General features: G+C 47.2%; 4 protein-coding genes and 1 long non-coding RNA gene across 14 annotated transcripts in view; 2 read left to right on the forward strand and 3 right to left on the reverse strand.

Moving 5' to 3' along the window:
• The window catches only part of TMEM229B (transmembrane protein 229B), a 38,570-nt gene extending 38,363 nt beyond the window's left edge, over window positions 1-207 (reverse strand). Inside the window, exon 1 of the mRNA XM_034642150.1 lies at window positions 67-207. The gene's annotated coding sequence lies outside the window, so the exon portion shown is untranslated. The remainder of the gene's footprint in view (window positions 1-66) is intronic.
• Window positions 208-2,615: 2,408 nt separating this feature from the next.
• Window positions 2,616-18,475, reverse strand: LOC105240129. The gene is made up of 4 exons (XR_002143871.2): window positions 17,982-18,475; window positions 17,381-17,514; window positions 4,841-5,081; window positions 2,616-3,081 (listed from the first exon to the last, which is right to left on the reverse strand). It is a non-coding gene; the product is annotated as an uncharacterized LOC105240129 (long non-coding RNA).
• Window positions 18,476-18,526: 51 nt separating this feature from the next.
• Window positions 18,527-68,302, forward strand: PLEKHH1 (pleckstrin homology, MyTH4 and FERM domain containing H1). Of its 6 annotated transcripts, none has more exons than XM_034642282.1 (29): window positions 18,527-18,583; window positions 25,673-25,831; window positions 38,213-38,275; window positions 39,076-39,225; window positions 41,462-41,545; window positions 43,235-43,316; window positions 43,404-44,164; window positions 47,654-47,732; window positions 48,366-48,445; window positions 49,956-50,106; window positions 50,286-50,431; window positions 51,321-51,431; window positions 52,592-52,678; window positions 53,028-53,189; window positions 54,124-54,204; window positions 54,567-54,749; window positions 55,135-55,243; window positions 56,053-56,165; window positions 56,753-56,929; window positions 57,212-57,309; window positions 57,789-57,966; window positions 58,481-58,636; window positions 59,711-59,811; window positions 60,555-60,696; window positions 61,870-62,012; window positions 62,143-62,272; window positions 63,990-64,076; window positions 64,381-64,527; window positions 65,504-68,302. In XM_034642282.1, exons 2-29 carry the CDS (start codon window positions 25,706-25,708, stop codon window positions 65,663-65,665), a joined length of 4,089 nt encoding a protein of 1,362 aa, XP_034498173.1. In that variant the 5' UTR covers window positions 18,527-18,583; window positions 25,673-25,705; the 3' UTR covers window positions 65,666-68,302. The 6 variants fall into 6 exon arrangements, with proteins under 6 accessions (XP_034498173.1, XP_034498175.1, XP_034498174.1 ...); XM_034642284.1 differs by having other exon boundaries at window positions 56,822-56,929; XM_034642283.1 differs by having other exon boundaries at window positions 50,289-50,431.
• On the reverse strand, window positions 66,757-74,468 carry PIGH (phosphatidylinositol glycan anchor biosynthesis class H). Of its 4 annotated transcripts, none has more exons than XM_034642288.1 (4): window positions 74,211-74,468; window positions 70,196-70,405; window positions 69,643-69,723; window positions 66,757-68,323 (listed from the first exon to the last, which is right to left on the reverse strand). In XM_034642288.1, the coding sequence occupies exons 1-4, from the start codon at window positions 74,388-74,390 to the stop codon at window positions 68,231-68,233; spliced, it is 564 nt and encodes a 187-aa protein (XP_034498179.1). In that variant the 5' UTR covers window positions 74,391-74,468; the 3' UTR covers window positions 66,757-68,230. The 4 variants fall into 4 exon arrangements, with proteins under 4 accessions (XP_034498179.1, XP_034498181.1, XP_002925147.2 ...); XM_034642290.1 differs by having other exon boundaries at window positions 66,757-68,487; XM_002925101.4 differs by having other exon boundaries at window positions 69,643-69,726; window positions 74,211-74,467.
• Window positions 74,469-90,841: 16,373 nt separating this feature from the next.
• The window catches only part of ARG2 (arginase 2), a 30,313-nt gene continuing 10,007 nt past the window's right edge, over window positions 90,842-111,147 (forward strand). The window contains exons 1-2 of one of the 2 annotated variants that reach the window (XM_011232124.3): window positions 90,842-91,078; window positions 91,849-91,921. In XM_011232124.3, coding sequence (XP_011230426.1) covers window positions 90,968-91,078; window positions 91,849-91,921 — 184 coding nt within the window. In that variant the 5' untranslated portion in view covers window positions 90,842-90,967. The remainder of the gene's footprint in view (window positions 91,079-91,848; window positions 91,922-111,147) is intronic. The other variant, XM_002925099.4, reaches the window with a different exon arrangement.

Consider the following 111,147-nt stretch of genomic DNA (forward strand, 5'->3'; position numbering starts at 1 on the left):
GGGCTGCAGCCGCCGCTGCCTCGGCCGAACCGAGCCCCCGGCGGCGGCGGCGGCGGCGGCACTCACCCATAGTACGGATGCTGTGCAAACTGCACATGCTCGCGTCTGACAGGCGCGCTGCCTCCGGCCCCGCTTAACTCCTTGCTCGCCCGCGCTCGCCCGCCGGGTCCGCTGCCCCGCCGACCCCGCCGCCTCCCGCCTCCGGGAGTCGGCCGCACCCCGAGCGCCTGAAAGTACGCCCTCCGCCCAGGTCGTGGCGCAGGTGGCTGCAGTGCAGAGCTCCTCGGCCCTCCCTGCCCCTGCCTCCCCGCCTGCAGCTGAGTTGTCCGCAGGAGTCCCGGGGGAGAGGACTGGCCCGGGCCCCTCACCTCCCAGCTTGTAGGAGTTGCGGGCACTGCGCGTACAACGCCCGCTGCGGGCATCCTGCAGGTCTCGGCCACCTGAGGGCCACGGACCACGTGGTGTTGCAGACCCACTATGTGCCAGCATTGTGTTCCGTGCAGTCCATTCATTGAATCAGTCCTGCAAGGTCATTTTTATTGCCCCCATTTTTAAGATGGAGAAACTGAGGCTTTGCCTAAGGCAAGGTCTGAAGCTCCAAGGCCCACGATTGGTTTATACTGAAAAGATTAAACGCAGGTTGTTCTTTCTGAGGTCAGTCTAGATTTCTTCTCTTAGGTGAAAAAATAATGGATGTCATCTGGAAAGCCTGGAGATTCAGGAATATGGATCTTGGGAAATGAGTGAGAGGGCCCTGACGTCAGGCAGTTCAGACAGGTCCTAGGTCCTGTAGAGCGACTAAGCAGGGAGTGGGAATGTAATCCAACCCCTAGCCCCACTCCAAGCTGGGTATGTTCTGACACTGAGTATAGCAGCCAAGAGGAAAGGACTTTTTGGTTTGTTTAATTTATAGGTAATGACCCCTGGGGTTGTCCTTTTGTAAACAGTCCATTCTGAGAGGGCAGGTATCCTTTTCTAATTCACACACAGATCTCAGGTGTGCCTAGGCCTGATCTCTCCTAGCCCTCTAACCTGTTTTTCCCACATGCCACAGTGACCAAGAGTTCTCACAGGTCCAGAGCACCACTGAGTCTCCAAAGAAAAGGAACCTGAAGATCCAGCCGGTCTCCCCCAGGCTGGGTGAGAAGCTGGGCTGCTTTCCAACTACCTGAACCTAATCTGATCCTATGTCTTCTAATCTCTTCATGGGGCTGTGGGTCCTCCGTCAACCTCCGGTCCCTAGCCAGGATATTCAAAGGTCAACAAAGGTGTTTCCAACTAGGGATGGGCAATGAGGACAAAGAATTCTAAGGCCATCCCATCCACACCTAGTTCTTACGCTGGCTGAGTCATTCTTTGCAGAAGGAAAGCACTGGGGTTCCATGGGGGCAGGAGCTGTGTTAGATTTCTCAAACCAGTGTAGGAAGTACACAGCCATGCGGTGCCAGTAGCAAGAGCTCTTGGCTCCCCTGCATTAGTTTCCTCCGTAGTAAGTATGTTGTGATGTGGGAATGCAAGCGGGTGCAGCCACTCTGGAAAACAGTATGGAGGTTCCTCAAAAAGTTGAAAATAGAGCTACCCCATGACCTAACAATTGCACTACTGGGTATTTACCCCAAAGATACAAATGTAGTGGTCCATTTGCACCTGCAGCCCAATGTTTATAGCATCGGTGTCCACAATAGCCAAGCTACGGAAAGAGCCCAGATGTCTATCAACAGATGAATGGATAAAGAAGATGTGGTATGTGTATACATAATGGAATATTACACAACCATCAAAAAATGAAATCTTGCCATTTGCAACAATGTGGATGGAACTAGAGGGTATTATACTAAGAGAAATAAGTAAATCAGAGAAAGACAATTATCATATGATCTCACTAATATGTGGAATTTAAGGAACAAGGCAGAGGATCATAGGGGAAGAGAGGAAAAAATGAAACAAGATGAAACCAGACAGGGAGACAAACCATAAGAGACTCTTGATCTTAGGAAACAAACTGAGGGTTGCTGCAGCGGAGGGAGGAGAGGGAATGGGGTAATTGGGTGATGGACATTAAGGAGGGCACGTGATGTAATGAGCACTGGGTGTTATATGCAACTGAGGAATCACTGACCTCTACTTCTGCAACTAATAATACATTATATGTTAATTTAAAAAAATAAGTATGTTGTGATGACCCAACAATATAATCATGTATAGTCCTCAGTATACAGTGAGCCTTCGATAATAGGAGAGTGTTTTCTGCGGGGAGTAAGGCGGGGAGTTGACAGAAGGGATCGGAGCTACAGCAAGGCTCGTGGGCTGTCCCTGAAACGCTATCAGAGAGACAAAACAGCCCCCTCTCAGGAACACCTTAGCAAGAAGGGGCTTCAGTTAGTCTGGCAACAAAGCCCACCTACTGAAGAGGGACCTTCCTTGTGCCCTCTTCCCATCCCTACCTTGTGCCCTCTTGCCACCCAAGCCCAGTTCTCCTACTCGGCTTCTCAGTCTGTGGCTGATAACTGACCCGGCTCCCTCCCTGGCTCTGGGAGGCAGCATTGCACAGAAGAACACAAAATGGGCTGTTAAGGCAGAAGATCTGAATCTCGGGGGACTTATCCTAATGGACAATATTTTAGGGCCCACAAAAATGTTTAAATTTCTTTTAAAATCAGAGACAAAAAATAAACTTTGAGATCAAAGAAAATGTTTTCATATATAATATTAATATTTTCATCCTTAGTATAGAAGCCAAGTTGCCAGTCACAGAATCAAGAAGAAGGCACAAGGCTCGGCTCAGCTGGTCTCTACTGTACCCAGCTCTCCCATGGACTTAACTGCACAATCTAGGTTTTCCTCATTCCTAAACTACGAATCATTGCTTCCTAACAAAAAATTCATATAATGCCTTACAATTAACATACCTTTTTCTCTTTGGGTAAGGCAGCTATTTTAACCCTCATGTTATAAATGAGGAAATCGAGGCTCAGAGAAATTGCATGGTTTGATCAAGGCTATACTGTTAGTACAGGCAGAATGCAGGTCAAACTCAGGTCTTCTGATGCTCCATCCAAGGTCCTCTATGTCTGTCTGCACCTAGAAAATTTCCAATAAGATTAGGTATGTACAGGGCAGAGCCGTCAGCTCCAGAAGAAGACCTACAAATAGCATCTGTGGCCATGGTGGGTCCCCTGGCTTTTCACCCAAAGAACCCTGAGACAAACTTACCGTGGAAATGGGTGGAAATGGGTGGGGAGGGTGACCCCGGTAATTCTAGTGATTCATAGTAATTCTAGTGATTCAAGTACCGATTCAAGGTAGAAGGCATGGGGCAGACCAAGCCCTACTGAGCTAACACACATGAAAGGATGTCAGCCCCTCCTTTGTCTTCCTGTCTTATCAAAGCAGGCTGGATTTGAGTCCAGACTCCACATCCTAGCCAGATGTCTTAAGGCTATTTATTTAACCTTTCTGAGGCTATATCCTCATCTACAGAATAGAATGGAAATAATCCCAACCCCCTGGCTGTCATAAGCATAAATAAGATAATTTTAGATATTTTAGCATATTGTCAGGCACATAGACACAGTGAAAGGTCCTGCCATAGTAGGCAGTTAATGGTAATTCTCGCCACATCTCTCTTCTACCATCAGGTTGGAGAAAAAGAGAGTCTTTCAAGTGTCTTTGTAGTTTCAAAAGTGCCTTGAATAGGTTAGGTTCTCAGCCATATTTTCTGAAAGACAAGACCCCTTCTACTAAGCAAACCATCCATAAAGGGGTTGCTCTTGTCCACCATAAGTAATTTTCTTGATGACTTTCAAGAGAAACAGAAAGAATTTTGTATACTTGTTAGAGGGAATTGGTTCCCTGGGGTTGCCCTCTGACCGCAAGTCAGGAGAGATGTGGCTCAAGAGGGTGATTTCACTGGGGGGACTGGCCCCTAGCCAGATCAGGAAGGACCTGGGAGCATGGAAATTGGAGGCCAAAGCGGTAAGTGGGGTAGGAGCAGAGGAAGCATGGAAGCCAAAGGCAATCTCAAGATTGGAGTGATGTGGACCAGCTTTACAGGGAGACCAGCTGGGTGAGAGACAACTGGAGGAAACTCAGGCCACTGATCTTAACAGGCATATAGAAGTCTTTCTGTTTCTCTTGGAAGTCATCAAGAAAATTGCTTGTGGTGGACAAGAGCAACCCCTTTATGGATGGTTTGCTTAGTAGAGGGCAGAAAAGTTCTAGCCTTTCAGAAAATATGGGCATGGTCTTAGCAGTATGAGAGGAGGTCAAGACAATCATCTGGAGTTTGAAAATGGGGGGGTCTCTTTGTAAGAGTCCCTTCTGGAAGTAGGAAGGAAAGGGTCATAAAGAGACTAAAGAGTGAACCTGCGTCATTTAGGATTCTTTGGTTGCAAGGAACAGAAACTGGTGTTAGCTATCTTAAGTTTAAAGGGAATTTCTTGGAAGGATATGATCAGATGGCTCACAGATTTGAAGGGAATGATGGCAAAACAGACTCAAAAAGGCTAGAACCAGAACAGCTTTGGGATCCCGGGTAGTAGGAAGTAACCGAGAATCTTCTCAGGGCTCTGCTGTTAAACAACTGGACTTCAATTTTTTTTAAAAGATTTTATTTATTTATTTGAGAAAGAGAGACAGAGATAGCGAGAGAGAGCATGAGCAGCGGGGAGGAGAGGGAGAAGCAGGCTCCCCAATGAGCAAGGAGCCCGATGCAAGACTCGATCCCAGGACTCTAGGATCATGACCTGAACTGAAGGCAGACACTTAACTGACTGAGCCACCCAGGCGCCCAGGACTTCAATCTTTTTATCACTTCTGCTTCTGTTAGAGTCAAACTTACCCAAGTTGAGTCAGGCATCCAACTCTTGGCCAGGGAAGGGCCTGCAGGATCCTCTGACATAGGCAATACCAGCTCCCCCATCATGATCGAGAGGTAAGCAGTGAGCGTGAAATCAAGGAGCAGTTTCCCAAAGGAGGCCAAAGGCTGCTATGCAGCCCCGTACAGCAAACGTCCATGCCATGGGGGAGGCAGACAGCGTGCGGAGTTTACACCTGACTCAGTGCCCCAGTAGAGCTCTTAGCTATGAAAGAAGGTGAAGAGAGAAACATATAAGCCTCAAGAAAGAAGCGGGAAGCTCTGAAAAGTACCAGGACAGGAAGGCATAGGTTGCTGAATAAAATCACTGCTTGCAGTGGGGTTGGTATAGAGCTGGAAACAGGCAGATGTTTTATGGACTTTTCCAACTCTGAGCTGTGCTCGGGAATGGGTGAATTGTGATAAGGGGAAGTGAGTTGCAAAAGATTGTTATGATAGGCCGGTGATGGGTATTAAGGAGGGCACGTATAGCATGGAGCACTGGGTGTTACCCACAAACAATGAATCATGGAACACTACATCAAAAACTAAGGATGTGCTGTATGGTGACTAACATAACATAATNCGTGAGTTGCAAAAGATTGTTATGATAGGCCGGTGATGAGTATTAAGGAGGGCACGTATAGCATGGAGCACTGGGTGTTATACACAAATAATGAATCATGGAACACTACATCAAAAACTAAGGATGTCCTGTATGGTGACTAACATAACATACTAAAAAATTATTATTAAAAAAAAAACCCAAAAGGTTGTTACGAATGTCCTCAAATGTTTACAAAATGCCTCTGAAAGAGGGAAAGCGGTACCAATAGAGGGGGAAGAGGTGTGAAACCCCTAGAAAATGGTCAATTGACTGCAGATTTATCAGGAGTCTTGCTCTCCATATGTCTATGTGGGAAATGGGTATGAACTTTCAAAGAGCTCTCAAAATAATGTGTGTGTTCCTACTTTGGGGATATTTAAAAGTCATGTCCTCTCTCTTTTTTTAGTCATCAAAAAAAAAAAAATGCAACAGATAAGGACTATGCAGTATTCATGAACACCTCGAGCCTGAAAATGAAGAACTCACGATTCTGTGGTAATGTGAATTCATCCATAAAGCATTAAGACATTAATGTGCGTGCACTAAGACAGCCCTGGAAATTAGTACAGTTTCATGAGATTAGCAGTAAATTAGGGGAGGAAAGGCTAATGCTAAAAGAAATCAAAGTGAAAATATGAAAACATACATTAAAATTACACTGCTTCATACTCCTAAGTGTTGAGTTTAACTGTGAAGGTTGTAAATTTGGTGGTGGGGGGGTGAGATAGAGTTCATTATAAAACTTAGGAATCATGGAGAGAGCCACCCCTACTCCCCAGCAGCTCTCATTTCCGACTGAGCAGTCAGCCCAGGTGCTGGGCAAATTGGAAAGAATTTCTGCCCTGGAGATTAGAAACCAAACTCCAAGCTGGTCACCTCCCCTCCGTGCCTCCCTTTGCCAGGATACAAGGAGCTTAGTCGTCTGAGGAGGGACAAAGGGATATTGTTAAGGCGAGCCAGCTTATGAGAAGGCTTTGCAACTAAAAGCTTTTATGCTATCTAAGCCATTCTGCCTGGGGGGACACTGTGTGCCTGTCCCGACTTCACTGTATCAGTTCAAAGAGAAACTTCATCAGACACAATGATTGCAGAAGGATATCTTGGGACTTGGCAAACACTAATGGGCTAAGAATTTCTATCACAACATCTCATCCAAGTCTCAACTCTGGGCCCCACTAGGTCCTGGGATGGGTTAGAGTGGGAAAATCTTTCTTTTTGTGAATCTAAGACAAAAGGTCTCTCTCTGCCTTAGGAGCTGGCTCTGAGGCAGCCCAGCTTGGAGGTGGGGTGAGGATGGGGGTGGGGTATGCAGATCACATCACCAAGGGTAGGAGAAAACCTGTTTCAATTCTTTTTACCCTCCTTGTGTTGGCCCTTCTAGGAGAACTCTGCCATCTTCAGGAAAGGCTGCATAAGCCTGCAAGGTTGATGATCCCAGGGACTCTAACTTGTCTAGGGAATTAGTCCAATTAGGCATCCTATTCATCTCAGATGCTAATTAATTAATAAGTATGTATTTAGTTGTCTTCTCTTCCCAAGCACTGTGCTGTTGTGAGGACTGAACCTGACTTCAAGGAACTTGTTATTCAATTCTACAACCATTGATGCACCATGCACCGGGCTGAGTAAGCATCAGGGTCACTCAGGTAAAGAGACTGAGACCTAGGCACGTGGATATGAGAACAATACAAATGGTCTATAACGACAAAGCATTATCCCCATGCTCCTAGCTTAAAATTCGGTACCTCCCATGCTGTGGAAGTTCTGTGATTATTTGTGTTCCATGATGTGGAGCTATTGACATGACCCGGCTCTCTCTCTGCCACACTCCGTAAAGAAAACTCTCCACCTTGGTTCAAAATTGACTAGTATATGCAAATTTATACACTTTTTTCTGTCAAAAGATTCTGCCCCTCTTTCTTGCCCACAGCTTAGGTCAAGGTTTGCTTTCTCATATGTCCTTCAGCAAGATACATACCTAGGAAGGAAGCAATGCTATCTTTGGTGGATTTTCTTTCCTATCTGTGGATTGTTATGTTGGGTATGTAGAGCTGTGATCTCCTCCAGGGAAGATAGTAGAAGGGTCTGGGGAAAGGGAGGGAAGAAGGGTGGGGTTTCCTGTGACACAAAAAAAAGAACACGGTGAAGAACACAGCACTGCTGAGTGCTCTGTCTGGAACCTTATGTCTGTGTGCGGAATGCACAGGCTGAGAAGCGAACAGGTAGCTCGGGGGCTTCATCCTGACCCAGTAAGGGCCCTTTGGGGTGTTTGTATAATGGGAAATTACTACTATAGCCTATCTCTGAGCTTTTACTATTTAAATCCAAATTCTTGTTCTAGGAAGATACGGTGCTCAGGTGGCCGACTCCTGTTGCCACTTGACAACCAGGCTGAATAGAGTTGGATGACGTCCAAGAAATCCAAGAACGTCAAGGGAAAGGTCTGAGGGTCTCCGGCACTACCGTTAAGGAGTGTGGATGAACATGGGTGAGTGTGGAGGAGTGAGAAGTGGTGGAGGGAAGGAAGACAGACTCTGGACTTTCTCCTTGAAATCATTCACTACAGTGCTCCTGCCCAGAGCCCCATGAAGTCAGTCCTCTGGATTACATCCAACTGGCCACATGTTCCTTCTTCCCTCAAGTGGAGAACGTGGCTGAATACATCATTTCCCTTGCAGGATGTAAATGGGCTTGGATTAGAACGAGGCCCAAGTTAACTCTGTCCCCAGACTTGTGTCTGCTCCTTCAAGACCTGGACGACTGCCAGACCACAAGAACACAGTGCAGAACAGGAACCCAGTAATGCTATTGTGGTCGTAGCTTAATTGCTCTGAAGAGGTAACAGGGATCCGGGAGACATTAAAACCATGTGAGTCCCCTCTGATCTGAATTGACCCCCAATTCTCCCAGGTGTCCACTTGCAATATCCCTCCCCAGGACCTTCACCAGTTCGAGGCCGTGACTCAAAGGGGTTGGCATTAAACTTGAGGGATGGGAAGTGACGAGGGCAAATTCTGGCTCTTTGACTGGCAGACTGTGAGTATATTGGGTTAGTTGTCAACTTCCTCAAATCTCAGCTTTCTACATTACTGATGAGATCAATACTTGATAAACATTTTAATAGCTTTATTAGAAAAATGATTCATACTCCTTGTAAAACATTCACATTATATAGAAAAGAATAAAGCAGAAACTAAAAACATTATACCAAATTTCTACACCCAAAGATAATCACTGTTAATGTTTGGGAAAAAAATCTTCCACTCACATTTATGTACATGGATATATATGTAGTTCTACATGCATATAGTTTTACATAAAATAATTCATATTAAATATACTTTTCTAGAAATTGTTTCACTTGACATTAAGAAATGAATACCTTTCGGGGCACCTCGGTGGCTCAGTTGGTTAAGCGTCTGACTAACCTGCTCAAGATTCTCCTTCTCCCTCTGCCCATCCTGCACTCTCTCCTTCTCTAAAAAAGAAAAAAAACATCATAAACTATGTCAGGGAAAGCAGGGATTTGGAGTGGAGGAAAAGGTCTTAGAAAAATTTTAGTGACCCTTATCTATAAATAGCTTCCAATCTTAGGTATATTACTACATATGTACATTATCTTCCACTGGTTTGAATGGCGAGGATATTTAGGGAAATTTCTTATTCTGAATATTCTAAGGGATCTATTTCAACACTAAAATTTTGCTTCCCAAAGAGCCGGGCTCTTCCTGAGTATTTTTTCCTGAGAGATCCTGGGTCCCCATAAGAACAATCCCCTATGCCCTGTAGGGAAATTGCTGCTTTTAGGATCTGACCATTCCAAAGCCATCTGAGAGTCTCCCCCGTGGCCAGTGGAGCAACATGTAGTGTTTGGAAGGAGCAACAGCCATGTGTTACCCCTAGAGCAATGCCTGTTGCCTCTGATCCTAGGAATCTGGGTGTTCTGCTCCATCACCAACCTCCCTTCTTATGTATGAGACATGCTGGCTCTACCTGATTCCTTTGGGTGGTCCCCACACTGTAATTGGAAAAGGACTCTCTTCTGGTCCTGAACCAGGAAATTTAGAACCTGGAAATGCGGAAATTGCATTTTGGAAAGGTGCACTGTCCATACCAACTCTCCGAAATCTCCACAGCTCACTTTTACGTGAGCAAATCTCCCCATCTGTGGCTTCCTTCGGTACCCTGAGTTGCGCAGTCTGGTTCTAGCTCCGCGTCTCGTCGCTTTATCTGTGGCAGAGCTAAGATGATCCTTAACCTGTAGCATGGACTTCTGCAGTGAGACTCTTCCTGGTCCCTGCTCTTGGCGCCATGACTAGGTGCGAGATGCTTGGAAGAAGTGCCAAGCTCATGGTCTGTGCACTGCTGAAGACAAGTGTTCAGAGCTGGGAAGGGGAGAATGTTCTTTACGTCTTTCTCTACTTTACCTTCATCTGTTAGTACCACTCAGTTTCCCAGTCCCCTTCCCTGAAACCATGCAACACTGAACAGGAACAAAGTATGCAGTTTAAGGTTTAAAGTCCCTACTTGAGACCGAAGTTAAAGCCCCATTAACCACCTCCTTTCAAGGTGACCAAAGCATGCACTGGTCAGATCAGAAGGGAAGAGATCTGACTCTAGGTGTGGCTGGGAGAAGGAATGTTGGAGCTCGGGTTCTTTAAGAAAATGCAAGCCATCCTGGGGCACCTGGTTGAGCCGAATCTTGGTTTCAGCTCAGGTCATGATCTCAGGGCTGTGGGACTGATTCTCACATCGGGCTCCATACTCAGTGCAGAGTCTGTTTGACTCTCCCCTCCCCTCTCCCGCTCTCTCTCTCTTTCTCCCTCTCTCTCCCTCTCCCGCTCTCTCTCTCAAATAAATAAATAAATCTTTAAAAAAAAAAAAGAAAGGAAAAAGAAAACAAGCCATCCTGACCACTAGATGGCGCTGAGAGATAGCCTCCCCTGTCCTGGCTAGTCGCTGGTCATGTTGGGAACTTTGAGAGGGAAGACAGATTATGTCACTTGGACTAAACCCCCTTCATAAAAAGGAGCTGGCAAAGAGGGCTTGCAATAGGATCTGAGACCTGACACTTATAAAGCCCCTGAGTCTGGGCATGACAGATGAAGATTTGATTGGTCAAAGCAGATAACTGATGTATTGATTTCATACTAAACCCCTGCGGGAAGGAGGGAGGAAGAGCTGCAAGGGTTAGGTCTTCTCATTCCATCCAGGTGTTTCACGTCTTGCCATCCCTGTGGATTCGGGGGCATTTGTTGGCTCACTCTTACAGGAACCCCCCAACCTGGAAGGTTTCCTGCAAGGGGGCTCCCGTGTCCCTGAAGCAGAGGGACTCCTAGGGACAGCCCTGAATGTAGATCTCCGCCCTGTCAGGTGAAGCAGCCACTCAGAGGAGAGGAGGCTGAGGGGCACAAAGAGGCCCTCCAAGGTTCAGTTTGCCGAGGACTGAGCCACGTGTTCCTTGATGCTCTCCCTCCCCTCCTCCCCAGTCCACAGTGGACACTCACCAAGCACGTACTCGATGTGTGAAAGCAGAACCCTAGCCCACCAGACCTCTCCCATGGTCTGCTGTCAGCTGAAGAAGTAATAATAAGGCCAGCATCTACTCAGTACTTGCTATCTGCCAGTACTCTGGAGGTAGAATCCCAGAGGCGACACACTGTCACCTTGAGAACTCAAGTGTCTGAGTGTGATGCAGAAAAGGGGGCCGAGGTGCCAAGACCGACTCCCTGACTAGCCTGAGTTCCTTTGGCTTCTTAGAACCCCAGGGTCTCTTCCTGCATAGGCTCCCTAGGCTGCTGGAGAGCCTACCGCTGACTCGAAGCTGGTCCCTCCTGCCCCGGAAGCGAGCCACCATTGCTTTCAGCTGTGAGGAAAGCAGATGGAGAAATAAGACAGTTGGTTTAAAACCCTGACGTTCTAAGTTCTAAAAACGATCAAGAATCCCACTTAACTCACCGGATTTACCCAGTTTTCATTCCCTGAGCTCTATTGGCTCCCCACTCAGCTTCCCTTTCTCCCTCCCTGCCACCTCCTCTTCTCCCTCCCCACCCCATCCTACTGAGCCCCCCTCTGCCTGGCTCTCTTGTTTGGGGAGCTCGCAGCTGCACTGGACAGATCATTTTGCATTGATATATGTTGTAATTACATCAGTTCTGCCCTGTGTTCCCCTCTGGAGCTGCTGTTCCTCTCAGAGAAGATCGCTGGCATGTTGGAATATGATGTGTGAAAAACCAGTCAATACCAGGCGCCCTTTGGTCTAAGGATCATGGAAATACCAGACCCGTGGGCCTGCCGATCTCAGTGTGCAGGGCCTCAATCCATGTTTTTAATCAGTGGCCCCAGCGTTTTATCATAACAGGTTAGATGAGAAATCACTGCCTTCCCTCTTATCGCGGTCCTTCTTGACCAGCCCTCCCTTCTACCTGTTGCTCTTTGTTAGCTTCTAAGTCCCTAGTCTTTGAGCACCTAGCTAGTCCTTTATACCACCATTTAGTAACACTTACTGGGCGCATATGCTACGCCGGACACGGGGAAGACCCTTTATCTCCATCTTTACAGCTACCCTCTAAGGAAAGAATACTGATTCCTGTTTTACAAATGAAGACTCTCTCCCTTCCCTGCTCTCTGCCTGGCTCTGTTGGGCTGTCTGGTTCTGGTGCCCATAGCTGGACTGATAGATCATTTGTCATGCTCCCCACTGGGAAGACCCAGGATTCAATGGGAGGCATGTCTGGTTTCGCAGTCTGTGTCCTGAGTTCATTGGTCACACTTGCCACACTTTGTTTCCTCACACAGTGCCTGGAAAATGGTAACTACTCCATAAATATTTGTTCCTGAATAACTGAATGAATAAATGAAAGAAGAGTCCATGCCCAAAGTTAAGACAGCCCCACCCAATACACACACACACACACACACACACACACACACACACACACACACACAAAATTCTACCTCTGGACCATTTCATTTCCTTCCTACCCTGCATCTCTCCACATGTCTGATCACTGCCTTACCACCTGAATTGGACAATGACTCTGAGCCTCTCTGCCCCAGCCCGTGGTTGCCCTGACTGCTCCCAGAGATTCAGCAGTAGACATAGCCTCCTGAGTTCTCGGTAACCCAAGAGCTGCCAAGCTCTGGGCCTGGCTCCTGCGATAGAAGGCCAGACCAGGACTGGCCCCTGGGCTCCTGGGATTCTGAGGCCCCTTCTCTGTCTCCTCTCCCTCCCTTTTCCTCTTAGCCTCCTTCCCACAAAAACTGAAAACAAGGCCCTGAGGGCAGAAGAAGGGGTGCTTGATTTGGGAGGGTTTCAGTGAAGCAGGAGGGGTTTCTCTGGAGCCCAGCGCCCCACTCAGAGAGTGCAAGTGGTGCTGGGAAGTGAGGTTTCTAGAATGCCCAGGACATGGGAAGATGAATTGTCCAACATTTCACCAGTTCCCCTAGTGTTATTACTGTCTCTCAAGACATCTTTCTTATCTATTGCAATTTTGCAACAGAGAGAGCTCCTTGAGATGCCACCACTTCTTGACCTAGTAGAGTAGATACTAGGGACCTGGGACAGTATCTGATAAACATTAGACCTCCAGAAAATATTTGTTCAAAAAACGAATAACAAAAGCTACCATTTATATAGCATTTGCTATATGCCAGACACAATACTATCTCATTTAATCCTTTCAAAAACTGTAAGAGACAAGAATTGTTATTATCATCATTTGACAAATGAGGAATTAATTAAACACCTGCCCCAAGCTTACATCAGCACAGACATGGTATAGATGGGACCTGAACTGATGTCTGGCCAGTTCTGTGGTCCCCATTCTTTCCATGGTACTGCCCAGGAAACTAAGCACGGACTATTATATTGACTCTGTTATATTGACTCTGTAGGAATTTATTTTTTAACTATTTCAGTCTAAAACACTTGCTGTGTGTGTATAAACGGACTCTCCTCTAACCCCTGGAGGGGTTGGTTATCATCTGAAGTGTTCTAATCAGGAAGCCGCATTCTGGAGGGTGGTTACATAAGCACTTCAAATGGCATCAAAGCCTACACCAGTGGGCTGAATGTGCTTGAGGTTTTCAAAGGAGGAGTTAGCCAGAAAGACGACCTGGGCCCTCAAATGAATAATGTGCAGGAACCGGACCAGGCCAACACCCTGGCTCCCTTGAGGCAGGTTGTAGGAGTTTTTGTACCTGCTTGCAAATAAACGTCTGTGTGACTGGCAGAATTTTGGCCGTTCTTACTACCCCACCTTCAGGAGGTTATGGAGGAGGAGACGAATGGTCTCTGCTCATCTCCCATCTCCAAGGACCGTGAGTATAGGAACCTGATCACCGCCGAAGGACCAAATTCGTTCAGACCTGTTCACGGTGAGTGGCCACCAAGGCCTCTCAGAAAAGTAAAAGGAGACCCTCAGCTTCAGGGACCCAACTGAGCCTTGGCCTCTGAGCACACAATGGCTTTCTTCCTCTCTCTGTCTGCTGTCAAGCCACTATAACAATAAGCAAACATCAAACAGGAATGAGGTTTAGGTGTGGTGAGTACCATTTCCTCATGGACCCGTAGAGGAGTCTGGGGGCGTGGAGCCTTTCCAGCAGGCTCCCACCAGCCATCCCGCTCTCTCCTCTCTCTCACTACAGCACCAACCAAAGATGCTGGCCAAGATGGCTTTTTCCTTACTTCAGTTTTGCAAAGTTTCCCTCTGCTGTGATGACTCTCTCATAATCCTGCCTTTTCCTCTAATTCTCAAATATTCCAACCTGAATGGTAGCTGTGCTGAGGAAATAATTTCCCCACTTCACCACAGGACAAACTGAGGCCAGAAGCAAGGAGATGCTTTATCCAAGCTTACAGCTGGGCATCTAATGGAATATCTGGAACAACTTAAAAGTCAGCTATCATAAACGAATGAATGAATGAACAAACGAATGAATGAAAGGGAAGAACAGAGGGAGGGGAGAAGAGAATATCGGCATCAGCTGATATTACTGTCTGGGATGTGGTCAGTGGCCAGTTTGACTGTCTCAGATCACACGGAAGGCTACAGAGAAGGTGACTTAAATCTGAAAGATAATGGAGAGCAGATAGTATCTCAACATCTCAACCCTTAACTCCAGGGTTAAGTTACGGGTAGGCCAGCCTGGAGGTCCATAGCAATTCATCCCTGGGATGGGGTGGCATGGGGAGGGCTGCAGCTGAGGTGAGGGAGGAGCCAGGCTTCCCTCACTGAAGGCCGCACGGCTGCCTCTACTGACCGGGACCAAGGCAGGAGGTGGAGGAGACACCAGAAATCCAACCAGAGTTGGTGGGGAGTTGGGCAGAACCTTCCGGGGCTGCCAGCATGGGGTGGCTGGGGTCAGGCAGAGGAGGCGACATCAGCAAAGAAGGCAGATGGGACAATGCCTAGCATTAGATGGGAAACTCTGCCCCACCTGTAACCTTCCCCGATAGCCTGGTTATTAATGACCTGCACCCCCTGAGGAGTAGTAGGCGCTAGAGTTATGGGAAGCACTCTCTCCTTGGAACAGAGGAGGGGATGAGCCCATTCTCCTCTAGACATCTGGTGAGTATAAGGGACTAATAATAAAAATTGAAGAGCTATAAAACACAGCTATAAAGGACACTACTGGGACAACTGGGGAAATTTTAATATGGTCTGTATGGTAGATGATAGTACTGCATCAATGATAGGTTTCCTAAGTGTGATAGTATTAAGAGAATACCCTTGTTACTTAGGAAGGTGCATGTTGAAGTATTCAGGGGTAAAAGGTCATGATGTGTACAACTAACTCTCAAATGGTTGAGGAAAAGAATGATATAACATATTACATATAATATGTTAAAATATATGTAAGTATATTAAAATATACACAATACATCATATAATAGGTAACATAAATATATAATGTAATAGATATATGTGTAAAGACAGAGAGACCAAATGTGGCAACATGTTAACAACTGGTAAATCTAGGCAAAGAGTATATGTCCAATGCACTGTTTTTTGCAACTTCTGTCAGTTTGAAATTTTCAAATAAAAGCTGGGGCGGGAGGGGATGTTTGAGGGAAGAAGAATGGCCATCACTTATTAAACAATGACTGGATCCCAAAATTTATGTAACTCCATTATCTGATTTAATCCTCAAACCAACTCCAGAGAGAGACATTATGATTGGTGTATGAGAGAAAAGGAAACGGGGTCCCAGGGAGGCTAAGGAACTTGTTCCAGTTGACAGAGCTGGGATTGAGGTAGAGCCCAAAGGAAGGGGGAGTTCACAGGGAGGAGTGCGGTGGGGACGCTAAAGGCTAACACTTCCTTGAGCCTTTCTGAGTGCTAGCAGCCTTTTAAAATCATCCGCACACATGACCTCATTTAATCCTCCCTTCCTAAAAGCTTTGTACTTTGTGATAAATCACTTAATTGGTGTGGTGGGAGGGAAAGGAGAGGCACTCAAAACACACTGATCGAAGTGTAGGTGGGTGCAGTCTCCTCTGGGGGCGATTTGGTTTCATCTATTGAAATTTAAAATTTATATTGTGTTTAGAACCAGCAATTCCACTTCTAAATATTAATCCATAAGGATAGTCATAAATGTGGACCAAGAAGTATGTACCTAGATATTCACTGTAGCAAGGTCTGTAACAGCCAAAGATTGGAAACATCCTAAACATCTGTCATTAGGAACACTAGTGGACCCCTAAAAAAGGAAGCTCTCTCTAAGTGTGCTGATAAGCCACACAGAGCCAACAAATGGTAATGTGAAGAGGAAAAAAGCAAGGGATGCTTCCTTAGTGTTGAAAAGGTGATATAAATAGATATATATGACTATATATAAAGTTGACCCTTGAACAATGCCAGGGTTAGGGGCACCAACTTCCATGTAGTCAAAAATCTGAGTATATCTTTTGACTCCCCAAAAACTTAACTAGTAGCCTACTGTTGACCAGAAACCTTATTGATAACACAGTTGATTAGCACATAGTTTGTATATGTATTAAATACTGTATTCTTACAATAATACTGAATTTTTCTTAATTTTTTTGGTATTTCTAGATATGTGGTTCATCCGCAAGTTTTTTGAAATTGTTGCAACTCTCCAAAAAAATTTCAAATATATTTATTGCAAAAGATCCGTGTAGGGGCTCAGTTGGTTAAGCATCCAACTCTTGATTTTGGCTCAAGTCGTGATCTCAGGGGCGTAAGATCGAGCCCCGCATTGGGCTCTGTGCTTACTGGGGAGTGTGCTTGAGATTCTCTCTCCCTCTCCCTCTCCACCCAAAATAAATAAATAAATCTTCTTTTAAAAAAAAAGAAAGAAAAAGATCCATGTATAAGTGGAACCGCGCAGTTCACGTCCGTGCTATTCAAGGGTCAACTGTATATATATATATATGTATATATATATATGCATATGAATGAATATGTATTTATGCATAACTTTATGCATAAAATATCTTGAAAGGAAATTCTGTGTTTGGGAAGGGGTGATATGGGGACGGCAAGAGCAAGATGGGACGTAGACATTTTTCACTGTTAGCCCTTCCATATTATTTGAAATGTATGTGCGTGATTAGCTTTTCAAGGTGAATGAAGGCATGAATGAATGAATGAATGAACCACCCTTAACCAACTCTGGAAGACTTGCTTTTGGGCTACCTTAGGCATCTTCCTGAGTGTTGAAGGGATAGCAGAGGCCTGCTTCCCACAGTCTGGAGTTGATCTATCTCAATCCCCAGGCCCTTTGAATCCATTTGCAAGTTCAGCCCCTGGAGTCCCATTGGCCCAGTTGAACTTTCACCCTTGGCTTCCTGAACTATTGGGACCAGCTTTCTAAAGTATCTGGGCTCTTAAAGCTGTGCATGAGAATTGCCTGGGGAGCTTGTTAGCCAGGTAATCTAGCAGCCTTACCTCCAGAGATTCAAATTCAAATTTGGGGTGGAGCCAGGGGATCCTTCATCATGGCCTGGAGTGAGTCTTCCAAAGCCACTCTGGAAAACTGGGCCCTGGTGGTGGTTGCCTCTGTTCAGGCCTGGGCGGAAAGCCTGCAGGATTGGGGAAGAAAGCAGTTTTGAAATGTGGATCCTTCCCTGTGATATTCTCTATATTCATGTTCTTTACCAAAAATTGAGTGTTCCAGGGGCACCTGGGTGGCTCAGTCAGTTAGGCATCTGCCTCCGGCTCAGGTCAGTCCTGGGATGGAGCGTCTGGTCTCACAGGGAGCCTGCTTCTCCCTCTCCCTCTGTTCCCCCCTCACCCCTCCTGCCGCTCCTGCTCTGTCAAATAAATAAATAAAATCTTAAAAAAAAAAAAAAAGTTGAGTGTGGCAATCCCCTCTGGCTGTGGGATAGTACTGGTGAGCTGAGGGACTGAAAGCCCTTGAAGAACACGGGTAAGAAGACCTCTCTGCAGCGGCCCAAGCTGTCCTGTTGGCCTTCTGGCTCCTTGGCCGACTCCTTTAACATAAATAATGCATATACATACATACATACATACATACATACATACATACCCAAGCAGGTTACCCTCTGCTTTGAGGGGACTTTTTTTTCCAAATTACCAATCAGGTCTGGCAGTGGGACAGATTGTTGGAAATAAGGACTTCTCCAAATACCCGGGCGCTGCAGTTCTCACAGGTTGCCAGCAAATGCTGGAACCTCCTCGTGGGGAAAAAGGTCTGGTCTTGCGCCCCATCCTGTGAGGGTCCCACGCCGGCCGGGGGCTGAGCAGGTCTCGGGGCACCCGGCCGCCCGTCGCGGCAGCCGGTGCGGCCCGCCCTCCCCCGCGGAGAGCTCGGGGCCAGGGCCGGGAGACCCCGCCGCCCTCCCCGCCTGCCCCAGGGACGAGCCGAGCGGTTGCGGAGAGGTGGGAGGCTGGAGCCTGCTGAGGTCATTTCCTGTGCCTCTCCCCGAGCCGCCCGAGGAGCCGCGCCGGCGCTCGGCCTTTAAGGAGCGGGCGGGGAGGAGGGGGCGCGGCGCGGCGCTAAATGGGGCGCCGCGAGGCCCTGCTCGGCTTTGTGCGGCCAGCCCGCGGGCACCGCGCCCGGCCCCTGCNNNNCGCGAAGGGGCGCCCGGGGCCGGGTGGGCGGCGGGAGCGCCGGCGAGCTGGCAGGAGGTGAGCGGCCGCGCGCGCCCCGCGGGCAGGGACGGGCTCGGGGTTGTGCGCCCGCCCGGAGGGCTTTGGCCAGGCGGAGAGGACTAGGTCTCTGCGGCCGTGAGGCGATTCCGGAGCAGGTGCCTCCCCACCTGGCACTGGGGGCGCTGGCCGCCGCGGTCGGGCTCGGGGCACCCGCGGCGCGCGGCGGGGAGTCGCCTTCCTGGGGAGGAGCGGGAGTTTGGGACCGGCTGGAGCCAGTTGCCCCCGGGAAGGGCCCTCGGGCGCACTTGCAGGCTTTCCTCCGCGTTGCCCGGGTGCCCGCTCGCTTCCCTCCTCCCGCTCTCCTCGCCGCCTGCCTCAGGTAATCTCTTCTGTGATTTCTCGGTGGTTCTTTTAGGGATTCTGTTGGGTCAGCCTCGGCTCCTAGAGGCAGGTCAGCCAAGCAGAAAAGAAAACAAGTTGGGCACTGAGTGACAAGCAGGAGCTTTGTGTCCTGGGAGCCTTAGAGAGGACTCTGTCACCAGGGACCAGGGAGCCTTAATGGGGGTGGCAGGGCAGTGGAGACCTGCACTTGCGAGTAGAATCCGCTCCCTGCGGGATTTCTCCCTGCCAGCACATCCATGTAAGCTTTTACTGTGAGTCCGTCTCATAAAACTCTTTGGGACAGAGCCTTCGTTTCAGGTAAAACTTATACTCGAAAGATCAGTTTAATAACAGTTTCACTGGAAAAGTCGTTTCCTTCAGCAGGCTTTTTGGACTGTCTTCTGTGCCAGACTCTGTGTATGGTAATGTCACTTAACACTTCATAGAAGTAGTGTTTCTAGTGTTTCTGCATGCTATCATCCCCATTTTACAAAGGAGGAAACAGCCTCGGAAGAATTGTGATTTACCCAAGGTCATATAGCTAAAAAGTGGAAAAGGCAAAACTCAAACCCAAGCCTCCTAAATTCCAAATGTGGGGTGCACCGTCAGCCCACCTTCCCTCCCATAGGCTGCTGAGGGGACCTGCTTAGAGCTGGGTGATGGTGGGGGACACCCTGTGGCCTCAGACTCATGGAGCCTAACAACTGAGTTGAGAAAACGTGGTGCCCTTCTGCGCTCTTCAGGAGTCAGCAGCTGCGGGGGAGAAGCTTGTACTTCCCACTCGGCTCCCCCATGGCGCACTGCTCCTTCTATTCCTTCTCTCTGTGAGGCTGTGTATCCGTGTGGGGAACTCTGGGCTCCTTATGCTTTGAAGAGTGCTTTGTACCTGCTGATGTTAAGGTGTGCCGATTCCCGATTCCCGCACTCCTGATCTGGGTGAGTTCGCAGCAGGCTGGTGTTGAGCCACCAGCGCGCATTCTCTGGAGAGCTCAGCCGAGCGCTCTCTCCCTTCTGTCACATTCAGAGCTGACCTCCTCCACGGGGAAACAGGCGCTGGTTGCTGCCTGGTGTATGAATTCACGTAGTCTTGGGGAAGGCATTTTGGACTATTTGGCCATTTTAAAATGTCTGTCACTTAACCCTACAATTCCGTTTCTGGGACTTTATCCTTCAGATATACTCCGATGCATGTGAAATGACGTATTTGTGTTGCAGCATTGTTTTAGCAGAAGGTTTCAAACAACCCAAACGTCTGTCAATAAGGGACTTTTAAATAAAATCGTGTAATGCCTACAGAGTAGAATACAATACAGCTGTTAAAAAGCATGGAGGGAAGACAGGTCCCGTATGTATGCTGATACAGGAAGATCTCTGTTACAGGTTAAGTACAGTGTGTGTAGTGGGCCACCATTTGTGTTTGTGTATGTGCATGCAACCTGTCTATGAAAGCTTGTGTCTGCACTGGATATCTCTGAAAGACATAAAACCCCGTAACACAGTTGCCTCTGGGGAGAACTGTGGCTGAGGTACAGGGGTGGGAAGAAGCCTTGTACCGTATTCTCTTGTTCAGTATTCAAAAGTAAAGAGATAAAATAATTTTTAAAAATCCCCTGACCTTTCTGAGGTGGATCCGGTATTGCATCTATGGGCCACATGGCCCTGGTGGTTTGCCTTTTCATTGTTGAAAGTAGCTGTCATTATTGAGTGCTTACTGTGTGCCAGACTTTTGTAATATCTCCTTAATTCTCAAAAAAATATGACCTAGTGTGGTCTATGAAATTGCCATTTTTTTTAAAGATTTATTTATTTGAAAGAGAGGGAGCCCGTGCAAGTGGGGGGGGAAGGGCAGAAGGAGAGAATCTTCACACTGGCTCTCAGATGAGAACGGAGCCCAGACGGATGTGGGGCTCAGTCTCAGGACCCATAAGATCATGACCTGAGCCAAAACCAAGAGTCAGACGCTTAACCAACTAAGCCACCCAGGTGCCCCTGAAATTGCCATTTTTGAAGGTCAAAAAATGGCTAAATGGTTGATAATTCCATGTGATTCAACCTAATATTATTGCCCTCCTCTTCAAATATTACTGCTCTCAATTTCAAAATGGCGCTGAGGCCCAGGGAGGTTAAGCAAACGGTTTAAGGTTACAAGATTAATTAGTGCCAGAGCCAGTACTCAAACCCAGGCTTGTTTGGTGCCAGAAGGCGGGATCTTAAGTACTACACTCTGCTGTTTCTCTTTCCTGGTTTTGTTCTCAAAGGATGCTATTCCTGATTGTCCTAGACCCTTCTGGTATTTAGGTCCCCGAAGGCTGGAACATGCTCATGTTTTCCTGTCTCTTCCAACATTGTGAAATGTGCTGCTCAGCACCCAAGAGTAAAACGCATATTGTTGGCTTGATCAGACGACAAGGTATGGGTAGAGAGAGATATGCCACCTGTGTCCACTCCCCCTGCCCCAGCTCCATCCTCGGAAAGGGGGCACAAAGCTCTTCCTTTCCTCCAGATGGGCAGGTGGTCAGCCTAGTCTAGCACTCTTAGAAGATGGTGGTAACCCATCACTAGCAAGTGGAAATCACAAAAGGTGCTCACACTCAGGGAGTGAACCATAGTGAGGTGACACGGGAGAGCCCTTGGGGAACTGTACTCAGAGTCCCTGTTACCTTGGGAAGCCTCCTGCAGTGACCTCTCACCTCTTTGTTTTAGGGTCCTGTATTGGCTGGTCCTCTTTGCAGGGAAGTTGCAGGATATACAGACTATAGACCTGAGTCCTGCAAGCCATGGGATCTTTATTCATCTTTATGTCCCCAACGTTGCACATAGGAATCACTTCACAAAAGTTGGTTGGATTAAATTTAATCTCAGCATTTTGTCAATTGCTGGTCCAATCCCTACACTTGCCAAAGCCATCCCAGGTCAGGTCTGTGTTTCTCTGATACAGGCCCAGAGTCTGAGGTCACCTAACGACTCTTGTGTGGCCCCTTTTCATCACCCATCTTATGCACAGCCCCTGCCTCTGAGGCATACTCCACCACCCTCCGTGGCCGGGTCACTTCAGGCTCCCGGGGGACTTAGGGAGTTCCAGAGCAGTGCTACAGGCTGTGTGGTCATTTGTCACCTGCTAAACAGTTTAGCACACTGGGCACTAGTAGAAATCAAGAGAAGTGGGTTTCGCAAGAGTGGCATGAGTTGATCCTTGTAGCTGGGGGGAGGGCACATGGGGGCCTACTGTACTATTCTCCCTACTTCTTGTGTGTATTTGAAACTTTCCAGAATACAGCATGAACAGTAGTACTGGGTTTTGTCCCTTCTCTCATCCCCCATCTGTTTTGCCGTTAATGTTCTGTATTGGGCTAGCCAGGTAGCATGTGACTTACCACCAGCACTGAAGCGTCCACATGGAAAGAGGATGTTCTGTATGTTGGGAGATTGGGATTCTTGGCCCAGCTCTGATACTACTTAGCTCTGTGTCTCAAGCCACAGATGTGATGGGTTTTCTCATCTGTTCATTGTGAATAATATCACTTGTCCTACATCTCACGGATTTTGAGAGGATAAGGAGAGAAATCATGCCTTCACAGTGCTTTGGAAAGTTAAAAACCATTCTGTAAATTCTTTTCTACTCATTTCTGCACATCTTTACGGGAGGTACAAGTGTGAGGTGACTTAGCAGGTGAAGTTCAATTTACTGGGATTTTGCCTTAACATCTCATATTTTATAGCTGCTGCGGCAACCACCTGCTTCTGTCGGAAGGGCCTCTGGGTCACGTGCTTGGCAGCAGGCACCTTACTCCAGTTCCCTCTTCAAAGCCCCTAGCTCTTCTCACATGCTGAGACAAGCCTAGCACAGGGCCAGCCCCCTCACTGCATTCCCAGGGCAGGGAGAGGCTTTCGCAGAACACTTGATCTGTTTAAAAATGTGATGTCATAAGATGCTTGATTGGGAAAGGACTCCCTGCAGTCTGCGTATAATTTCAGATATCAGGGTTAGGCAGAGGCCAATGATGTGTTTTATTTCCAAAGCTCCTGGAGATTTTGATGACTCGGTTTTCCACTGTCCTCATGGAATTGGAGCTGTGGCTTTGACAGTCAATAAGAGGGAATTACAATTCACCAAACTCTTTCAATGCCCCCCAAAGTATTAAGTTTCCCCTGCCCCTTGGTTTTACTTGGGTGTTTTTACTGCTAATTCTTAGCCCTGAGCTAGGTTGCAAGACTCCCAGGTTCTACTTTCAGATCTGCCACTTTTTTCTTATCTTTTCTTTTTTCTATGAGGAAAAGCAAAATCCCTTTAAAGGACGAAGCAAATCAAACACGATGAAGCCTCCTGTCCTTCTTTGGGGGCCCCACAAGGTTCTGTTTTGTCTTTTCAGCTGTGATCTTAGCTCAGAGAAGGTCATGTTTTGTTTTTGTCTTTTGTCTTCCTGCCCGTTCCAGTCGGTCCCAGTCTTTTGAGGTGGGGATTGCTGGGAGGTCACAATGTCCAGATTGTTCAGGATGACAGTCCCGGGAGAGCAGGGCTGAGATCATGTGTCCAGCATTCTGAGCTGCCCAGAACCCAAAGATTAGACACCAGACCCGTCAGTGTTTAATTGTGGGGTTTTCTCTACAGGTCTACTGACCCTGTTTTTTAAATAAAAAGTCAGGACATATGATAAACGTCTGTGCTTAGGGAGGTTATGGTGTCAGAATGTTTGAGACCAGGTTGCCCTGGAAAATCTTGAATATAGTTTCACCTTAGTGCCAAGGTTCCTGAAAGATCCCATAAAATATCTCTCTCATTCTTAACAATCCAGCTCACTCTTTGTAAAATCGGAATACTTTCCAGTTTCTGGATGGGTAAAGAGCACAGTTGCTCAGAGCAGGGACTTTGGAACAAGAATCCCAGCCCCACTATTTACTAGCTCTAGAACTTTCTGTGTAGCCTCTCAGTTCCTCGGTGTCCTTATGTGAGAGGACCTCGTGCAAGATGCCCTCACCTTGTGTTATGTATTGTCATGAGGATTAAAGAGGCCACACATGCCTGGCATATAATAAGAACCCAATAAATGATAGCTATTTATGGTATGGTAGAAAGATACTTATAAAAGTCAAATGTGAGGTGGTTAATCCATGGAGGACAGGCTCACTGGTCACCATGGTAGCATTCAGCAACAGTGCAGGAGGTGACTGGCTTTCCTGAGGCCATGTGACTCCTGAGGAAGGGAAAAGGGATTTAAAAAAAAAAAACAAATTTTTATTACAGAAAATTCTAGGCATTTATTCAAGTAGAGAAACCAGTATAAAGAACTCCCCGGTGCCCATCACCTAACTTCAGAACTTATCAGCAATTTGATAAATCTTACTTCATGTATCTCCTCCCCACACCACTGCTAGCCCCTTACCATGAGGTTTTAAAGCATATATCCCAGACGTTACATCATTTCACCTGTAAGTCATATGTATCTCTGACCAATCCCTTTGTAAAAATATTATCAACCTAAAAAATTAAAAGTCATTCCTTAAAAATCACCTAATACTTGGTTTGGGACAGACCAAATTTATGCTTGCTGGCAAGTGTCACTGTTGTTAGCAGGGGCAGGAGGGGGGTTATTTAAAAAGTCCTGGCGACAGATATGTCTTTCAGCCCATCTCTCTTCTGTGTTCACTCTGCTGTGTCCTCTTCCGCATTTTCTCATCCCCAACCTAGTTTGTCTTCTCTAAAATTTGTGCAGGAGACATCGGGTACATTTCCCTGTCTGGGCATATTATGGGTGTCTACTTGATTTGTTCTGAATTTGTATGATTGTTTTCCAGAAATTTGTGGCATCCTCCAGAGGCTACAGCAAAATGTCTACCAACATTTTGTTTGCATTTTAAAACTTAAAGAATCTGTTCCAAAAGAGGATGATTCGATGACAACTGACAGAATCCCAACTAAATAGAAAATTGTCAAGGAAACTCAAAGCATTACATTTTCATTCCGTTTTTTCTCATCAAAAATCTGTATAGGTGGGGGCATCTGGCTGGCTCAGTTGGTGGAACGTGTGACTCTTGATCTCAGGGTCTCAAGTTCAAGCCCCACTTTGGGTGTGGTGACTACTTGGCAGGGAGGGAGGAAGGGAGAAAGGAAGAAGGAAAGGAAGGAAGGATGGATGGATTTCTAATTATTAGATAAATAAATAAAATCTATATAGGTGTACTAGAATCAGTACTAAACGGGAAACCAAGGTTCTGCCTCCAGTTACCTCTGTGATCTCAGATGAATCTGTCACTCACTTTAAGCCTCCCCTAAACATCATCCCCCCATCCCTCCCCCATAGCCTACCCCACTTCCCTCCTCCCATTTATCTGCACATTGATTAGCAATTGTGAGTACATGGTAATTTTGCAATTAGACTTTCCTAAGAGTTCCTTGGAAAACTCAAAGTTCAAGGGACCTCTTTTATTTACCTTTGCATCTCCAGTGCCTAGAACAGTGTCTGGCATATAAATGTTTGTTGAATGGATACATATTTGTTAAATGGAAAATTGAATGAAAAACATATGAGGACCTACTTTCTACTGCTTTAAAAATGAGACTAGGTTCTCCTTACCATTTCTCAGATTTTGTGATTTCCTGAGTTTGCTCAGTTCACTTACGATGGAACGGGACACACTGAGCTAAGAAAAGTGGCCATGGCAATGACTCACTCACCTCCCCCAGCCCTGTTTTCTCTGCCCGCCTCCTCACAACTTCCTGATCTCTCGCTGTGTGCTGGTTCCCAGGCATCCCTGGAATAGCCAGAAGCTGACTCCATCATGGCGGAACTCAAGGTGGAGGCCCGCGCAGGCGTAGACTGGCAGAAGCGCTGCCTGGCCCTGGAAACCCAGCTTTTCCGGTTCCGCCTGCAGGCCAGCAAGATCAGGGAGCTGTTGGCCGACAAGGTGAGTCCTGGAGAGCTGACTAACCTCCCTGCAGAGGTCAATGTCAGATAGGGCCAGAGTTAGAGAGGGAGAATTGGGGAAGGAGAACTTTCTTTTTGCTTCTTCTTTTTTTTTTTTTGAGGTATTAATTAATTTTTAATTGATGTATATTTGACATATAACATTATATAATTTAAGGTATACTGCATATTCATCTGATATATATTATAATATGGTTGCCTTTGTAGTGGTAATTAGCACTTCTATCCCATTATGTAATTGTCATTTCTTTTTAGTGGTTGGAATAATGAAATTCCAGTTTCCTAGCAAGTTTGATGATTGTAATGCAGCATTGTCTGTATTCACCATACTGTGTATTTAGGTCCCTAGGGCTTATTTACTACTCATTGCAGAAAGGTGAACTTTTAATAAGATACTTTTCACACATGCAAAATGAAACCCTGGGTATTTTTTTTTTTTTAAGTCCAAAATCAAAACAGCTTACTAAGCTGTCATCTTGCATTCTTTCCTTCTCCAGAGAAATGATAGAAATCTTCTTGGTCTCCCATTACCTCTTGGGTCAACTGTTGCTGTAGTGGAGGTTCTATTAGTCCCTTAATGCTTCTTTTTCAGCGTGGGCAAGGAAGATGTTTTAGGGGGGAAGAGGGGAGATCCCCACCCTGCTGTCACCCTCTATTAGGCATAGGAGCTATGGAAGGTGGCCAGGTTTCCTGGTGATAAGGACATAGGTTTTGGAGCCAGAGCCACCTGACTCTGCCACTTACCAGCTGTGTGACCCTGGCAAGTCCCTTCACCTCTAAGGCAGGTACACAAATGTCTGCCTCTCAGTTATTTTGAGAATTGTGTCAGGTCCCATATATAAAGGTTGTGGCATGGAATAGGTCTTAAATGGGAATGATTATTGTCTTTATAGGCTTGGGTGGGCTGGTCTGGGAAACTGACCACCATTTGTAATGTTTCTCTGGGAAGATGCATTCTAAACAGCTGACTTTCAGAAGCGTTTTGGAGCATAACCTATCTGGAGAGTAGAGACCTGTACTTTATGTATGTATGTGTATATATTAGTATCTTAATTGAATCAACTCTTTTCTTTCTAGTTTTGTTTACATCATCCATCTGCTTAGCCAACTCTTCATTCATAGTACAAAAGTAAAATTCAGTCCACTCCTCTCCAAGTAATGTCAAAGTCTGGTTAGTAAAGCGTGAGGAAATGGCCTGTTTTATTGATAGCCCCACAGCCTGGAGTCTAGGAAGACAAGTTGTTGGCACCTGCCTGAACTAGAACTTGAACTTTGGGTCTGTTGGCATTGACGTCTCCTCGTTCAGCTTTTGCAGAACAGAGACCGGCAGGGTTCCTGTGGCTGTGGTTCAGGTACTAAGAGAAAGGGTAGAATTCAGCCGCCTCAGGAAAAGGGAAGCAGGCCTTAGATAGTGGTTCTCAAAGGCTGGTCCTGGGGCCACCCAAGCCAGAAACCTGGAGTGCTTATTAAGCATGTACGTTCTGGGCCCCACCCCAGTCCTCCTGGTCCAAGTCTCCTGGGGGCGCTGCTCATAACCTGCATGTTTTACAGGCTCCCAGAAATTAGGTTCGTACACTGTAAAGTTTGAGAACCTGCCTGAGGATATGTTACTGGGGAGGTGTGGGAGGGAAGGGAAGGGTAAGTAGAGTCTCCCAGCTGGTTTAAAACACATCTCAGAGGAAAGAGACTTCTGTTCCTAGCTATAGGGACCACAAACAACCTTTAAAAAAAAGACTGCTATGAAACACCTAGAAATACTGGATTAAATATTTAAAATATCCTCCTTGGTGCAGATCCACACGCTGAAGAAAATAGGAGGAATCTTCAGCAGGCAAAATGAGGAGGAAAGACCTAAGTGGTACTCAACTTGGGCAGCTCAGTGGGACGGGCTGTGTGACTGGCCTCCTTGTAGTAATGAGAGGTTTGAGGTTGAATCTGTGGAGACAGAGATGAGGTCTGGCCCGTTGGAAGCTGGAGCTGAAACTGAAACTTTCATGTAAAGTCGTACTTAACCGTAAATAAAAAGGTAGACAAGGAGGGGCGCCTGGGTGCACAGTCGTTAAGCGTCTGCCTTCGGCTCAGGGCGTGATCTCAGCATTCTGGGATTGAGCCCCACATCAGGCTTCTCCACTAGGAGCCTACTTCTTCCTTTCTCACTCCCCCTGCTTGTGTTCCCTCTCTCACTGGCTGTCTCTCTCTGTCAAATAAATAAATAAAATATTTAAAAAAAAAAAGGTAGACAAGGTAAAGAAAATCACCTACCAACACAGGGAAATGACAGAACAGCTTCTCATGCTTAGCCAAGGCTCTGGGCAGAAAAAAACAAAAGAAAGCCAAAGAAAAATACACCCTGAGAGTCTGATGATGGTATTGGGTTAGCATTAGAATTTATACTATTTGTGTGGATTAGGAACCCTCAGTTCTGGGCCAGTGATACCCCTCGGAGACCCGTAAGAATAGACACAGAACCTCTCTGCAGAAACAAGACCTCAACCCAGATGATGTGGAATCCTTATATTATCCCATAGTAAACTCATAGTAAAGATGAATATATGATCCAGAACGACTAAATGCTTGAGAGAATACTCTGTCCTGAGTTGGAGTCCACATACACAATGCGATCCCACAAGAACTTCGAATAAAGAACTGTTGGCAAGACACCATAAAATAAATGAATTCAAAATTATTGAAGATCTAATGAAGTAATTGAACATCTGAGATAAGAACAAGACACTATCCAAAAGGATCAGGTAGACTGGAAAAAGAACCAAATAGAACTGGTAGAAGTAAAACATGTCTTCATTGAAATTAAATGTTCAACAGATAGATTAAACATTAGATGAGGCACCATTGAGACAAGCTTAATGAGTGGAAAGATGGGCCTGAGGAGACCATCCTGAATGCAGCACAGGGAGAGAAAGGGCCAGAGGCTGAGACATGGTTGCGAGAATGATGAGATGCTATAAGGTCCCAGAAGTGGAGGACAGGATGAAGGAGAGACAGTACTCAGAGAATGGTTTAAAAATTCCCAAACTTGATGAAAGATGTGAAGCCTCAGATTTGCGAAGCAGAATGAATCTAGGCAGCATGCATTTCTTAAAAGTCTGTGCTGACCGTATTAGCTAGGTTTTAGTTTGGCTGCCATAAGACGTGAGTGGTGTATAGTCCTAGGGTGGTGTCTGCTGCGTGCTTGAAGAGGGTTCCCATGATGGCCACATTCCAACCCCTTCCCTCTACGTATATGACCTGGAGCTTCCATTCATTGCTTCCGCTCATATCCCATTAGGCAAAACTGATTCTTGTGGTTGTTCCCAGCGGCAGGGAAGATTGGAAAGTGTAGTCTTTATTCTGGATAACGATGGGCTCTGTTAAAAGTTGGAGGCTTTGATTTATGTGAGAAAGAAGGGAAGAACAGATACTGGGGAACAAGTTGCAGTCTTTAAGCCTGGAGTTTAAGTCTAGAATGATGATACATAGAAATAGAGTATAGAACTTTCAAACCGGTAGAGTAGGGAAATGGACTAAAGTCTATGAAATAGAGACCAGGAAGAAAAAGAAGAGCATTTAAAAAAAAGGGGGGGGTGGTGAATAGAAGGCACAAAATGCAATGGTAGAAATAAATCCAAACGTATTAGTCACAGGACACATATGTAAGAATGTCTTGTCACGGGGTGCCTGGGTGGCACAGCGGTTAGGCGTCTGCCTTCGGCTCAGGGCGTGATCCCGGCGTTGCAGGATCGAGCCCCACATCAGGCTCCTCTGCTATGAGCCTGCTTCTTCCTCTCCCTCCCCCTGCTTGTGTTCCCTCTCTCACTGGCTGTCTCTATCTCTGTCAAATAAATAAAATAAAATCTAAAAAAAAAAAAAAAAGAATGTCTTGTCACATACAAGAATGTAGCATTGCTGTATGAAAAATTGGAAATGTCCTAAATGTTTCTCAACAGGGAAGTGGGTAAACATATTGTCTTTGTACACTGGAATACTACATTGCAGGTAAAAATGAATCAGGTGACGTACATGTATAAACCTCAAACACCAGCACGGAACAAAAGAGATCAGGAGGATGTGTAGAGAACAATATGGTTTATATAAAGTTTTAGAACCTACAAGATGGTCTATCTGTTGATTAGGGGTGTGTGCAAATGAGGTAAATTGTAAACACAACCAAGTGTGGGGTAGATGCTAAAAGTGAAAATGGGGAGTAAGCTGGGGCCTTTGCCTCTCTGTAGTGGCCCATTTCTTAAAGATGTAGGAAGCAGATAGGACAGAAATTAAGATTTGATAAAGCTGAATGGCAGATACATGTTGTAAAATATTATTCTCCATGTGTTTCCTGAAATATTTCATAATAAAAAAGTGGCTCAAACTGCCTTCCTCCCCTGTTCCCCAGGGTCCTTAAACACATCAGCAAACACCTTCTCTCTCCACAGCCTCTTGGGTCTAAGTAGGTTGAACTTTTGTAAGATCGGCCCTGTCTTCTCTTCCAGGCTGCCTTTGATTGTCATGTAGCTGGAATGCCCTCCCATAAAAAGGTTAGGGGCTCAGAATGTGACTTGGGTAAAGAAAGGGGAAGCATGTAGACACAGGGCAGAAGAGACTGGGGTGCAGGGGGAAGAAGGTAGAGAAAGAAATCTTGACTAGGGATCACAGGCTAGAAGAATTAAGGAAGGGTACTAGGACATTAGCCCAACACCAGAACTCTTGGCAGGAAACCTTAAAAGCCATAAACACCATGTTGCGCAATGTCAGGGCTGTGCCTGTCACCTGCAACCATCCCCAAACCCACAGGACAGGTTCAACAATTCACTTAGAGATTTTCCCCAGTACGTCAAGGTAAGTTTCAGATCACGGGAAGAGATGACTCAGGTTTCTCAGGAGAGCTCGTGCTGGGGCCAAACCCCGGTCCTGTCTGTCACTGTTCCCAGAACTTACTAGTTAATCATCACCAGTACCCACCTACGGCGGGTGAGCCAGGTCAGCTAGGTCCCTCTGACCAGCCTCTCACTCTCCTGCCGGCCTGTGGGCATTGCACTGCCTGGATGACTGATGGCCGCTCACTCGCTCCTGGCTGTGGTGCAGGGCTGGCCAAGCCTGGGTGCTTCCCAGGGGACCGGCCTTTCCTGGGATCAGATACTGCCCACTGGCTGCGAAGGCTTGGAAACATGCCCTTCCTCCTTCCCCACCCCACAGCCTACTCATACCCGCCTCCCTCTTGCAGAATTGCCATTCTGGACGTGGAACGATCTGTGCTAAACACTATTTTTTTTTTAAAGATTTTTTATTTATTTATTCGACAGAGATAGAGACAGCCAGCGAGAGAGAAAACACAAGCAGGGGGAGTGGGAGAGGAAGAAGCAGGCTCATAGCAGAGGAGCCTGATGTGGGGCCTCGATCCCACAATGCCGGGATCACGCCCTGAGCCGAAGGCAGACGCTTAACCGCTGTGCCACCCAGGCGCCCCTATTTTTTTTTTTTTAAAGAAAAGATGTCAAGGTTGCCACATAATCTCTCACCTAAGGGTGAGGGAGGGGAAGGGAGAGGAAGCAGTATTAGACCTTTTTCTGCTGTTACACCTCGCCAGGCCTGGTGTGCCGTTGCCATGGACACCCAGACTGCCAGGACCATGCACTGTGGAGCCAGGTGATTTGTGGGTGCACTTTCTGTCCAGTACAGGAGTCGAGGGAATGGCTGATGCCATAGAGTTCACATCTTGCTCTGCTCCCTGGGAGCCGTCCCATCCCCCACCAACCTCCCCACCAGCTCTGTTCCTTGCTGTGCTGAAGAAGTCACAAAGGCTGTTCAGATCAGTTTAAAACTTGATACTGGGTGCCTGGGTGGCTCAGTTGGTTAGGCATCTCCCTTCGGCTCAGGTCATGATCTGATCTCAGGGTCCTTGGATCAAGTCCCACATTAGGCTCCCTGCTCAGCAGGGAGACTGCTTCTCCCTCTGTCCATCCCCCCACTCGTGCTTGTTCTCTCCTTCCCTCTCTTATGCAAAAATAAATAAAAATCTTTAAAAAAAAACAAACAAACTTGATACTGTTCTAGGAGGGTCTAGAGATGGATATGAAAGTCCCTTGGATTTTTTTTCTTTCCGGCTAAACTTGTGCTTCAGTTACCCCATCAGAAAAGTGGGAGTGTAGTAACTGTCCGCAGGTGAGCTATCCACAGTAGGAATGACCATGATGAATACATTGCATCAATATTAGAACTAACACATTTTAAACTTTTTATTTATTTACTCTCTCTGCTTCCAAAAGGGACTTGAATGGATTTATTGAAAAGAAGAAGTAATGTAATGAAACATCTCTCATTTTTTAGCTTGAATATTTTTCACTGAAGCAGCTTTTCCCCAGACCCATTCCAGTAGGATTGTGTGCACTTCCTCTTTTCTGGAATTTCTTACTAGCTCCACCAACCAAGATTTTGAATTGCAGTAACTCAGTTTAACATTTATATACCAAAAATGTGTAGTTTAAGACTCTTTTGTTTTTGAACACATAAATGGTTCCGTTCAGTCCCCTTAAACAACAGAACAATGACTGTTGCTCTTGCCCCCTCAGACCACGGACTCTACAGAGACGGCAATTCTCTGTAGGCATCAGCTTCTAAACATACGGATAGAACACAGAAGCTAGAAAAACAGATCCTTACATACCTCAGAATTTACAAAAAGGCCAGGTACCTTGAAAGGAGAATACTGGGGCTGTCAGGACTAGTTGGAAATATGTCAAAGTCTGCATAAAGTCATCACAGAATTGGCCTTAGCTGACAGATCCAATTTGCTTTGGGAGCAGATACCTTCTAGAACTTCTGTTCACTGTGTATGAGCGTGTGTGTGGGGGGGGCTTTTTAATCTCCCAACTACCTATTTTTAATAGGGTCTACTGTGGTATTTTTCTGGAACCTTAGTATTGATAGAGCTCTGTACCCCTGTGAAGCCGTTCGAGAAGCTCTATGCTGATGCAGGCTTGGCCCCATGATGTATCCCAGAAGCTTTGCTATGCTTTGCATCCTGTGGCCAGGCTAGTGTTTTCCAGAGTGTGGTCTGTGGGCCTCCTGCATCTGGATCCCCTGAGATTTTTCTTTCCAAGCACATTCCTGGGTCCGTGCCTCAGGCTTGCTAATTAAAACCCTCTGTGGGCAAGGGCCAGGAATCTGCCTCGAGTAAGCTCCATGTGGGTCCTTACACCCGACAGTGAGATATGCAGGCACGAACTCTCTCCACGGCCTCACCTCAGGCTCATTCGGTTGTCCTTCTAGTGGACATCTTGAGCCCGATGTGCCCCACAGGAGCAGCGGAACCCACAGATAACACTCAGAGCACTTTCTTTCCTGCCTTTTCTGTAGTCAGACACCAGGGCGGCCCCACGGTGCCGTATTTTATCTATTTGGGACTAAATGTAGGATTTGAATTAAACGAAAGATCTAATTAAAAAAAAACAAACAATGAAGTTGAAAACCATTGCCTTTGATAACAGAGTCAGAACCATTTAATAGCTAAAATCGAGGGTTGCTACTCAGATGCTTGCAGGTAACTTACGTAAGTGAGACAGGTGGACTCTGGGAAGAATTCAAGGGAACGTGCTGGAGCTGGAGGAGGAAGCCAGTTGTTGCCGTAAGAAAGTGGAACCCTAGCATGTCCAGATCTTCTGAGTTTTCAAGGGAAGCTGGAAGCCAGAGGTTGTATGTGGCATCTCAGTTTTTACGCGACATGCGAGATTTGGATGTGAGAGGCACAGTGGCTAACAGCGCAGTATGCTCTGGAGCCAGCCCTCCTGGGTGTGAACCTGGCTCCGCCTCTAGCCATGTGGCCTGGTAGCGGGGTTCCGCAGCCCCTCTGCCTTGGTTTCCTGTCTACACAGCAATAATAGTACCTGCTCCTTCCTACTGGGGTGAAGATTAAATGAATCAACACGTGCAAAGTGCTTAAACCAGTGCCAGACACACAGCAAGTGGCCTTGTTCTGTTCTGTCCATGTCAGCTCAATGCCCCGAACACTGTAGGTCTTACAAGACACCCTGTCGGCTAGAGCTGGCAGCCTCAGGCTTGAAGCCATTCTTGCTGTAGGTGGATCATAGGTGGGACAACCGCATAATTTATCGTCTAACCCAGGACACTCTGGAAGGAGAAAAAAAGGCTCTGTTAGTAATTATTGTGGGACAACAGGGGAGCACCGACTGTCCCAGGCAAACTGGTCTCCCTGGTCCTCCATGTCATCTCTGTCTGTGAAAAGCGAACAAGTAACTTACTGTCAACTTCTCCGTAAGGGCCACGTCGTGTGCCTGAGCTTTACGTGAGGCACCTCGTGTTAATCCTCCCAGCAACCCTAGAAAGTGGAGACTCATTACCCTTTTCTTCTTGGTGAGGAAACTGAGGCCCAGTGCAGTAAGGAACTTACCAAAAGCCACGCTGTGGCAGAGCCCGTCAGATTCAAGCCTTAGTGCTTCCCCGTACCAGTCTCTGCAGTGGATGCGCAGCAGTGCTGAGAATGTTGAGCCCCCTTTTCAAAGGACGGGTGAGCCCCAGCAGGGCTGCGCTCGGCTCAGGCCACAGCTCAGCTCGCGGGACTGTGCCGGGAGCTCACGAGAGCGCCTACTGCAGCCGCTGCCCTGGGGCTGCCGTTTCACAGCGTCGTGAATGTAACGAGGAGCTGTGGACATGGGGATTAAGCACCGGGTTGGCACGAAGCGCGTGTCGTCAGGTCGCTGCGGCCAGCGCCAAGGCCCCTGATTTATGAGTCTCATGTGTGGGTCACGGCTGGTGAGAGTGGGTCTGCGTCAGAGTCGTCCGCCTGAACCCGACACCACCCTGGCCGGCGCATCACCCCAGGCACACAGACTAAAAGGACAGCTGAGGACACGGTCCTAGGGATCCCACCGAGAGGAGAAATAGAACCCAAACCAGGGCTGGTGCTGTATGCCCGTGTACAAAACAGCCTGCCATTGTGAAAAGTATTGATGCTGGTGTTAAATGAAATTCGAAAACTCTAAAAATGACCTTCCGGCACAGACACACCTGGAGTACCCCGGGGGCAGTGGAGAAAATGCGCTTTTGTAAAAAGAGAGAGATGGTGTTAAAAAATACTCTTTTCAAACAAGGATGGCAGGACGTTGGTAATTGTTGGACCATAGTGATGGATACGTGGATGTTTGTTACATTCTTCTCAAAAACGTGCCTGATGTTCAACATGTTTTCAGTGTTCAGAAATTAGTTTTAGAGGAAAAAAGATACTCCAGCATAAAGGCGAATACAAAATGCTTTGAGCTTCAAGTGTCCCTGCCAGGAAGATGAGAACAGCTGGAGGTTTGGCAGCAATATAGGGACCCTGTGGCTGCCAGTCCGGGCTGGGAGGAGACCCCAGGGTCTGGAAGGTGCCTTCCGTTCCATTTGCTTTAGTGATAGCATACTTTAAAGGGATGTCTAGTAGTAAAATCTTGAGGGGGAAAAATGCTCACCTGTTATAGGGGATAGCTGCCCAGAGCAATAAAAACTCTACATAGTTGGGGGGAGGGGTACAGGCTGACACATAGCGGTGGCCCTCAGTGACCAGGTTAGTACTCTGTAACTCACCCCCCTTTGGTACCAGACTGACTGGCCCATCAGGCCCATAACAGAGTGATTTCCGGCCCTGACCAGTGTCATTGACCGCTAAGTGGAAATGCCCAGCTGGGTGGTAGGACTCGAATACAATTCTATTCTTCACTCTGCCTTGGTTTCTCCATCCATAAAATAGGAAGACAAGTTTTTCTATCAGAAGAAGTTTGAAAATGTCAGACAGTTGTTACAGAAGGTTATGAATATGAGTGATCATTTCCTGTGGAAATCCTATGTCTATGGTGCAGCTGAAGGTTGGACCTATCCTATGGTTGAGCTGAAGGTTAATCTAAGAAACTTATCAGGAATCCAAAGCCTTCCTATTCAGTATTTCATTGTATTTTTATTTATGTATTTTTATTTTTTTAAGTAGCCTCTATACCCAGTGTGGGGCTCAAACTCATGACCCCAAGATCAAGAGTCAGATGCTGTCCCAACTGAACCAGCCAGGTCCCCCTCATTGTATTCTTTAAAAAATTAAATGCTTCCGGGGCGCCTGGGTGGTATAGTTGGTTAAGCGTACAACTCTTAGTTTCAGCTCAGGGTCGAGAGATGGAGCCCTACGTTGGGCTCTGTGTCGAGCATGGGGTCTATTTGAGCTTCTCTCTCTGCCTCCCATTCTACCCCTCCTGCTTGTGCACGTGCTCCCTCTCTTTCAAATAAATAAATAAATCTTATTTAATAAAATGTAAATGCTCCCAGCAACTGTATTAGAGATGTTTCTAAGGTGGGCCAAAACTCTAACTCTGTCTAGCTTAAGCAAATGGAATTAATTTGGAGGATCCTGGGGCAGCTCACGGAACTGGAAGAATGACCTAACAGTCATGACGTGGTGAAGTTTGTGCACACTCTCCTATGCAGCCCCCTGGTTCTTGTCTCTGGTCTCCTGATCCCAGATGTCAGATTCCTGGGGACAGAGAACCTGATGGGCTCAATCAGTTCTGGTACCAAAGGGGGGTGAGTTATAGAGTACTAACCTGGTCACTGAGGGCCACCGCTATGTGTCAGCTTATACCCCTCCCCCCCACTATGTAGAGTTCTTATTGCTCTGGGCAGCTACCCCTGTAACTGTAATATCAGTCTATGCTATGCTGTTACCTTCCCTGTAGCTGTTTGAAGGTCAGAGGATTCCTGTAACACAGGCTCCAGGACTATTTGATTTTGGAAAGGCCATCTGGCTCTAGCTGATGTCCGTGTCTGGCTGGCACCAACCTGCCCTCTCAGGCTTGAGTCGAGAGGTTCCATCGTGATGATGAAACCCAGGAGAGGAAGGAAAGGAGCTGCAGGTACCCTTGGCCTGAGTGCATGAATGCCCCTCAGCGGGGGTCCTGTCCACTGGGAGCCCATGGGGCATTTTTGTCCCATGGGTTGTAAATCTTGAGTTTTACTTGGGATCCTCAGATCCTTTCATAGGGAATGTGTGCTGAAAGCATCTGTATCTCCCCAGCCCCAAGAAGGAAAAAAGTGGGTGAGGAAAGGCTGGCCTGAGAAAAGAGGTGCCAGGTTCTTGAACATGAACTCCTCCCAGGGAGCCCTCCTTTCACCAGGCTGGGGGGCTCCTTCTTCCGCATCCTGGAATCAAGAAGGGACGGCAGAATTGCAGTTAAGTAGATGAGCGATTGGGAAAGAAGGGATTCATTGCTTAGTTCACTGCTAAGTATCAAGCCAGGGTCCAGGCCAAAAAAAGAAGGTTGAGTAGCTGGAGAAAAGGCCAGATCTGCAGAGCTGAGGTGGGAGAGGCTGGACTGGAGCTGGGAAGGTGAGAGCCGTCCAGCCTCATGGAGGACAAGGCTGGGCTATTCTGCCTCTAGTGTAGGTTTAAGGCATACGTGTTGTCTTGGGGCAAGGCAGGGTGAGGAGGGAAGTGGGTGGCTCGTGACGGGAGAGTTGGATGTGTGCCTGCTTCCTCAGAGCCTCTGTGTGATGATGTCCACGGGGCAACACACGGCTGGCCCGGCCCTGCCATCCAGCCCACACTCCTTACCGGGAGCTTGTGAAGGTGCAGAGGCGCCGGGAGGGGGGGAGGGGGCTTGTGAGCATCTCCTTAGCCTTCAGCTTGGAGCTGGTCCCTGATGAGCCTCCGTGTGTAAGAACATTGGTCCCTTTGCTTGGCCAATTGGCATAAAATTCCAGAATTGCTGAGATCCTCAGACCTGAATGACACATCTTTACTGCAAGATAGAATTTTTAAAAATGTGTCCTGAGCCTTTCTATTTAAGATTAAAGAAATCAAATAAGGTGATGCCTGTTAATGCCGTTGGTAGTCAGAGATATCCTTGATAAGGGATAAATATTTGTCCCCAGCCGGTGAGCTGTCCTTGGGTGAGAAGGAACATTCTCTTACTGCTGACGTAGTGGGGGCTCATGTGGGAGCATGTTCTGTGCCAGGTACGTGGCGAGCAGTGGCAGGGCCCTGCCTGTGACTCGGTGCTGAGGAGACGGAGGGCTGAGGGCAGCAGTGCCTCATGAAGAATGTTCCTGCTACCTGCCTAGGTACCCTACGCACAGGAGAGAGAACAGGCTTTTATTCGCTCAGCGGAGAGGACAGCGGCTCTAGGCTCTTCACCTGCCCCATAAATTCAGGATAACGGAGCAGAGGGGTGCCATGAAAATCTTTGCCCTGACACCCCTGAGCCACCCTTGAGTTGAGCAGTTTGAGCCTGGCCTGTGTGGAATGTCTGCACAATTTGCTCACATTGCCCTGATGCCATGGTCATAGCGGGGACACCCTACCTACATTTGTCCTTCCTCTCTGGTTGAGCAGATGCAGGAGCTGGAGCAGAGGCTGCTGGAGGCAGAGCAGAGGGCAGAGAATGCGGAGACCCAGGTAACCGGGGCGGGGGATGGGCAGGACTGTGCAGTGGAAGTGGCTGGTGGCTTTCCCTGATCCTTCCCAGGGACACACATAGACACACTCATCACTCTCACCAGCTCCCCGGGGACACAGAGTAGTCACGTGCCAGTTCTTCTGAACAAATTAATTCAGGTGCTTGGAGCTCTCTTTAGGCATGAAGGAGTCTTTGGGGTTCGTGCATGAGCAGGTGGCTGGATTAGTCCAAATAGGCCAAGTTATGCCGAGGTAACTGGTCTCAGCAGCTTATACCATTCAGTTCGCATTCGTGGTACCTCTCCATTGAGGGTTAGCTGGGGATTCTGCTTCCCACAATGGAGCTCTCCATCTTCTGCCTGGACCCTCTGGAACAGGCAGCCTCCTTGGTTGCCAAGGCAGGGAGAGAGCTCTTAAATACCTCAGCCCAGAAATGGTGAGTCACTCCACTCGGACCCATTGGCTGGAGTGAATTCCATGGCCGTCTAGCTACGAGGGGGCTGGGGCAGAGCGAGAAGCACGGAGACAGTCATGAGCAGCAGATATCTCTGCCACAGTGAGGTTGAAGCCGTTTGTCCTGCCCACCTTGTCCCTGTTGGGGCCCCCAGAGTGAGATGTCCCGGTACCCAACCATTTCTTCCTTGTCAAGTCCTTAGTTTGCCCAGATGAGGCTTAACAAATGGTTATAGAATTTATTGGCTCCAACTGACTGGGTGAGGGCTCTGCCTGGGAATCGTGGGCAGGGCATCAGGAAGGGTCACACACACATGCCAACCCTATGTGATGATGGTGCTTTTAAGGTGGGTGTGATGGAGGAGAAGGTGAAACTGTCCAATCTGAAGAATGTGGACTCATCAGGCAGCCTGCACCAGAAGTACCAAGAATTGCTGAAAGCCATGCAAGGCAAAGATGAGCTCATCGGCCAGCTGGAGGCACAGCTGGAGAAGCAGGTAAGGGCTGACATGCCACGCAGCACCCCTGCAATTGAACAGCGTGCCTCTGCTTGAGCCCTCCACTGGTGGGGAGCTCACTCCGTCATGCAACTGTTCTTTCACATGGAGAGTCAACTGTTAGAAGATATGTTAGGAGTCAGGCAGGGGATGTAGTGGGGAGAGGACCATGGAGGCAGACAGATCTGGGTTTGAATCCCCCCCCCCAGCACCTACTGCTCTCTGGCAAGTAAGTCACGGATTCTCATTTTACCCAGCTGTAAGGGAGGGGTTATAATACACCACGGGGCTGTCCAGAGAGTGAACGCAGGTCATCTGTGTATAGTACCAGACATGGGGTTGGTGTTTGGTAAGGAGAGCCTGTCCTCCTCCACCCTGGCCTTGTGGCCTGCCAGCGTAGTGTCAGAGCAACACGGAGCTGGACCGTGAGCCTTAGTCAGCTGGTTGGCCAGACTTTCTCAGTGAACCCGAGTAGGCAGACACGTGGGTGCCCAGGAGAGGCCATGCGCCCCCCACATTCCAGCTTCGTTAGCCCCTTTGCTCTGGAGAGGGTATCTGAAACATCACTCTGCCGGTTCCCTGTGCCCGGCCTCCTCCCCTTTACAATCCCATTAACTTCATCCGAATGCTGTCCCTTCCTCTGCCCTTGGCCCCACCTACCCACTTATCCTAGTGCCAGAGCACCTTCGTTTCCCACAAACCACCTCACAGTGTGGCTAGATGACTTTTAATTTTCTGCATGTGAATTCTCCATGAGGTGCTAGCTGGTCCTAGGAGTATTTTCCCACCATCATGGGCAAACTTGTTTATCATCCATCAGCATTCACTGAACATATCCATTGTGCGATTGCCTTTGTATCCTCTGGGGCACCCAGCGTGTGTTCCTGAGAAATCATTGGAAAATACAGTGTCGACCCATGAAATCTCTAGTCAGTTATTCATTGACTTTGGAGATACCTTACCTCCTTTTTTGAGTGGTTCACAGAAGTGGCAGCATCTGGGGATTCGTGGGCAAAATGATTCCTGCTAAAGCTTAGATCCAAAAAAAATCATTTTCCAATAATAAAAGGTCAGAATAGAAAGAATGCTGTTCTGCAAGTCAGTAGGCCTGGCTTTAGTTCCAGCTGTACTCCCCACACTGATGGAGGCAAGCCACATCACCCTCTGGGCCTCTGTTTCCGCAGCCATATACAGAGGCTATCAGACAAGGTCAGGGGTTGGCAGACTTGTTCTGTAAAGGGCCACAGATACATACTTTTGGCTTTGCAGGCCATGTGGCCTCTGTTGCAACTCTTCAGCTCTGCCATTGTATCAAGAAAGTAGCCCTAGAATACATAAGTAATAGGCATGGCTGTGTTGCAGTACGGCTTCATTTATAAAAATAGGTGGGGTGGGGGAGAGGAACCAGGTGGAAAGCTGGGTGGTGGCCAGTTTGCAAACCCCTTCAACTGGTTAACCTTAAGGTCCTTCCAGTATTCACTGTGAACATTTCTTGTGTGTCAAAGGACAGCATTCCATTTTCATTTTGTTTATTTAGCCCTGATTTGTGGACACTTAGGTTATGTCTAGTTGTGAGTTTTTTGCTTAATCAACTAATATTGCAGCTAACGATTCCTAAGCCAGTGGTTTGTCAGGTCAGCGGTATATGCATTTAAAACATTGACGGATATTATCAAATTGCTGCCCCAAAAGGCTTTGTCAGTTTCTCGAACAGGGGTTGTTTTCCAAGAGCCTTGACAATTTGGGATAATATCAAACTTTTAAATTGTGTTAGTCTGATAGAGGAAAACAATGTCTTGACTTTTTATGTGCATTTTTAAAATTGCAGTTGGGTCGAACAGCTTTTCATGGGTTTCTTTCCCTTTATTTCTCTTTCTGTTGACTTTCCTGTTCATATTCTTTTTGCGTGTATTTATTGGTTTGTCCGTTTCAAATTAGCCCTCTTTATTTAAGTCTTTTGTGTTGTAAATCATACCCCAGTTGGTCTTTTGATTTTAGGGGAACTTTTGTTTGTCACATAGTAATTTATAGTGATGGTATAGATTCATTAGTCTTTTTCTTCATGGCTTTGGGATGTGTATCATGCTGAGGAAGGCTTTTCCCACTTTAAGAATCTTTTTAAAATTCATAAGCGAATTTCTTTTTTTCCATTGCCCCTCCCCCAGTTTGATATTCCTTCAGTCATTCACTGTACGGTGACTGCTGTTATGAACTAAAGGCCCTCCCTTTTTTGCAGAAGCAGATGAGAGCTGAAGAAGCAAAAGGTGTCCAGGAAAAAGCTGCAAAGATCAAAGAATGGGTGACCCTGAAGTTAGCAGAGGTGAGTGGAAAACTCATCTCAGGAAGCCTGGAGTGGACATGCGAGGGGGGGTCCCTCTGTCGCGCAGCATGTTTCTGCCTCCTCTCTGTGGGGCCTTGACTGACCTTCATCGTGTTAACCGTTTATCCTTCACTCAGCTTAAACACTGAGGCTCGGCGCTTCACTTTTCCCTTCCTCCTGTTGTGGTCGGGTTTCCCTAGAGCTCCTGCCAGCTTTGTGTTTGGGGAGGCGCCCAGTCAGTGTCCTCCTGAGAGCACACACACCCTAGGTCCCCCCTCTCCACTTCCCCTCTGGCCTCTCGTTCTTCTCAACTGGTCTTTGTGATGGCGATCAAATACACGTGTTGTTGACTGTTTCCCCCATTTTTAGTGGACCAATCAGTGGCATTCAGTACATTCACAATGTCATGCAGCCACCACCACTGTCTGTTTCCAAAACTTTCATCACCCCAGACAGCAGCTCTGTGCCCAGCAGTCACTAAGTCCCTGATCTCTCGTCCCCCGGCCCCTAACAGCCCCTGTCCTGTTTCCACCTCTAGTTCATCGCTTGCTACGCTTCACTTAGGAAAGCTTGGGGCTAGAAGCTGCCGTGCTACTAGCAACAAAAAACAAAAAGCAACCTCTTTCTAAACAAAAGGGAAAGGAATTGAAATTTGGAAAAGGACAAACATCAACTTCTCTTCCTCCGTCCCAGCACAAGTGGTTCATGCCTGCAGGGGGTATCAGTTCTTTTGCTGCCCCGTGTCCTGTCACCTGCTAGACTACGAGCTCTTGGGGTGCAGAGCTGATAACCTGGTTTGCCTCCATATTTGCTGAAAGGTGCTCAAAAAAGTAGGTTGGATTTCATTCAGAATAATTATAGCAACCATGCACAAGGGTCTCATAGACGGTGTGTTGAGTTAAAGAAACCAGACCTAGACGTACATATTGTATAATTCCATTTATACCAAAAGGGCACAACTGAGCCAATGTGTGCAGGGGTGCATGCCTGGATGGTAAAACCCAGAAAGCAAGGAAGTGAGTCTGGTACACTTAGAAGAGTGGCTGCCTTCCGGGGGAGGAAGAAGCATATGACTGGGAAGGGGCAAGTCCGCGGGATTGTTGGCCGTGCTGGCAAATTCCTATTTCTTGACCTGGATGGTGGTCACATGAGCGTTCACTTCAGTCATTTGCTAAGCTCTTCATTGATGTGGTCTGCAGTTTCCTGGGTATGTATTCTAGTTCACAATTTTTTTTTTAAAGATTTTATTTATTTGACAGAGATAGAGACAGCCAACGAGAGAGGGAACACAAGCAGAGGGAGTGGGAGAGGAAGAAGCAGGCTCATAGCAGAGGAGCCTGATGTGGGGCTCGATCCCACAACTCCGGCACCACGCCCTGAGCCGAAGGCAGACGCTTAACCGCTGTGCCACCCAGGCGCCCCTCTAGTTCACAATTTTTTTTTTTAATGGTATTTTAGAAAATACAGTGCAGGGGCTGCCAAATGGAATTCTATCCCAACCAAAACTGGTTAGCACAAAGGAAAGGGGGTAGGTCAGGGCTCCCTGGGAGGGTCAGCCCTGGATTGCGAGGGCCCCAAGTGTTCTCTTTCAAAGATTGGATCTTTAAAAAGGATTTTAATCTTATTTTGAATTATATGTCTGAACCTGTTGGCTAAGTATTCTAAATCTTTATTTTTCTTTTTGGCCAGCTTGAGATGGAGAATCAGCACCTGAAGAGCAGTAATGAGCAGCTGGTGGAGCAGGTGGGAGCCCTCCAAGACGCTCTAGCAGGTGAGCAGGACAGGCTGTGTGTGTGTGTGTCAGGGTGTGCGCTGAACTGAGGGAGCTCTCACCATACTCGTTTCCCCCCAACCACAGCTCTTCAGATGGCACCTTCCGGGAAGCTGCTGATGAACCCCCAGGAAGCCCCAGAGCAGGATTCTGCCCCTTTGGGGTCAGGGACGCAGCCAATAGGGCAGGACAGTGGTCCCCATGCCCAAGGTGCCCTGAAGGCAGCTATGCCTTCACCTTCCCTGGGTGCTCTGCAGAGCAAGGACTCTGGTCCTAAAGCAGGACTTTCCCTGGAGGAGTCTAGTTCCATCGTGGTCCATCCTGGGGAAAGAGTGGAGGCCAAGACCCTCCCACCTCCTCTCAGAAGAGAGGGCTCTCCTCGCCGGCCGTGCATGAAGCTTAGCATCCACAGACATGGTTCGGCTTCCTGGGGGGAGGGCCTGGTCACCGCTCAGGGAGGGGCACTCCCTGGGACAAAGAACTCTGCCAGGGAAGGTAGCCCGGGCTGCAGCCTGACCCTCCCAAAGGTGCGGGTCCCCAGCACCCCCCGGGACAGCATCCAGCTGGCCAAGCGGCACCACAGTCAGCCCCAGGTGGGCCCTGGATGCTTCAACCACGTGGTGAGCATCGAGATGGGGACCCTGTCAGCCCTCCATCCCTCCAGCCTTCCTGAGGCCGAGGCCCGAGCCGGGCCCCGGGAGGCACCGGAGAGCATGGAGGTGGAGGAGCCACCCCCAGCGGGAAAGAAGGAGGAAAGAGAGAGCCCGAAGGCCCGAAGAGCCGAGTGGGAGGAAGTGGAATTGGGCAGCAAACCCCCCACGCCCCCCCTGCACCGGTTTCCATCCTGGGTAAGAGGCACTTTGCTTGCTGGGAGTGGGTAGGGGGGCAGAGTGGCTCGCGGGGCGCAGACTTGCAGGGCCAGAGCCGGGACTCAGAGTGGTTGCACAGTGGCTGGCTCTCCCTTCGTGACCTTGTGCCACCGACCAAGCTGGGCGCCTGGGGCACATTTTCTCATCTAATCTTCTGCACTCTTTGAGGGGGTACAGTGCGCTGGTGAGAAGCACAGGTCCCCGAATCAAACCACTAGTGTTTGCTGACTGTGACCCTGAGCATGTTACTAAACCTCTTCCTAGCCTCTGTTCCCCTTCTGTGACATGGGGTGACAGTACTTGTTTTACCGGGTGGTTGTGAGGAGGGAGCGTGCGAGGCGGCCGGGAGCACCTGCGGTCGTGGTTCACAGAAAGTGCTGGCTGCTGTTATCTGCGAGCCTTTCCTTACTGTAATATTGGATAAAGGACGTGATGGCCGGTGGCGCTGCCTCTGAATCAGCGATCTGGGGTTGGGGACCCCGAGGAAACAAGACCAGCCAGGCGTCAGTCTTCCCGGAGTTGGGTGATGGCTACGCGAGGTCATTCTTTATTCTCTTCTTTCCGCTTTTGTGTCTCTTGGGCATTTTCCGTGATAAACACTTAAAATGAAAATGGGAGGGGCACCTGGTGCTCAATTGGTTGAGTGTCTGCCTTCGGCTGAGGTCATGATCCCAAGGTTCTGGGATTGAGCCCTGCATCGGGCTCCTTGCTCAGCGGGGAGCCTGCTTCTTCCTCTCCCTCTGCTGTTCCCCCTGCTTGTGCTCTCTCTCTCTCAAATAAATAAAATCTTCAAAAAATAAAAATAAAATGAAAATGGGGGGTGGACGGACATGGATAAGGCTGCCCAGGTCAGTGTGGAGGGTGAGATGAGATGCAGGGTGTGGAGCGTGTAGCTCAGGGCCCAGCACGAGCACAGGACCCCGCATCTGTGCGAGCCGTGAGGTGCTGTCCCCTGTTACCAATGGGGCACTGCTGTCCCCACAGACTTGCTTACTCGCCCGCAGTCATAGAGCCGCTAGTGAGGAGCCAGGCTTTAAAGGTGGGCCCCGCTGCCTCCAGGCCCGGCTCTAACCTTCCGGCTTAGGGGACATCACAGAGCAGATGTCTGCTTCTTCCTTGTGCTCAGACCCCCAGATGATGCTGTGGTGGGATATGTCTGCGTGTCTGGCTCCTGGCAGCACAAGGGAAACGGGTCCTGGGGGGCGTACTTCGGGGTGACACCGCCTTTCATTTTCACCACTGCCTGGGAGACCTGCCTTTTCAGCAGCACCTTGCAGGGGCTCTGTTTGCAGTGCTGGCGGCCTCAGCGCCGCAAGCATATGGGCCACATCCTTAGCAGTGCTTGCTGACCAGCGCTGATGGCCATAAGGGGGCCCGATGGCCAGAGACACAGCCATGCCTGGGAGCGGGGTCTGGGGGAGGCCTGCTAGGCCTCCCTGGGCCGGTTTTGAGGCCTTATGCTGCTGCCCTGTCCCTGAAGCCCCGGGGGGTCGTGGGAACACCTCACAAGGCGCTGCCATCCAGAGAGCAAGGGTGAGGTGGAGGGGCAGTGGGCAGGGAAGGAGCACCGGAGCAGGCGGGGCAGCAGTGGAGAGGATGTTGGAAAGAAGGGAAGGGCCAGGCCAGGCTGGACCACCATCAGAACCATCCCTCTTCTCTCTCATTGTTGTCTTGTAACTACAGGCCCTCTAGAACCCTAAAGCAGAGGTGGGCAGTGAGGGGGCATCCGGGCAAGGGGCTTCAGCAGGGGGTGCCAGAGAGAAGTGCTGCTCACTTCTGCCGTTTGGCCAAAACAGAGCCGTCCGCCATGATGGCTCAGAGGAGTTCTTGTGTTCTGCCTGCACGTGTTGGGTGTGGGTTGAGGGGAGGGGAAGAGAGACCCAGGGGAAAAGGGAGTGAATACTTGTTGACGATGCTTCAGACGACACTTTCCCCATGTGACGTCAGCTGAGCTGTGGGGGTGAAGGTGTGAAGGGGTGTCAGGTCTTTCCACAGGCCCTAGCTGCTCTCAGCTGGGCCCCGGGACCCAGCAGTTGGCCATACCAGCTAAGGAGGACTTGTCTCCTGTTCACAATCTTCATCGCAACTCGCGCCTAAAAAAGCCCGATAGGTGCCCACTCTCTCTTCTCAGGTGGGACCCGCTGGGCAGGGACCATCTGAGGGGAAAGCAAGACCGGCGATGGAGAGGCGGACAGCTCTCAGAGGGAGGCGCATGCACCCATCTGCCAGTTCAGAGTGTGCAGAGCCCTTTCTTGGTCGATCCTCAAAGCAACCTCGTGAGCAGGGCAGTGGATAACTTTTGTGAAACACTCCCACGTCTGTTTTACCTAAATCCGTCAAGCTTTGCTTGCATATCCTCTGTGAAGTTAGAGGCTGCCTGTGGCTGAATTCTATGAGCAGCACTAGCAGGAATAATCCCCTCCAGGGACCCCCTTCCTCGCTGCCCCTCTCTCTCTCTTACCTCCCATCCCTCCGCTCAGCTCAGGGGAGGTCCCACCCAGCCCTCCTTCCCCCACGTACCCAGAGCTGCTGCTCCCCTCTGGGGGACACTCCAATAGCACCCCATAGCCCTTCCAGCCTCAGGCCCCAGCCCCGCTGCCTCCCTGAGCCAGCTAGGCCCACCTTTCCTCGTCCTTGTGACTCCCCTGAGGGGAGTCTTCGTTTCTCTTTACCTTGNTCATAGCGGAGGAGCCTGATGTGGGGCTCGATCCCATAATGCCGGGATCACGCCCTGAGCCGAAGGCAGACGCTTAACCGCTGTGCCGCCCAGGCGCCCCACCTGAGGGGAGTCTTTGTTTCTCTTTACCTTAAGGTGGAGAAAAGTGTGGGAAAAGCCCAAGTGGGGACTCTGGGTTGTTTGATCAAAACCATTAGCAAAGCTCCCTAGGCCTGTGGGCCTGCTTCAGACCCAGGAATGCTGAGGGGTAACGGGGGAGTTGAGGGTGGGAGTTCCCATCCATGTGTCTTCTACAGTGGGGTTCAGGGTCCTAAGCGAGCTTAGGCAGACTTTGTAGGTTGGGCTTAACCATGAACATCACGTTGTTACCATAGGAAAAAACTGTCCCAGTTTCCAAACAACGGGCTTACAAAAGGGCCTGCCCCTGCCATGGGGCTCCCACTTCTTCATTATCAACACCCCAGCTTCGAGGGGTGAGAGCCTGAGACCCAGGGCCTCTACTATGGGTATGATTCAGAGAAACAGGAAGGGTAGGGGCACTAGAAGGGATGCGTATCTGTTTGATGCTGATTATATTCCCGGCGTCTGCTGTCTGTGACAGGTGCGTGATAGCCCCCTTTTGGGGTGAGGAAGAGGAGGCTCAGATGTGACTTGCCTAGGATTACCCCACCCGTAATTGGCCAAGCCTGGACGCACACCTGCGTCCACAGCCATCCTTTGCCCTCCACACCCAGGAGGGGCTGCGCTGTGCTCCGTGCTGGGCTCTGACACTCTGGGGCCTTCCATTCCAGGAGAGCCGGATCTATGCTGTGGCTACAGCTGGCATGCGGCTCTCGGATGCATCTCCCAGAACGAATGCCGCCTGCTGCGGTGAGTCCCCAGGGAGCCCACGTGCTGGACAGGGTGGGCATGCAGGGAGACTCTTGGGAACACCCAGCACCCCGTTCCTTCCCCAACAGGTGAGGTTCAGTGAAATCACACAGCTGGGCTACCTACTGAGGAGGGAGAAGGAAGCTGTGCAGGTTTAGCTTATGGCTTACAGGGTGGGCGTGGCCTTGAACCGGATTGTAGCCAATTACGGAGCTGGAAGGGGCCTTAGAAGTAGGGTCCTCTAGCTCAGCCTCCCACCTGAACTGGCTTCCCTTCTGTAGTGCCCAGTACTGGGGGTCGGAGAGCCCCCCCATGCCTTGATTTAGGTGAGCCCCCTGAAGGAACCACATCCCTACCCTCTGGTTCCCAAGCTAGCTGGCCAGCCACTGAATCCCCCAGGATGTGAGCTCCAGAGTCATACAGTTGGTGATTCACCTCACAAGGGTGGGACTAAAGAAGTCCTTGGCCCCCATGCTAAGGACTGCCACCCCATCTGTCTCCTGGAGTGCTCTTTCAGGGAACACTGTCTACGTGGAACTCCTCCTCAGTTTGCCCAGGTCTCTGCCTCCCACAGGCCCCCCGAGTGAGTTACGGCACCTGAGTTAATCTCATCCCTCTTCCCCACCCCTCCAGCTTCAAGCCCTCCTGCCCTTGCGTCCCCTGGCCTTGTCTACAAGAATGTCACCGTGCCTGTCTACACAGCCCTGAAGGGGGTAAGAAGCCGCTGTCCGAGGTGGGGGTGTTCCATCCAGGAGGCCCCTTCTCCATGTAGTGGCTCGGGTGGGTCAGGCTTCTACACACACGCGACCCTGGGCAGGGAGCTCGGCTACCATATATATGTCATTTTATTTTTAGTATTTATTAGATTTTTATTATAAAAACTGTGCGTTTACAAAAATTTGAATCCATATGGACAAAGTGAAAAGGTAAATGTTAGACCCACTCCTGCTTCACCTGTCTTCCCCATCTTTTCACGTCTGTCCTGGGAGGACTCCTTCCAGAATATTTCATATGTGTTCAAACATATATTCCTCTCATAATATCTCTGCGTGTTTTTCTTTGAGTATAGTTGGCACAATATTACATTAGTTTCATATCTCTTTTTTAACAAAAATCAGCTGTAACTGCAGCATAATGTTTTCATACATATTTTTGTCTCCTTTTGTTATTGGTTTTTGAGGTCAAAACAGTAATACTTTGTGAAACTTTTTAAAGAAGAATCAAAAAGCCAAAAGTGAAATTTTCTTTCACGTTACTTTTCCCTAATTTCTAACCCTGAAGGCAACTATCATTCGTGGTTTGGTGTTTATTCTGTGAGGCTCTCTGTTGCATTTACCAGTGCACTGACAGATACTGCCTGTGTCCCTGTCCCTGTCTCTGTCTCTCACACACAGGCACACGCACACATACACACACACACATGCGCGTGTACACAAGGAGGATCACACCATCTATGTCCTTCCGTCCCTTGCTTGCTCGCGTGACTGTGAGTCAGATCTCCCAGCTGCACCTCCGTGCACAGCTCTGCTTCCTCTCTTAGGGCTGTCCGGTGCCCCCTGCTATGGATGCTCCATAACTACCTTACCCTGCCCTCTACTGATGGACAGTTTAGGTCCTATCTCTGTTTTTCTCTGCAGTCACTGTTGTGATGAATATCATTGCACAAACGCATCTCTGTGCACTCAAGTATCACGTATATGTATTTCCAGAGGACAGAGTTCTCGGGAAATTTATGGGCGAATGATAGGCATATTTTACATTTTGGCAGGTCTTGCCAAATTACCTTCTAAAAGGCTTTATCAGGCTACAGAGCACCTCGTTCCCCACACTTTCACCAATGTTGAGATAGTCTTTTTAACTGTTTGCCAACTGAGATGGCTTCTTGTTTCCTTATCCGCACACGTTTAAAGCTCCTATCTGTGCTTGGCCTGCATGGCGTTCTGGCCCCCTAGTGGCAGGAGAAAGGGTCACAGCAGCTGGGTACTCAGCCTAGATGGGGCAGGGACCACAGAGGATGGCGTGTGGGCGGGAGGCCTAAGGGGAAGCATGGAGGTGAGGACGCAAGAGTAAGGTGGAGATGGAACGGTTGTCTGTCGAGTGCCCCAGGGGCGTGATGGCGTCCACGTGCCCCAGACAGGCCGTGTGAGCAGGAGTACCAGTGCCCACGGGAAGGGCCGTGTTTTGCAAGGTGAGCTGGAGTGGGGGAGGGCGCCTGTCTTGCAGAGAGCCACGCAGATCAGCACCGTGCCTTTTGTGGACGAATCCTCTGGGTCCGATGATGACTGCAGCTCTCAGGCGAGTTTTCGAACCTCAGTCCCCTGCTGTGAGCCCAGGAAGACCAGCGGACTGGGCAGCCCCCGGGCCATAAAGAGAGGTACAAAGGAGGGAGCAGGAGGGTGCGGGGCAGAAGCAGCCCCATGCCTCCTCCTGTGCGCGGGCTTACCCAGGGCCCCTGCTTGATCTGTGCCCGTGACCCTCAGCTCCAGACTCAGAGGTCCTGGGTCGGGGAGGAAGGCCCCTGCAGCCCCTGGCCCTTGACTCCTCCTCCCTCAGCAGGCGTGTCCATGTCCTCACTGAGCTCCGAGGGTGACTACGCCATCCCCCCAGACGCCTGCTCGCTGGATGGCGACTACTCAGAACCAGAGCACAAACTGCAGCGCACGTCAGCCTTCTCCGGCGAGGGGCCAGGCCTGGGCGGGGTGAGCTGGGAGCTTGGGCTGCCCCGGGCTGAGGCAGGGCAGCATGGGGCAGCCTCCAGCAGAGGCTATGTCTGCCTGGAGCCCTCAGCCGGAGATGAGGGGTCCCGGGGAATGCCCAAGGGCCACGGGGGCCGCGACGTGTGAGGCTCCAGGGAGCAGGCGGCGGGCAGGTACCGAGTCAGGTGCGCACAGACCCTGTGAAGAAGGAGAGGGCACCCAGTGAGCTCATCAACCCTCGAGTAGCCAGTAGGCTTTCCCATGGCAGCCCACCGGGCGCCAGGCGTTTCCATGTGTTCCCACCCTGGAATGCCAAGAGCGGACATTTATGGGGTTCTTACCAAGCGCCCCACACCATGCTCAGTGCTCTTCATGCTTTGTCCCATGTGTCCTCACCATCCTCTCAGGACAAGGACCCCATTTTCTGGATAAGAAGCCTGAGGCTTAGAGCCGTGCTGCAAACCCACATCCCTCATTCCCTAGGCCTCTGCCCCAGCCTGGCTGATCTGCCCTTCTTCCCCAAACCTCACTCTCCCTTCCTGCTGCCTACAGTGGCCTTTTCCTCCCCTTGGTGTGGCTTTGAAGGGAAGCTGACTTTTCCTTCCAAGGCCAGTTTAGATCTGGCTCTTCTGGAAGCCCTCCCTGGCCAGCCTCTCCCTCATGCAGCCCTTGGCAGGGCCACCTTGTTTTATGCTAGGTCTGTCTGAACCCTTAGCAGGGCATGGTGCCCTGAAAATGCATCTAGTAGGTACTCAAAAATTTGTTTTTAATTGATGACAAAGCAGTAATTCAAGTGGGCCATTTTGGCTTTGTGGCATCTACAAACCCGAAGTGATTTCCCCTTTCTGTCCACTCCTCTTCTCCCCCGCCCTGTACCCTCTCACCCCTGCAGGAGTCACTGGAGAAGTCGGGCTACCTGCTAAAAATGGGGAGCCGGGTAAAGACGTGGAAGAGGCGCTGGTTTGTCCTGAGACAGGGACAGATTATGTACTACAAGTCCCCGGTGAGACCCCCCTCCCCCAGGACAGTAGTCAAAAGGGCCCCGGCCCAAACTCAGAACTGTGCAGTGGGGGCTAGAAGAAGGGTTGGTGGGGCCCACGGCCAGAGGACAGAGGTCTGGCAGGTGGGGAGAGGTGGCCTGTCTGGGCACCCAGGGCTTTGAGCCTCACATGGGACCCTGAGGCTGGTCACGGGTTCCTGGAGTGAAATCAGGCACAGAGCCGTCAAAGGCAGGTCCAGATGAGTTGGCTTGGTGATTCCTTCTTACTTCAGAAGCTGTATCTTTTATTTATTTTTTTAAAGGTTTTATTTTTATTTATTCAACAGAGATAGAGACAGCCAGCAAGAGAGGGAACACAAGCACGGGGAGTGGGAGAGGAAGAAGCAGGCTCATAGCGGAGGAGCCTGATGTGGGGCTCGATCCCATAACGCCGGGATCACGCCCTGAGCCGAAGGCAGACGCTTAACCGCTGTGCCACCCAGGCGCCCCAAGAAGCTGTATCTTTTAATTCCTAGTCCCATAAAAGAATTGTTCCCAGGCTGTCCTCACATTATCTGGGTTTTTCTAACAGAGAGCCCATCACCTCCCCCACCTCCTTCCTGTACAGTTTGGGATTAGGGAGCCTTGGATGTTGAGATCTAGTTTGACAGGACCACCTTGGGGAACCAACATTAATGTTTTAAAGAAAGCGAAAAGGCCATGTCTCTTGTACAACTCCAGCCAGTGGTCAGTGGCTGTTGAGGATTCCAGACCCGTATCACTCAGTGAATGGGCATGCTCTGATTGGTTAGTAAGGTGTGCAGGTGCACTGGGAAGGGGGATGGTGATGGGTATGCCACTTATTTGCCACACTTGGTATGAAGAATGTAGTAGAAAAATTTAAAGACTTTATAGCTCAGAATAACGTGATTGGCTTCTGACCTAATTTTAAAGGCTCAATCTATACTTTTTTAAGGCTGGGGTCGCATGGACCCATGTCTCTTTCTAATCATTGCTCCATTTAGCCAGAACCAGGATCCAGAACAAGTTACCGATCATACCATAGCCCAGGAAAGCTTGGGAATCATTTTCCCCTTTGCCTGTGGCCTGGAGTAAGATCTGAGGGAGAATGATGTGCTCTGGGAAGGCTCCTACCCTGTTGTTCCCCGTTCCTGTCTTTACAGAGCGATGTCATCCGGAAACCTCAGGGTCAAGTGGAACTGAATTCCTGTTGCCAAATTGTTCAAGGAGAGGGTGCACAGACATTCCAGGTGGGTGGTCTTCTAGCAGCCAGCGGTTTAGACGAAGAGGTGCTGGGTTTGGATAGGACTATGATGGAAACAAAGCTGCGGCAAAATGAGCGTGTGTGAGAGACATCACATCCACCTTTGGATGTGACCCTAATTTGTGAGTACTAGGAGGGAAGAAGAGACCAAATGTGCAAGACAGAGTGAAGGTAGCAGAGACAGGGAGAAGAGAACAAGGGAAAGAAGGGAGGGAGTCCCAGGGTGGGAGGAAGGAAGGCCCAGTGGGTTCAGGGATCTGTGCCCCCTCAGAGCCCAGTCCCTGGCATGCCATCCTGCCGTCTCCCTGCCCCTGCCCCTGATCTCTCCCCCACAGCTTATCTCTGAGAAGAAAACCTATTACCTGACGGCGGACTCACCGGGCCTGCTGGAGGAGTGGGTCCGAGTACTGCAGAGCCTGCTGAAGGTCCAGGCCGTGGGGCCTCCAGCCCTGCCACGGGGTGGCACCAAGCCCGCTGTGAAGGGCTGGCTGACCAAGGTAGGAGACGGGCTGGTGGGGAGGAACGCGGGCCTCCCGAGAGGCAGGGGAGCCAGGAGCCTAAGGGCGGCCCTCCTTACAGCCCGTCTGCAGGACTTGGCTCACCGGGGTTAGCCGGTGGACCTCAGACACGTCTGACCACTCAGAGTGTCCATGAATGAACACAGAGATCAGAGTTGTGAGCACCACAGCTGTTGTTGGGACAGGAGGGAAAGGAACGTCTTGGACCTATTTTGAGGTCATTAGGAATTGCTTCCCCCCCAACCTGTGCGCGCCGCGCCTCAGTATGAATAGTGGAAGCCGTGAGGTGGGCAAGGTAGGGGTGGCCACTCAAAGAGGTCAGATCCCAGACCTGCCCTAAAGGTGTTTGAGTTAGGACTCTTCTGGCTATAAGGAGCAGAGAAGTACTTGTTAACCTCGAGAAAATGGAAGTTAACAAGAAAGCACATGAGCTAGGCCAGAACGCCATGAGAAAGCAAAGCCACTTGTGAGCAAGCTCTGTGCTCTCGGCTCTCTCTCCGCCTCCGCATTCAGTCTGTGCTCGTGTCAGTCTCCTGCACCTGTTGTGCACCCGCTGCACCCTCGTGATTTACGTTTGCCCCGGGGCTTTAGTCCGCCGGGCATGGCACTGCCCTCCCTCTCAGCATCCTGACAGCTGTGTCCGTATTCCCGGGACAGGACATCTGACTGGCCTGGTTAGTCTTTATGGCGTGTAGTGCAAGGATGGATGGGCTGTCACAGGGTACACACCACGAACCCTCCATGTGAAAGGGCCAGTCCTGCTAGTAGGGAGTCTGGGTGGCATCTCCACTAAGGACCTGAGTTTGAGCAGGGGTTTTGAGATCTGCCTTCCTCTGGCTTCTCTTTGGCAGTCCTGGATTTACTTCTGGGATTACCTGGTTCCAATCACGAGGTCTTAATTTCTGTCTTATAGGTAAAACATGGCCATTCCAAGCTGGTCTGGTGTGCTCTTGTTGGGAGAACTTTCTATTACTATCGAAGTCATGAGGACAAGGTACTTCCTGGCTTCCTGACAGCACCCACTCTCTGCTTTCCCCAGACCACATTCCTGTGGCCCCATGTCCTGATGGAAGGCCCCAGCTTTTCCGTCGACCCTGCCTCATTCCACCACAAGTACAAAGCTGGCTGGATCCCTGTAGCCTGAATGGCTAGTGTGCACAGCCCACAGATTCCACCCGTGGGGTCTTTCTGTGCTTCTCCAGGCAAGCCTCAGCCAGGGAGCTATAGTTAACCCCCCTCTTTCTGTGACCCAACCACGTCCATGATTACCAGCCCAGCAGGGCCTGAGGGTTCAGAGAGAGGAGACTGCCCTGTTCCCTGCTGGCTCTCCCATTCATGGAAGGCCCCTGTCCACAGCGACCCCTGGGCCATCTGCCTGTGCGGGATGCGCGCATAGAGGAAGTAGATCGATCCTGTGACTCAGACGAGGACTATGAGGCTGGAGGAAGCAGGCGGTTGCTCTCCTCCCACTGCACCCTGGTGATCCACCCCCCAGAGCACAGCCCCACCTACCTCCTCATTGGCACCAAGCATGAAAAGGTAAGAGAGGGGGCTGGGCCTCCACGGCCAAGCTTGGTCCTGTGATTCTCATCTTCCCTTCCTTCTTTCCCAACCTCCCCAAATTCAAGTTTCTTTCCTTCCTGGACATTTTGGTAACTAGCATTCCCTGATTGGGACTATCCCTTATAGTGAATTCCCTCCTAGTGACAAGCATCTCCATGAGATGGCACCTCAAGCTTAGAAATTTGGGTTCATGTTCACCCGATCCCAAGTCTTTCCTCTTAGAGACTGGTGGCCTTGACTTGTGCCAGCCAGACTAGCCTAGCCTCACGCTGGGCTTGGCCGCTTCAAGGAAACTTCTCCGGAGCTCTTGCCTCCATTCTTCCCACTCCAGTCTCTGCAGATGGCTTCCATCCCCTTCTAGGACACATGGCTGTACCACCTCACGGTGGCTGCAGGGGACAGCAGTGCCAGGGTTGGCACTGCCTATGAGCAGCTCATTGGAAAACTGATGGACGGGGAGGGAGACCCAGGTAAGGCAAGGGTGGCCATCCCTGCTTGGGTTGGAGGGTGGTGGCTGGGTAATGGTTGGTCAGAAACCCAAAGAAAGCATTTCTGTACCTCGAAGCTGTTTTAAAACCGTCTAAGCCATGGAGGGACATTTCCATCCAAGCTCCAGAGCCCCTGTTTCTGGTGAAGATACTGAGGTGACCATGCTGTGTCTGGGGGAGTTGACTTGGGAACAGACTTTCAAGTGACCCCGGTCAATGTTTTACTTTTTTCACTGTGGCTTTGCTGGCTGGGCAGAGGGTTGAGGAAGGAAGGTAGCTGGTGAATAGTTCGAGCTTGTTAATCCATGAATGAAGCCCACTTTGGGATTAGACCAAGCCAAGCCTGGGGTGTTATGAGGTCTTCGTTACACTCCTGATTCTCAGGACCCTGAGGAACTAGTGGCCACACCACACTCCCCTTCCCTGCTGCTCCGAGGCTTGTGGACGTAGGCTGATGTGTGCTCTCCATCCAGACCCGACCCTGCAGGGAGGGGCCTCTCCTGCACACACGTGCTTGCGCTCAGATACCCACAAGCGCACGTACTCACCCCTGTTGCAGCCCCGCAAGCAGAGCAGTAGCCACGTCCCTGTGAGCCACGCTTGTGAGCGTGCTAGAGGCGGTGCACAGCTGCGTGCCCCATACTGTGGACACAAACCCAGTGCGCCGCGTGGATCCAGACGGTCCATCCTTGTTTTCCTCACAGATCCAGGAGGGGGTGGCGGTGGGGGTGGGAGGCAAGTCCCCTCCCCAGCGGTAACTGCTGCTGCTCTCGGTGCTGTGCTCTGGGCAGATTCCCCTCTCTGGAGGCACCCCATGCTGTGTTACAGCAAAGACGGGCTATACACCTCCCTCACCACGCTGCCCTCGGAGGCCCTGCAGACGGAGGCTGTCAAGCTCTTCAAGGTAAGACGGGAATGGAGCCCAGGCCCACCAATAGGTGGCCCCCTCGCCGTGGGCCCAGGCTCTCCCTGGAGCAGTTTGCCCACCATGGTGATGCCAGGGGGGAGCCCAGGCAGTTAGGGGTAGCTCACAGAGGGATCTGAGGGAAAGGGAAAGAGTCCCACAGGTCCTCGCCACGGTCCGTTATGGCGGGAAGGCATTCATGGCTTCCTTGGGAAGAGCCAGTGAGACTCCTCCTTGAGGAACTCCCCTCCTCCTAGAGTGAACAGCAGGAAAGGCCAGGTTTAGGTTGCTTCCAAACCTGAGAGAGTCTGACCTCTTTTAGAATGTTCTTTGTGTCTGTCTGAATATTCTCTTAAAAAAAATGAATATCTTGCTTATGTAACGGACACATTTAAAGAAGAAACGATTCTATCCCAACGTAGCCTTCTCAGCGGGCAGTGGCAGCGCTCCCTCTTAGAAGGGGCTACCCGCTGTAAGCCGGAGCCTCCCTGGAGCCCAGGGGGGACGGCTCGGTCTGCCCACTGTCACCAAGGATACTCACCAAGGGGCTGTGGGTCTGCCCGTGCCCACCATCATTTCCCGGCCAGTCCTGCCAGCTCTTCATCAACGTGCCTGTGGAAGCAGCCTCAGTGGACTACCACGTGTCTCTGGCCCAGGCGGCCCTGCAGGTCTGCCTGGCCCACCCCGAGCTGCAGAGCGAGATCTACTGCCAGCTCATGAAGCAGACCAGCTGCCGCCCACCTCAGAAGTGCTCCCTCGTGCAGGTGAGCAGCACCGGGGCAAAGCAGCCGCTGGGAGCCCTTGGCGGGGGCTGCCCAGGAGGCAGGAAGGTGGAAGGCGAGGACTGGGTGGTAGGAAGCGGGCTGCCTCCGTACGGCTGTGCTGGTCAGGTCATGTGATTTCTGCTCTGGACGAAGCCTCACTGGGTTGGCCAGCTTGGCAGCCGCAGAAGTTTAGAGAGCACTGAGGGCTTGGTGGCTCAGGGCTATGCGGGCCTGCGGTGCTGTGGAACTGGCCCCCGCCCCATGCTGTCTGTGCCCCCGCAGTGCTGGCAGCTCCTGGCTCTGTGTGCCCCACTCTTCCTGCCTCAGCACCACTTCCTCTGGTACGTCAAACAGCAGCTCCAGCGCCACGCAGATCCCAGGTGAGTGAGCGTCCTTTTCCGGGCCGTTCCTGCTGCCCGTGGCATGGGGAGGCGGGTGGTAGGGGGCCGGGATGGACCAGATCACCCTGCCCCTGAGGTTTGCACGGCGGTCACAGAGACTTCACTCATTGCCATGTACGTGAATGGGCACGGGGAGGCGTGGGCATGCCTGGGCTGCTCTGCTCCCCAGTCCGTGTACGCATGTATGCTTTGTGGGTGTCCCCAGATCATTCCCATGGTTTCTTGGTCTGTGGCCCTGTTCTTCTGGCTTCTGGAGAAAATATCTGTGCGAGCCACCTGCCACAGACAGACCTGAATGACAGATGAACACCACAGACCAGAGTGTTCGGGGCTTTTCTCTCTGCTGGCCCCGCTGCATATTTGGTCTTGATTGGGTCATGGTCGGTGGCCAAGGGGTCAAGGTAGCAGGAATGAGCAGATTCCCTGGGATTGTTTTCTTTCTTCCCCCATCTCTTTAGAAATGAAACTGGCCAGTATGCCACCTACTGCCAGCGGGCCGTGGAGCGGACGCTGCAGACTGGGGAGCGGGAAGCCAGGCCATCCCGCATGGAAGTGGTGTCCATCCTGCTACGCAACCCCTTCCACCACTCCTCGCCCTTCAGCATCCCCGTGCACTTCACCAATGGGTCTTACCAGGTGAGGAGGCTGTGCGGGCTCCCGCTCCTCTGCCCTCTCCTATCCCTAGCCCAGAGAGCACCTTGGGCCAGGTGCGTGCCAAACCTCCTTGGGCCGGGCAGATTCTTTCTGGGCGGACCGGCAGAAGGACAGGCCGGGAGGTGGGGGTGGGACCACGAGCGCCAGTGTGGAGGGAGAAAGGAGCTTGAACTGCAAAAGTGTTTCACCGTTTGGCACCTGGAAAGTAGATCTTTCGAAGCCGCTGCGGGAACCAAGAAAGTGGCATGACAAAGGGCCTCCGAGAGCATTGCTGCTGGCTCTGGCCTACCGCGGGCGGGCTTGTCCCCGAAGCTCGCACCCTCTGCGCGTGATGGAAACTGGCTTCCTGTGGCTTTTGCATTTACCCTTGCTCCTTTCAGCCAAGCCTTTCCACCTCCCAGACTCACACCCTGCCGCTAGCCCTAATGAGCCCCTCTCAGGAGGTGTCCTCTGGGACTAACCCCTCGGTTTAGTGGTCGGTTTTGATGCTGTGCAGGTGGTCGGTTTTGATGGCTCCTCCACAGTTGATGAGTTCCTCCAGCGTCTGAACCAAGAGACAGGCATGAGGAAGTCCTCCCACTCTGGCTTTGCCCTCTTCACAGATGATCCTTCCGGCAGGGACCTGGAACACTGCCTACAGGGGAGCATCAAGGTGACGGCCTCCCCGCCGGGCCAGCTGAGCCCCTCCTGGGATACCGCCAGGCTTCAGGGTTTGGGCGATGGGGAAAGCACCCCTTAGGCAGGTGCCTTACTCTTCCACAGCTTGTTAGGTTGGGAGCCCACGGTGCTCCCCCTGGGAAGCATTCTGCGGCATCCTAAAACTGACTCATACAGGCAGAGAAAAGTTGTTTTTGCCCTTGTCTCTGGAGAGAACATCTCCATGTCCCCTCCACCCTCAAAGGGCTGTGCAGTATCTGGGGGGAGAAGCTGCTTCTTAGCGTGGTGTAGGAAGGACACGGAGGTACTCGTCCCTGTACACATGCAGAGCTAGACGGCCGTCCACCTGGACCCAGTGATGTGTGTTGTACGCTGCAGCCCATTCTTGCCCTGTCTGCCGGGGCCTCTGCTGTGCTTACGGGTTCCGCCACATTTTAAGCAGGTAGATCTGTGTGGCACATCCATAAGTAAAAGGCCCTCGAATGGGATTTAAGACCTACCTTGCTTGTGGTCTGGGATTAGTGCCGGGGGGATGTTGAGTGTGTGTGGGAATGTGTTGTAGCATTGATGTGTATGAGGGTTTTGGTTCCGTGTCTGCTCTTTTTATGGGAACAGGACAAAGGCTCCTATGGTCTTTTACCATTGCCTGGAAATACCGCGCATCCTCTTGGTAAATGTCTGGGTATGTGCAAGGCCCAGTTACACAGTAGGCCTCTGGGTGTACTTGTTGAAGAGAATAGTGCTCGGTGGAAGGGAAATGGAGCTGGTAATAGGAGGCCACGGTTTTTGACAGAGGCCTGCCTAGCCTCCAGGGAGCCCCCTCAGGTGTCAAGGCCAATGGGGGGCAGCATCCCATGCTTTGTGCTCACGCCATGCCCAGGGCTCTACCGCCGACTGTGGGGTGGTTGTAAGACCCCTCCGGTCCCAGGTGCATGAGGCCTGCGCATCAGCCTCCTGATGGTGGACAGTCACTTGACTCTGGCCCGCTGCTCTGCCTGAGTCCTGCCCCCGGTAGGACCTGTTCCCCTCTTCAGGGCCTTTTCTGACTGTCCTCTCCTGCCTGTTCTAGATCTGTGATGCCATCTCCAAGTGGGAGCAAGCCTTGAAGGAGCTGCACTCTGGCAAGGCTGAGGGTGGCACACGTGTTGTGAAGCTGATGTACAAGAACAGGTCCAGAGCGCCGCCCGGGGCGGGTGGGGGGGGGAACCTCATCACTCCCACCAGCTGGCCTGTGCTAGACAGCACGTCCACAGAGACAGCACTGTGTTGTGGACATTAGTGGGTGGCCCAGGCTGGCTCTGGTGATCGTCTGTGAGACCCTGGGCAGCTCAGGCTCGGTCCCTGTACTGCATGTACACACACACACACACACACACACACACACCCCTGCCAAGAAAACAGACCAACCCTGTGGAATGGCTGCATGGGTTACATTAGAAGAGCGAAATTTTGTATGAGCACTAGGTATTTAAGGCTCAAGAATAAATAGCTCCTGTAACAATTTCAGCAAATATAGAGGAAATCATGATTTTTTTTGTCCATTTGGATAAGAAAATCCCATCCCAGATCTGTCTCCAGGCAAATAATTTCCATTATTCTCTTGGAATCTTGAACTTCTCCAATTCCCTACGAAGCTGTGATTCCAGGGAGCAGATCCCCCTCAGCAGATCCGGTGGGCAGTGCTGTTGTCAGGCGTACCCCAGGCCACTGTTGCTTTGAGAACTGATGGCCCTGTTATTGGCCCTGTGTTGTGCTTAGTAAAATTTTTTTGGACGCAATAGAAAATAGGCTCACAGATGGTATAAAAAAAGTAGTTTCTTTCTTTGAAAATCAAGATAAACAGATGCCAAGATGACCTCATCCATTTGGGATCCCAGCTGAGTCTTGGCTTCTTCTCACTGTCTTCCCTGTAGGCTGTACTTTCGGAGTCAAGTGAAAGGGGAGACGGAGCGGGAGCGGTTGCTGCTCGCCTCCCAGACTAGCGGGGAGATAGTGGCAGGGAGGTTTCCTGTCAACAAGGAGCTGGCTCTTGAGATGGCTGCATTGATGGCCCAGGTGAGGTTCTGTTCAGGAATTGGGAGGATCGGGGCACCAGCTTTGGGACTCATGGAGGCACATAGCACACAGCCTTAACCAGGAGACTCCAGACCCTGCGGTTCCTGAGGGGAGGGCGGCCCGGCAGTCTCTGGCTGTGTCTGACCGTCTCTGGCTGCGGAGGGAAGCTGACTCCTTACCATCAGAGCCCTTCACTGCAGACACAGATCACAGGCCGAACTCTGGATGTGGAATCCAGAGCCCTACCTTTGAGTGCTAGCCACCTTCCTGCCGTGAGATCTTGGCCGAGGCACTGCAGTGGTCTATGCTTTAGTTTCCTTCTCTGTATACAGTAAACAAAAATGCCTCCCCGCCTGCCCCCACACGGTTGTACTAAGTATGCTAGTGAAATAATGTATTTCACATGATGGATGTGATAAAATTTGTACTTACAACTGTAAAACATCGTAAGTAGAAACAGGAAGGGAAACGTGCATTCAGACTTCGACTCTTCTCCCTATTACCTTTAGGAGGCAGTCTTGCCAAAGGTATCTGGGATGCCCTCGTGGCTCCCATGAGAAAGGGTCTGAATCTACATGCTGCAGAGGAAGGGGAATTAATAGTTGACCTTTATAATAATAAACATTTACTGAATACTGTATAGAGGGTCCTCTGCTAAGTATTTTATATGTATTATCCCAGTTAGTTCTTAACCCCACGTAATAGATGAGGAAATCGAAGCCCAGAGAATTTAAGTAACTTGCGCAGGGTTTCAAGGCCAGCAGATGGCAGAGCTGGGATCTAAGCCGAGTGTGTAATTCCCGAGGCCACATTTGGAACACTGCAGTACTGTAGGGTCTGTAGCACCTTCAGTCCTGAGTCTCCTATGTCTGGATTAGAAACCAGAAGATCCCTAGTTTTCCTTTGTCTGCCACTAATTAGCTGTGTCTTTGGATAAGGCACTTAACCTCCACGGCAAAAGGAAAGTGGATGTAAATAATCCTCAAGGACCATAAGGTGGTTTCTCTAGTGTCTGTGAAACTTGAGATGAGGGGTCTGTTCACAAGAAGTGTTTTCACATCCATCCACCCTATCAATGAAGTAATGAAGTGATGGTTTATTTCACCTCTCCAGCGGCCCCAGCCCACCCACCTCCAGATTTAAGACTGCTCCCTCCATGTGCTTCCAACACAGGTAGAATATGGGGACTTAGAGAGGCCCAGCCCACCAGGCCCTGGGAGCACAACCCCTGCCAAGGTTCAGCATCACCTCCAGCAGGTCCTAGACAGGTTCTACCCGAGGCGCTACAGACACGGGGCACCTCCTGAACAGCTGAGGTAGGCTGCAAGCTCTCAGAGGGAGCTGCTGTGGGGAGGCAGCGGCTGTAGGGCTGGGGAAGGCCTCAGAGCTGCCATGAAAACCTGTCGGCGCTTCACTGGCCCATTTCTCTCCATCCATCCAAACCAGGCACCTGGCAGATCTGCTGACCACAAAGTGGACAGCCCTGCAAGGCTGCTCCCCTCCTGAGTGCATCCGCATCTACCTGACAGTGGCCCGGAAATGGCCTTTCTTTGGTGCTAAGCTCTTTGCTGCTCAGGTATGTGCTGGTCGTTTCCAGGGCAAGGAGTGATTACCACACCCTCAGGAACATGCCCGAAATTTCTCCTCAGGCTACTGTCCACATCTGGTCCTGTTTGAGCCAGTCCAGTCTGCAGGGCCTGCCTACACACTAGCAACCACCAGAGGGAGCTATCTCTCCACCCATTTCTGGCCTCTCCGCTTTCCATGGTCCAGAGCAGAGTTATGATCACTGCTTTTGGGCCAGGATGATTTCTGGGTAACCTACATCTTTCTTTCTTTTTTCAAGATTTTATTTATTTGTCAGAGAGAGTGAGAGGGCATGCACAAGCAGGGGGAGCAGCAGACAGAGGGAGATGCAGGCTCCCCACTGAGCAAGGAGCCCAATACAGGACTTGATCCCAGGACTCTGGCATCATGACCTGAGCTGAAGGCAGATGCTTAACCGACTGAGCCACCCAGGCATCTCTTCATCTTTCCTTTTTAACTTCTTTCTCAGTGCAACCCCTGAAGAAAAAATATAGGACCAACTAATTCACACCCAAGGGTTCAAACTTGACATGACAACCATCTCAAGAATACTTTCATTTTTTAAAAAGTGTAAAAGAACAATGTATAATCTAAACAAATACATATCTACTGACTTAGCGTGGCCACAGGAGACTCTTAGCTACTCAGGCAACAGTTAATTTCACCCCCATGAAGCCCAGGTGGCCAGTAGTAATTTCAGCTGGAACTTTTCTTGGCCAGGTGTCTGGTGGGCATAAACTTTATTTGTAATCAGAGTGTCCTGTCCTCAAAGCTGGATCATGATCCGGTTTGCTGACGGTGGAGATCAGACAGTGGACATTCACTCATTCATTCAAGAAAGAATTGTTGAGCTACTAGGTCTTGGGCACTGTTTGAGATTGCAAGAGATGAGCGCATCAGATACCGTCCTGGCCTTTGTGGAGCTCCCCATCTAGTAGGGGAGATACATGTTAATCAAATAATCATATATATTCTCTCCCTAAATACGCACGTAAGCTATTTTACAAGCTGTCATAAGTGCTTAAGAAAGGAGAAGTATCAGGGTGTTATAAAGGCATATAACAGTGGACCCTGGGACCCCCTCAGTCTGGTAGGTTGGGAAAAGCTTCTGAAAATGAGGACATATCCGTCCCTCTCCCCAGCCTTGTGGGTAGGACAGCTAGGAAATCTGGGTTGCCCTACTGCAGCTGTGGCAGGGAAAATTAGTCATTCAAGGAATTGTCCAGCAAATAGCCACTTTTCTCACTAGTAGAGCCTAAAGCCCGTAAGATCGCATTCTTGCTTTCCTGTTTCTTTCGCGGCCCCTAGGAAATGGGCTGAACCAAGATGCACTTCAGCCAGGAGGGGCTATAGGTGGAATGCTGTCAGCCTGTGAGCACAAGAGTACACAGCCTGCTCTCCGTGCCCATGACCGAGCAGCCGGGCTGGGCTTGTTCTGCAGCACAAAGCCTCCTAACCAGTGTACTGTGGGTGCCTTTCCCCACTCAAGATTGTAATTAGGTGGCCAGAGCCCCAAGGCCAGATGTCTTCTGTGTGTTTACTTCAGCATGCTGTGCAAATACCATCTTTCATGCTTCCCAAGACAAGACAAAGGTTGGAAATCACTGCCTGGCAGAGTCCTGGATGTGCCTTCTTCCTCAGAAAGCTCTTACGGTTGAGCGTTCCTAGCTGTGGCTCTGTCTGATGGGCTTTTCCTGTTTCCCCAGCCTGCACAAATGTCTTCCAAGGAGAGCACTCTGGTGTGGATTGCTGTGAATGAGGACGGTGTCAGCATCCTGGACCACAACACTATGGTATGAAAGAATGAGGGCTGGCTCTCTGACCCCTCCTCCTGAACAGTGCCTTTTCTTCTCCCCTCTGGACTCCAAGGCCTGAGCTAAGTGACCATGGTTTCTGTACCCACCCCACCCAAGGCTGCTGCCTTCTAGTCTAGACACGGCTTGTAAACATTCAAGATGTAGATCTCCAAGTTAGGACCACTTCCAAGTTCTCCCTTTCTGGTTAAGGCTACCTGTGCCTAGAAGAGACAAGGGGTGCTGGTTCAGCTCAGGAGGCAGGTGGGAAGTTTCCCCAGAACTGACTGGCTTCTTCTCACAGCAAGTACACGTCACTTACCCCTACTCTTCAGTAATGACCTTTGGTGGCTGCTGGGATGACTTCATGCTTGTGATTAGATCCATTCCAGACCAGAGCTCTGGAAAAGGCCACATTGAGAAGTTGCTCTTCCGGATGGCTGCTCCCAAGGTGGGTCTGACAGCTGCTAAAACATGTTACTTGGATCTCTAGTGTGAGAAGGTGGGCTAGAAGTTAAGGAAGGAAGCTGGGTTATGACCGTACTCTAGAAGGGCCCTGCCCCAGGTAAAACTTTGGTCTTGTCTATAATCAGTCCTCCAAAGGGTTCAGGTGGGGTTGCAGCCCAGTAGTCACTGCCGAGCTGGTGGGTGAGGGGCTGGCCAAGAGGGCATGCACCTTGGTCCAGCTGCTCCCATGCTCTCCACATGGTGCTTTCAGCCCTCGCAGCCCAGCGCTGCACAGGCTGGAGGCGGGTGCCCACTTGCTCCTCTTGCAGCAGACCCAGGGGCCAGGGCAGCCAGCTCCCTCCTCCAGGTGCTCTCACCCTCTCCTGGCTTCTGCCAACCCTAGTCCCCAAGTGGGACAGTCTGCACATGCTCCCCCTTCCTTATGGTCTTAAAAGTCCACCCCAGAGACCTCTTCTGCTTTAAGAGCTTTGTATCCTGCTTAGTGCAGGAGAAACAGCCTAGCGAAAAAAACAATTACAAAGACTCCAAAACCCAAGTTCTGATTTATAGTTCCTGACTCCCTTCTCAGAGTAAGTGGAAACCCTGTTGTTTTAATCCTAAAATTGGAGTTTCCCCAACCTCCACCTTTTAATACCACCCTTGCCAAAGGAGAGGATATACAGACACTTCCTCCAGGGAGGCCCACTTCCCTGGCTTGGAGACGAGCAGAGCAGAATATCGCCTCTCCCGTTCTCAGGAGGTTACGGTGCATCAGTGGCCCTTCAGACCAACAGGCATCCATTTCGCTGGGCCCCTGAACCTCACAGAAATGATCCCTTTTGACGTTTTCTCCCAGGTATTTTTAAGAGATAAGAAACTGAAGCCCAGGAAGGTTGTGCACCCAGTATAGCAGCTAGCATGTGAGAAAGCCAGGATTCAAGCCAAGGCCAGTTCAATTCCTTTGTTTCTGTTGTCTCAAGATTGCAGAGGCAACATTCATCATGGCCAGCTACATGAACCACTGCTCCACAACTGTGAACCCCCCCACCAACCCGCCTGCTGCCCACCGGCTATGGGAACTGGATGGACAGAAGTTCTTTGCTTCTGTTCCGTGTGCTGCCAGAGGGCCAACGTTGCTGTGAATATTTCTCCTACCTCTTCCCACCCTCGCCCCCACCACCTGGTGCCTCTGGGATTAGAGAGCTGTATCCTAGGGTATGATACTACTGTGATGGGCCTGACAGCCCTCCCCCAGCCTCACCCTGTTTGTTCTACGAAATGTGTAGTTCAGTGTCCATGAAGCCTGTACTCTAGGTGCCTTATGTTTCAGGGCCCAACTTTTAAAAATCCAGACCCAGTATAGAAGCAACTTTTTTCACCAGAATACTGAGCTCTGGATGCTGCTTGATTCTAGACACAGACTGGGATGGTCCACTGTTACTGGTTACTGAGGGCATCAGTGCTGTAAGTCAAGGCTTTCTGCACTGGTAAGCTCGGGAAGGCTAGTATCTTTTATATTGTACATGGTCCTTATGTGGGGATTTATACTTGAAATTTTCCCAACATCCCTGAACAAGATAGGACTAAAATTTCCAATTCACCTGAACTGTGACAAAAACCTAGAACTCACTAAAACTGGACTTCCGTTCCCAGATGGGAAAGGTATTGGCAGGGCTGGAGAAAAAGGAATAGACTCACCTTTTCCTTTCCCCACTGCAAATGAGTAGGCATTTGGGGCAGCAGCTCCTGTCTTTGCAGGACAAGGCAAAGGCACTCTCCCTGCTGAGACTGAAGCTGTTCTCCCTCACACTGGACTGTCAGCCCAACTGGGTACAAGCAAGGGCAGGGGGTAAGTCCAACGTGACCTCTCCCTGGCTCATTTTAATGACTAGACAAGGCTCAGTGAAGGCTGTGCTTCCTACTGTAGGATGGGGTGGTCATCACTTGTTTCCTTGTTCTTTGAAAGACCAAGCAAATGGACTGGTTTTTGCTACTTTGTGCAGCCACCAAAGATGAGTCAGAAACAGAATCCGGGCTTGTGGGCTTGACTTTGCTCCTCAAGACTTCTGGGAATTAGTCTGAGGGCAGAAGGCACAGAAGCTAAGAGCATCCTGGTGATACAAATATCCTCCCATCCCCAACTGAGACCTTATGTTGGAGTGCAGAAATGATCTTTGTCTCCACCCTCCCCTAACAGAAAACAAAAAGATGAAAGAGTTCGTTCATACTCTGATTTTCCAGCATTGGAGAAACTCAGTTTTATTTCATAGCTCTAAGGCAGTCTGAGCATTTGTCAATAAAGTGCTGAAAACTGTATGGGTTTAGCAGTAGCATCTAAGAACCAAGCCTTTGACTTCAACAAAGTGTGTGTGTGTGTTCCACATTGTAAAAACGTCAAGGCTGGAACTAGTTTATCTGAACAACTCACCTGGTGTAGGCTTCCCCTCTCTCATCCTTTAAACTGACAAGCATGATTAAAAAAAAAAAAAAAAGCAGCAGCAGCAGCACATGAGAGTGTCTGCCTCTTTTAAATGAACTTGACTTTGCAAGGCTGGAAATTTTACAGCCATCTCCCATTTCTGTTGCTGCCTTTCCCCCAGGATTTGGGAACTAGCTGAGACATTTCTACCTCGAACAAGTCAAACATCACATGTACCACAGGCTCCGAATAACCCCTCCTGGGCTGGTGTAAGAGGCAGGAATTACACCTCTAGTTTGTAATACCCTGTCTCTAAGGCCCAGAAGGACAATATTATCTGCCTGGAGTTAAAAAAAAAAAAAAAAATTAGGATCCCAAGGAAAAAGCAAGCAAGAATGGAGCTGTGTTCACACTGAACTTGGGGGTCAAGCTATTTCCCCCACCCTGTCTCCTTCCCAGCACCTTCAGGAATCTTCCCATAGTTTATTAATTTTACACAGAAGAAACTGCTGTATAATCAAAGGCTTCTACAGTTGGTGTGTTTATCCTTCTTTAACATGTCTGGAAGCCAAAGTCAAATTTCTGTCTGGCCTTTGGTGTCACCCTTCTTGGCAAAAGACGTTTTTGAAACCATAGACAATGCTGAGTAACAGAGTATTAATGTGCTTGACATCCATGACTGAAATGCCATGTTCATGTTGTCAATAAAAAGCAGCTGTCTGTGAACCAGGCAATTACTGTGTATGTTTTGGAAGGAGATTGGTTTATTAAGACAGTCATTATAAGTTAACCCTGTACAGAATACAGGAGCTAGGTGGACGGAGGCTAGCTTTTGTAGGACATTTCTTCCTACTCACCAGTACCTGAAGGGCTTGACTTTTATTACAGGCGTGCTGTGTAATTGGAAACTATGTTTCTTAAAAGACCTGATATCAGCTTCCCATGGTCTTGCGCCACAAATCTCTACAAAACGTAAACCTGAATGTGCTTAGGAATTTCACAAAGCGCTCTTTGTCAACGTTACTTTTGACATTTCGCTTCTTAAGGTCTTCCCTCAATTGATAAAGTAGGCAGAACCTTACAAAATAGACATAAATACTTTGCTCAACATCACACAGTGAGTTAGGTGTCCAGTCACCTGCTCTAAGGCTCTGAGATCCACTGCATCCATACTGGTTCCTAGGGCCGTGTCCACCTGATGGTTTAGAACACAGAAAACAAGCCAGCCACTACGGCTTAGGAGTCGTCTCCCATGGAAGACAATATGGGCCTTCTGAAATGCCGGGACTCATGGACTTGGTGATGTGGTTTTCTGGTGTGCCAGGATCTCCTGGCAGCTCCTGTACACTTCAATCAAGCAGTCCAGACGGGGCTTGGCACTCTGAATTCCAAAGGGAAGAAATGCAGAGTCAAGACGAACGTAAGAGAGAGCTTAGCAGTGCTGCATCCACGTGCAACCTCAATCTCTCCCCACAGCAGGGGGTCTAAATGGCTCAGGTGTGAGCTCAGAGAGGCAGAAGTTCAGGCCACACAGCACCTAAGTGGCTAAGAAAGCAAGAGGATAACAAAAGACAGACCTTCTCGGAAATGTCACAAGCTGTGAAAGTCCACAAGGACAAGAAGGGCAATTTAATAAGTAAATATTGAAGTGTTTTGTACAATGAAATGTGATACAACCAAAATTAAAAGAAAAGTCACAGAATGGGAAAAATACATGGGGAAAGCATATTTAATAAAAGTTCATTATCCAAAATATATAAGTTGTTACAAATACATAATCAATATCTAGATTCCACTTGACTAACAGAGGAGGAGATGGATAGTTTAAAACAAGAAGAAACACAGATAGGTTATTCAAGGAAACATGAAAAATCTTTAAGAAGCAATTTAATAACTTTAAATTCCTTTACCTGCATACTAAAGGAAACAAATAAGTAAACCCACAGTTAGCCAAGACCGTAGAAAAACAAATTCCCAAAAGTATGGTAAAGTTGTCCGATCTCTGGAACCAAATCTCAAAACTGTAAAAATCTATGAAACTGTTCATAAGCTTTAATAAAATAATTTTGAACTGTAATGCAAAAGAATTTTAGCTTAGCGGCCTTAAATCCTTTGTAAGGAAAAGGACAGTAAGGCAGAGTTAACTATATACATAAATACTTCATATACTTTTAATTCTGTTTGTGTACCTTTTTAAGAGCAAGACAAAAAATAACCTGGGGATGATTTCAAAAGCTAGCAGTAGAGTGGCTAAGTAACTGATACTCAACATGATAATATAACTATTTAAAATAATAAGTATAATGGCCTCTGTAGAGGCACGAAAATATGTATATTAGATTTAAAAAACAAGACATAAACTGGATATAACAGTATGTGTAGATCAATGACATCAGTGTAAAATCATATACTGGCAGACTAACAAAGTAGATGAATGGTGATTTATAGGCAGAAACTGCTATTTTTTTCTCTAAAATTTGGATAAATTTGTAATATTTCTGAGAGCCTGTATTTGCTTGAGAAAGAAACTTCTGAAATAACTAAAATCCTAACTCTCACTAAAAATAGCTGTCAGATGCCCTCAAATACTCTTGACAAGAGTTTACATTCCTACTGAACATAAGTAGCAGTGGATATGCAGAGAACAGGGAAACGTAACCGATTGTTTGAAGAAACTTTAGACAACTGTTCTGTGCTCACCTGGAAGACAGGTACTACTTGGGATATCCCATTTGGTTCCACTGGATCCTTCAATAAAATGCAGAGGTAGTAAATCACCTTCTGCTGTAAGAAAATAAACCAAATACCAGAGATCAAAGTGAAACTCATTTTGTTTTTTCTTCAAGGGAAGGCTAAAAACTTTTTATAAATGGTTATCTCTAAGTAGTAGAACACTTGACTGCTTTTGAAGTGAAGGAAAAGTATATTTTCATTTTTTAAATGAAAAACGACAAAACAGCAGCAGCAACGATTCTGACGCTGGGCTAAAAAATAAAGTTGAAAATCCTGACTTACTATCTATGAAAACTTGCTATATCTCTATAAAAATAAAGGAATGTATCTTTCCAATAAAAGTTTCACTTTCATGGTTTATGGACATGCCAGCCAAAGAGGAAACACTACAATACTGGAACAGAGTCTTCAAGTTTAATTCTATGACATCAAGGTATTAAGACTGAGTTTAGATCCAGGCAAAGGCCGTGGGCTGCCTCCTGCAGAGAAACCTGTTAATACTTACTACTTAACTACTTACCATGTAAACAGCCTCATTGATGACCACATCCTTCACCTTGCCCATCTCTATGAAGGTAGTGCATTCTTTGCCCGAGGCATAGGATGAAGTCATCTGGATGCCAAGAGAGTCAATGATTAACAGAGTCTCCTGATCAATCTTGACAAAATGGAGGTAACCAAGCAGGCCTAAGAGGGTGATGAAGATGGCAGCAGAGAGGATCATGCTGTTCTGAAAAGAGAGCCAGACACAGGCGATAAGATTACTAAATGGTCCTCTGCACAGATCTCTGCTGTTTAACTGATCCACTCGAGGCAATGCGGAAAAAAGCCTGTGTTCTACCGTGAGCTGAAAAGATGGGAGGAACGTGCATGGAGGAAGAGGAAATCACTCTTATTTCCTCTCTGTAGTGCCATGAAAGTATACGATGAAATGGACAGGTGTGGGAGGAGAACCTCCATCATCAAAATAGTATCTACCATCACACCACTCAGGTTTTTCTTCCAAAACTGAAACTTAAGGACTCAGACCTTTTCCGCTCATGCTCCATCAGCAGAATATACAGTGCAAAATCAGACACTACAATAATAAAATGCTTAGCACAGTGTAGCAGACAGTACTCAACAGCCACCCCTCCCTAACAGAACTTGGAGAGAATCATGATTGGCTCCCTCTCCCGCCAATGACTGGTTTAGAAATGAACACATGATACAACTCTGGTCAATGAGATGCGAGGGGAGGTCTGCTGAAGGGGCCTCTGAAAAATGAAGTCCATCTTAAGAAGAGATCTAAGGAAGAGAAGGTCCCTTCTTCTTGAGGTTTTGATGCCTGAACTACTATGGAACTACTACTACTACTCTGCCAGACCATGTAGAAAGCCAGACCGGGCACGAGTACACCAACCGTGGAAGAGCAGTAACATGAAAAGAATCAAAAGGTCCTTAAGAGCCTTATGCCCTCAAGAGCCCTCCTACCTCCTGACTCCTTTTGTTAAATAATAAAGATCATATCATTTGGATCTCTTTTAGTTCTTTTGGGTTGTGACTTAACTGATGTGTTAAGGCTGAGTAGCTGAAATGAAATTGACCTAACTCTAATCACATTCTTCTAAACCCTCATCCTTGGTGTCCACCCTTGTTGGACCTGCATTGCCCAGCAAGTTGTATCTAGAATCTTGCCAAGTCAGTTTAGAGAGAACCCTTGGCATCCGATCACCCTGGCCTGCCTTTAGCAAGAATCATGTTGAGTCAAGTTAGCCAGAATCCCCCTTTACCCCGTTGTTTCCCTTTAGTCATTTTCCATCCACTGACCCCCACTGTGCTCACTGGCTACAAATTCCCACTTGTCCGTGCTGTATTCAGAATTGAGCCCAAATCTGCACTGAGGTCACTCTTTTCTCCTACTGCAACAGTTTCTGAATAAAATCTGTTTTTACTGCTTTATCTACTGACTACCTCTGGTTTTCTTTGAAAATACTTTGCTACTTTGTTCTACCTAACACACAGTTAAGTGTTGGATCAAGAGTCTGTTTGGGCCTGTGATCTATTTTTGTCTGATCCACCCTGAGCCAAGAATGGTTTTTACACTTTTAAAAGAGTTGTTCTAAAAAGAAAGAAGAAGAAGCAGAAGGCTATGAGACAGAGACCTGTAAAGCCTAAAATATTTACTATTTGGCCTTTTAAGGATAAAGTTTGCTGACTTGTTGATTAATGAATGGAGAATGGAAAAATCTATGTGCTGGGTCTCTGATGATCCAGAAATGTCTACTTTGAGTTAATTAAATGCCTAGTATCTAGTACAGTGTCTAGTTCATAGTCTGAACTGAATAAGCATTATGAAAGAATAGAGAGAAATAAAATTCAGTCCTGGTCCTTACAGATGTATAAGAGGCAAAATTAATACATATAAAATATTTTTGGAGAATACTATGAAACTGACTATAAGTGCCTAAGAAAGGATTAAAAGAGAAGGAAAGAGACATCAAAGCACCCAGGATATCCCATGAAGACTTCCAAGGAAGAAGGATTTCATTGGTACAGAAGAGGTGGTGGTTATTGACAGATATACTTAGTTGAGAAAAGCATTCCAGATTGGAATAAATAAGGTAATAACCTGCAATTGGAATAAATAATTTTAATAGAACCATGAATTCAAAAACCAGAAGGAAAGAAGGGATAAAGAACAGTAACTGTGAGGGGATTTCATCCGTATCAGCCTTTTAATAAGGTAATCCCTGCCCAAAACTTCATTACTACCTGCACACTTTATACTTCAATTTTCTGTCTGAAATTCTAACAATTCATTATTTATTTGGGCTGAAATTAAGCTACATGTTTTCATGAATTCCTTCATTTCTTCTCACTCCTGAGAGTCATTACCCTCTGACAAATAGTTTTGAACACAAAGATAAGAAACTTTGGTACAGGGAGCCTGGGTGACTCATTCGGTTAAGCGTCTGCCTTCAGCTCAGGTCATGATCCCAGAGTTCTGGGATCAAGCCCCACATCTGACTCCCTGTTTGGCGGGGAGCCTGTTTCTCCCTCTCCCTCTGCCTGCAGTTCCCCCTGCTTGTGTGTGCGCTCTCTGTCAAATAAATAAATCTTTTTTAAAAAGACAGAAAGAAAGAAACTTTGGTACACAGAGGCCTTAAGAAGTGTTGCAGTGGAGTTTAAGGAAGAAAAGGTTATTGAGTCGTGGATGCTTGATGGAGGTTAAGTGGGACACCAGGATGAGAGTACAAAAAGGAGCTGGCATAAAAACAAACTTCTATTTAAAAATTTTGCCTAAGCAAACCCTCCCCAAGGAAGAGACAGTATAGTGGAAAAGAAAGGGTTTCAAAGTCAAACAGCCCCGGGTTTGAAGCCCAAGTATGCCGTTTACTTGCTTTGTGACTTTGGGTAAGTTATCACTCTTTCTAAGCTTTAGTTTTCTTCTAAGGTTAAAGTGAGGCATTCAGGAAAGCAGCTGGCAGTCGGGGGCATTTAATTTATAAGTATCTGTTCCCTCCTCCTCACATGGCCAGAACGCAGACCAGTATTAAAATTCAACTACATTACAAATTAAATCTTTTTAGGGGAAGGGAGGAGGACTGTCCTGGCAACTTAACCGTTTCAACTGACTTTTGAACAAACTTTTAGCTACAGTTTAGTACAAATTAGGGCATTCTTAATTCTGAATATATCTATGCCAAATTACCATACTTTGATAGTAAAAAAGCCAATGAATGCATTAATGAAAACAAGATCCAAATTACAGAAATAAATAGCCCTAGGTCAAATAGTCAAATCACTCCTGGAATAACATATTCAATTCAGGGCACTACATATGAAACTAAACTCATCCTGAAAATGACAATTAGGATGTCTCCTTTTATTTGAGGGCTGTCACAAAGCAACTGCATGTGACCTTCACAACACTGTGAAGCTGGGATGGCAGACAGCAATTCCATTTTAGACATGTGAAAACCGAGGCTCGGAAAATAGGAATGAGTCTGGAAAGTGAGCACAGAAACAACTCATCTCCAAACTTCACAATTCTTTATAAAGTACTTGAAGCTGGGGAAGGGGTGGGGGTGTGGGGTAGATTCCCTTGAAAAACAGATTCGGAAGAACTATCAAGCTCCTATTGTGGAGGTAAAGGCAGTTTCTGTAAGACTATATAAGGTACTGTTAGCAGGGATTCCTCTGCGGAATGGAAGTGATGGATGAGTACGATTCACCTACTAGTTCTCTGTTGGAACTGAATTCCCGTGAGCGGGGACTACGTGGCGCACATGCAAGTGACAGCCTTAACGCTGTTGTGCAAGGACTCAATGTATGCTGGGTGGAACCGCAGAGCATCACCCATGACAGGGATAAAGTACAGGTGTAAAAACTTCACTGAACCTGAAGAAAACAGCTGTCCAGCGGTGGAACCAGCTAGTTCCCGCCCTCCGACCCAACAACTGGAGATCCGGGCTCGACCCTATGACCCCAAAAGACCCTTCCAAACCCCAGCCCCCGACTCGGACTGCGGGAAGGGGCCGACCGGCCATTACCTCGCAGAGAGTGAAGAGTCCGTAGGCCGCTAGCCACACCGTGCAGGTGACAGCGGTGAGCGAACGCAACGACAGCCGAGGGCAGCTGAGGCAGAACTCCCGGCAGGACGGGGAGTAGTCGCGGCGCTGCAGGGCCAGGCGGCCGCCGCAAATATCCGAGAAGCTCGGCTCGTCCTCCATGGCCCGGTCGCCCCCTCCCCGCCAGGCCGCGCCGCTCTAGTCCGCTCTCTCTCGCCGACTCTTGACTCACTTCCGGGGAGCGGCGTCGGCCCCGCCCCGCCGCACGCTCTGCGCAGCCGCAGTTCCGCGCCGAGAGTTGTGGCCCGGGTCTCCGGGCTTGTGTTTTCCGCTCCTTGGCTCGGCTGGTTTTCTGCGTTTGTGTGATACTCCAGACGCTCGCAGGGCACTAACTCAGCGGGCCAATTAAAACCGCTGTTAACGCGCTTTCGCTCGGCAAACGGTTTTCTATTTCAAAGCCAGAGTACGCCCTAAGGAGACAGCCCACAGGTATACACTCATTCCAGTCACTCCATTCATTCATTCCTGGCCCAGGTAGTTTTAGGTGCTGAGGATACAGCGCTGACCAATATTGAAGGTCTCTGCCTTCAAGTAGCGTCGTTCCCAGTAAGAGAAACAATATGGAAATAATTTCGGAGAGTGCTGCTGGCAATAATATGATGGGCAGGGGTGGCTTGGGGCCTTGCAGTAGGGCAGTCAGGAAAGTCTCTCTGAGCAGGACACTGGAGCTGCACTATTGAGGAGCCAGACCGGTCTGGGAGAGATCTGGAGGGGGAATTTGCCAGGTTGGAGGACCAGTAAAGGCAAAGCCCTCGAGGCTGAAACAAGGTTGACTTACTGGAGGAATCAAGAGGCTGACAAAAGGAAAATGCATATGGAAGCTGGGGAGGTAGGGGGCTCAGATCCTAGAGGGTCTTGTAGGGCCTGGTAAGTTTGGATTTCACTGGCTGGGAATTCTCTTCCCAACCGCTGCGCGGAGCATTCAGTAGACAGATGAGTCCTGGCTAGGAGGTTAGCAAGAGAGGAAGATGCAGAAGGTATGGATCATAAAATTGCTAAACTCATGAGTAATAGCGGCCTGTGGGTTCTTTTTTCTTCTTCTTCTTTTACTTTGGATGTGGCTCAAGAGTGGCTTGTGGCCTGTTAGTGGTATGATGCTTCAGCCCTGAGGCAACACCATGTGTTAAAGAACTGATCCCTCTGTCTATAAAGATAAATGGTTTGTAAGAATCTCAGCAGCCTTAAGTCTCTGATGGAAGTCAGGTTCCGTTTTTCGTCTTCATCCAGGATTTTGTTTCCTTTTTTCCTCTAAAGGATATTCTTCAAGTATTGCTTTGTTTTTCCAGTTTTATTTCTATACCCTGAATCTTACCAAGCAATACTGTAAATAACATGTGATGTCTTTTAAAATTATAAAAGTGATGTTTGCTTATTGTGGGAAATTTGAAAAATACAGAAAAGAAGAAAAATTTAAGCCACCCATATTTCCACCACACAAAGAAGCAATGTTGATGTTTGGGGAAAACCTCCGGTCCTGGAGTTCTTAACCTGAACTCCATGGATAAAATCAGAAATTTATATTTAGTTTCATTAACTTCTAATTGAATTTTAACCTTTTTTGTTTTGTTTTTTTTTTTGGTTATGAATGCAGGCAACAAACCAATTAGTATTAGTAATACTTGTCACTCTGATAGAAACCACAAATATTTTCATTACACAATAATTGTTATCTCAAAATGTCATTTCCACTCATCACTACTTCAAAATTGCAGTAATTATTAGACCTACTTTTATATCTTACTAATCTGTCAATAGAGATACATACAACACATATTAAAAATATTTTGATAACTGTATTTTAATTCAGTTGTTTTTTAAATCCTATGTATGTATTCATTTTGAACATTATAGTGATAAAGTTTACCAGACTTACAGAGGGTCTGTGGCACAAAAAAGGTTAAAAACCTGTGCGGGTTCAGAAGGTTCAGAACTAGAGGTCATAGAAAGAAGAAAAGGCACCTAATGTACTTAATTTTTTTTAATATTAAATGATTAAGGATAAATAGTGTGGTAACATAATTCCAAGATCCTTGTAACTCCTTTGCTCTGTCAGATCACAGTGTCATCTTAACTCTGTTCAGCAGTTTGACACCTCAGTAGAAATTGAAACCTATGAATTTGCCATTTAGCTAGATGCCATCTGGATCATGAAGTGATAAGTTTCATGACAATGACCGAATAAAAAGAGCAAGAAGGGAGGGGTACCTGTCTGGCTCAGTCAGAAGAGTATGTGACCCTTGATCTTGGGGTTGTGAATTCAAGCCCCATATTGGGTATAGAGATTACTAAAAGAAAATTAAGCTTTAAAATGAAAACAGCAAGAAGTGGTTGTTTTAGCTCTAAATGTTGGATTTTAAAGTATTGAAAAACCTCAGAAGTTCAGTGAAATATATCAGCAAAGAAGGGAAATCGATGAAAAGAACTTAGACTTACCAATTAGCAAGTGTCTCCAAGAAAGTGTACTATCTATTTGCAGGGTCACAACTAATAATGTAATGAATTCCATTGTAGAGAAGCAGAGAAAGGAAGCTTGAGAAACGTGTACTCTGTGTTTGTCAGGAGATGCTGTTATTTTAAAAACAAAAACACAATTTCAGAGGCTGAACGCAACAAGTATTTATTTATTACCTCTCTGTTCCACTTGGATGCTTGTGGTCAGATGACTTAGAATTTCTGCAAAGAGGTAATATGGAGAGCCAGCCTTCTTCCAGATAGTGGCTTCATGATCCCTCGGGACCTCGTCATGCCTCTCTCCATTGGATGCTCTGTATCTGGCCAACAGATGAAGGGCAAGAATGGAGGATCATGCCCAGGAGGGTTTTATGGCCAAGTCTTCCACCCACATTCCACTGGCCAGAAGTTATTGACTTGTCTATACCAAACTTCAAAGGAGGCTGGGAAACATGGTTTATCAGTGTGCCCAGAGGGGAGAGAGAAATGATTTGGTAAGAACAACTACTAGCCAGTCTTTGCTACATTTTCCAAAGAATACTGGCTACAAGAAACAGAAAATATATTTGAGTGAATTGAGCAATATGGTGGCAGTACACAGAACTAATCTGACTTACTTTTAGTAAGACTTACTTTTAATAAGATAGTTATTTCTACTAGTGAAGCTATTCTTGGAATCTGAGTATCTGTGAACATGAATAGTAAGGAAAAAAAATCTAATTGAGGTGCCTAGGTGGCTCAGTTGGTTAAGTGGCCAACTCTTGATTTCAACTTGGGGTCCTGGGATCAAGCCCTGAGTTGCGCTGCACGCTAAATGGGGAGTCTGCCTGAGATTCTCTCTCCCTCTCCCTCTGCCCCTCTGCTCCTCTGCTCTCTCTCTAAAGTAAATAAATAAATCTGTTTAAAAAATAAATAAGTCTTAAAAAAAAGGAAAAAATCTGATCAAACAATTCAGTTAACTTTTTATTTTTATGGCCCATGCTGGCTTCTTAAAACTCTTCTATAGAACCTTCTTTTTTAGTATTTGCTTGCACTTAAGGATTGAGGAGTTGTTCTAAGAATACTGTCTCATACTGTAGTTTTTATTCTATTTATTATTTTATGATATAGTATTAATGATTGCTGCTACTGTGTTAACTGAGAGTGGGTCTCCTTCTATTTAGGACCATGTACCAACTGGGGAGAAAAAGCAAAGGCCCATGTAAATGAGAAGAAATTTCAAATAAATAGGGTTATAAAAGGATAAATGTTGTCCATTATATCTCAATTTTATAAAAAGCCAGTGAAAAGAACTTATAAGATGTGTTGCAATTTAGTAAATTTGACTGAGAAAATAATTTCCTTTGCATTAAAAAAGATAAATATAATACATTTCATCTTTCTAGTTGGGGTACATCACCCTCCCAGTATGTGGATGTGTTCACCAACCTGAAACCTCTCCAGACTTCATGCTTTGGGAATTTTCATGAAGTTTTCATCATGTAGGCACATGGATCATTAACTCCCTTTACAGCCCCTCTCTCCTCTCTGGAGAATGGGGGATGGGACTGAAAATCCCAAGCTTCTAATCACGTCTTGGTCTCTCTGGTGAGGAGCCCCCACCCAGGACCCACCAAGAGTCACCTCATTAGAACAAAAGACCCTGCTGTCATCCAGGAAATTCTGAGGGATTTAGGAACTCTGTGTCAAGAACTGGGGTCAAAGACCAAACATTAGAACAAAAGATGCTCCTACTGCTCTTAGGAAATTACAAGAGTTTGAGGAGCTCTGTGCCAGGAACTGGGGGCAGAAACCAATATACCTATTTTCTATGATCTCACAACAACCTAACACAGTCCACTGATAGTGATTTACCAGCTCAAGTGAAGTGTAGAAACCTTACCTCTGTTTACACTTCCCCATTTATAATTGCCTAATATTTCCTCAGATTCATCAAGACATCCATTAAGACAGTAGCTTAATTTTCATTTCAGCCATCAAACATAATTTAGGAAACTAAAGAGGATAAACAAAGTCTTTTGTGTTTACTCAGATTTTTGCTCTTTTCATTGTTTTTTCTTCCTTCTTAATGTTCCAAGATTCCTTCTTTTGTCATTTGCTTTCTGCTCAGAGTACCCATTCTTTCAAGATAGGTCTGCTGGTGACAAATTCTCTTAGTTTCTCTCATCTGAGATTGTTTTGATTTCCCCTTCATTTGTGGAGGATATTTTCCCGGATATAGAATTCTTGGTTGAGGGGCGCCTGGGTGGCACAGCGGTTAAGCGTCTGCCTTCAGCTCAGGGCGTGATCCCGGCGTTATGGGATCGAGCCCCACATCAGGCTCCTCTGCTATGAGCCTGCTTCTTCCTCTCCCACTCCCCCTGCTTGTGTTCCCTCTCTCGCTGGCTGTCTCTATCTCTGTCAAATAAATAAATAAAATCTTTAAAAAAAAAAAAAAGAATTCTTGGTTGACAGTTTTCTTTCAGCTCTTGGAAAATATTGTGCCACTTTCTTCTGGTTTCCATGGTTTGTGATGCTAAATCTCTGTCATTTGAATTATTTTTCTCCTATGGTAAGGTGTTGTTTCTCCATCACTGCTTTCAAGATTTTTTTCTTTGTCTTTATCTTTCAGGGGTTTGACTGTGCTATATCTTGGCATGAATTTCTTTGGGTTAATCCTATTTGAGTTTGCTCAGCTTCTTGAATCTGTAAGTTTTATGTCTTGCCAAATTTGGGGAATTTTCAGCCATTATTTCTTCATGTATTTAATTCAGCTTCACCCTCTTTCTCCTCTCCTTGTGAGACTCAGATGATACGATTGTTAGATTTTTTTATAGTCTCAGAGTCCCTACAGCTCAGTTCTTTTGTTTCCTTTCAGTCTGTTTTTCTCTGTTAGTCAGATTGGGTAATTTCTGTTGTTCTGTCTTCTTGTTCACTGATTATTTCTTGTGTCTTCACCATTCTGTTGTTAAGCCCATACCTTGAGTTTTTTTTTTTATTTTAGTTCTGTTTTTCAGTTCTAGAATTTCCATTTTGTTCTTTTTTTTTTTTTTTAAGATTTTATTTATTTATTTGACAGAGATAGAGACAGCCAGGGAGAGAGGGAACACAAGGGGGGAGTGGGAGAGGAAGAAGCAGGCTCCCAGCGGAGGAGCCTGATGTGGGGCTCAATCCCAGAGCTCTGGGATCACGCCCTGAACCAAAGCCAGACGCTTAACGACTGCGCCACCCAGGCACCCCCCATTTTGTTCTTCTTGATATCTTTTATTCCTTACTGAGACTTTCAACTTCATCATTTTTTGAAGTGTGTTTGTATTTACTTATTGAAACACTTTTATGATGGCTGCTTTAAAATCCTTATCAGGAAATTCAAACATCTATGTCATCTCAGTATTGGCATCTATTAATTATCCATTGTCATTCAAGTTGAGATTTTTCTGGTTCGTGATATGATGAGTGATTTTCAGTTGAAACCTGGGCATTTTAAATATTATGAGATTTTGGATCTTATTTAATCTTCTCTTATAACAGGCTTCTACTAACACTGCTCCAGTGGAGGAAAAAGGGACACTAACACATGTTCTCCACTTGGCTTCCATTGACACCTGGTGAAGAGGTGTTCCTTGTAATTTCTGGATGGGGGTGGAAGTCCAAGCTCCCCTTCATGTACTCCACCCACACCATGGGGTGGCCCCGGGGGAAGCTGTTACCACTCAAAAGGGATAAAATCCTCACTCTGCACTCAGCCTTCTCTAATACCATCCCAGTGGCAGGGGTGCGGCTCCTCTTTACAGCCTGGCGAGGTATAAATCTAGGTTCCCCAGCTAGCAGGAGTGGGGAGGGTGCACTTTTTTTTTGGGGGGGTAGTGTTTGGCTAGAGTAGAGTAGGTAATATCTAAAAGTTTTCTGTCTTGCTAGTCTGCTCCTTATTTTGTTCTTTGGCTAGAGAAGGTAGGTTTCTATAGAGCATTTCCTGGTTGCCATTTTCTCTAGCACCCATCTGGGATGGGCAAAAGGAAAATGCAGGGAATGCACTGCTGTGTTGTAGTGAGATCTCTAGGCAGTCTGCCTCCTTCTCTCCACCTTTCAGAGTCGTCTTTGTTTCGTATAAAACGTCCAAGGATTTTATCTTTTCTTTTTTTTATTAAGATTTTACTTATTTATTTGAGAGGGAGAGGAGAGAAAGAGCATGGGGGTGGGTGGGTGGCGAGGGCCTAGGGAGAGGGAGAAGCAGAATCGCCGCCAAGCTGAAAACCCAATGCAGGCTCCATCCCAGGACCCTGGGATCATGACATGAGCTGAAGACAGACGCTTAACCAACTGACCCACCCAGGCACCCCAAAAATGTCCAAGGATTTTAGTTGTTCTCAATGGGAAGGATAAGGAAGGGTATGTCTACCCCATCTTTAGGAAGTGGAATTTTCCTTATCTGCCCATTTAAAACAATTTTTTATTGAGGTGTTATCATCCATGCAGTAAAATGCACTCTATGCCTTATGTTTTCATATTCTAAATGATGTCTTTTAGTAAAGAGAGGTTTTAATTTTAATGAAGTCTAATTTATCAATCTTTTCTTTTATGGTTAATGCTGTTTTAGTTCCTGTTCAAGACAGTTTGCCTGCCTCAAGTTATGAAAATATTTTATTCCCTTTTTTTTCTAAAAGCTTTATTGTTTTACCTTTCATATTTAGGCTTATGATCCATTTTGAATTAATTTTTGTTTGATAGGAGAGGTAAGGATCAAGGTGTTTTTTTTTTCCCCAAATAGCTTTTTAAAAAAAAATTTATTTATTTATTTGAGGGGCGACTGGGTGGCTCAGTCGATTGGGCATCTAACGTAGGCTCAGGTTGTGGTCCCGGGGTCCTGGGATTGAGCCTTGCGTCAGGCTCCCTGCTCAGCAGGAAGCCTGCTTTTCCCTCTCCCACTCCCTTTGCTTGGGTTCCCTCTCTCACTCTCTCTCTCTGTCAGGTGAATGGATAAAATCTTTTAAAAAAATTAGAGTAGAGTGAGCAAGAGAAAACACGAGTGGTGGGAGGGGCAGAGGGAGAGGGAGAAGCAGGCTCCCTGCTCAGCCCAATGTGAGACTCAATTCCAGGACCCCAGGATCATGACCTGAGCAGAAGACAGATGCTTAACCGACTGAGCTACCCAGGTGTCCTTCCCCCAATAGCTTTGTTGAAAAGACCATCTTTCCCCACTGATTGCAGTGGTGACTCTGTTGTAAATCAGGTGACTACATTTGTGTTAGTCTGTTTCCAGACTCTATTGTGGTCTGTTTTTCTATTTTGTCTTTCCTTGTGGCATCATCAACCTGTCTCAATTACTATAGCTTTATAGTAGGTTTTGATTTCTCATGGTGTTTTTTTTTTTTTAACTTCGATCTTTTTCTTCAAAATTGTGATGGCTGTTGTAGGTTCTTTGTATTTTCACCACAAATTCTGCTTGGGTTGCATTGAATCTATCAATCGATTTATGGAGAATTGATATCTTAACTATGCTGAATCTTCCAGCCCATGGGCCTGGTATATGTCTCCACTTATTTAGTTCTTCTCTAATTTCCCTCAGCATATTGTGTAGCTGTCTCGCACATATTCCACTACACTTATTTCTAGGTGTTTAATGTTTTTTGATATTCTTATAAATAATCTGTATTTTAAAATCTTATTACCTGTCCATTTTTAATAAGATATATTTATTATTTTCCCAACATCAAATTGAAATTATATAAAAGAAAATGCATCCATAATCCTGCCACCTAAACCAATAAATCTTCATTTCTGAAGCATTTAAGTCCTCTTGTTTTAATGTTCTTATTGTCAAAAAGATGACATAATATAGGAAATTTTTGAATGAGAGAAAAATATTACACACAATCCTAAAATCCTTTCAGTGTTACATGTTACTTTGTCATCCCATCTCTTAGTTATTGCACTTTTAAAAATTATTATAGTCATAGTGTACACACCATTTTGTAATGTTAAAATATAAACAGGCATATTAAAAATTTAAAGTTTGGGACACCTGGGTGGCTCAGTCAGTTAAGTGTCCAACTCTTGATCTCAGCTCAGGTCTTGATCCCAGGGTTGTGAGTTCAAGGCCCACACTGGGCATGGAGCCTACTTAAAAATTTTTTTTAAAGTTTGAGCAAAAATCTGTTTGAATAGGGCAATGCCAAACTAGAATTAGTTATGAGCTCTCCACCTGATGCGAGGTAGGGGAAAGACTTTTATAAAGAAGAGGTAGAAGCAAAGAAATTATATGATTGCTTATAGCTCAAGGTTGCCTTATTTGGGGAAGCCTTATTGACTGTGATTGGTTGTGCTTAGGTTTAGATGTATTAATCTTGAGGCATTTATAGGCTTCGGTTTTGGTTGGCTTATGTAAGCAGCTAAACTATTAGAAACACCCTGCCTAATGGCCTCCTTGTTTAATTAATTTAACAGCAATTAAAAATTAATATTTGGTAAACATTTTCCATGTTTAAGACTTTATCTATTTATTTATTTATTTATTTATTTATTTATTTGAGAGAGAGAGAGAGAGAGGAAGTGGGAGGAGGAACAGGAGAGGGACAAGCAGACTCCACACTGAGCACAGAGCCCAACAAGGGGCTTGATCCCATGACCCTGAGATCATGACCTGACCTGAAACCAAGAGTTGGGTGCTTTAACCAAATGAACCACTCAGGGGCCCCAAACATTTTCGATATTTTTACAGATTTTTAAAATAAAAACCATTTAAAATAGCTACATAGTATTCCATCCTGTTAATCTGTTGCTTATTTAGTATCACCCTGTTGTTTTCCCATCTGGTGCAAATGGCTAGTAATTATTTCAAATAAGGAAGAATGACAGTGGAAAAAACAAACAACTAGGGAAGAAAGGAAAAATAACACATAGAAATAGAAACCTATTAAAACAGTGATAGCAGAAAGTAGAATTTGTTTTGTTTTGTTTTTCATAGAGTCACATCCCCATCTTGCAGCATTCTAGCTTAATATTTTCCATTTAAGTTGAGGAGCACACCTAGTTTTTATGTGGAAGGTTTCTCTCCCCTTGTAATATGAAGATAACTTATGTCATTGTCCACTAAAGGTTTTTTAAGTGGAATAAACCAAACTTGTGGGAAAGTTTGGTTAAAACAATGATCTAGCTTGATGGACATGGGTTTGATAAACAGGTTCAATTAGACATTACACTCTCAGCTCAATTTCATGTGGTAAATAGTAATGACTTCTTTAAGTGATTTTGATCAAGCCACAGCTGTGTAGCCTAGGTAGTAAGTTACCCTCAGGTGAAGATGTTTCTGAAGATTTAAAAGGAAAGGTGAACAGACCTTCGTTGAAGAAAGCCTTGCTATTCAAAGTGTAGTAGGTAGACCAGCAGCATTGGCATTACCTAGGAGCTCATTTGAAATGCAGATTCTTGGGTCTTTCCCCAGACCTGCAGAGTCAGAATCTGAGTTTTAACAAGATCCTCAGGTGATTTGCTTGTACATTAAAATATGAGAAGCACTGAAAGATATAACAGTTAATACTGGATTCTCTACCCTGACTGTGTAGTAGAAGCACCCGAGGAGTTTTTAAAAACTCTGTTACTTGGTAATAATTGAATAAGAATGGGGGGGGCAGGGAGGGTATGGACAGGAGCAGTTTTTGGAGTTGCCTAGGTTGTTTTTAACAGCTGCCAGGGTTGAGAACTGTTGGGAAGAAATCTTTTCCTCTGCCATCTCAGGTTCACATGGTTGAATGTGAATTACCTGCAAATTACCTGACAATAGATATATTAACAGGAAAAAAGGGAGCTGTTCAGCAATGAGTTACTGGATAGCCAGAGATAAAGTTATAACCAACACCTAAGAAAAGGGGGATTAGGACTTCATAAAAGTGTGAAAAGTTCTGTTGGACTTTTTGAGGCTAATGGGCAGTTGAATTCACACTCTCTATGAAGGTCAGTCTTTTCCAATCAGGAAACTCCCTCAGTGGGGTGAGGGATGGAGAACCGTGGCAGCTGTATTTTAAGGAGGCTCTGCTTAAGTTTCTTTTTTTTTTTTTTTTAAGATTTTATTTATTTATTCGACAGAGATAGAGACAGCCAGTGAGAGAGGGAACACAAGCAGGGGGAGTGGGAGAGGAAGAAACAGGCTCATAGCAGAGGAGCCTGATGTGGAGCTCGATCCCACAACATCGGGATCACGCCCTGATCCAAAGGCAGACGCTTAACCGCTATGCCACCCAGGCGCCCCTCTGCTTAAGTTTCTTGCTTTATTATTTATTTCTTTGGCTGCTCATCAGATATTTTCTGTTTCAAGTAATTTTTGTACTACTTTGGTTGGCTATTAATCCCTTCAGAACTATTACTCTAGTACCATCACTTTCCTCTTCATCCAGGCTTAACACCTCTCCCTTTTCTAGTTCACTCCCTAATCTATAGCTAAGTACTATGTACTGCACCTGCACAGTACTCTTAACATCTGTCCCTCATCCCCCTGCCTGTGCTAGTTAACACAGTTCTTCCCAGACATACCCTTTACCTTATTACCTTGTTTTATTTTTCATACGTATTAGTGCCTATAACTCTCTCTCTCCAGGAGATGCTGGACTCTATTTATCACTCTATCCCTAGCTCCTAGAATACTGCCTACAAATGGCTCTCGAATATTTATTGACTCCCCCTCTACTTCCACCACTCAAGTTCATGCCTGTTAGCTGACATCGGTATTCTCACCATTCCCCAAACACCCTACAGATTCCTCCTGGAAAATCCTTAAGGCTCAGCTCAAATGCTAATTCCATAAAATCTTCTGTGTCCCATAAAAGAGTGGTAATTTCATCATCAGAACTTTCATAACATAAAGAGATATGACTTATTTTAAAAGACACTTTCAGGGGCACCTGGGTGGCTTAATCAGTTAAGAGTCAGACTCTTGGTTTCTTCTCAGGTCTTGATCTCATGGGTCATATGATAGAGCCCTGCATTGAGCCCAGCTCCGTGCTCAGCAGGGAAGATTCTCTCCCTCTGCCCTTCCCCACCCCCATTTACAAGCACTCTCTCTCAAATAAATAAATCTTTTTTTTTAAAAGACACTTTCATATGTCATTTAATATCTAGTCATTCAATAAAAATTTATTGAACACTTCTCATGTTAGGCACTGTGTTAAATGACAGTAAGACAACATTCCTGCTCTCAAAAGAGCTGCTCTCAAGGGGAGGGAGATAGTCCTTTAAATAGACAATTATAATTCAGGAAAGTAAGTGAACCATGTGAGGGGTATGGGATTCTGCTTTTGGCCACTTGCTGTGTGAGCTCTGGCAAATTTGTTAGCCTTTGCAAGCCTTGATTACCATATCTGAAATGGAGATGATAATAGTGCTTATCTCAGTGCCTTGTGATGGGGATTAAATAACAACAGTGAAGTGGTGAGTAGGTATTTAGCATGTAGTAAGCTTTCAGTAACCTCAGCAAATTCTATGATTATGTCTAATTCAACTTTGGAGGTCTGGAAAAGCTTCTTCGAAGAAGGGGCTTTGACACCGAACCCTGAGGGATGAGAAGAAATTAAGTGAAGGAAAGGAGGTAGGGAGGAGGGAGGAAGTGAAACTGTGCCCCATAGGGTTAATGAGGTTAAAACTGTCACCAGCAAGACCCCTATGGCCACCCTTCTTCTTCATGGGAATGTTAACCTGAACTTTTTGCGGCAAACAACAGGAAAAGCTCCCCAGGCCTAGAGCAGTTTGAGACTGACCGCTGACTCACACCAGAGCAGAGGGACCACGGAGCGGCTGACGGTTACCTCTACCTCATTATACTGATAAAATCTCGGCCCAAGGAGGAGCACAAGCTTCGTTAACGTAACACGGGATCCCTGTGTAAGCATGTCTTCTAAATACGCCTGGGCAACCTTATGCCCACCTTTACATGCAGTGACAAGCTCCCCTTTCTGAATAGTCACCCTAATATTCAAAGAAACCCGCTCATCCCCACTTGGGGGTCCCTGCTTTGGAAGTGATTCCCCATGATCTCCTTATTTGCTGCAAATAAAGATTCCTTCGTGTGACAACTCCACCTGGTGTAGGCTCTATCTGAAACTCACCGAGGAGAGAACTCACATTAGTTTGGTTATGAAACGTCCCAAATAGAACACTCAGGTACAGAGGGCTTAAGATTTGTTTTCAGTTTGGAACCTGAACAAAGAAAAAAGCATTCAGGTGTCCTTTACAACCTGGGCCTCCACTGGTGCTAAAACGGATTTCACACCTAATTTTCATTTATACGTTGATGGCAGCCATGTTTCTGCCTTCACATCCCCATCACTGATCAAGGCTTGTAACCCCTCTGTTTGCGGTGGTGTTGGGGGCAGTGAGGAGTATGTAAGGGGCTCAGGTGGCTGCCTCCAGACCAGGCTGTGGATTGGGCAGGCAAGGAAACCAGTCACTTACAGTTATTCCCCTCCTTTATTCCCCTCTATCCAGGCTTTCTACTGAACGCAGGAGTCCCCACTGCATGGTAAACAGACTCTTTATTTTACCCTCTATAGAACTCACCCTCTGCTTCCTTACCTTAACTGTATCCTAGGGTTGTTACGTTAATTCTATCACACCTGGGGTAGAAGAGCAAAGCAAAAAAGAAGGGGCCAAATATTCCCAGCTCCCTAATGCAGATTCAGAATATTTAACCTCTGCCTTTGTGTAAAAAATTCTTGCTCTAAAGTTCATGCTCTTCAGTTCCGCCTCTGAGATCTGTTCCCTATCAATCTGATTCAATTGACGATATGCCCTTTGCTCTGGACGTGTGAGCTACACAGGCATTCTTGTTCTTCTTCTGATCCACAAGCATGTTTTAACTTTATGGTTTTGGATCTTGCTGTTCCTGTAAACCTGGAAGGCTCTACTCCCAGCGCTTGTTATGACCAGCTCTTTCTCGTAGCATTTTTTTAAGTGAAAGAGAGGCTCTAAAGGTGTGGTTAGTGAGCTCAGTTCTTTAGGATGTAAAAGTAGAAATCCAGAAAGAAGTCTTTGGGGACTTCCATTCCATATCAGAGCCATAGACCAAGGCTCATGACTAAGGATTTCATAAAAATCTGGAAGCTCTATTATTTGCCAACCTCCTGCTATGTACCAAGCACTATATTCAGGAAGGGATAAAATGGTGAGCAGAAAGAGTTATGGTCCCAGCCCTTGAGAATTTCCAGTTTAGTCTTTTCTGAGTTTCCTTGGATTTTCAGTAAACAGTGGTATGCTGGAGACTGCTGGAGACGTACTGCAGGTATGCTTGACACCTGCAAAACCCTATCGTTAAATTTTCAAGACTATTTCAAGTCAGTTGTTAAACACTGTGATTATTAAAAATCAAATTATATAAACTTACAAGTAAATTGTATTTGTAATAAAAACAAAGATAATATACATTCCAAACTTGTCATTGCCTAATTATTTTATAAATAAAGTGCTATTTGTTGTGCTCTTGAGGTTATGTTGATCATACCTGTATGGGGGAAATACTATATGATGAGCACCTTTTCCCAACTCCGTGGTCAGTGACATCATGACGGTAGCTTAGGAGTATATACACCATGGAGATTGGCAAACACCAGGATCAGATCTTACCTACTCACCAGGCTCCCCCGCCCCACTCACCCCAAACATACACACTGCCAGCAACCTATCAAGGATAGAGTGTGTGCTGGCAGCCACCGAATTAGAGAGGTAGAATACCTAGGTCCTCCAATAAAGGGAGAAGACAAGCAGAACACTTGGTTTTTTTGTTTTGTTTTGTTTTGTTTGTTTGTTTTTTTATTTAAAGATTTTATTTATGTGACAGAGAGACAGCCAGCGAGAGAGGGTACACAGCAGGAGAGTGGGAGAGGAAGAAGCAGGCTCCCAGCGCAGGAGCCTGATGTGGGACTCGATCCCCGAACGCCGGGATCACGCCCTGAGCCTAAGGCAGACGCTTAACGACTGCGCTACCCAGGCGCCCCAGAACACTTGTTTTTGATCTGAGGAAGAGTCCTAGACTTACACTATAACAGTGTAAGTTTTATTTTTTATTTTTTTTTAAGATTTTATTTATTTATTTGACAGAGAGAGACAGCCAGTGAGAGAGGGAACACAAGCAGGGGGAGTGGGAGAGGAAGAAGCAGGCTCCCAGCAGAGGAGCCTGATGTGGGGCTCGATCCCATAACGCCGGGATCATGCCCTGAGCCGAAGGCAGACGCCTAACAACTGAGCCACCCATGCGTCCCTATAACAGTGTAAGTTTTAAAGTAAATTTCTAAAATACTTATTCTTCTATGACTTTTATAACTTTAGAATATTATCTTTAATAACTTATTTTGAAAATAAATGCCTATTTTGGCAAAAGACCACTTATTTTTCAGGGCTTAAAAATGAATATAAAATATTTCAGACATATGGAAGCAATAATAACTAGAATTTGAAAGGATAATAGTAATAGAACAATCTACTGCTCCCTCCCCCACCCCGGACCATAATAATGTGGAACTGGTAATCCACCACTGGCCAAACTATAGGTAATGGAAAAATCACCAAAATGACATGCAGGATTAATGTAGTACTTCAGAAAGTTCAGTCTGGTGACCCACAGTGGGTGCTCAAGAAACAGGTTTTGCAGTAGTCCAGGAGAGCCTGAATCAATTTGAGAAAATACAGTCAAGGGAAAAAAATTGGATGTGGTGATGGACAAGAAAAAGTTACCAAGATAATTCCAAGGATCTGAACAAGTGTGACAGTGTCAGTGACTGAATCCCTGACCACACCCCTACTGCTCCCTGCAGCCCCCGACACTGGAGAGGCTGTTAAAATTTAGGTCGCTGGTGCTCCACTCCCAGAGTTACTAAGTCAGTAGATTTGGGGGTAGAGCCTAATAATTTCCATTTGACAAGTATGCAAAGGCTGATGCTACTGGTGGCAGGACCACACTTTTATAACTATTGCCTTACAGTAGTAGTCTGCTTATTTTGCTAAAGCTTCAGACAGGTCGTTGTTAAACCAGCAGTGGGAGACAGGTGTAAAATTTTTCCTCTAAAAATAAACTGCCTTATAATACTAAAGCTCCTTGGAGTTATGATGTTGCCATGGAGACTTCTGAACTATTTTGGAGAACAGCATGTAAGTTGGCATCAGGTGAGATAATTTTCTGGTGTTTATGTAAAAATGTATTTTTGTAAGACTAATGTCCAAATTCCTGCAAGCCCGCCCTGGGTAATAACTTGGAATCTGCAGTCACACAGGAGTCACACAACTCTGTCGCAAGCTCTATGACTTTGGGAAAGTTATCTTCTCTGATCTTGTTTCCTCCTCTTTAAAATAGTCCCCGATTTATGGAATTGTTAGAGTGCTAAATATTCTTGGAACTTTAGTTGGCTGTTATTATTAAAATATTATTATTAAAACACTAGTTACTTTCAGCTCTTCAGCCTCCCCAAATTTTAGGAATAGTCCAGATTTGTTGCTAAGTTTGGTTTTTAATAACCAGTGCTCCCGTTATTCAGGTAAAGAATTGGAAACACCTGGAAGGTGATTGTTTTGTAAAATCCTAACCTCCCCATCCAGAATACCTAGGATAGGTGGGTTTTTATTAACATGCCCGGCCCAGAGAGCTCTATCTATATTTGACCTCCCTAGCCTTCAAAGCCCGAAGATTGGTAAGTGTGTTTTTTGGACCCAGAGTTGGGATGGAACAGAGCAGATGGATGCTGGCTTCATCTTGGCAGAGCACTCAAGCAGGGTCAGACCAGCAGACCCAGCCCGAGCAGCCCTTCCCTAGAGTTGACATCTGCGGGGCATGCATTTGTGTGAAGAGAGTCGCGATCTGCGAGGTTGCGAGTTGTTCCCGTGTTCCGCCGAATTCGCTAAACTTTGCGGGTGCCGGCCGCTTCCCGAGACGGGACACACCTGTCCGTGACCGCGCTCGTATTGGCCGGACACTGACACTAGCCTAGTGGCGTCAGCTGCAGGGGCTCCTCCCTGGAGAGAGAGGTCGGGCTGGGGCGGGGTGACGTCGGCGAAGGCGTGTCCAGGACAGGAGCAGTGGGCGGGGTCTGCGGGAAGGTGTGTCGGGGGCTGGTTGGGGGCGTGGGTGGCGGGACCGGGCGGCGGTGACGTCACAGGGCGGGGCGGAGCAGCTGGAGCCCTGTTAGGTGAAACGCGGCGCCCCGCGGCTGCGCTCACTTAAGGCGGCGAGCCGCACGGAGCCGCTTGTTTCTTCGCTCCATCCCGCGCTGTCAGTCATGTCCGTGAGCAGCAGCCTCTCGCGTCTCCTCCGGACGCGAGTGCATTCTGTCCTGAAGAAGTCCGTTCATTCGGTGGCTGTGATCGGAGCCCCATTCTCCCAGGGACAGGTGAGAACCGGGACCTGGCAGCGTGGGGCAGAACCTTGAGAAAGCGGGGGTGGGGTGAGGGACGGGGAGGCGAGAAGATGGGGAGAAACGGAGAGGGGGACTAGGAGGCGGGTTCCCACGATTGGGCGTCGGGGGAGCACGTGGGGTTTCCCCTGGTAGAAGATGGGGAAGGAGAAAGGAGATGGACCAGGGAGGGGCCAGAGGGGGAGAAACCGGACAGAATACCCGGTGGAAAGTCGAGAGAGAAGAGGTTAAAGAGAGCGACCGAGGATTTAAGGCTTCAGGGTCCATTCTCATAAACCATTCATTGGCAGGGAAATTGGCGTTGCCGTCTCTAGCGGCGGGAGGACGGGAGGGGCTGTTTTGTTCTCTTCAATGGAAGAAACCTGTAGTCGTGGAGAGCTCGCTTCTGGGGAAGCCCAGGTTCAGGCCTCCGCCAGACACACACACACACCCACACCCCCACCCACCCACCAGATCTAGACCTGGCTCAACCCCTTCCCCTGTCTTGGCCCCCGCTTATTCTTCCCACAGCCAGGGGCTTGGAGGTTGATTTGATTCCAGTAATTGTTTTTTGGTCCTTCCCTTGCAAGTGTTTGAAGTGAGCAGAACTCAGGTGAAAATAATAAAAGGAAGGGCTGATGGTGTCACAGGTTTTCAGAGGGATCTGTTGGGAACTAAGTATAGAAGAGCAGATTCCTGTGTTTTTGTGAAATCGTTTTTATTTCTAACCCTCTTCCCTACATCTAACTGTGTAATTTATGTGACAGAAAAGAAAAGGAGTGGAGTATGGTCCTGCTGCCGTAAGAGAAGCTGGCTTGATGAAAAGACTCTCCAGTTTGGGTAAGTGGCTGGATTTTCAATGTCTGTGAGGGCTGGTATCCGACCTGTTCAGAGTCTCCTCTGCTATCCAGGGACTGCACAGTGTCTGCTTGAAGCCTCTCGTCCTCCCTTGGATTCCATCTGCCGTTTAAGATCTGGGAGTCTTCAGGCAAAGTCTTGTCAGTCTTGTCGGCAGTAAAGAGTAACTGTGTGGAAGGCAAGGAGGTGTCGTGAGGCGCGGCCCTGAGCAGCATGAAGAATGCTAGCTAGCCCCAGCCTTAACTGCTCAGTCAGCCTTTCCCTCTCAAGTTCTAGGACTCTGAACTCAGGAGGTGCTTCTGATTCATCGGTCTAGCCAGTTTCCTCTCTTCATATCCTTGGTTTCCGCCCCAGGATGAATAGCTTTATATTACTGTAAGCAGAGCCTTGGATCAATGTTTCTCGAACTTCCCTGATTATGAAAATCACTTGGGTTACTTGTTAGAAATACAGGTTCCTAGGCTCCTCCAAGGAATAATCTGGTGTATTGGCTCCGTACAAGCGCCCAGGCAATCTGCAGTAAAGTTGGTCTTGTAATGAGGCTAGTCCTCTCAACCTACAGAACCTGACCCAAAGATACACGCCATTTAATGGTAATAGAGAACCTTCTTTTGGTAAGAGGGCACCCAATTCCAACTGTTATGATAGGAAGGTTCTTCCTTTTATCTAACCTGAATGTTTCTAGCTGCTGTTTAAGGCCATTTCCTCCATTCCTATTGGGACAATTCACAGATCTTTTCTGAAGCTGTAAGCGCAACAGCATGGCAGCCGCGAGCTGAGCTGTAGGTGCTGCTGACAGCCGCGAATCAAGGGGAACTACAAACCCCCTCCCCACTCTTGCTTTGAAACCTCCTCTGCTGATCCACTGGGTCCCTTCCAGGGGTGGATCATTTCCTTTTAAAACACAGGACGAACGAAGTCACCAAAGCCACCCTGAGCTGAGGCGTACTTCCTATACCTCTGGCTACCTCTAGATATGGCGTCTTTGGTTGAATACTCAAAACGCTTCTCTGTTAAACAATGACAGATTCTTCTTCAGTAGGTCTCTTAATCCTTTTAATGACTCTCCAGGTTCACCACCAAAGATGAAAGAGAAATGAAGATTTAGTTTTAATGTGCCATCAGTTACCTGTGAAGTAGTTTCTATTCCTGCTTTAAAAGGCAGCGTTTTACACTGAAGACGACAATCTCTGGGAATCACTATTTTTTAAATACTGGATAAACCCCTGCAGCATGTCTGATGAACTGGGCCTGGCCTTGCGTGAATTGCCTGCTTGGTGCTCAATTCTACCCTCAGAGACTGACAAGAATCAATTTCAGCCTCTCACACAGGACGCGTTCATAATCCTCCGCTTAGGCTGCTGAACGAGGGGGAGGGGCGCCTCTGTGGCCGTTTCTCTTACTCAGGCTTTGTAGACCTTTCCTGTCCTAGCTCACGGTATTTTTCCACTGCAACCTGCAAAAGCCATTCTTCCTTAAATCCTACTCCCTCAAATACCTCCTCTGTAAACTTGCAACCTAAAGTGATGGGGAAACTGCAGTTTATTTTGGTCTTCCCTTTAATTTTTTCAGATCTTTTTAGTCTTACAATTTATATCCTTACCCTGTAGCTGACTGGTAGGCCAGTATCCCCGGCAGCCCAAAATAGAATCTCCTTGCATATTAATAAGAGTGTAGCACTCAGCAGATTTGCAGCGTGTGCTTTTGGCGAATCTCCAAAAATATGTGTTGGAGAAAAGTACCACGGGAAGTTTCAATTGCTGTATTGTGAAACTGTACTAAAGTACTAGAGCGCTTTCAAACAAGCAGCGTGGGTCAAATTTCAAGGCGGAGAAGACCCACGGAAAGGTAACTTTCACAAATCTCTTCGTTCCTTGCCTTCCGGTCTGTTGTCACAGGCCGCTGGTGTTGCCATGGCATTGGTCAAACTTCCTGTTTTCTTGAATCAATGGATTTGACCTAGTGTCAGGGTTTGGTTTTCCCTTTTTTCCTGGGTTTCGTAGGGACGCAGGGTTCCGCTGTCAGGTAACCCGTATGTGAGCACATGCGGAGGGCCTGGGAGGGGGAAGAGGCCACTGCTCTGGCAAAGCTCAGATTCGGTGCCTCTGCTCCCGATTCTGGTGAGCGCTGGAAGCCAAGGTCATTGGCCCCTCTTTTCCTCAGAAGTTGAAGGAGTGTTCTGTGGGAGAAAGACAGCTGTACATGGAGATGAACAGTTTGAGGCCTTTATCATTGTAATTAGGTAATTTGCCTCCGCTGTGGCGCCTAGAAGAGGCACCCCCTGAAACAAGTATTTAAATCGACTGCGGCTGGGACTAGGACGCTGGGTCCCCGAGTTGGGTAGCCACGCGGGAGCTGCTCGGGTTCCACTCCACTAGGCTAGAGACCTTTGTTCTTCCGGTTCCATTTGGTGCTCCATCTGATGGCAGAACAGGAATCTCTTCGGTTGAGACCCGGAAGCTGGTCTGCTTCAGGAAGAACCGACAGAGGGCCAAGGTAGTTGAACAAGATCTGCGGTCCAAGAACTGTTTGGTACCGATTGATGTGTGAGTTCAAGGGTGTGTTTTCGCTTTCAGTGGTTGGTAGAGCCTGTTAGCCTTCATTAGTTGTATGCTCGGATGCTTGGGCCTGGCTTCCACCCTACTGTTCCCCTGAAAGTACCTCGAGCAAGCCCACGTGTTTGTCAGCCTTTATTTTGCTGGAACTCCCTATTGTACAACTGACCTATTTATTCTGGAAATACTCTTAGCAAAGACACCCCTCTCTTTTGAGTCTCTTGTTTCCATCGACTAGTCCTTCCTGGACTCCTTTCTGGGATCTTCCTCTTCTTCCCAACCCTTAAATGCTGACCCCAGTGTTTCTCCAAGTTCGTTCTAAGGAGCCTCATCTAGCTCTCACAGATGTCGCAAACTCCACTTGTTCAAAACAAAATTCCTTATCTTCTTCCTCTAATCCGTTTCTCCTGCTGTCCTCCCATTGTCTGTTTCATGCTGTCACCCATTATCCAGCTACTCAAGTCAAGCTCAAAAATGAAGACCACCGCAATTCTTGCTCCTTCCCTTCCATCTGTTGATCACGAAGTCTCGTTGATTTTTTTCCCTCCTAAATGATTAGAGTTCTTCACCATGATGGTGCTGCCGTAATTCTACCTCCTCACACTTGACTATAACTTTCCATTGGTATCTTTTGTCCCTTCCTTACCTTCCTTGGTTCACATTCTTCGCTGCCATCAGAGTGAGCTTTCTAAGACCATTTCTCCTTTGCTTAGTCTTTCCATGGCTTTTACAAGCATGCATGCTTCTCAGTTTTGTCATTCATATACCATCTTTGCTAATTTGCAGTATTATTCACTTAGTATGAACCTTTAAAGCTAATTTAAAAAAATACATTTAAAACATAGCCTGAACCTATAATCAATGAAATCTCAGGCTTGTACTAGATACATTTTTCTAATACACTTTTACTTAATACTTTCATATTTTGATACTTGTCCTTCGACCACTAGGTTGAAGTGGAGAACACATGGCATAATTTGACCTTCATCTACCTCTTTAGACTTCTCTCCACCCACATTCGAGAGTTGTGGGCACTTGACCTAGGCTCCGCCAACAGAAGCATGCATCCTAAACATTGACTTGAAATTCAAGCAGGGGCAGCAAAGAATTCATTCTGTGATGGGCAGGGTGGTAACAGTGCCAGCAGTGGGTTCTGTCCAGGGTCATGGGGTCAGCCATGCCAGCTGCATGCGGTGCCTTTCCCTCGTAGTGGAGGTGATAGCAGCAGTAGATCTTTCCTGGCCCATCCTGCAGTGTGACTTTTGGAGCCATTAGCTGGTAGTGTGGCCTTTAACCCAGATATTGACCTTCTTAAAGATTCTGGGAGTTACCCAAATTGAAGAAATTGCTTTTCTGCTGTAATTGGCTAGAACAGGTTTCTGTTGCTTGCAGTTTAGAGATCCTGATGGATATCCAGTTTACAAATTCTGGTGAGAGAAAAATTGCCATGTGGACTGGGATACTCCAAGTCCTCTCTTCTAGCCCCTTGATGATAAATTCTTGTCCTTTTGTTTGCTTTTTTCCCTAGTACTTAACCCTGTCTTCTTGTAAGTTATATAACTCATTAGGCTACAGTTTCCTTGGCCTTTAGTTAATTTAGGACTAGATCTTAGTCTCTTTGGGTTTTAGCAGCTGCCTGTTCTCTTGGTGCTTTGATTTTCGAACCATCGCGTTCCTTAATGTGACTTCTGAAAACTGTCTCAAGTTTTAACTAAAGACATTTTTAAGTTCTAGGCATGCCTGACTGTAGTAAACAGACCTTTAATGTATTACCGTGACTTAAATCATTTTCAGTGTTCTAGAACTTAAGCATATATCTTAATAGGGTTACAAGACTGTATATATTAAAATTCATTGAACTTAAGTAATATAAAGTATGCATCAAAGCCTTTTAAACATTTTCAGGTTTACTTTTCTAGGAGCAGCTTTCAGTCACTAAAAACTATAACAGATTCTTTCACTAATTTCTATATTCAAAAAATTTGAGCACTGCCAAGGTTTGGGTACTGGGAATATAATAGTGGACAAAACAAAGCCTTGTTATCTTGGAGCTCTCATTCTAATGAAGGGTGGTTGGAAACAGACTTAAGTAAAACATACACTGTGTCAGATGATAATACTGTGGAATAAATGAAAGCAAGGGGTGAGGGATAGCAAGTATTGGGGATAGAGTAGGCATTGCATATGTAGTTGGGGAGGCCTGAGCAAGAAGGGGTCATGTGAGCAGACCTTTGGCAGGTGAGGAAAGGAATAAGGTACGTATCTGGGAGCATCTCAGGCAGAAGGAACAGTAAGACCCAGAGACAGAAAGGTGCCTGGAATGTTCAGGGAACAAGATGCCATTCCCGAGCTCTAGCCAATGATTGCTACGTGGGAAGGGGAGGGACTTCACTTCAATTTTTCAAGAAAAACCAGAAATCTGGGTTTTTATGGGAGATTTAAGTTTTAATAAAAAATACAATGTATCCATACAATGGAATATTACCATAAGGAATGAATTTCTAATTCATGCTATAGCATGGATGAAACTTGAAAGCATTACATTAAGTGAAAGAAAGACACAAAAGGCTACATATTCAATGATTCCATTTATATGAAATGTCCAAAATAGGCAAATCCATAGAGACAGATAGTGGATTAGTTCAGGGACTGGCGGGGAGAAGGCAATGAGGAGTGGCTGGCAATGGGTGCTGGTTTCTTTTTGGAAGGGGATGGAGCTGTTCTGGAATTAGTAATTTGTTTAGTAATATGCCGTAGCAAAAGCCTACATCACTAATGGAGGTAAATATTATTGGGATTTGGCAAATTTCAGTATAACCAATCTTTCCTTCTTAGAAAGGCAGCAAAGAATTTAACTTAAGCCTTTTATTTCAAAGTTGTTTGATCCATTTACCGTGTTCTGGACATTGTGCTAGGCTCTTGCTACTATGTCATTCTTAATTTGTTAAAAACAAATGACACCCATCAGGATGGCCAGTGTCAAAAACAAACAAACCCCAGGAAATAACAAGACTTGGTGAGGATGTGGAGATATTAGGACCCTTGTGCACTATTGGTGGGAATGTAAAATGATGTAGCTGCTGTCAAAAACAATATGGCAGTTCCTCAAAAAATGAAATATGGTTAACATATGATCCAGCAATTTCACCTTAGGCACATACCCAAAAGAATCGAAAGTAGGGCCTAGAAGAGATATTTATACACCCATGTTCATAGCATTATACACAATAACCAGAAGGTGGAAGCAAGTCAAGTGCCCATTGATGGATGGATAAGATGTGATAAACATATGACAGAACTTAGCCTTAAAAAAGGAAAGAAATTCTGACATATGCTGTAACATGGGTGAACCTTGAGAACATTATGCTATGTGAAATAAGGTAGTCACAAAAAGACAAATACTGTATAACTCCACTTACGAGGTACCTAGAGTAATCAAATTCATAGGGACGGAAAGTAGAGTGGTGGTTGCCAGGAGCTGGGGGAAGGGAGAGTGAAGAAATATTTTTTAATGGGTACAGAATTTGTTTTGCAAGACGAATTCTGGAGGTGGATGGTGGTTATGGTTATACAATAATGTGAATGTACTTAATACCACTTAAAAGTAGTTATTTTTATGTGTATTTTACCACCATATAAAGGAGAATTAAAGTAAATTAGAATACAGTGTGAATTAAGAGCAAGGTCGTAGCTTGAGGTTGTAGCTTTTCGGAGGACGTAAATTTTTTTTAAGCACATGGCATTGTCATTTTCAGCTTTTTAGCACATCGTTTTGCTCTATAAATCGGAGAATGAACAAACCAAAGACGTATGTCCTGAAGACCGTGAGAAACTTTCCCAGGCCCCACAGTCAGTCACAGCAGTGAAGAATCTCATTTCTTGCCCGGTACCCCCTGATCCCTGGATCGGTGCAGTCAGCGGCCTCCTCAGCTCTTGGGGCCGCCAGAGAAACTCCGAGTGGCACCGTTCTAAGTGTAGGGTCTCCTACTTCTTAAAGCCCTGTGTGTTGCTAGTATATTCTCTCTCACATTCCCATGACGGCTGTTTCAAGTCTTTATCCATGATCCTCACGGCCTTGTCTTTCCGACTCAGGCGTGAACTCCCTTAACAGCCCTTTTCCCTGTCATCCCCTCCAATTAGTTGTCTTGACCAAGATTCTTTTACACCCTCAGGTTGAGGGATCCAGTCCTCCCTGTATCAGGTAGATAGAATTGCACGTGATAAAAGCACAAAATAACTGCGGTTTAAGAGAAATCCTTTTGGGGCACCTGGGTGGCTCAGATGGCTAAGCAGCGTCTGCCTTCAGCTCAGGTCATGATCCTGGGGTCCTGGGATTGAGCCCCACATCGGGCTCCCTGCTCAGCAGGGAGTTTGCTTCTGCTTCTCCCTCTCCCCTCTGCTCCTGTGCCCGCGCCCTCCCTTGCTCTCTCACCCTGCTCTCTCAAATAAATAAATCTTAAAAACAAAAAAAATCATTTCACTCTCCAGTAAACAGGATCTGGAGAGAAGTCCAGAGCTGGTTTGGCCGCTCTGTTTTTAAAGTTCAGACCTAGATTCTTATCTTGCTGTTCTACTAGCACGGCCTCTATCTAATGTCCCAGATGCTGTGGCCTCCTGTCTGGCAACAAGGGGCAAGAATGGACAGAAGCAAGTAAAGCGAGAGCTTGTGCTTTCCCTTAAGGAAAGTTTCCGAGAAGTTGCGGGACACTTCTGTTGGCCCCAGTGGGTCACATGGCCACACCCAGTTACAGGGGAAGATGGTGAGTTTAATCTCAATTCTAAGAGGTCGTGTTCCCAGCTGAAGGTCCGCCGTCTCTGCGGAAGAAGTGAAGAACAGATCTTGGACAAGTAACAAGCGGTCCCACCGTCTCCCTGTGCTCTAGAGCCCATCTCCTGCCTTCTGAGTGTTCTTGTTCTAGCAATCATCCCTTCCTTCCCCTTGTTTCCCAACATCTGACCCATCCCTTCAGTAGTTAATTGCAGATCTCATGGTCCTGCTATCCTTCCTTGTCTTTATGTAGCCTTCCAGCTGTAGTCCAGTCGCTTCCCTTCAGAGCCACCATCCTGGCTTCTCCCCGGCCCTTGTGCACTTTAACTTGCTATAATCTGACGTCCTGGGCCATCACCGCAATGAAACCGGTTTTGCTGTGGCCTTGGACCTCCTACTGCCTCACAGGGTAGACACTGCAGCATTCATCTTATTCCTCACTGCCAGCCGCTCCTCCCTTGTTGAAACAGACCCCACCTTCTTCTGGGTTTAGCTCTTCATTTTTTTTTTAAGATTTTATTTATTTATTTGACAGAGAGAGAGACAACCAGTGAGAGAGGGAACACAAGCAGGGGGAGTGGGAGAGGGAGAAGCAGGCTCCAGCGGAGGAGCCTGATGTGGGGCTCGATCCCAGGACTCCGGGATCGCTTTCTGAGCCAAAGGCAGATGCTCAACGACTGCGCCACCCAGGCGCCCCTGGGTTTAGCCCTTCAGGTTCCTTTGCTAAATCTTCAGCTACCCACCCTTTACCGGCTGGTGTTCCTCCGGGTTTTGCCCTTGATCCTCTTGCTTTAATGTTTCCTCAGCTGGCATTTTGTCCATTCCCTGGCTTTCCTGTCACCTGTATGCGGATCCAGAGCCTTATCTCCAACACTTGTTTCCTCTCTCAGCTCCAAACCTGGAGCCCAGTTGGCTTCTGTGTATCTTTTTTACTTTATTATGGAAGTGTTCAAACAAAACAAAAGAAGATACGGTGACCTAGTGAATTTATTTTATCTGTTAGCCAGTGTCAATTGTCAATACGTGGCAATCATCCTACTCTATGCCTTTTTTTAAAAGATTTATTTATTTTAGAGATGGAGCACATGAGCAGGGGGGAGGGGCGGGGGGAAGAGGGAGAGAAGCAGACTCCCCGCCCCCCACGCACAGCTCCTTCTCATGACTGTGAGATCATGACCTGAGCCGAAATCAAGAGTGGGATGCTTCCCTAAAGAGCCACCCAGGTGCTCCTGCTCCATGCCTTTTGAAGCAAATCACAGACTTTCTATTGTTTCATCTGCAGACATTTCATTAGATATCTTCAAAATATAAAAATTCTTTAAAATTTGCGGTGCGTCTGACTCTTGGTCTCAGCTCAGGTCTTGATCTTAGGGTCATGGGTTTGAGCCCCGTGTTGGGCATGGAGCCTACTTAAATATTAAAGAATTCTTTTTTTAATGAAAAAAACTTTTTTTCTAACGACAATACCATTATCACACCAAAAGAAAATGCCCAGTGTTGGGGAAGTATAATAATTAAAAAAAAGTTTCTCAGAAGAGCTTTCTACAAAGGTAGTAGAGAAAGAAAACAGTTTATTGAATAAACATTAAATCAGGCGATCTAAGAGATCGCGAAGATTAAGTCTAGCCTGTTTATGTAGCCACGCAGGTGCAGCCCATTGTGTTTTCAAAGAGTTGAACAGTACCTTTTGTCAGATGGAGCTCATCCTAACTTGATCATAGAAATTTGAACAATCACCAGAGGGGAAACCAACTTTTCCCATTCTAAGGCAGGAGGTAGTTTTGCAAATTGGAGCAGGCTGCCCATCCCGTGTTGACAGAAGTTAGTCTCTTAATCTCCAGTCCTTGGGGAAACATTCCTGGGTTGGGAGACTGGCGAGAGGCTTGTTACATTTACATGCATTTGCAAAGGACAGAGAAGGAAATTCTTAGAAGGGAGCAAGTCTTTTCCCTCTTAAACGGGGAGAATTCAGTCTATTTTGTCTCTGTCCTTACACCAGTTAATGTTGACATTGTTCAACTGACTTGTCTTTGCACTTATTTTTTTAGTTTGTTTGACTCAGGATCCAAATAAGTTCTCTATTGATTGGTATCTCTTACATTCTGGCTAGGTTCCTCGTTCCGTTTTTGTTTTGTTTTGTTTTTTTTTAAAGATTTTATTTATTTATTTGACAGAGATAGAGACAGCCAGTGAGAGAGGGAACACAAGCAGGGGGAGTGGGAGAGGAAGAAGCAGACTCATAGCAGAGGAGCCTGATGTGGGGCTCGATCCCACAACGCCAGAATCACGCCCTGAGCCGAAGGCAGACGCTCAACCGCTGTGCCACCCAGGCGCCCCCCGTTTTTGGTTTTTCTTTCATGCTGTGTATTTGTGAAGGAAACTAGGTCATTTATCTGTATAATGTTTGAATTTTGCAGGTTACTTCTCCATGGTGTCCTGTGTGTGTGTTTTTTTTGTTAAGATTTTATTTATTTGAGAAAGAGTGCACGAGGTCTCACTCTTGCAGAGTGGGGGAAGTGGCAGAGGGAGAAGGGAAGCCGACTCCCTGGTGAGCTTGGAGCCCCAATTCAGGGCTCAATCCCAGGATCCCTGATCATGACCTGAGCTAAAGACAGATGCTTAACTGACTGAACCACCCATGCACCCTATGTTTTGTCTTCTGTATTTCCTGTAAACTGCTACTTGGATCTTGATCCTTAAGGGGTCAGATTCAGGATCTTTTTTTCTTCTTGCAGTTCTGCCGCAAAGGTGGTGGCTGTATACATTTCCATCAGAAACGAAGCTGTTCGTCATTGAACATAGCCTAGAATTGATCCATTTAACTGGTTTCCCTGTGTGTGTGTGTGTGTGTGTGTGTGTGTGTGTGTGTTTAAGATTTTATGTATTAGAGGAGAGAGATTGAGAGCGTGAGTGGGGGGAGGAGCAGAAGGAGAGGGAGAAGCAGACTCCCTGCTGAGCTTCGAGCCCCAGTTCAGGGCTCGATCCAAGGATCCAAGGACCCTGAGAACATGACCTGAGCCGAATACAGATGCTCAGCTGACTGAGCCACCCAGGCGCCCCTCCACGTATTTTCAACAAGATAATCTCTAACACCTCAAGGCCATCTATCTAGAACTGAACTTCTCATCTTCTTCACTCCCTTCCCTTGGGTCTTTCTCAACTCTGGTAGCAAGGCCAGAAAGCTGGCCTGCGGGGCCCTTTATCTCCACACCCACTCTGAGTATTACTGGAATCTGTTGCTGCTTTCCTGTGGCCTTATCTTTCCCATCCCCTTGTGGAGCTTCTCTTCTCTGGGCCAATCCATTTCCCGCAGGCCCCCAGGACACGACCAGCAGTGCGGATTTGGATTTGATCAGTCACTTCGTGACGTGGAAACCTTAGTAGCTCCGTGCTTAGGATCTGGGCCCTGCTCTCCCCATGGACTCTCTCCTTTTGTACGCCCCCTGCCTGCTCCCGCCCACCCATCCCTCTCCACAGTCCTTCCAGGAACCCGGGGCTCAGGGGAATTGAGAATTGTTCTGTATGGCTGAAGGTATTATGTGCCCCTTCTGCTTGTAAGCCTTTCCGCTTTCACTGCTGGCTAATACTTCCAAGATCCAGATATTGCCCCTTCTGGTAAGTCCTGGCTCTTCCTGGGTCGGAGTCAGCACCTTCCTCTGTTCTCACCAAGCTGTGCGCTCACTGAAAGCTGCAGCCCTACCTCCTCTCTGTATCCCCAGGACTTAGAGTGACAGGAACACAGTCAGCCCACAGTCTGCCTTTGCTGAAGGAGGAGAAGGCCAAGCATCCCGGCTTTGTCCTGTAACTTTGCTCACAGGGCAACCTGTGCGATTTTCCCAGATCACTATTTCCTTAGTCTTGAAATGATTTGCTCCTCAGAAGCCAGCAGATTTCCAGATTTTTGAGAATGTATGACTCAAAGTAGTAGTCATATGTCACTGTTTAACTCTTACCAGGTATTAGGCTACCAGTTGATGAATTTATTTAAGCTAAATGTAAAAGTAGGTGATAACAGCCAGTTGTTGTCCCCTTTTTGAGACCTATTTGTTTCTGAATCAGGACCTGAGTTGCTAATGATGACTGCTTCAAGTTAGGTTGACCTCTAGTTACTTTAGAGAGATGTTGCATTTTTTCTTTTAATATCCAACATAGCACAATTCAGAGGCCTGGAACCTAAGGGATTACTGTGGTTGGTTTAAATAATTTAATCTTTGAATAAAGTTTTTGGCCCTCCCTCTTAATGACCGAACTCTTGGTAGCGAGGGTGTCCTAATATAGCAGGTGGTAATGCTCAGATTGGGAGAAGAAAGACCAAATTTTCCTGGCTCCTTCCCCCAGACCACAAGGCCAAAACCACTGAAGAGGAAAGAAGTAGAAAACTCCTTCCTGTATGACCCAAGAATTGAGTCACAGAAGGGTATGGCACTGTGGTTAGGGCTTCGGAGAACTGGTGTTCCAAGATTAATTGGCTTTGCCATTGTATTCTTTCGGAGATGTGGAAGATTCAAGCTGTGTGTGAGAGCTGGAGACTAGGAGCCGTTTCAATGGGCAATCAGTGGGCCTGTGGGTGTTTGCTACTTCTCACCAAAACCTGATTTTATCAAAATGACATAGTCGTATTACAAACAGGTTTTGGGAAGTCTTAGGTTACGCCATCAGTTTCAAGGAAAAGAAAAAGGGGAGGGGGGGCGCAAAACCACAAAGATGCTTCATCCAGTTGAACTGAGATGTAATCCTTAGCATGTGGAGGCTTTCCCTTGTTATCTCATGGAATACTCCTAACGGGCATGTGAGATAGGACAAGCTCAGAAACTGAACTTGGTTGGCGATCTTGACTCTTCTAGGAAGTTAGGGGCCAGAGGGCAAGAATTCTTCCTTCTCGGGGCGCCTGGGTGGCACAGCGGTTAAGCGTCTGCCTTCGGCTCAGGGCGTGATCCCGGCGTTATGGGATCGAGCCCCACGTCAGGCTCCTCGGCTATGAGCCTGCTTCTTCCTCTCTCACTCCCCCTGCTTGTGTTCCCTCTCTCTCTGGCTGTCTCTCTCTCTGTCAAATAAATAANTTTAAAAAAAAAAAAAAAAAAAAAAACAACTTCCTTCTGCGCCTGTTGTGGCAGTTGACCTCCTATGGCTATCTCACGGGCCTTCTGCTTTCCCTCCAGAGTGGTCTGGAATGCAGTCTGTCTGGTCTGAGATTCCTTGGGAACCCTCCCCAGGATGCCCGCATGCCCAGGGTCTGGGGCAGGGAGCTATACAGCAGAACTGTTCACTGGTAAAGCTGTAGTCACTGGTCTGATACGTTTCCCCTAAAATCCTTTCTGGAACAAGGTGGAATATGAAGAACTTAAAGATCACATTTTCTGAAGAGCAGGGATTGTCGCTATCTCTTCCTGTGGTTCTGTATCAGAGCAGGTTGAAGTTTTGTCAGCCTGTTAACAATAGATCTCTTCCAGAGAAGCTCAAGGATCTTGTTCTGAATGGAGGCAATGGTTATGTTGCTGTGGCTTGGGAAGCCAGAGGCACCCTCCTCTCTCCCCGCCCCTGCCCGCGCTGGAACCAGGCTGCTGGGGTGCCGCCAGCTAATGGTCTGGTTGAGAAAGGCTGAGCTGGTTCACCAGGGTCTTGAGGCGCTTCAAGGGTTGACATGAGTTTGGTCCAGAGGACATACATTACTAAACTTATCTTCAGACAGCGATACTCTCTTCTCCTTAGGAAAGAAGGACCGATGTAGCAGGAAGAACCAAGTAGCAAGAAAACTATAAATGGTGGTGCAAGTCCTCTCCATTACAGGTCTTGAACTTAAAGTCCTGTATTTGGAATTTTCTACTCAAGGATCCCATTCCTGCAAAGGCCTCTACTGACACCATGTTCGTTTCATCTGGTCTTGAGGTGAACTCTGATACATGTTAGATGGACGTGTCGGACATGACTGGCCTGGCAGCCTGGGGTCCCCTCCCTGCCTCAGAGAACTGGGGGAGGGGGAAGGAGATGCTGAGAGCCCTGGCTGGTAGCAGCCTTCTCCAGACCCAGAAGAAGTGGACTTGAACAAATAGGTGTTATCTGCGTGATGGGATTTCTTTCCCCGATGCACTAAACTTATTTTGGAGACTGAGCCTAAGAAGCAAAGAGCGGATTTGTAGTGGCCTCTGGGACACCTGATTCTGGAGGTTTTACGGTCTCCGGCAGTTTCATGCACTAAATAAAATGCAGACCTCTGCATTTTCTTAGCGGTAATCAAATGAGTTTACCTTAAGTAATAGCCTCTTCAAAGGTCATTAACCAAATCACATTTTAGAGATAAGAGAAATTCTTACTTCAAATGGCCTAAAGTAACTCTGTTCTTCTTTTCCTAACTTAGACGTCTGGTAACACTGCAACTTTGTTTTCAATGAGCTGGTTTTCTGGGTACACTTCTGAGGTTCTGAGGATGAGCGGTTACATCCCCTTGTAATTCCAGGAACTCCTTTTGGGGCTGCATCTGTCACATACAATATTTGAGTCTGTAACTGTTAAAAGCCATTAGTATTTGGATCCTCCTAGCAGCAAGTGACATCTGAGTCTTTGTTTTTCTCCAAGTTTTACTGACTTGCTGTTCTTGACAAGTCATAATAAACAAGCCATCGTCGTCAGGGACAGTTTGAAAAAAACTAAGTACTACTCGGTTCCTAGCTTCTCTCGAAATCTGTTATTCTGCGGGTTCCCTGTGGTGTGGTAGACTCTTCCGTGTGGCATCTCTCTTGCCTTGCTGGGAGCCTTGGCAGCAGAGCAGGAGGCAGATCGGGGCCCCCTTCGGCTGTCTGTCGAAAAGCGTCTGCTGACTCAGAGCCCTGTCTCCCTGGCGTCTAGCAAGAGGGTGACTCAGGCTTGCCCCACACTGTTGGAGCTCTTCACTTTGCTGGGTTCTTCCTCTCCACCGTGTGGTTGGTGATAGGAGCCGAGGAGGTGAGGATTAGCTGTCTCTAAGGCATCTAGAACGGTGTGGTGGTGGAGACAATTTTGTTCCTTTCCCTGCCACTGGCTTCCTTCAGGGACTCCCTAGCGATCGGGGCCCTGAAATAGAATGCCGTCCGCAGATACTGCTAAGGTCGGGGAGGGCTGTTTAGACTTCTTCCCCTCCAGCTGGTTGCGTCATTCTGTTGATGTCCTTGTGTGCTCGTTCCACTCTGATGGAGCCTGGAGAGGTTTAATCAAGCCAAAAGTAACATTTGGGCTTAAAAGACCGGGAGTATTCCGTGGATTTTTATTACCCGCACTGCAGAGAGCAGCAATGAGGCTGTGCCAGTACCTAGAGAGCTCTACTGTTTCCTCCACTGCAAGTAAAAAACGAGAGCCCTTTCAGGTTGGTCCCAAATCTGTCACGAGAGCTGCTTTGAAGTCTTAGGTTTGTTTTGTCCTACAATGCCTTCTTAGAAGAAAGTGGCAACGAAACCTCGTCTCCTCTGATCTAGACTTGCCGGTGAGCTGACCTGAAGCACACCAAGTTCGGCAAGGGGACCGCTCTCTCAAGCATGACAGGCAGATACTCTTCCCATATTATATTTGCTCTTTTCATTAGGACGCTGAGATTCTTTAAAAATCAGTGAGACCATTTCTTGGGCTTTCCGAACTGGAAGAATTCACCACAGCACTCTGATAAAGTAATAGCTTCATTATTACTGTTCATCCTGTTCTTATGAAAAATTAACCTCCCATCAGCCTCCTCACTCCTCAAAAATGCTGCCCTATAGGTTACAATTCCTGTTCTCTTCAGTCTCATTTACATTACTCCAATATGCAAACTTCTCATTTCTATTAAATTGTTCAACTGTTTCCAAACGTGGCTGGTACATTTCTTCTTTCAGAACCTTGTTCACTCTTTAGAAACCAACCCTGGGCTCTTCTCCACTGGTCCTTTGATGCTACGATGCTATCGGTACAGCAGGCATTAGAGGTGAAAGGCCCTAAGAGGCTGTATCAGGATGGCCTAGTATATTCACTGATTCAGCTCTGAATAAACTAGAATAGTTAGGATTGCCAATACTTAGAATCAGCAACATAGACTTTACTATTGTGAGTTCTTAATCACCAAGGGGTCATGGCAGTAGAAACTGAAAGTAGAGGTTGTGGCAGAGTTGGCCAGCTGGCTGCCAAAATCCATTCTCTTCTGGACAGAAGTTAGACCTGCATTTGTTGACCAGTGCCATGTGAGCAGGTGTGATGTGCCACTTCTAGGCCAGGGCCTTTAAAATTAGATGTGACCTCTCAGGGCTTGCTTCCTCTCCTGCTGCCTTGACCCTGGGGAGACCCAACCTTAGCCCCACAGATGGCAAAGCCCTAGTGATGGCAGAGCCACAAGCCAGGAGCTTGGTCTCCGAATCACTGCGTGGAGGAGAGCCTCCTGCTGACCTAGAACAGCCAGCCCAGATGTTAAATGAACAAGAAACCAATTTACTGGGCTTGAGCCATTGTCTGGGGGAAGGTTAGTTACGGCAGCTAAGCCTACTCCAACCACCTTATTTAAAAGAACAGTACGAATTGTGTTTATGCACAAAGGTCTGCAAAGCTAGAGTAGTAAAGCCTGGGAAGTGGGGTAGGGACTTCCACCATCAGATACTTATCAATTTTACAAAAATTTTCTACCAGTAAGGAAAAGAGAACAACAAAAATAGCAAAACAATGCTGATACAAACTTTACTTGATGGAGGAGTCATTCCTTGACCCCCTTCCCCACCCCCCAGTCCTCTGAATTTCCTTTCAGTCCTTTAGTTTTTTATTTTTTAAAGATTTTATTTATTTGACAGAGAGAGGCAGCAAGAGAGGGAACACAAGCAGGGGGAGTGTGAGAGGGAGAAGCAGGCTTCCCGCCAAGCAGGGAGCCCGATGCAGGGCTCAATCCCAGGACCCCGGGATCATGACCCGAGCCAAGCCGAAGGCAGACGCTTAACGGCTGAGCCACCCAGGCACCCCCCTTTCAGTCCTTTAACACTCATTGTCCTTAGTCTTTACCTGGCACTATTTTTTGAGAAAATAAAGAGCAGAATTGGGAGTCCTGGTGGACAACTCAGGTAGAGTCTCAAGATATTAATCCCTTCAGGGGGTCTGGTCCTCAGCTTTGTAGACCCAGGAACAGAAGGGTTTGTTTTGTTTAAATTTAATTATTGAAGTATAGTTGACATACAGTAGTAATTTCAAGTACACAACATAGTAATTCGACAAGTCCCTAGATCCACAGTGCTCACCATGGTAAGTAGTCACCACCTGTCACCAAACCACCTTATACAATATTACTGACTACACAGGACTTATTTTATAACTGGAAGTTTGTACCTCTTAAGCCCCTTCACCTACTTTGCCCATCCCTCTACCCCCCTCCCTCTGGCAACGGTATTTGAGTCTGTTTCTGTTTTTTAGATCCCACATATAAGTGAAATCATATGGTATCTTTCTGTCTGACTTATTTCATTTAGCATAATGCCCTTTAGGTCCATCCATGTTGTTGCAAATGGCAAGATTTCATTCTTTTTATGGCTATTTTGTGTGTGTGTGTGTGTGTGTGTGTGTGTGTGTGTGTTAGTTACAGGTTGCTTCCCTAGCTTGGTAATTGTAAAAATTTAAAAATGCTGCAATGAACGTAGGAGTGCATGAATTGAGTTAGTTAGGCAATCTTTATGTGCAGAGCTTGTCAGGCTTTCCAACCCAGAGACTCATGCTAACCAAATGTTAGCATGTACCAAAATGCCTATCCATAATTATGGTGAACAACAGTCCTTCCAACATTTGTCCACTTCCTCCACTGTTAGGAGGCCCTCTTGCTGGTATGAGGGTAACAGGGAAACCAAGTGAATAAACAGAGGGAGGCTGTTTGGTGAGTAAGGAATGAGAGCAAATGGAGTTGGATAATCTTAGAAGAACCCACTGTCTAGGTTGTGAATTAATCTGGTGATCCACTTCACAGAGTTACACGTTTAATGACCAAAATCCTTTTATGAAATTTAGTCTCTCTTCCTTGGAGAGAGTATCTAAGACTGCCAAATTCTCTTTAGGTTGTTTTACAGGCTTTCTGCAGCTTTCTTCTGCTAAGTAAATAACAGCTGAGTACAGTATTCTGTCACACTTCCCGTATCAGAATCTACACCCTAGATTCCATGATTGGATTTGCATGTTCCCCAAGTTCTGTCACTTATCCACTGGGTTGATTCCTATGTATTTCTTATTGGTCATGTGAAGATTAAATGAGTTAAAGGAGTCTTCAACAATTAGTTAATATTAACATTAATTAGATAATAAACCTTCTCTATTTATACACCTAATATTATAAAACACCAGGCATGCCCTGATGTCTTACACCTAGTAAGAACCTAAATGCCTGATGTGGCTTCAGGGGGTACAGAGATAAACACGGGTGGGGAAGTAGAAACTGACATTCAAAATCTGTCCAGCCTAAGACTGTTGCCAATTGCAAGACCCAATATTGACTTGAAAGTTAAAGCTTCATTTCTCTTAAATCTAAACTGCTCTCCTGTATTGAGATTTTTTTTTAAAGATTATTTATTTGAGGGGCGCCTAGGTAGCTCAGTTGTTAAGCATCTGCCTCCAGCTCTGGTCATGATCCCAGCGTTCTGGGATCAAGCCCCACATCAGGCTCTCTACTCAGTGGGAAGCCTGCTTCTCCCTCTCGCAGTCCCCCTGCTTGTGTTCCCTCTCTCGCTGCCTCGCTGTCAAATAAATAAATAAAAATCTTAAAAAAGAAAAAAAAGATTTGACAGAGAGCACAAGCATCAGGAGCAGGAGAGGGAGAGCGGGCTTTCCAGTGAGCAGGAAGCTGGATGTGCAGCCTCGATCCCAGGACCCTGGGACCATGACCTGAGCTGAAGGCAACGCTTAACCGACTGAACCACCCAGGTGCCCCTGTACTGAGATCTTGTAAAGTGCATATCCCTTATGGCTTTTTATGTATTTAAAGGATATAACAGATGTTTTATTTGGTCCTTTTTTTCTCTTGGATCCTGATGGCTTTGGCCTGTTATCCTATTCTTCTCCTACCATCAGTCTTTTCTCTTTCAGTTTTCCAGATCTCTGGGCATTTTTAGGATTATATTTTAAAATGCAGTGACTGGGACGTCTGGGTGGCTCAGTCAGTTAGGCGGCTGCCTTTGGCTCAGGTCATGATCCCAGGGTTCTGGGATCGAGTTCTGCATCGGGCTCCTTGCTCAATGGGGAGTCTGCTTCTCCCTTTGCCTGACGTTGCCCCTGCTTGTGTGCTCTCTGACAAATAAATAAAATAAAATAGAATGCAATGACCAAAAGATAAGAGTTCTTCAGCTGTGGCTGCCTCTTAATTTTGGAAATAGAATAAGGTTTTCTGTTTTGCTTCCGGTATCCCTTTTAGTGGTGATCCTTTGGTTGGCCTTTTGTTACAAATCGTTTCTCAAACTTTTACATTCTCTTAGTTGTTTAGCTTTGAATTGAGAATGGGTTCAAGGGGAATGGGCACCTGGGTGGTGCAGTTGGTTAATGACTCATGGTTTCAGCTCGGGTCAGGATATCATAGTCGTGGGGTCGTGCCCTGTGTGCAGCTTCACGCTCAGTGCAGAGTGTGCTTGGGACTCTCTGCCTCTCCTCCCACCCTGTATGTGCGTGTTCTTGCTCTCAAATTTAAAATCTTTTTAAAAAACAACAAAACAAGGGGGGGGGTAAAGCTCAAAACTACAGTTTAAATTCAAGATGGGTCCATGCTGATCTTAATCTAAATCTTTTAATTTTTTTTTTTTTAAGATTTTACTTATTTATTCTACAGAGAGAGAGACAGCCAGCGAGAGAGGGAACACAAGCAGGGGGAGTGGGAGAGGAAGAAGCAGGGTCACAGCAGAAGAGCCTGATGTGGGGCTCGATCCCAGAACGCCGGGATC

The sequence above is a fragment of the Ailuropoda melanoleuca genome, chromosome 14 (assembly GCF_002007445.2).
Source record: "Ailuropoda melanoleuca isolate Jingjing chromosome 14, ASM200744v2, whole genome shotgun sequence".
Lineage (NCBI taxonomy): Eukaryota > Metazoa > Chordata > Mammalia > Carnivora > Ursidae > Ailuropoda > Ailuropoda melanoleuca.

Excerpts from the sequence above, each read along its gene's own strand:
- PLEKHH1 (XM_034642282.1), top strand. The coding sequence starts at position 25,706 with ATGGCGGAACTCAAGGTGGAGGCCCGCGCAGGCGTAGACTGGCAGAAG. Across the intron at positions 54,750-55,134 it reads TTGGCACCAAGCATGAAAAG|GACACATGGCTGTACCACCT; the intron begins GTAAGAGAGGGG and ends ATCCCCTTCTAG. Across the intron at positions 62,273-63,989 it reads CTAAGCTCTTTGCTGCTCAG|CCTGCACAAATGTCTTCCAA; the intron begins GTATGTGCTGGT and ends CTGTTTCCCCAG.
- PIGH (XM_002925101.4), bottom strand. The coding sequence starts at position 74,390 with ATGGAGGACGAGCCGAGCTTCTCGGATATTTGCGGCGGCCGCCTGGCC. Across the intron at positions 70,406-74,210 it reads GACTCTTCACTCTCTGCGAG|AACAGCATGATCCTCTCTGC; the intron begins GTAATGGCCGGT and ends CTCTCTTTTCAG. Across the intron at positions 69,727-70,195 it reads TCAATGAGGCTGTTTACATG|CAGAAGGTGATTTACTACCT; the intron begins GTAAGTAGTTAA and ends ATTTTCTTACAG.